We start from the raw sequence: 118,479 nt of genomic DNA, 5'->3' as shown, positions 1-118,479 counted from the left end.
CAACTGTACGACTTGTTTCTCATAGTTCAAATGAAGAAGAAAGACACTTTATTTTGTCATTTTACAGTTGTTCGGTTAAATTGAATTCCTTCTCTGCATTTAACCCATCCTGTTGTACAGGAGCAGTGGGCAGCTGCAGCACCCGGGGACCAACTCCAGTTCTTCTTTCCATTGCCTTGCTCAGGGGCACAGACAGGAGTAGTAACCTTAACATGCTTGTCTTTTTGATGGTGGGAGGAAACCGGAGTATCCGGAGGAAACCCACTCAGACACGGGGAGAACATGCAAACTCCACATAGAAAGGACCTGGGACGGCCTGGGGTTCGAACCCAGGATCTTCTTGCTGTGAGGCAATGGTGCTAACCACTGGGCCACCGTGCCACCCAAATTGTCTGGCTTTTTCTCATGAAGGGCCAGACACCAGAGAATTTTGAAATTAAAATATAAAACGTTGCTCATCTGTGACTCCTTCAGTGGGTGTAGGGCTGTAGTAGATCATATGGACGTTCTTAAAAATCATTTTTTACAATACAAGAGTTGACATTTTACTCATTACTGGAAACAGGCTACTACTACTAGTAGTAGTAGTAGTAGTAGATGTGGAAACAGGCTACTAAGCCAATCAAGATTTGATAGAGGACTCACTGTTATGCAATAGCTTACTTGTGACTACTACTGACAGTGATCGTTGTCGTTTAACAGTAATAATACTACTCTAGTCTGTGCTGGTCTCTTTATTTGCATTTCCTATTATTTTCTATTCTCTGTAACACCCAGATAATGATTTCATCTGAAGTGGGGGGTCAAAGGATAGAGAGTTAGCCACTATTACTGTATCTACCTCTGTGTGAATGCAAAAACCCCGAAAACATTTACATTTATACATACGAACCTGTCAAGGCGGAGAGAGCCGTCAGCTGAATAGACGCATGATAGCGGTGTAGTAATCATACGAGGCTGATAATGATGTGCGCGCTATTCCTTCGTTCATTCACATTGAAGCTCCGCAGTTTCCGCGCGTGTCTAGACGGTAACCCTGGATTGGCGGAACTCTCGCACATGCACGCTTGGTTCAACACACACGCTAGGTTAGGTGAGGACGTTAGGGTAAGGTTAGGTGAGGTTAGGGTGAGGTAAGGTTAGGTTAGGGTGAGGTAAGGTTAGGTGAGGTTAGGTTAGGGTGAGGTAAGGTTAGGGTGAGGTTAGGTTAGGGTGAGGTTAGGTTAGGGTGAGGTTAGGGTCAGGTAAGGTTAGGTGAGGTTAGGGTGAGGTAAGGTTAGGTTAGGGTGAGGTTAGGTTAGGTAGAGGTAAGGTTAGGTGAGGTTAGGGTGAGGTAAGGTTAGGTGAGGTTAGGGTAAGGTTAGGTTAGGGTGAGGTAAGGTTAGGTGAGGTTAGGTTAGGGTGAGGTAAGGTTAGGGTGAGGTTAGGTTAGGGTGAGGTTAGGGTGAGGTAAGGTTAGGTGAGGTTAGGGTGAGGTAAGGTTAGGTGAGGTTAGGGTGAGGTAAGGTTAGGTGGGGTTAGGGTGAGGTAAGGTTAGGGTAAGGTTAGGGTGAGGTTTAGGTTGAAACGGACAAGTCGATACAGAAGGCGGGGGGCGGAGGGTTGAGGTTAGGTCAAAGTTGGGTTAAAGTTGAATTAAAAAAAATCCCGCAAGAGGGTAGCATCCAGACTCGACCAGTTTCCCCACACTTCAATTTCATCCATCCATCGGTCCATTATCTTAACCGCTTATCCTGCTCTCAGGGTCGCGGGGACACTTAAAATGTCTAAAATTGAAAACAAATGGAGGCATTTATATTGAAGCAACCGTTCCCAGCCGGCATGTCTATTTTTGTTGCTCATGGCGTGTGATTCAATTGGTGATGGAGGGCGGGGGGAGTGATGGAGGGTGGGGGGGAGGGAGAGAAAGGGAGACGAAATGAAACTCAGATGATTCTAAGAAACCATACAGAAAGTATAGATAAGGAGGCGTAAACAGAAAAGCTATCCATAACAGACCTCCCGCGCTTTTACTTCGTAGGGAAGAGGACCGGGGAGGTCACGTGACTTGACCAACATATCTTTTAAAAAAATTCGCAAAGCGCGAGCGAACAAACGACCCTCTTAGTCCATTTTAGAGTCTCGCTAATATGCGCAACTCTGCGCACCGCGGCGTCAATCTCGCCGCAGTCACGTCCTTCTTGCAGCGTGCAGACATCATGACATGCACGATCTGCATTCTGGCGGAAACACAACTTTACATGCACGCAGCTGCCGTTTATAACAAGCCACCGGGAGAGGTGTGTGTGTGTGTGTGTGTGTGTGTGTGTGTGTGTGTCTGGGGGGGGGGTATCGAAAGTAAAACTATCCTAATGGTTTCGTTTTTAATGATACCTCGACTGTCCGTTCACACTGTCCCGGAGAGACGCGCCGGACAGGTGAGTTTGTGCATCGGCTCCATGGAGCTTCACTAGAGATCCCTAAACGGACCAACACGAGCAGAACGCGACCGAAAAGTAGCGACTACACGTTTTGAACGCCGCGCGGTCGGCACGTTACGCCAAGCGTTGCACGATCCGCGTCTGTTCATGGCACCGCGCGCGCGACCGCGGACCAAGTACGACAATCGGGCGACAGTCGGGAGTTGACGCGGGCAGGCGGCGCGACTCCGCAGCCGCTCGCGTCGGGCAGCGGAACGCGGCTCCGCATCGCTGAGGTGTAACTGCTGGTCGCTGGCGGGGAAAACGCGTCGCTCTAGCCGTGGCTGACGACGTCATCAGCAGACGGCTTGTTTTGGGTCCCAGCCCAAAAACACTTAACAATTTCTTAAAAAAAAACAAAAAACAACATTGAACAGTCGTATACCCACTATACGGTTTCTGCTTGACTGGCAGTCAGTTTGGATGGAGGTCAAGTCTATGTGCCATAATTTCAGACTACATAGAATTAATCATATGACACAAATATACTGTGACGTGCATGGATAAGTAGACACGCTGGCCGCTGGCTGGCGGGTCTGAGCCTTTAGTCGAGCGGTTAGCGAGTCAGTCCGACAATGCCCCTTTTGTTTTGTGGTGACGCGCCCGAGGGGGGACGTCTTCAGCGTTGCTTCGACCGGCGCCCACGAGGACGAACTCTCACCGTTGGTTGGCGAGAGGTCCTGTATGAAAAATCATAAAATCATATGTCAGTTTCATGTTGTACTGTTCATGTGTGATGGGTGAGCGCCGTGGAGACCTGGCACGGTAGGGTGGATGCTGTGTATGGTAGAAATGAAGCAGCAGCGTGGAAATCCCCATCTCGTTGTCTGTGGGTCCCGGGGCTCTTGCTGATTGAGTTTAGTTTCGTTTATTGTTAATTGTTTATTTGACAGGGACAACGCACGATTTTACAGTTGCACCGGAGTTAGCTGGCAGCTGATTTGCATCTGCAGTCCCTGGGCAGGATCTCTGCACCTACGTACACCAGCCCAGTGTTACAACATAAGGGGCATATTTAGCCCTAAATGCATGTGTAACCTGCAGTTACACTTGTGCCTACTATTGGCATACGTCAAAATACAATACGATTGAATAAGAAATTATGAAATAAATTGCTGTAGGCATGACCGATGGGAAATACTGGGAGCAGTCTTTAGCCATGTGCCATGTTGGTGTTTTTTGACCGAGGAGTGGGTTAATTTGTGACCACTGAAAATGTGCATGGGTGGCATGGGGACGCAGTGGTTAGTGTGGTCGTCTCACAGCAAGAAGGTCCTGGGTTCGAGCCCCGGGGTAGTCCAACCTTGCGGGTCGTCCCGGGTCATCCTCTGCGTGGAGTTTGCATGTGGTCCGGGTGCTCCAGTTTCCTCCCACAGTCCAAAGACACGGAGGTCAAGTGAATCGGCTGTACTAGATTGTCCCTAGGTGTGTGTGTGTGTGTGTGTGTGTGTGTGTGTGTGTGTGTGTGTGTGTGTGTGTGTGTGTGTGTGTGTGTGTGTGAGAGAGAGAGAGAGAGAGTGTATGCCGGCCCTGTGTGATGGCCTTGCGGCCTGTCCCGGGTGTCTCCCTGCCTGCTGCCCAATGACTGCTGGGATAGGCTCCAGCATCCCTGCGACCCTGAGAGCAGGATAAGCGGTTCAGATAATGGATGGATGGATGGGTGAAAATGTGCAACATGACAGAGTGAAGACTTCTTAGCAGAGAATGCCAGATCAGGCCCGGTTCTAAGGAGTGGACAGGGTGGGCTAAACTCATCCAGATGAATGGGCAGCCCACCCTACAAAGTTGCCTTGGGGGGGGGGTGCAAAAAGTTTCATTCATATTCATCAGGCTGTGGAAGCCTGATGTACACACAGAAAAGGGTAAGACATGTTTTGGACCAGCTCTGAACATAAATAAACATTACCCACTCTTACTGAGTCTTGCACCAAGAATTGTCCAGACATTGCCGCTGTTTCCTCTGGTGAGATGACTTTAGATGTTCATGTGTTAAACAGGTAGGAGAAGGGCTTGATCACCCAAGTTTATTTCCCTTTCTGTTATTGACTGTCTGGTCTTCCCCGTGGCAAGACATCTGGTAGCATGTAATAACAGGCCTACTCGCTGGGTGCTAACACCAATTTGATGGTAAAGAATGATCATGGCTGTCTTTTTTTGTGGTTGTTTGGCCTGCCCTTTCCCAACCAGGCTTTCAGTGCATCCTATCAGCCTACAGCTCAGTGCAGCTTCACATTAGGTGTGGATTTTATTATTAATTTATAATTACTAATATTTGGAGAGAAATTGAAATGTTGCAGTAAACCAATTTCCAGCTGCTTTATGGTGATAGCCTACACCACCTCAATTCTGGTTTCAACCAATAACATTTTAAATTCTTATCCATTTACTATGCCCAAAAATTGATGTAGAGAAACAAACAAACAATACTTGAAATTTTGATCTGGATTATCTGTTTCTATTGGAGAATTATTAATGTTCAATATGTATGTAATATTACGTAGATAATTCAAGACTAGCTAGAGCATTGACAATCAGTAAGGCTTTCATACCTAGTTTTGACAAAGTCAGACCTTATATATTAAAGGGTTTTTTTGTCCTTTAAGGTAAGGGCTCCCCAACATATCCCATACTGTATCCCCCTATCAGTGTGATCTACAACTGGGCCTGTCAGAGATCATTATTGGATAAAAATCTAAATAGATTGTTTAATGTTTAGATGGAAAGATGGGTGCTTTTGTTATTTTGTTTCAAAATGCAGGAAGTCGTCTCATTATATCAAGATGCAGGACAATGGATCAAATTGTTTTAAAGTAAAATGTTAAGTGGGATGGCCTGGTTATAATATAGGAATAAATGCTCACCTGCTCATTTCCGATTAATGTGTCTCTCTAAAACTGTCCCATGTGCTAACAATACAAAAAAAAAAAGACAACCAATTGTTGTTCACTGAGTGTTTTCCAACCAGCGGTACTGATGACAGAAAACAGTCTGAGAAAGAAAGGGCTAAGAAAATTGATTCTTTGCTTTGAATAATTATCAAAAACACTTAGCACCATAACATAATTGAGAACCATATTTTTTTCCGAGTAGATACAGATATGCTTCCAGTTTCTGCAAGTTTTCTGCTGCTGTAGACGAATAAAGTGGGGAGAAGAATGAATCTGTAGATTTTCATTTGAGGTGCCAAAGTGGGGCCGTTTCTGAACATTTTAGGGCCTTAAGCGACAGCTTACAGTGCCCTCCCCCAAACCCAAAGCACTTTCATTTTATCCCTTAACAGACACTTCACATCCCCTTTTCTCATTTGATTTGCTCACAAAGTGTTCATCGTAGTGAGGTGGAGTGCATATCAAACAGCATGTTTAGAGTGTTTCAACGATGCTAGTTGCTTGTTGTTGGTGAGAAAATTAATTTTGAATTACATCAGATTTAATCATAGTTACAATATGCATATAGCTCTGCATCCATCTCCACACTCATTACTCTTGTTTGGATTACTCATGAATTCGTCATTGCATAATCCAGTTTTTAAATTACAGCAAATTTCGACATTGTGTCCAAATAGGGCTGACATTACATCCCGCTTTGTATGATACTGTATTGTCTTTTCATTGCAATGATTAAAAAGTTGAGTTCAGAAGACATGTGCAGGTCACCTGTGCGCAAGTATGCTAATGCGCACATATACAAACACAGGTCATCCCAAATCCCTACACGTCGGTCATAGAGTATTCCACCATAGGTCATAGAGTATTCCACCATAGGTCATAGAGTATTCCACCAGAGGTCATAGAGTATTCCACCATAGGTCATAGAGTATTCCACCAGAGGTCATAGAGTATTCCACCATAGGTCATAGAGTATTCCACCATAGGCCATAGAGTATTCCACCATAGGTCATAGAGTATTCCACCATAGGTCATAGAGTATTCCACCAGAGGTCATAGAGTATTCCACCATAGGTCATAGAGTATTCCACCATAGGCCATAGAGTATTCCACCATAGGTCATAGAGTATTCCACCATAGGCCATAGAGTATTCCACCATAATGGTTCTGATATTGCCAGATTCCAGACAATCTCTCCTACACAATGACGAAAAGATATCTCTACTGCCAGCATTTTATGGTGAGATACATGTAAAAACATAGACGCAATATTTTTTCCCCTTGATAGAAAGGCTCATCTGATTTTTTTTGTTGCAAGTATTAACATATCAAATGATGGAAGATCTGGATAATTTAGACTGTTCTGAAAAACAAAACAAAACAAGACACTGCATGTATTGCTACCGGGACTTTTACATTTTACTCTTTAGCGTGCCGTGACTTCTCACAAGCTGCCGGTATTCTTTGCTGCCCTCTCCATGTCACGTTCCCCGGGCGATTCCTAATGGCCCTGAATAAACTGCATTACCCAGGGGGCACTACGTGACGCTTACCGGGTCCCGTTCTCGCCTTCCTGCTTTTCTCTGTCAGTGGCTGGTAACGTTACATTAACCTTATGTAGCACCCTTGAAAAGGTTTATTATTATTATTATTATTATTATTATCATTATTATTATTATTATTAGGGGTCCAAGCAGCGAAGCTGGTGGAACCCTATTGTATTTGTTAGGATTATTATTATTTTTCTCCACTAAAAGTGTGTGAGGCTCAGCAACCGTAAGTCCTAGACCAACCAACTTTGGTACGTGGATTCCTACGGCCCCCCACTACTCAGGCACCACAAATCACCTATGTCAGCCAGATGGTGGCGCTATAACAAAGGGTCATGCGTAATTCCCACACCATAAGTCAGATCAACACAAAACTGCACAGACCTATGCATCTGAATGTGCTCTACAACTTTGTTATTGGGACCATATATGTCAGCCATATAGTTTGCCCACCATTTTGACTTGTATAAGTTTGGGCGCGGTTTCTCAGCTAAAAGTGTCTGAGGCTCAGCAACCATAAGTCCTAGACCAACCAAATTTGGTAGGTGCATTCATACGGCCGCCCACTACTCTGGCACCCCAAATCACCCATATTAGCCAGATGGTGGCGCTATAACAAAGGGTCATGCTTAAAAGGCCATAACTCCCACAGCATAAGTCAGATCAACACAAAACTTTGTCGACCCATGCATCTCAATGTGCTCAACAACTTTACTATTGGGACCACCTATGTCAGTCATATAGTTTGCCCGCTATTTTGACTTATTTGGTGTGGAAGCGCTGCAGCTCTACATACCACACGCCAGGACACCTGGGTATAACGACATACTTTTTCTTTTTACGGCAGTCGGCTAGGACGCAAGAAATCAGACACCGTCTGGTCCAGTTTTGGAAACTTGCACGTTTCTGAAGCAATGGAAGTGTTACGACATTTTAAAAAATTACGGTAATCGTCTAGGACACAGGCGTCCCAAGTAATCCGACATTGTCATATCTAGTTGGAAACTCGGGTAGGCTACTGTTTCTGAAGCAAGATTCTTCAATCTTTATTACATTACCAACAGCGGTTTAGTCTCATGTTGAAACGGTAGTCTATTACAGGCTAGGTGTATAAAAGGCCCCTACGTATCATAGCGTTAATTATTGACGTTGGGTGAAGGTATATGATCATGAGGACAAAGCCATTCAAATTGCTCCATAGGGGGCGCAACAGTGCCAATGCTTGGTCCCTTCCCAACGCCGCTTGCGGCTTTAATTATTATTATTATTATTAAGTTATACATAATTCCGATGCATTACTGTTTTCAGCCTGAAATGAATGTATTTCCATTGTCAGACGCTGTTCTTGTAATCGCCATTCCATGTCTGTGCACCGTTAGCTGCAGTTCTTTTACTGGTCAGTTTCATGGTTCATACCAGCAGCCTACAGCTGTGTAAGTTACATTTTTTAATTGCCCAATCGCTTGTGTGGGGGGACTACGAAGCCGTAACAGGGACATGGTGAGGGGGAAAAAGAGGGGCAGTTTTGCGTTCCGTCGCAATACTTCCGCGTTCCCTCGCAATACCTTTTTCCACCAGCGAAGAAGAAGAAGAAGAAGCTAACTTCCGGCTGGTTTCTGGGTCGTATTGCTGGAGGAGCTCGTCGGGTTATCCGCCATCATAATTCAGTCTGTTTTCGTCATTCAGCGTTAGTATAGACGGTGTTCATTTTAACGATTTATTTAATCTATTTAACTATTTGTGTGAAGTCGCTCTGGATAAAAGTTGTTTGCTAAATGTTAATGTAAATGTACAGTACGTTTTGCAACACTGCTTCCGATAGCCGGCTGACTAGCCTGTTAGCAATGGAGCTATCAAGTTGGGCGGGAAAACTGCCGTCTCTGGCAGGCTCTGTCTTTTGTCACGCCAAGTTATCCAAGCGACGACGGGTCTGCTGTTCGATGTCCCGCGCCAGCCATTTGAAGTATTTAATTTAACTATTTGTGTGAAGTCGCTTTGGATAAAAGTGTCTGCTAAATGTTAATATAACTGTTCGTGTCTGCTAAATGTTAATGTAACTGTACAGTAAGTTTTGCAACATTGCTTTCGATAGCCGGTTCACTATTCTGTTAGCAACGACTGAAGCCTAAAAAAAACCGGAAGTTGGTGCTGGAGGAGAGCGGGGAAAAACAAAGTTTCCTAATTTATTTATTTATTTTTAGTTTCGTAAAATTTGTTGAGGCAAAGTCGTAAATGATTTCATCACAGTCCCCTCTCTGGGGAAAAAACAAACAACCCACGGGGGCCCCCTGGTGGTTAGTGGCCCATTGCAGTTACTTATAATGAAAATAGGCAAACTTGGCCCTGCCCCAAAACAAAGCCCTTAAAATTCGAAAAAAAATTTTTTTTTAATATCCACTGTATGTATGTGTTGATATGTGAGGTTATGTGCTTCTGCTTTTGTGAATGTTCGCTTGCATGTAGCTGATGGGGCTTGACCATGGAGGAAGAGGAGGAGGTTAACCCTGGAGGCGAAGATGTGCACACATTAATAACTCAGGAGTCCGCCAAACTTGTCTGCATCCTCAGCAGTCAAAAACCAGCGGTCATAAAGAAGTTGTGTGACATGATGCCTAATAAAACTCTGCGGCACGTCGACTGGCTGGCCCTCACTGAATCCTCAGCAATGATACAGCAACATGTCACAGTGATGTTGGAAGACTACAGGACAGCAAGTGCAGCACGTTGCCGACGCTTTCTGCAGAGTCTATGTATGTTGTGTGAAAACATCCCACTGCACCTGGAGTTGAGGCTCTTGTCATCGGCAGGATGCATGGATTGTGAGTATGAGGTTGAACTGTAAATGCTAGTTCACAGTTGACATATTGTATATACTGGGCTACAAAATTTGTGTTGTGTCTGTATCTCAAAGGGTACCGCCCCCCGCGCTTTTCATGCGGGCACTCCACAGACTCATATCTGTGACTCAATTTGGGACCCCTGAATCGGTTTTCGGCACTTATTTTCAATCATCCCACCCGCTTTTCAAATTTAGCAAAGTGATTCAGAGATTTGGTGTTTCCCTGACTGCAATACAGTGGCTCACTGCAGTTCATAGATACCCTGTGACGTCACTGTGTTTTAGCGCCGCCATTTTTGTGTCCAGGTCACAGCTGCACAACCACTACTGCCAGAGTAGACTAGTTGTGATTCTAGAGTCTCTAGACACAAAAAAAGTTCACACAATATGCCCGGGATATGTTGTGCTGTTGGGTGTAACAACAGTCGTCAGAGAAACCCCGGACTACAATTTTATTCAATCCCAAAGGAGCTAGATCGGCGGAATAAATAGCTGGCTTCAATCAGAAGGGACCACTGGCAGCCAACTTCTAACTCCAGACTGTGCGGTCAATACTTTGTCACTGGTAAGTTACGTTTGCCTTTAACTTAGCTAATTATTATTTATATCTTTTAGCTCCCTTTGCCAGGAAAACGCATACAGTAGTATCATAAGCTTGTTATTTGCATACATTATGCTAATGTTAGCTAGCTAACTATTCAGGTTGGGTAGTAAGCTAGCTAACGTTATCGTGCCCTGTGAGGGAAAAGAAGTAATGGTTAGATTTATTACACTAATCACTTGCCCAGATATTTTTTAAAAAGGAAAGTTTTATTAAACCCAATAGTTCTACCCTTACTTACCGCTGCACTTAGTTAAATATACATTAAGGTAGAGAGGAACACTGGAGCAACCTGGGCAGTTGAATCCTTTTTATTAAGGTGCAAGTGAAAGCGCCTTCTTTCACTTGCACCTTAATAAAAAGGCTTCAACTGCCCAGGTTGCTCCAGTGTTCCTCTCTAACTTGATGCTTGTCCTCCCTGAGAAGCACCGGATTGCCGATCAGCAGATGTGCGCTGAGATCACCCTTGTTAAATATACATTACAGTACTTATCTGCAGCACAAAGGTGAATAAGAGAGAAAAATGTCTGAGAGAAAAAGATGAAAGGGAAATTACCTTGCTCAGGTTGGTCAATATCTTGATGGTATGCACACATGTAATATTCTACCATTCTTGCCTCTCTGTCTGCTTAGGAAGAAAAAATGACAACCCCATGAGTCCTGATTATGTACCCAGCCTGTTTGCACACACTTCAGCTGGACAGCGGCAGAAAAACATCTATGCCAAGAGTAGATTTGAGCAAACCCAGCAGATGAAACGGAAAATGACTGAGACTTTGGCCCCTAGCAGTGACCCTGACCATGAGACTGTGGCCCCTTCCAGCACCAGCGATGACACCGATAACACCATGGGAGTACAGGCAGACTGTGAGCAGAATTACTTTCAAGCCACTCATAGCTCAGGCACCATGGAACCATGCTCAAATGCAGCCTGCAAAGCTACAGTCAAAGCATTAACAAATGAGTGTGCTCAACTTAAGAGCAGAAGTTCATAGTCTAAAGGACACAGTTGATCTGCTTTCTTTTAATGAAGAGGCATTTAAAGGAAATGATGAAATGGTACAGGAACTCACAGGCCTTCCAAGCTATGCTAAATTAATGGTTGTCTTTACCTTTCTGTCAGGATTTCTGAAAGCTAGTCCGAGACTGACTCCCTTTCATAGCTTTCTGTTAACACTGATGAGAACAAGGCTCAATTTACCTCTATATTTTTTTGTCTATTTATTTCACGTCTAAGACAAGTGTTGCCAGAATATTTAATAGTACATTAGTTGTCATGTATTTTAGACTGTCACCACTTATATTTTGGCTATCAAAAGAACAAATTCAGGTCAGTCTGCCCATCTGTTTCAGGGATAACTATAGCAACTGCACTTCTATCATTGACTGTTTTGAAATATTTATAGAGAAGCCAAAGACCTTGAGAGCTCGTGCACAGACATACTCTCAGTACATGCATCACAACACTGTAAAATACCTGATATCAATAACACCACAGGGTGTTATATCCTTTGTGACAAATGGCCGGGGGATGGACACACAAGCGACAAGCACATCACAGAAAACTGGATATCTTGAGAAATTGTCACCAGGAGATGTCATTCTTGCAGACAGAGGCTTCAATGTCAAAGATACAGTTGGCTTGTATTGTGCACAGTTGAAAATAGCAGCATTCACCAAAGGCAAGCAGCGACTGCATCCACTGGAACTAGAAGCAACAAGGGGACTGGCTGCCGTCAGGATCCATGTGGAAAGAGTCATCGGCCTGGTCAGGAACAAGTACACCATCCTTCAGACCACCATCCCGCTGTCTCTCTGCCAAGCAGCCACTCAAGGACAACCTACCTCCCTAGACAAGATGGTAACAGTTGGCTGTGCTCTTGTAATATTTGCCTATCTGTGGTCCCCACAGAATAGACAGGCAGTAGTTTCATGTAAAATGTAAAACTGATACATCAAGGTAATAAATGTGAGCTTTACTGTAACCTGTGTACTTATTGTATGTGGCTTTAAATAAACCAACAGTAATAGAGTTTACTTTTAATAAAAAATAAACCTTAACATATCCAGTGGTACATCATTCATTTCATAATGTCTCCTACTATTTAAAAGAGTAACTATGTAGGGGTTAGAAATCATAAGTTGTCTGCCATCTAGCATATATGCTGTGTTTGAAATATGTGTAATTACTTTCTGCACATATTTCTATAATTACTTTATGCACATTATGTATATAATTACTTTCTGCACAATTTACGGTATTTGCATGTGTTCAGTGATGTCAGATGAATGCGTACAGACCATAAAGACAAAAGAAAAAACAGCAACAGGAGCTCAGGGGGCTCATAACATTTATCCCAATTACAGCGTCCAATTTAAAAGGTGCAGGAGCCAGTCATTCGGACACAAATATGGCGGCGGGCATTTCGGAAGTGACGTATTTGGTACCCATGAATAGTGTCGGAGGTCTGCGTGTTTCCCTGACTACAATACAGCGTTTCACCACACACATTGGCTGACATTTACCACACGTTAACGTGTAGAGGGGCGCTGTTCCACTCATTGTAAAATACTCAATGAGAAATGGGAGCGATGGCAGCAACAGCACAGAAGAATTATTGAAACTGCTTGTTCCAGTATGGAGAAACAACCGAGCCAATCAGCTTCTTTGTGGGCAGGACTACAGTTGCAGGTAGCAGTCCCTCTACTCTGTCTGCATGTACGTCTTGTGTTTCCCTTCCCTGCTATGATCTGATTGCCATGTCTTTAAAATGACTACAGCTTTTCTTTTTTTTTTAACTCTGACAAATGTTCAGTAACATGGGTGTCCGGGTAGCGTAGTGGTCTATTCCGGTGCCTGCCAACATAGGGAGGGCGGATCGAATCCCTGTGTTACCTCCGTCTCGGTCGGTCGTCCCTACAGATACAATTGGCCGTGTCTGCGGGTAGGAAGCCGGATGTAGGTATGTGTCCTGGTCGCTACACTTGCGCCTCCTCTGGTTAGCTGGGGGAACTGGGGGGGAATCGCATAATCCTCCCATGCGCTACGTCCCTTTGGCGAAACTCCTCACTGTGAGGGGAAGAGAAGCGGCTGGCGACTCCACATGTATTGGAGGAGGCATGTGGTAGTCTGCAGCCCTCCCCGGATTGGCAGAGGGGGTGGAGCAGCGACCGGGATGGCTCGGAAGAGTGGGGTAGTTGGCCGGATACAATTGGGGAGAAAAAGGGGGGAACCCCCCCCCCAAAAAATGTTCAGTAACATTTGGTCCAAATCTGTCCGGAATAAACACCCAGTTTTTTTGAGAGAGTTATACCATTATCTCTGAGCCCTTTGTGCAGACGTTTTATTTTAGTATTTAGGTCCTTGAATTGGTTACCTTGATAACCAACAAACTGTGCATAAACTACATGTTTTATGAACACCAATTGATGGTAAACTTACTCAAGCTAATACATCTTATTTCAACTAAAAGTGATGTCAGAGCGGACAGATATCAGTCACAAGTGACTGGTTCAAGGACCCCCCCCCCCCCCCAAAAAAGGTCATAAACACCTATTAGGGTAATTTCAGGCTAAATAAATGAAGTGGTAATGAAATGGAGTGCTCATTCACTTTGAATATCAAGCAAGTCCTGACCCACATGTCATAAAGATTGTGCCGTTGAAAAATACTTTATTGAGCTGTATAATGTTAAATTATGAATGAGTAATGTTCCCACACTTAAGACATACCATGGAGAAACATTTTACAATTTAATGTCTATCTGTCTCTCTGCCTGTCTACTTACCCGGCTGTCACCCTTTCCATCTCTGTCCAGCCGACGACGCTCAATCTTCAGCAAGTGAACCAGCTTCTCCCACAGGAACAGGTAGTTAATTTGTGTGTGTGTGTGTGTGTGTGTGTGTGTGTGTTTGAGTGAAAGTGGCATGTGCTTCTCTGCATTTGTGCACTTTTGGTGAATTGTTAATGTATTTGCATTGGTATAACATTTAACGGGAAGATGATTGTTTTCACCCTTTTTTAAGGCATACAGATACCAGTAGAGTTTTCTATTGCAGACTGGTAGTTAAAGGGATAGTTCAGTTTCTGGAGTTTTTACGATTTGTCTTACTTACATACAGTCAGATAAAATTGTGGATACCTTTTTTATTTCTCTGCGTGCATTTTGAAGGTGTGTTGAACAGTGCATTTAGCCTAACTTAGCTGAATTGCTGGATGCCTACCAGGATGATTAGCAGCTCCTCTCAAAAGAAGGGAAAGACACGTTCTCTGAAGCCAATCATTAATACTTTTTACTCGTTAGCCTGGCATTAATAAATTTCTCTTCACCAATGTTTTCAGAAGTACATGGGGGAAAAAAAATATATGTGTGTGTGTGTAGCATTTTTGTTTTTTTGTTTTTTTCGGAAACCGTCAATGGTGTTGATAAAAGTGCTCGACAAATGAGGAGCGGAATATCGAAGATAGATGTAGGAAAAAAAACTTTTAATACATAGCAGTACAAGCTTGTTTCGTGCATTGTGCACTCATCAGCTGCTACGAAACAAGCTTGTACTGCTATGTATTAAAAGTTTTTTTCCTATATCTATATATACATATACACTACCGTTCAAAAGTTTGGGATCACCCAAACAATTTTGTGTTTTCCATGAAAAGTCACACTTATTCACCACCATATGTTGTGAAATGAATAGAAAATAGAGTCAAGACATTGACAAGGTTAGAAATAATGATTTGTATTTGAAATAAGATTTTTTTTACATCAAACTTTGCTTTCGTCAAAGAATCCTCCATTTGCAGCAATTACAGCATTGCAGACCTTTGGCATTCTAGCTGTTAATTTGTTGAGGTAATCTGGAGAAATTGCACCCCACGCTTCCAGAAGCAGCTCCCACAAGTTGGATTGGTTGGATGGGCACTTCTTTGAGCAGATTGAGTTTCTGGAGCATCACATTTGTGGGGTCAATTAAACGCTCAAAATGGCCAGAAAAAGAGAACTTTCATCTGAAACTCGACAGTCTATTCTTGTTCTTAGAAATGAAGGCTATTCCATGCGAGAAATTGCTAAGAAATTGAAGATTTCCTACACCGGTGTGTACTACTCCCTTCAGAGGACAGCACAAACAGGCTCTAACAGGTACTATTTAATGAAGATGCCAGTTGGGGACCTGTGAGGCATCTGTTTCTCAAACTAGAGACTCTAATGTACTTATCTTCTTGCTCAGTTGTGCAACGCGGCCTCCCACTTCTTTTTCTACTCTGGTTAGAGCCTGTTTGTGCTGTCCTCTGAAGGGAGTAGTACACACCGGTGTAGGAAATCTTCAATTTCTTAGCAATTTCTCACATGGAATAGCCTTCATTTCTAAGAACAAGAATAGACTGTCGAGTTTCAGATGAAAGTTCTCTTTTTCTGGCCATTTTGAGCGTTTAATTGACCCCACAAATGTGATGCTCCAGAAACTCAATCTGCTCAAAGAAGTGCCCATCCAACCAATCCAACTTGTGGGAGCTGCTTCTGGAGGCGTGGGGTGCAATTTCTCCAGATTACCTCAACAAATTAACAGCTAGAATGCCAAAGGTCTGCAATGCTGTAATTGCTGCAAATGGAGGATTCTTTGACGAAAGCAAAGTTTGATGTAAAAAAAATCTTATTTCAAATACAAATCATTATTTCTAACCTTGTCAATGTCTTGACTCTATTTTCTATTCATTTCACAACATATGGTGGTGAATAAGTGTGACTTTTCATGGAAAACACAAAATTGTTTGGGTGATCCCAAACTTTTGAACGGTAGTGTACATAATATGATTCAGTGATTCAAGTAAATTCTTTATGAGACAGTACAACCCTGTTTCATGCCATAAGCAATTGTCAGCTGTCAATAAAGCTACACGGGAAAGAACATATCATTAACTGCAACCAGTAATAAAATGTGCAATCTATGTCTAACAGGGGGAACATTCAAAAAGGTTTAATGCACACATATATAGCTTTAGAAACAACCGTTTAAAGAATGTAACATCTTTAAGCCGTTATATTTGGTCATTGGTGGACAGAAACAATTATTCAACCACCTGGAAAATCCTGTCAAAGAACAGGGCATATTCAACGAGCAGTAAAATGTGCAATCGCTGTCTAACTGAAAAATACTTTATCATTTGCAAACAGAAATGTCTGCACTGAATAACAGGAATGAATTAGCCAGCAGTTGCATACATAGATATAAGCACCTATTTTGTAATTATAAATAAATCATAACAATAGACAAATACCATTAACCTTGTATGCAATCTAACCCCCCCCTCCCCCCGCGATCACGTGTTTTTAAACTCTCCCTTCCCCATTGGACATTGTGCATGTGATGTGCACAGAGGTGGCAAAAGTACACACATTCTCTACTCAAGTAGAAGTACAGATACTTGTGTAAAAATAGACTCTGGTAAAAGTAGAAGTACTGACTCAACTTCTTTACTCAAGTAGAAAGTAAAAAGTACAGGCTCTGAAATGTACTCAAAGTATAAAAGTAAAAAGTACAGGCTCAGCCATTTCACCGTGTCACCTTTATTTTTTTGGTCAAAGTTACATTATCATTGTGTTTTACTTTAGTTGAAGGCACAGATTAATTTGAAAAGTCTAGCCTGAAAATAGTCCTTGGAGAAAAGATCATTCTATGAATTCAAATGTCCATGACTTCCATCAAGGCACCGTGAATATTAGCCAGAGAAGTAAATAATTTTATGATAGGTGTACTGCTACACCCAATGTGACTCTTGTCCTATATTAGGTTTTACAGCCAGCTAAACTCTCCCTTGCATCATATCCTCCAAGGAACAGACCAGTGTTGTATATGGATGGGATTTGATAACAAGGAAGTGTGAAACTGAAAATAAACAAACAGAAAAGCATTCATCAGTATACAATACAAAATAGCTTACTCAATCTAGAATTACAGTTAGGATAACTAATCCTTGATTTTTCAGGAAACAAATGTAAGTATAAAACTAACATTTTCTTTGCAGGAATAAAATGTAAGTTGTAACTAATCAGGTATAGCACTGAGCACTTTATTTACGCTAGCATCAAAGGTATAGCCTGAATGCCATCATTAAAATGTGCTGTCATACATGTTACCAAAATTGTACAAACTGTAGCAAATATGTAAAAAATACTTCAAAATAAAGATTCTAGCAATGATGGATAATAGCTTTACTTACAGATATTGCCACTCAAACGGGTAGAAACTAGGTGATGGCTAATGATAGAGCATGGATATTGCTGTGTTGTCACACAATTTTCTTGTTGTCACACAATTTTCTTGTTGTCACAGGAAAAGGAAGTAGCTGAAACTGCGGTACTTATCTATGCCACTAGAAGGCAAAAGACTCAAGATTATGGAACTATGCCCCTAGTGGCAGGGAGGCTCTAAAAATAAAGGAAACCTTTCCATTACAATAGGTCTATCCCCTGTGTAACGACCCTCACTTGTGCAGGTGTTCGTGATAGAGATTCAGACCAGGGGTTCCTAACAGTGGCTTTTATTGCCTGCATTCACAAATAAAACAACAATCCATGAGATTTCTGCTGCAACGCGACTGCATACAAGTCTCCAGTGGAGATGGTCTAGCTCTCAGGTACGAATAGCGCAAATGCCCAAAATGTGTCAAAGCGAAAGTAACTAGACAAACAGTCGCGCAGCCTCATATTTAACCTTAGTGAATGCGGTACAACATCTGGGGTTTACACAAACCATCAAAAAGCATTGGATTACAATAACATGTTAAAATACAAAATTTGGGAGAATTCACTTTATCTGAGTGAGGTCATTTTCAACTCTGTTACACCCACCCCCACTGAATTCTGGACAAAATTATACACATGTTCGCAAACTATAGCTATGATTCATCTGGTGTCATGGGACTACACACAAGAAGACCGACTCTAGAAGTATCCTTTAAGGATGCGGTGGACAGGTCCGCGGTGGCGTAGCGGTCTAAGCGTCGGCTTGGTGTCGATGCAGTTGCCCACTGGGGACTGGGGTTCGCGCCCCGGTCTCGTCAGATCCGACTATGGCCGGACTCGATGAAGCAGCAATCATTGGCAACGCTGTCTTCGGGAGGGGGGCGGAGTCGGCTTGTGTTCGTCATGTGAATGCGTCTCTGTGTGTGTCGGAAAAACAGTGGTTCGGCTTGGATTCGCCTTGTCACGAAAGTGGGGAGGCGCTTTCCTTCGAGACTGCCGGCCGGAGAGATGCAGTTGGCGAACGCATGCAATACGAGGGTGGGTGTTTGAATTAAAATAGGGATCAATTGGCCACTAAATTGGGAGAAAAAAGGGGAAAATCAGAAATAAAAAAAAAAAAAAAAAAAAAGGATGCGGTGGACAGAGAGCGACGTCAAAAACTCTCCAACCAACCACCGGTTATAGAATGCCTTACACATTCTACACTTGCCTAAAAACTGTCAATACACATAGAAGTAGGTATAAGTGTTCACCTAGTACCGCACTTCTAAGGACATTAGAAAGATCTGCAAAAAAAAACAGAGACTTATGCCCTAAGAGCTTGAACTACAGCGCTGCATACAGTCTGAACATTCTGCTGCAGTCGTCTAGTGACATCTTGTCCAGCTATCGTGTAAAGCAGCGGTCGGGAACCTATGGCTCGCGAGCCATATATGGCTCTTCCGGTGACGGCATATGGCTCCCAGACAATTTTGAGTTGAAAATTTTTTTTTTTTCAAAAAAATCAGTTTGGAACTGATTTTAAAATACTTGTGATATTTCTTAATAATACTGTGTCATTTTAAAGTAAACAGAAATTAGTTTTGAAGATAAATTTCACGGGTCACCCGTGGGTCGGGTCAGGAACCAATGGCTCGCGAGCATGTCCGGGTCATTGTAAAGGTGAAGAAATCAATTTTATCAGATAGCCAACTAGTTTATCCGCTTCAACCCTTGTAACGGAAAAGATGGCGAAAAGAAAAAAAGACGATGATTACCGTGCATTCCAGGCTGCGTGGACAGAGGAATTTGCATTTGTGGAGAGAGCAGGATCTGCGGTATGTCTAATATGCAATGATAAAATTGCATCGATGAAACGGTCAAATATAAAGCGGCACTTCGATACGCACCATGCTTCATTTGCATCGAAATATCCAGCGGGGGACAGCAGGAAAAGGGCATGCGAGGAGCTACAGCGGAGAGTGCAGATGAGTCAGCAGCAACTACGTGTGTGGACCAAGCAAGGTGACGGGAATTCCGCTAGCTTTGCGGGGGCTTTGGCAATAGTAAGGAATGGAAAGTCATTCACAGATGGCGAGTATGCCAAAACATTCATGCTTGATGTGGCCAATGAACTGTTTGATGACTTCCCAAATAAAGACAAGATAATCAAACGAATAAAAGACATGCCCCTGTCAGCAAGAACTGTGCACGATCGTAGCATCATGATGGCAAATCAAGTCGAGGAAACACAAATTAAGGACATAAACGCCGGGACATACTTTTCTCTCGCGTTAGATGAGTCAACAGACGTTAGCCATCTATCTCAGTGCAGTATCATTGCCAGGTATGCTGCAGGTGACACACTGCGTGAAGAAAGCTTGGCTGTTTTGCCAATGAAAGGGACAACAAGAGGAGAGGATTTATTCATGTCTTTCATGGAGTTTGCTAAAGAAAAAAAACTACCGATGGATAAACTTATTTCTGTCTGTACTGATGGTGCACCCTGTATGTTGGGGAAGAACAAAGGATTTGTAGCGCTTCTCCGTGAACATGAAAAGAGAGCCATCCTAAGTTTTCATTGCATCCTGCACCAGGAGGCGCTTTGCGCTCAGACGTGTGGCCAGGAGCTTGGTGAGGTGATGTCTCTGGTCATTCGAGTGGTCAACTTTATTGTTGCCCGAGCTTTAAATGATCGCCAGTTTAAAGCTCTGTTAGAAGAAGTTGGGAATCATTATCCCGGTCTGCTTTTACACAGCAACGTGCGTTGGTTGTCAAGGGGGAAGGTGCTCAGCCGTTTTGCAGCTTGCCTGAGTGAAATCCGGACTTTTCTTGAAATGAAAGGCGTCAAGCATCCTGAGCTAGACAACACTGACTGGCTCCTGCAGTTTCACTATCTCGTGGACGTAACTGGCCATCTGAACCAGCTCAATGTGAAAATGCAAGGTATTGGAAATACAATCTCATCCCTTCAACAAGCAGTGTTTGCATTTGAAAGCAAGCTGGAAGTCTTTCTCAGGGACATTGAAACAGGTCGTCTTCTGCACTTTGAAAGACTGCAACAATTTAGAGATGCATGCTTAGCAAGTGACTCCACTCAACATCTGGATCTCCAGCAGCTAGCTGGCTTTACGTTCAATCTCCTGCAGTCATTCAAAGCACGTTTTGGAGAATTTCGTGCGCGCACTGGTCTTTTCAAGTTCATCACTCATCCACATGAGTGTGCAGTGGACAAAATCGACCTGACATGCATCCCCGGGGTCTCTATCGGAGACTTTGAGCTGGAAGTTGCTGACCTGAAGGCATCAGACATGTGGATGAGTAAGTTCAAGTCACTTAATGGAGAGTTGGAAAGTCTTGCGCGACAGCGAGCAGAGCTGGCGAGGGAACACAAGTGGACAGAAATTAAAAATCTTCAACCTGAAGACCAGCTGATTCTTAAAACTTGGAACGAGCTTCCTGTGACATACCACACAATGCAGCGTGTGAGTATTGCCGTATTGACCATGTTTGGCTCTACATATGCATGTGAACAGTCTTTCTCGCATATGAGGAACATTAAGACCAACCTACGCTCACGTTTAACTGATGGAAGCCTCAACGCCTGCATGAAGCTCAACCTCACCACGTATGAACCAGACTACAAGGCCATCAGCAAAACCATGCAGCACCAGAAGTCGCATTAAAAGTAAGACATATTTAATTTATTATACGTTAAAAATACTATATGGCTCTCAATGAAATATATTTAGAAATATTTGGCTTTTATGGCTCTCCCAGTCAAAAAGGTTCCCGACCCCTGGTGTAAAGGATCCTGTTAACTGGTCGAACGACACGACCCAGACGTGTAGTGCGGTGTGGTGCAGACTCAGGCAGTTCAGTGGGTGCAACAGTATGTGCAGCGTCACTTACAGAGTCAGAAGTAACTGTAGACAAAACTGTGTGATGGCCACTAACAGTCGAGGTGTCATCCCTATCAGCAGTGTCATCAGTGAGTGAGGCATGAGAGAGTTCAGAGTGTGAGTCTGGGACCTTGTCAGTCAACACGTCGTTAGTAAAGTCAGTAGAAGGCTCCCTAGCACCTCCTTCAGGAGACTGTTGACTTGGGGTGTTGTTCAGGTGACTGACCCATTCTCTGGTTCTGTCCTCAGACGCAGGCAGGATATCTGAGTAATTTTCAGGTTCAGGGACGCTCACAAGACTGTGCACATCATCAACTCCACATTGAGTCTCATCCTGCTGAACGGACACTTGAGTCTGAGTGTGCTCTGACGTAGCTTGACCTGAGGCCATGGAATGGACAGAGACGGAGGACATTGAGGGACCAGACTGAGAAGACTGTGGCACATCTTGAATAGGAAGAAAATTCACCAGCATGAGTAGATTACGATGGACAGTCCGCTCACGCCCTGTGACAGTGTCCTGTATCTTATATGTGTGCGTTTGGGGATTCAGCTCAGTCACAGTGTAAACAATAGACTCCCATCGGTCAGCAACTTTTCTCTTTCCTCTCTCTTTCTTATTAGCCACAAGCACTCGGTCTCCAATTTCAATTGTCGGTCCTTTCGCTTTCCTGTTATACAGTCTTGCCTGTCTGTTCTGTTCCTTTGTCACATGCTCTTGAGCAATTAGCATGGCTTCCTTAAGGTCCTCAGACAGCTTCGTGACATATCTGCCAAAGTCGGTCACATCAGGGTCAGTCAAGATGTTTCCAAACAGGATATCTACTGGAAGACGGGGCACCCTTCCAAACATCAGGTAAAATGGTGCATATCCTGTTGTCTCATGGGCAGTGCAATTGTACATGAATGTGAGAGTTTGTAAACGTCTGGGCCAGTCTTGCTTTGATTCTGAGGGAAGAGCTCTGATCATATCGCCCAGCGTTCGATTAAAACGTTCGACGCTGCCATTTCCCATCGGGTGGTATGGAGTAGTATGGGACTTTCGCACACCAGATAACTGTAGAAGTTCAGCGATCAACTCGCTTTCAAAGCTTGGACCCTGGTCACTGTGGATCCTCTCAGGGAATCCATAGATGCAGAAATACTTCTCCCAGAGGACTTTCGCTACTTGTTTGGCTGATTGATCCCTGCAGGCAAAGGCCTGAGCCAGTCTGGTAAAATGGTCGGTCATTACTAAAACATCCACAGATTTGTTGTGCGAATCTTCAGCTGACCAGAAATCAATGCATACAAGTTGCAGTGGTCTGGAAGTGACAATACTTTCAAGAGGAGCTCTTCCTACAGGCTCGGCCATTTTGCTCACTATACATCGCTGACAATGACGAACGTATTCTCTCACATCTCTGTCCATGTGCAGCCAAAAAAATCTCTGTCTGGCAATGCTCAGGGTTCTTGACTGACCTTGATGACCTGCACTGTCATGCACTCCTTTCAAGACTTTAGTCTTCAGACAATCAGGAACAACAAACTGATGGCGTCTTGTCTTCAAAATTTGATCACGTGACACTCTGTACAAGACGTCATCACTCAGAACAAACTTTTCCCAGTGTTTCAGCAGCCTCAGGACTTGAATCGACTCCTGTGCTCTTTCCCGTCTGGATGGTCTCCGAGACCTCTCCACAAAAAAACGAATGCGAGACAACGTACTATCTCTAGATTGTGCATCACGGAGATCTCCAGCAGTAAAGGCAGGCAGGCTGGGCAAACCGTCAGGAATGAGCTGGGGTAGGTGACGCACAAGGGCTGTCGCACGCGTCTTTGCTCCAGAGGTCCATTCAGTGTGTGACTGGATAACAGCAGAGACTTCCTGTGTGAATAAAGACTGAGCTGACATAGGAAGGGACTGGGTATTTGTGGCTACAAGACGTGTTTGCTTCTCTGCCATTACAGACTGGTTGGTTGACTCTCTGAAGGTCTGTTGAATAGCTGTGTCCGACAAAACAGCAGCTTCTCTGGTGAGGTCATGAAGTGGTTCACTGACTAGTCTGCGACCGACACTTTTGCAAAAAGGGACACGGCTGAGAGCGTCAGCAACAATATTTCTTGGGCCTGGCACATATTTGATGTCAAAATTGTAACTGGCTAATTTTGACACCCATCGCTGCTCACAACAGTCAAGTTTAGGTTTAGTCATAATATGAGTCAATGGATTATTGTCAGTCCACACAGTAAAGTCGTGGCCTTTCAACCAGTGGCTAAACTTGTCACAAACTGACCACTTCAGTGCAAGAAATTCTAATCGATGGGCTGGCTAGTTCTTCTGTGACCGAGTTAAGGACTTGCTAGCAAATGCAATTGGTCTAGCCACTGAGTCACCTTCACGCACTTGAGATAAAACGGCCCCAAGGCCATCCAACGAGGCGTCTGTAGACAGCAAAAACGGTTGACTAAAGTCTGGGTGGGCCAAAACAACGGAATCTATGAGGGCCTGTTTGAGTTCAGCAAATGCCCTATCATGGTCAGTAGTCCAGTCGGTTGATTTTAGTTTGCGGCTCACTACAGCATACCTAGGTTTTTGGCCTTTCTTCTGTTTCTGACCAGCCAGCAGTGAGAACAGGGGCTTCGCAAGGGCTGAGTATCCTGGGATGAAGTGCTGATAAAAATTTAGCATGCCAAGAAAAGATCGCACACGTTTCTCAGATGGTGTCACTCCATCCGCTTCCATCAAGTCAGTCACAGTCATACTGCTTATGCTCTCAACTTTGCCTGGGTCAGTCGAAACTCCATGCTCGTCAACAATATGGCCAAGGAATTTGACAGACTTCCTCAAAAAGTAGCATTTCTTAAGTGCCAATTTCAAGTTGTGGGCACGGAGTCTTTTGAACACCATTTCAAGACGTGCAAGGGCAGAACTTTCATCAGGAGCAAAAATCAAAATATCATCTAAATAGCATAACAGACTTAGATAATTTTGATCACCAAAAATGGAAGTCATCATTCTCATGAAACTCCCTGGACTGTTACAGAGCCCCTGTGGCAGCCTGTTGTATTCGTAAAGCCCCATAGGTGTAGTGAACGCTGAATACTTCCTGTCATCCTCATGTAAGGGCATGTTATAAAATCCTGAAGTCAAGTCCATTGTGCTGATCAGTGAATTGCCACCAAGTGCTGCCAAGCAATCGGCCTGATGTGGCAGAGGGTAAGCGTCCTTCAAAGTCCTCTTGTTCAGCCACCTGAAGTCAGTACACACACGCAAATCACCATTCTTCTTTCAGATAAGGACTAATGGTGAGGCATACTCGCTTGTTGACTTTCGAATGATCTCTTTTTCTTCCATTTCACTTAAGACCTGACGTAGTTTTTGATACTGGCTCGGTGGCACACGTCTGAAAGGAAGTCTGAATGGCTTTTGGTCAATCAAGTGGATTCTGTGGACAAACTCTTCTGCTTTGCCGCAGTCAAGGTGGTTGCATGAGAAGACATCCTGGTAGCGAACAATAAGTCTGGACAACTTGTCTTTACAGTCTGATGACGCATCACACAGGCTGATGTCCAGCTCACTCAGGCCAATGGACTCTAGATTCTCCCCAGCACATCTTGCATCAGGACAGACAGGAGTAGCAGGCACGGTGGAAGCGCTCTGATGACCACTGACTAGGTCTAAATCTTCCAAAGCGACACAGGGCACCAGGTCAGCAAGCTTAGCGTTACGTCTCAAAAACAAAGGCTTTTCAGAGACATTCATCACTTTCAAGGGAACCCATCCATCTGCCCACAGGGGTGTGACAACTCTGGCGACCATCAGTCCTTTGGGTGCAGACCGTGCTGACGTAGGCTCTTTCATCACCGCACTACCAGGAGACACATGTGTGAGTTTTGGCAGCTTTCCCCACAGAAGGTATTCACAGCCGGGTTGAAGGCAAGTGGCCGAGTTGCAATGTACTGTGCCTATCTTGTCAGGCATTTCACCAGCGCCCCATCTATGCAAGCCAGCTAGCATGGAGAGAAAATGTTCGGTTTCAGTGTCGGTAGAGGACGGTGCAGAAACTGCTGTCCAGTACGTACTACACTTCTTTGACTCACACAGTATGTGTTTGATCACATTGGTTCCGATAATTAGGTCATCATGTTGTCCTTCAACTACAATCGTCGGCACAATCATTTTGCAGTCATTAACTTGCATGTTAATGTAAAAGGCTGACTTCGGGTGCACTCGTCGACCACCGACACCAATGAGAGTCACATCGGTGGAGAATCTCTCTGCTTCACACACTGCCCCAACAGAGAGCAGGTTACGCATAGCAGTATCACTGACTGGACATGCCATTGAGGCACTATCTAGCATACCCCCAAGAGTCACTTTGCCGCCCACCTTCACTGGTACGTAAAATAAGCTGTCACTGCCACCCACAGTCTGAGTGTTTTGATACACAATGTTTGTTGACTGAAATTGAGAAAAATTGAAAAATTAAAAGTTGAATCAAAAATATCGGTGTCTAGCGAGTGGGAGGATTCTTTATGACCTGTATTGCCTCCCTCTGAATACAGGTCAGCTAGTTTCCCGAAACCGGGCTGAGTTGGGGCGGGGCATTGTTTGGACAGTGCTGCCTTGAGTGACCAGGGGCCAGACACTTGAAACAGAGATGGTCAGATTTGCAGTGAAACAAGGTGGAGTGATTAACATCTCCACAAACTCTACATGGCGGTGCGCTGAAAGGGCTGGGGCGTTTCTGACTACGCTCAGGATTGCGCGGCTCCACCCTGGCCAAGACTCTCTCAAGCATGCTCATCATGCGGCCAAGGACTCCATCATCAGGCTGCTGAGCATTCTATGGCGGCGGGACGTGCTGTGGACGCTGGACATGCAGTGGCGGCTGGACATGCTGTGGTCGCTGGACGTTCTGCTGGACACATGCAGAGTCTGAGCATGAGCTGGGAGTCTGAAACAAAGACGTGGCATGAGAACATGGTGGACAAGTTCACTGGGGGTCCATCCGATGAGAATCAGAGTGAGTGCAGGTGTTTGAATCATTGTCGAACACAGCTGCAGGGTGACTTTTCAGCTGTGGGACACTGTAAGATGTTGCAGACGCACCCCATTCCCTTTGATATTCATCTATCCTGAGCTGGATGTCTTTAGAGGTCCACTCACTGACAGGCTTGCATTTCAAAATTGAGGAAAGTGGCGGATCAGGGCAGTGCTTCGCGAACATTTGTGCCACCTCTCCACTTATGTTCTCCATTCTCCTACCCTGACGGTGCAGTCCCTCATCAGCTGTGTCTGCTGCTTTGTTTAGTCTGATCCAGTAGTCGACTGGATTTTCTTTTGGATTGGGCAGTGTTGTGTAAAAATCTTGCAATGGAAGTGATGATGAAGACTGACTGAAATATCGCTCTAGAATGTCATACATGAGATCTGGGTTCTGCTTCACATCAAGTGTGTCATCACTCCTCAGAGCTACTTTGACCACGTCTCTTGCCTTTCCTTAAAGCCTTCCTTGTATCTCATCCGCCTGTTCAGCTGTTGTGTAAGACTGTTTCCTAAGGTGAGCTTTTGTCATGGCTATCCATTCCTGAACAGAGTACTTGTCAGAACTATTTCCCCTAAAAGTCACAGGTTCACGTTCAGTCTTGACATGAACTACTACTGGCATTGTGTTTTGTTGTGTAGGGCCTGAAGTCAGAACAGTCGCTGGTTTGTCAGTCAAAGGTGTATCATGTGTATTAGTACGATCAGTAAGTCCAGAAGAGAAAAGTCTAGTTGCAATGGAGTTACCTATTTGCTCTCCCAGTTGGCCTACCATATCAGTCAGGCGTTGCATGGCAATGCTATCAATCACCGGAGTAGAAGTCTGTGCATCCACCCTCAAAAACTGTTCACTAGGAGACCAGCCCGGGCTCACACTATGCCCCCTGTCCCAAACATCACTAACATGTTCTTGAAGACCACCTGCACTTTCACTTCCATACCCACTAGACAATGGGTTAGCATTCAGACCATTAAAATGAGCACCCCTGCCCCTATTCACGGAGAAGCCTTTAAACCCATTGACCTGACTGTTATTTCCCTCAGCCATGATACCTTTAGAAACATAAAATTAGAAAAATAAATAATTAAACTAGAAATGACAAATGCAGAAAATTGCTGTCACACCACCTGAAAAATACTGAACACTAAACTGTAGTGTGATGTGAGAAAAATATTTCTAAATATAGCAATATAGTACACTCAAATTAAAGAGAAATGGCTAGACAATGTACAGTGTAGTTACACTTCCTCATATTAAAACTACCATGCAGTGTTAGAGTGTCCCCTAGCGGTCATATACGGAATCACCAGAAAAATCACACTGCACATTCCAGGAAGACAGCGCAGCGCAGCCCCCTCGGCGATCTGCTTGCGGAGCTGATCCAATTGATCCAGAAGAAGTCACGGCACCAGTGTAACGACCCTCACTTGTGCAGGTGTTCGTGATAGAGATTCAGACCAGGGGTTCCTAACAGTGGCTTTTATTGCCTGCATTCACAAATAAAACAACAATCCATGAGATTTCTGCTGCAACGCGAATGCACAAGTCTCCAGCGGAGATGGTCTAGCTCTCAGGTACGGATAGCGCAAATGCCCAAAATGTGTCAAAGCGAGAGTAAATAGACAAACAGTCGCGCAGCCTCATATTTAACCTTAGTGAATGCGGTACAACATCTGGGGTTTACACAAACCATCAAAAAGCATTGGATTACAATAACATGTTAAAATACAAAATTTGGGAGAATTCACTTTATCTGAGTGAGATCATTTTCAACTCTGTTACACCTGAAAATATGAATAATGATAATAATAATAAAAAAAACATGCGACAACACCGGTAGAGCCCTCTTTTCCCCAAATCGTTCAACTCTACTATTATCTTAACCATTCCAACTTCAAATAAAATTACGTCTGTCTGGTATCGCGAGACTATCCGAGATCATCTCCACAAACCATTTAGGGACTGACTTATGAGTCTACAAGATTATAATGTTAATAATTGATAATTCCCCTCAAATGCATTAAACGTAAAGTAACAAACCTGTTTTGAAAATGTAAGGAGTAGAAAGTACAGAAATTTGTGTTAAAATGTAGGGAGTAAAAGTAAAAAGTTATCAGAAAAATAGATACTCAAGTAAAGTACAGATACCTGTAAAATCTACTTAAGTACAGTAACGAAGTATTTGTACTTCGTTACTTCCCACCTCTGGATGTGCATGACAAGGCAGTTAATGGTATGTTCTTTCCTGTGTAGTTTTATTGACAGCTGATGATTGCTTATGGCATGAAACAGGCTTGTACTGTCTCATAAAGAATTTACTTGACACACTGGATTATTTTGCTCATTTGTTGAGCACTTTCCCTACCGTTGAATGTTTCTTTTAACAAAGTTTTAATTCTGAACTATTTTTTCATTATATGCATATCCATCTTCGGTGGAAGACAGCACATATCCGCCTCTCTATGGCGAACTATGGCGAAAGACAAAGGATATATGTATTAAGGAAAAATAGTTCAAAACTATAATTATTTGAATTTTGCATGTACTTGTGAAAATGTTCAAGGGAAATTATTAAAGCTAGACAAACAAGTAAAAAAGTATTGACGTGGGGGTGGCATGGATCAGGAGGTAGAGCGGATCGTCTAGTAATTGGAAGGTCGCTGGTTTGATCCCCGGCCCCTCCAGAGAGCGTGCCGAAGTTTCCTTGAGCAAGACACTTAACCCCTAACTGCTCCTGATGAGCAGGTTGGCGCCTTCCATGGCAGCCTCCACCATCAGTGTGTGAATGTGTGTTTGAATGTGTGTGTGACTGTGAGGCATACACTGTAAAGCATCTGAGTGGTTGGTAGACTAGAAAAACGCTATATATAAATGCAGTCCATTACCTGAACAAGAAGAGAGAAGTTGCTAATGATCCTAGTAGACATCCAGCAATTGAGCTAAGCTAGGCTATGTGTTCAACGTACCTTCACATGCATGCACAGACAGAAAACAGGTATAACTTTGTTTGACTTCATGTACCCACTAAAAACTCTGCAAACTGAACCATCCCTGTAAATACTACATTTACCTGTTGTGTCAGGTATTCCGGCCTCCATGTTATTAACTACCTGACAGAATAAGTCACTGTGACTTTGGCATGTTTGGCTCAAAACCAAAATGTTAGTGACTCAATAATAAACGTATAAAAGTGAAAAAGCATAGGTGAAACAGTACAGCCTGTGCCACACAGCTTTTTTAGTAATGGTTGGCATGTTTATCGCCAATCATACAATATTACACTTTCGTTTCATTCTTAGATTCTTGTATTTCTGTTTATTTTGCTTTCTGCTCCATAGATGAGTTTAATGTTGACAAAAACGATCCAAATGAATTAGTAAAGTAAATTTTACATAATTTTGCATCGCATTAAATAGTACTTGATTCTAGTTTTTCACCCTCTGTCCGTAGATGCTTTTGAAAGCGCTTCTCCTCATGAGATGTCACCATCGCCACTTCCTGAGCAGCAGGACACCAAACGACCACGGTTTGGTTGGTGCAACAGACACACAACACAGCTAATTACACACTGCAAAATGCATGATCTCTAGGTTCTCTTGTGCAGTGGTTCCCAACCTGGGGTCCACGCACCTCCTTGGTGGGGCGCCTGAGAGCCCAGGGGGTGTGCGAGGCTTTGTCTGCCCGAGGGGGGGGGGGCCAAAGATCACAGGGGGTGTGCAAGGCTTTTCTGCTCTGAGGTTGTCAAAGTGCACATGTTAATAAAAGCATAATAACTCACTTACTGGATAATTTATTTTATACAAAAGTCGGTATACAAAAATATTTAAAAAGATACATTTTTGGTTGCCTCCCCCCCTTCTATAATGTAGTTGGGCTACACCTAGTAACCACACCTCTGTGACCCGTCAATCTGCGTTATCAAACTCTGAGCGGGCAGTGTTGTCAGGTAGCTACTCAGCTAGCAGCTAATGTCAGCTCATCTTCGTTTTTTCCTGCAGTCAGCAGCAGCACTTTATGTATGAAACAACATGGCTGAGAAACGCAAAAGTGCGGATGACTCGGTGTCAAGAAAGAAAGTAAGGCTTTATTTCGAGAGCTACCTTAACTTTGGTTTTATGGAAGGATGGGACAAGTCTCGGCCAGACTGTGTCATGTGTGGTGAGAAACTAGCTCATGACAGCATGAAGCCAAGCAAAATGAAACGACACCAAGAGACAAAACTTCAGGAGACTATTGGTGAAAGTCAGGAATTTTTTGAGAGGAAAAAGCAAGTGGCGCTATCAAGAAGATCCGCCAACATCAGAAAAGCATTTGAACGAGCAGGCAGTGATTTGCACAGAGCCACAGAGACGTCATTTGAGAGTTGGCTATTAATTGCCAAGTCTAAAAAGCCACACACTGTTGGAGAGCAGCTTATCAAACCTGCCTATCTGAACATTGTAGAGAGGCTGTGTGGCCCACATGCAGTTGATAAAGTGAAAACCGTCCCACTCTCTGACAACACCGTCAAAGACAGAATTGATAAAATGGCTGGGGATTGCCAGAACCAGTTGCACAAGCTTAGGAATGTTCCCTTTGCCATTCAGTTGGATGAAACGACAACAGTGTCAGACAAGTCCGTGCTCATCGTTTATGTTCAGTTTGTTGACTGTGATGACTTGAAACAAGACATTCTTATGTCTACTAATCTAACCACAACAACAACGGGCAAGGATATTTTTATGGCTGTGGACTCCTATCTCTCATCCAACAATCTGCCCTATGAGAACCTTGCTGCATGCTGCACGGGTGGGGCTGCAGCTATGATGAGCTTGCTGACGTTCAAGCTGACTCGGTGTCAAAGAAATATTTCCAGGAGAACAGATACAAAAGGTTTTGGATGGTCAAAGGACACGCCGTTGCACCCAGACTGGCCAAACATGCAGTTACAAGGGTTATTCTCCCATTAAGCACTACGTATGTGTCTGAGACAGCCTTCAGTGCCCTTGTAACAACAAAATCAAAAGCCTGCAACAGACTCGATTTACACCAGGACTTTAGTCTGGCTGTCACAAGCATCGCACCTGACATCCCATCGCTGGTCAAAGGTATACAAGCCCAAGGTGGCCATTAGTTTCTGAGTGAACAGGATGGCACACACTTAGTAAAAAAAATTTAAGCAAGAAGTTATTAGGGGTCCAAGCCCCAGGGGCTGGGAACCCTATTGCATCTGCTCAGATTTTTTTTTTTTTTTTAATTTCCGTTGGTAAAAGTGGTACTGCAGCCTACACCATAACAGATTCTACAAAACCCTTTGGAGGGCTGGTACAGAACTTCACACTTACCCCAGAAGCAAAAAATGACACATGTCAACCAGTTGGTGGCGCTATTTTGAAGGTCAACGCGTTTTGGCGTGTAACTCCCAAACCGTACATCTGACATTCAAAAACTTTACATGCACAGATTTACTGAGCATAGTTGAATCACGTGGTATAAGCCACGCCCATTTTTGCCTGTAATTTTATTTCACAAATTTGCGAAAATAGCCAAAACTAATTTTTCGAACTCCTCCTACGCCGTGCGTTCGATTTACATGAAAATTGGCACACATCATCTACAGTCACTCAAGGCAAAAATGTATCGACATAATTTTGATCCGTTGCTCGGTTTTGATTTGACTGAAAAACGGTGATTTTCCATGACGGTGCCATAACTCATCAATGCATTGACATATCAACTTGAAATTTTAGACGTATGTCACGTATTGTCAAAAGATCCTAAGTGCGTTTCATTTGTCCAGTAGGGGGCGCTATAAATAGGAGAAGTTTATATCTCATAATTGGCACCTTGGATTTGGATGAAATTTGGGGTGCACAATCTAGGATCACACTGGGGTTGATACATGCAATTTGGTCATGATTGAAAAAAGTGGGTGTGGCTTATGACAAAAATGTAAATTTCATCTGCGAAACTTCAAAAATGCCCCAAAATTTCCCAAAAATCACCTGTGCATCCTACAGAGTTGAGATTTTGTGAGCAGATCCAGTAAGTGATGCTAAAACGTTACTACACGGCAACATATGGTCAATTCAGAAGACTGTCACTATATTTTTCAAAATATGAAAAATCATAAAACATAAATATTTCCGCACAGATTCATTCAATTGCTACCAAAATCGCCACAGACATTCCCGAGAATGAACATATCAAGTGGTTCAAAGGGCGTTCTAATCGGTCAAAAAGTGCATCCACAGCAATGTACAATATATGCCTGTACAGTGTACAATATATGTAATATTTTTTATTTGCAAAAATTTTGATCAAACTATTCCAAAATATTTGACAGGACACTTGACACTACCAGAATGATGTGTGATTTTTATCATCAACGATTTTTGTGTTATAAGCGTTTAAAGTATAAGGGACAACATGCAGCTCTTTAGCAGCAATTATGCTATTGGTTCAAGGTGGCGTATCCTGTTCACAGTAACTCCAATTAACACGAAACTTGGTCCACTAATAAGTCATCACTCCCTGAGGTTCTGTGCATTATTTAGTGTTAATTGGCCACTAGGTGGCGTTATGCTGCAAGATCACGAAATGCGCTAAAATTATATTTCCAAACTAGCCTGTCAGTGTGATCAAAGTTAAGCTTTGCAGCTAACAGCTATGTACTCTTGTGAGCACCATTCAGTAAAGGAAATTTTATAATGCAAATCATCATCCGAAGTCCACTCTACTGCCCTTTGACACTGCTATACAACGCACTACAGGAGTATAACTACACATTTCTTTCAAAATCAGCAAACAACTCACAGAATTACACATGAAAAATTCTAAAATAACCCTCCGCTTTCACATCTTTGGCTCAGACACTGCCATTAGCTACGTCTATTAAGAATTAATCGCAGTTTATTGATGACGGCTTCACGCATTCACTGCATAGATGCAAAACTCAGATGCAACATACTCATGCTTCATTATAAACTCATACTCCCACTTCAGAAGTTTTGATTAAAATACAAATAAGTTCACTGAACCTCAGAACAAGGTTTACACCTGGCTACATTTCTCACACTTTATTGAATAACTCACTGCAAGACTGCCAAGAAACACTCTGAAGTTAGTGGAAGACAACCTCTTCGCTCCTGTCAGCCTGAGAATTGCGTCCATGTGAGTGAACACTAGAATTGTACTTCTCCTAAAAAATATACTACATGCTCTTTGACTTTTATTATTCAATACTTAACACTCAATATTGCTGAAAAGTATATATAGCCTAATACTACTAATTTTTCCCCACATTATCCGTAAATGTCATTATATTCTTTTAGACAAATATTTTGTTTTTCTTTGAGCCCCAACCCACACGATGTTAATAAACTGTTCCAGTTTCATCAATAATCCTTTGTTTACTTCATATATTATCAATAGTTGTATGCTATATTCACAACCATACTCATACACCATCTTGACGGACAGCTTTACGACCACCGTCGCTCTTTAAGACTGAGACTTGCATCCATCTAATAATCAAACAGTTCAACTAGCGTGGCTCCTACAGACAGCCAGATCCAACTTACATGGGGGGCTTGGACCCCGTTAATACCTGCTTGCAGGTCTAGTTGTTATTGTGTTTGCCAAAATAACACACGCTGCCTGCCAAAAAATCAAACAAACAGTGTTATTGGTTTATAAATGAACATGATGGTACAGACTCATATTTGGAATGAATCACTTTTCTCTTGGTGTGTGTGTGTGCAGGCCGGGGGGGGGGGCTCAGCTTTCTTAGAAACAAGTAGGGGGGGCTCCAAGGAAAAAAGGTTGGGAACCACTGCTCTAGTGTACCCCAACATTTGAGATTTTGGGTCATTCAGCATTTAGAAAAATATTTTTTGGTATATTTTCGTGGTTTATTGTTGGATAGACGTTGGAAAGATGTTTAGTCCTGTTGGTGACAATGCAAGGCTCTAAAGATGCCGATATTAGTCTGTCGGTCTGGTCACGATTTTAGTCACATGGTATTTTAGGAGCTGTACCCTAATGGTGGCTAGAGTCCTGTCTGGGACTTCACAACCACAGCTATGTGGGCTGCCTGCATAGGATCTGTGCCTTCTCTATACAACCAGGAAATGCCAAAGAGGAACTCATGAACAAAATGTGAAACTGTGTTGTATCTGGCAATCGATGCAAGTAATTTTTTTTTTAAGTGGATCTCTTAGTTACATTGTAGAAACACTTGTGAAGCAGTTTTGTATTTAAAGGTACTGTTGATTGTATGACCAATGAACATGAGACATGTTGTGGCTGATAGCCCAATCGGTACACATGATAAACTTTTTTTTTGAGCAAATCTTTTTGTCATTTGGACAATGCTAATGTAGGTGCTGAAGTACGGAGTAGGTACTATCTGGGTAGGGAGAAAATGGATGTGCTATCAGCACCTACTAGCGGGACTGTTAGATTCTTGTTTTAAATTTGACTTCGATAGTTAATACTTTTATGTGGACTAATTTCATGCACAAACATACTTGACAATTGCTGGATAGTAGAGATAGTGACCGTTGTGACCTTACCTCCTCCCCAGACCACTGGGAGCTGTACAGAGCAGCGGTGGGGACTTTACTGCTGCGGAGGTGGGAGAGAATGAGAGAGAACCTGGTAAGGGAGGTGCAGCTGGAGGACATCTGGGTCAGATTGAGACACACAAACAGAACAAAGGAGAAACCTGATCAGACGCCTGGACCAGGAGATCTGGGGAACAGAACACCAGGTTGGTTTGTGCTCCACATATCTCTGCTATAGGTAGAGTGAAGATACTGAGGAATGAAGACTGTGTAGGCTGCCATGACCAGCATAATTTTTTTTTTTTTACAACCCAAGTCTTATTTTTGTAGTTTTTGCCATTGTGTATAACAGTTATGATGTCATTTTACTCATCAGTTTCATCTTGGACACAGCTTTACAATGGCATCTTTTGGTGCCACAGAATACAGAATAGATTGTTCCAACATATTTCAACAAGTCCAACTCTACCCAATTATCTAAACCACATATTTGGAAGTTAAAGCTAAAGTGAAAGTTTATAGTTATTGTTCAAAATTTCCAGTATTAGTTATGGTTCATTGCATCGTTGAATTACCTTGTTCAGCTTGCATTAATGACCAGCCCATACTTACTGTAGGTAGTAGTAACATCAATAAACTACCTGGCCAGTGCAATTGAGAAGTCATACTACTACTACTACTTTTGGCTGCTCCCGTTAGGGGTCGCCACAGCGGATCATCCATTTCCATTTCATCCTGTCTTCTGCATCTTCCTCTATCACACCAGCCACCTGCATGTCTTCCCTCACCACATCCATAAACCTCCTCTTTAGCCTTCCTCTTTTTCTCTTCCCTGGCAGCTCCATAGTCAGTATCCTTCTCCCAATATACCCAGCATCTCTCCTCCACACATGTCCAAGCCATCTCAATCTTGCCTCTCTTGCTTTGTCTCCAAACCGTCCGACTTGAGCAGTCCCTTGAATATAATTGTTCCAATCCTGTCCTTCTTCGTCACTCCCAGTGAAAATCTTAGCATCTTCAACTCTGTCACCTCCAGCTCCACCTCCTGTCTTTTCATCAGTGCCGCTGTCTCCAAACCATATAACATAACTGGTCTCACAACCATCTTGTAATCCTTCCCTTTAACTCTTGCTGGTACCCTTCTGTTGCAAATCACTCCGGACACTCTTCTCCACCCTGCCTGCACTTTCTTCTTCACCTCTCTCCTGCACTCCCCATTACTTTGGACAGTTGATCCCAAGTATTTAAACTCATATGCCTTCGTCACCTCCACTCCTTGCATCCTCACCATTCCACTGTCCTCCCTCTCATTCACACATACGTGTAGGTATTCCATCTTGCTCCTACTGACTTTCATTCCTCATCTCTCCAGTGCATACCTCCACCTCACCAGGCTCTCCTTAACCTGCACCCTACTCTCACTACAGATCACAATGTCATCCGCGAACATCATCGTCCACGGAGACTCCTGCCTGATCTTGTCCATCAACCTGTCCATCACCATTGCAAACAAGAAAGGGCTCAGAGCCGATCCTTGATGTAATCCCACCTCCACCTTGAACCCATCTGTTATTCGAACTGCACACCTCACCATTATCACACTTCCCTCATACATATCCTGCACCACTCCTACATACTTCTCTGCAATTTCCGACTTCCTCATACAATACCACACCTCCTCTCTCGGCTGCCTGTCGTATGCTTTCTCTAAATCTACAAAGACACAATGTAACTCCTCGCCTGCTCTATACTTCTCGATCAACATTCTCAAAGCAAACCGCATCTGTGGTGCTCTTTCGTGGCATGAAACCATACTGCTGCTCGCTAATCGTCACCTCTCCTCATAACCTAGTTTCTATTACTTTTTCCCAGATCTTCATGCTGTGGCTGATCAACTTTATACCTCTGTAGTTGCTACAGTTCTGCACATTGCCCTTGTTCTTGAAAATCGGTACCAGTATGCTTCTTCTGCACTCATCAGGCATCCTCTCACTTTCCAAGATTGTGTTAAACAATCTAGTTAAAAACCCCACTGCCATTTCTCCTAAACATCTCCATGCCTCCACAGGTATGTCATCAGGACCAACTGCCTTTCCACTCTTCATCCTCTTCATAGCTGCCCTCACTTCCTCATTCACTATCCCTACATCATCCAACCTTTTGTCTCATTTTCTTTGAGAGAGTCGATTGAGCAACAGTTAGTCAGTTGAGCAATTGAGAAGTCATAGATAATGGGAAATCATGTTCACAGTCTAACCGAGACAGTAGGTTTTTTTTGGTTTTGATAGGACAAGTTTGAGAATCAAATTCCGTGGTACTAAAAGACATTGTTATAAAGCAGTGTCCAGCGGTGGTCCCATGTCCAAAATCTCCAAAATGAAACCGGTGAGTAAAATGATATTGTAACCAATATGCATGATGGCAAAAACCACGAAAATAAGACTCGGGTTGTAAAAGACTGTAATTATCTTTTCAAGCAGTCATATGGTGGTGGGAATAAAGGTTTTATTGGAGCTATGATGTCAGTTGAGAACAAAAAATATGAGTTGAAATATGACTTAGTTTTCTCATTGCAAGCACTTGAAAATGCGTCAAACAAACTAACTTCGTCCTCGTTGTTTGTGATACTCTTATGATGCATCTGCAGTTGTGCAACTTGTTTTCTTCATTTTCTCATCCACTGTGTCATGCTGTCACCTTTTTTTTGCCAAATATTTAGACCCTGATGGAGATTATGGGCCTATGGAGGCCAGAGTGACATTAGAGTCGTTCCTTCAAGGCTCTGTTGGACAGGTCACAGTTTTGCTGGGCCAGGCTGGATCAGGGAAAACACTGATGATGTCCTGTCTAGGGCAACAATGGGCAAAGGGACTAGTAAGTCACTATTTCTTATTATCATCACATCATTTATTTTGTTTGTTGTCAATGAAATTTGGTCAGATCTCTACTTTAATGGTTATTGCAATCATATTTTGTAACATATTCATGTTTTATCCCATTTCTACAAATTCCCTCCCTCCTTTTTTCCCTCCTCACCTTTCTTTCCTGCATCCAATCATTACCTCACGTCATTCCCTCCCTTAATTTATAACCTCCCCGCCCCCTTTCTCACTCGCTCTCCTTTCATCCAGGGCCCCATCCCTTCCTCATTCCTCTTTGTCCTGCTAGAATTTCGTCAGCTCAACCTACTGTCAAGCCCCCTCTCTCTTTCTGAGCTATTATTCCAATACTACCTCCCTGCACAAGGGGGTGATGATGAGAAGGTATGTATTTAGAAACAGGAGACATACACACCCTTCACGTTGACCTAAGATGCCTTTTTTTTTCTTTTTTTTTACTTATGATCAAGAAAGGGTCCATGGTTTTAAGGGACAGAAAATAGAACTGGCACCAACTGACATAGTTAACTGGTGAACTAAAGTGTTCTGGCCTTTCTGCTCATGATTGAGATGAGTCGTTTTGGTCACTTATGCCTTGTTTAGCAGGTGTTCATATACGTTCCTTCTGAAGCTGCATTGTATTCCTTACCTGTGACACTCATGACTTGTCCCGTTTTCTCCAGCGATGAATCCACTGTAAACAAAATACACAACCCGAGATTTACTGACATATGCAAATGAGCAAAAACACACAACCCACACACACACACAAATTAATAATAATATCATTGGACCTATTGCCAATTTTGCAAGAGATTTACTATCTGCTGACATTAAATTCCACCACAGTTAGTCGATCCTGGTGGCACTATATTTACAGTAAACCAAGGGATTGTGCTTGGGCTCTTACGAAAAATGACAGCACACATCTCAATACAATACTTAAAGCTAAGGCACTCCTCTTGGCTGCCTCCTGATTTTAAACACAGAATCATGTCCACTGAATGCCTTGTACCCATATTTTTATACCCTTAAATTGAATCATTTCCTCTTCCTTGTTGTTTGTTACTCTTACACTGAGCAGGAAGCTGTTTTGGACTACCTCCTTTCCAACCCAGAGCAATGTTGTTGGGTGCTTGATGGCTACGATGAGTTCCATACGAGGATTACCAGAGTGCAGACACAGAGAAATAGGACACCTTTGAACTCAAATACCCTGCTGCCTATTGCGGAATTTGTCTCAGGACTGCTGTGTCGGCAAATTTTTCCAGGATGCACCTTGGTGTTCACCTGTCGTCCACGCGATATCCCCGATGTTGAGCTCATGGTAGACAACGTGGCGGAGCTAGCGGGCTGGGAGAGCCATGACATCAAGGAGTATGTACAGAACTACTTCCAGCTAAAAGGTGACTACTCATTCATTTGAATTTAACTAGCTTTATAAGATATATAAAAAGAAAATGTTATGAGGGGAATGCCAGGCAGCGTCCAAGTGATGACCACCATCACCACGGAGACCTGGGAGGAGAACCGACTGCACGTGCACACAAGGGAGACTCACATGACACCATTCACACACAGAAAAAGAGAAAGGAGAAGACATCATTCAGAGAGAGAGAAAAGACATATGAGAGAAGAGAACACTTTGCAATAGTCATTAGTCATAATCAATTAAGTCATCAATTAGTCATAATCTATATGCTATAATCTCATCGGCAGAACAGTGGTTGGTAAATTAATTAACCATTTCCACAATTTTAAGACAACATGTTTGGTTTTGTCCTCACAGCCAAACTACATGTTTTCCTTTTCACTTATTTGGTAAACACTGAGATGCAATAGAGTTTTTATGGAAATATTTAAATCCCTCTCTGAATACTTAAGAAGTTGCTGGCTGTATTACACCCAAATAATTTACACGTTTCAAGTTAATGTAGTGTTAGTTGTAGGATAGCATGATGAAGACATCATAGTTAAGCAGATTAATATCCTACAGGCGGTGTAAATCATCTTCAGCTTCATCTGACGGTTGATTTGTTGGGAGCGGAAGGATAGCCTTCATTTTTCTTAGTTTTGCTGTTGTTTGTGACTCACTCATATATTCTTACATTGCATAGCCTTCAATGGCAAAGTGAGTGAATGCTTTGCTTTTGTCTTTTTGAAGAAAAATATCCTGACTTCTAGAAACGATCAGTCGTGACTTGCAAAATGTGATGTGCATCGGATGGTAAAATGACTGGGACAGCAACAGTAACAAATGGATCAGTTCAGAATATGTCCCCTGTACCACCTCGTCATACATCATTGTGGACAGCCCTTACCATCCAGTCTTATTGTTTTGTTTCTCAAAATTCTTGATTTTTTTCATCGGTTAAATTCACTCTACCTGCTTTTGACTACAAAACAAAAATCTAATAAATATAGAACATGGCTTTTGAAGAAATCATGTTGAAAGATGGTATTTATCATAATCACATTTGTTTAATTCATCTGTTGCTTAATTAATTAGATTAATTTGCATGTACGGTAGTCCATGTTGTTGGTTTTAGGTCTTCAGAAGAATGGTCATGATAATGTAGCTCAAAGGAAAGAGGTTGAAAAACCGCTTATCTTTTGCTAAACTCTTGCAGTTTTACTTAACCATGTAAACTATGACATGGCACTCTGATCTAAATTCCAACTCCAAAGGTGCTCCGACAAACGAAGATCTCATGGAGCAGGCGGTGAACCTCCTCTTCTCGAGCCGACACCTCCTCACCATGTCCTCCCTCCCCGGCCTCTGTAACATCTGCTGTGTCTGTGTGGACCATGCACTGATGGGAGAAAGAGGAGGTGGGAGAACACAAGCTAGCGAAGGAGAGGAACAAAAAAGGAGACGACGTGAAAGTGAACAAGGGGGGAGAAAAGAAGCAAAAGTGGAAGGTGAAGAACAAGCAGAACAGAGTGGAGAAGGAGCAGAGGGCATAGGAGAGGGGAGTCAAGACAGAGGGGCAGCTGGTGGAGGAGAGAGCGAAGACATTACAAGGGCGGGGGCAGTCGAACCCAGAGATGGAGTGGAGGTGCTTCATCGTGCTTCTTTCTCATTGCCCCAGTTACCCCCGACCCTTACCCAACTCTACCTCACCGCTCTTGTAGCATCTCTGAGCCATAGCAGGGACACTGGAACTGAAAGAGGAGAAGATGCCAAAAACGATAGGATGAAGACCAGAGCTCCTCAACAAAGGTAAAGGAGGTACTGGAGGGCTGAAAAACACTGGCACAAAAATACAGACACATCAGTTTTACACACTCTGCACTCATTGTTCAGAAGTTAGGGATCAACTCATGCTATATAGGGTAATGCTGTCACCCCACAAATCCCCCCCCCCCCATTTTCCCACAATTATGGCAATAAATCTCATAATTATCATACAATTATAAAGGAACTTGGTATCTGGGCAAGTTGAAATGGCGTGGACTTTGTCGGATGGTAGTAGAGACCATGCATGGTGCAGAATTGTTGCTTTCTGCTTGAATAACCTCAGAGATTTGAGGCAAAGTTGACTAACCAACGACACTCATCAGTGTTACAAAAGAACTAGTATCTCCCAATGCATCAAACTAAGTTAAAAAAAAAACTGAATTAAATCATGCCTTGCCATCTTGGCTTTCCATTCAGTCATGCCACTGCTAGCTGCCTTAAAGTCTGGGTCCTATGTTTATCATGTTTCTCATAATAACCCATATAATCTTTTCTTATAATCATGAGAAACTTGTTATCATGAGATTTGATCTAATGAGTTTTGAAAAAAAATCTTAATTATGAGATAATTTTAAGATTTTTTTCTCATCATGAGATAATGAGAATTTTGTTTTGTTTTGTTTTGTTTTGTGTTGGGTGACTGCCATACACGTCCATACTATATAGTGATAGATCCGCCAGTTCAACTCAAGCAAAAGCTACAGTAGATACTTAATCGATTCTAACTAGTTTAACTTACTCAACCACATGGGTGTATTCATACATGCATGGAAAGGTAGAAGGAAACTTTTTTTTTCTTCCAATTTTCCCCCCTTTTTCTCCCCAATTGTATCTGGCCAATTACCCTGCTCTTTTTGAGCCGTCCCAGTCGCTGCTCCACCCCCTCTGCCGATCCGGGGGAGCGCCTGACTGACCAGAGGAGGCGCTAGTGCAGCGAACAGGACAAATACCCACATCTGACTTCCCACCCGCAGACACGGTCAATTGTGTCTGTAGGGATGCCCGACCAAGCCGGAGGTAACGCGGGGATTTGACCCGGCGATCCCATGTTGGTAGGCAATGGAATAGACTGCTATGCTACCCGGACGCCCAAGGAAACTTAATAAGGGGGGAGCATTATGTTGTGACACAAATACTGTTAGATGGAGTGCAATTCAACAGCTGCATGGAATTTCAAAATTTTTTTGCGAACTCCAGGTATTGTAACATAATGTTATTGGCAACAACGAAACACAACAGAAAATGTTATCAGTTTAAGTACAATTTTCATTTACATGTGCATCTAGATGGCATCGGAAATAATCAATGCTATTTAATGTTGGTGTTCAAATGCGGAGAGGCTTCTATAACTTCTGTTTCTATGTTTAGCACATTGTGTTCACTTGATATGGGTCTGTACCAGTCTGAGGTGTGTGAGCTCAGTCGGCTGGCATGGAAGGGCTTGGAGACAAGCCAGATCCTCTTCCTGAAATGTGAAATTCCCCAGAATGTTCTCAAGTTCTCCATTAGGGCAGGTCTCCTCTCAAAGGTAAAATCTGGTTTTCCTTTGGTTTGTGTGTCATTGTGTTCTTTCATGGGTTAAGGAGGTCCTCGATGTCTTTAAGGATTTCCATTATAGATCGCTGTCACATGACAAGTCAGCCCTTTAACAGATAAAATAAGATAAGATGAGATGAAATATATACACTGCATATAATGAATACTCATGTTTCAGTTTCTCTATTTGTGTTAATCCGATTTAAACCTTTTTCTTGACCAGTTAAATGCACTTGTCCTGCTTTTAACCGAAGCAAAAAAAAAAAAAATCTCATGACCCTAGAATATGACTTTGGAGAATTCATGTTGAAAGATGGTGTTTTTCATAATCAAATTTGTTGAATTCTTCTGTCTCTTAAAATGTAAGGTGGAGCTTAGGCTCAAGGGTGGCGTGCTCAGCTATGCCTACTGCTTCGTTCATTTGACGCTACAGGAGTTTCTTGCCGCGCTCAGAATGATGACCAGTGATGAGGTCCCTATGACACAGCTCAAGCAGAGGTGAGGCTTTCAAATCAACAATGTACTGGGGAGAAGGAGGCTGAGCAACACATTTCTCATGTTTGGGTGAATTAATGCCAAGACTTTTGGCCTCACGGATCTTTGACTTTTGTATTCTTACTGAAAACAGGCATTTCAAGTCATCTATAATCCAGGAACCATGACCAATTTGTCACAATTCATTATGACCCAACGCTTATGATTGAAACAGAATTCCACGACAATGCATATATTTGATTTGCATAGACTATGTGCTTTCAGGTCAATCATCTAAAACTAATGACCTTTCATTCTCTTTCCTGTGTCCCTGTTACCCCCGTAGATTTAACCTGAAGAGTCGTTGGACCACCAAGTCTGATCCAAAGACTGTCTTCACAGACTCTTTTCACCTGTATGTATGTGGCCTGGCTTCGCCGTCCTGCACCCCAGCCTTGGTTCAGCTAGCCAAGTCTTGTGGTGTTTCAGTAGCACAGGCATGGGTCCAAAAGCGACAGTCCCTGGTTGTGAAACTATTAAAAAGCCTGTGCGGAAGCACTCTGACTGGACCAAAGGTAGAGTTGACTCGACTGTGAAATTCGATTATGTGATCATGTGTTTGGACAGTCCGACTTATGCCTGTCTTTGACAATTGACTTGTGTTAGTCAGTCTGTCTCGCCTATTCCATCCATCCATTCATATCATCAGGTACTGCAGCTCTGCCACTGTATCCAGGAGACCCAGGACTGCCAGCTGGCCAGGGATGTCTTGGGTACGAGACCCATTCTGGAGCTGCGAAATATCCGGCTGTTGCCCAGTGACATTGATGCACTGGCCTTTGTGGTTGGCTCTAGCCCTGATATGGATGTTGGTTTGGACTTTGGAGGATGCGCACTGGATGCGCAATGTTTAGATGTCCTACCCAGCTGTCAATGCATTCATTACCTAGTGTAAGTACACACAGGCGCGCGCACACACACACACACACACATAGACATGCAGACATGCAAACACTCATTCATCTCTACCTACTACATCACCCTACTGACTTTTGAAACTATTTCACAATTCATTTATTTGTATTTTTTCAAAACACTGTACAATTTTCTTCCATTTTAAATGTGGTATTTTAGGGGCATCCGGGTGGCATGGCATTCTATTCCGTTGCCTACCAACACGGGGATCAAATCCCTGTGTTACCTCCGGCTTGGTTGGGCGTCCCCACAGACACAATTGTCTGTGTCTGTGGGTGGGAAGCCGGATGTGGGTGTGTGTCCTGGTCACTGCACTAGCGCCTCCTCTGGTCGGTTGGGGCACCTTTTCGGGGGGGGGGACTGGGGGGAATGGCATGATCCTCCCATGCGTTACATCCCCCTGGTGAAGCTCCTCACTGTCAGGTGAAAAGAAGCGGCTGGTGACTCCACATGTTATTGGAGGAGACGTGGTAGTCTGCAGCCCTCCCCGGATTGGCAGAGGGGGTGGAGTAGTGACTGGGATGGCTCAGAAGAGTGGGTAATTGGTCGGATACAATTGGGGAGAAGCTCCCCAACTGTATCCAAAAAATTGGTATATTTATTTATTTATTTTGTGTGGACATCTGAAGCCAGAAATGGTTTTTTTTAAAGCTCAAATTTAAAAGCTAACGTTTTTAGATGCCAGGTGGGCCTTCCTTTAGACTCACACTAAGATTTATGTTGATGGTAACAGGTAGTAATGTGCAGGATGCTGCTGAAATAACCTGAGGACTATATCTTCTCCATACCAGATATGCCACCTGGGTATGGCTTAATCTTCTTTGTGAAGAAATAACCTCTGTAGGAGATATATAAAGCACAAAATGATGCTAAAATATAAAAATTGGTGCTGTATGGATTGCTCTAACCTTTTATCTCACCCTGAAAAATTGCAGCTACTGAAATGTGAATAAAGGTATTTACTCATCACTTGTGTTTCCTCAGTTTTCGCAGCCGCAAGTATGATGACAAGTTTGCACAGAAATTGTCCTCCATTTTGCCCAAACTGCAAACCCTGCGAAAATTGGAGTAAGTTCATAATTTCTGCTCTACTTGTCTACCGCACAGACTAGACTTATATTCCCCTGAATCATGTTGGACTTCAGCTCACTCTACCAACTCATCTTCATCTATGTGAGAGCGTAGTCCTGCGTGTTTGTTGATAAAGCAGTAGGAGAAGATGTTCGGTCTCAAAACCATCCGTTTTATTTAGCAGTAAATGGATAAAGCATACAGAGCTCTGGGTCTAGATCTTCCTATCCCTGACAAACAACAGATTGTGTCAGTTCACGAAGTCTGACTCCCTCTCCTTTCCCTGACCCAGTCTTTATACTATACAAAGTGTTGACTGAATATGGATGTGTGATCTTCTTTCTGATTGGTCCATTCATCTGACTCCGTTTCCGCCTCACTGATATCCGGACTCCAGGTAATCTTCTTCTCCATCTGTTTTGCAGCTGCCGTCGTAGCTGCCGTCGTAAAATCCTGTTCCTATCTCTGAAACCACAAATCACAGCACATTTCGTCTCCACTCCCCCCTGACCACAACACTTCCAGTGTCCCCCTTCCCCATTCAGAGTCGCCAACCCTATGCAAGGTCAGGGACCCTCACACCTTCCATGGAGACAGACATCTTGTCTCTACTCCCCCTTTACCACAACATCCTTATTGCCCCCTTTGTTATTCAGAGTCGCTAACCTTATTTAGGGTCAGTGACCCTCACACCTAATTTACTCTGCGACCCTCTTTCTGCTAACATACTCAGTACTTTTCCACTGCCACTATAGACCCTCCTGTCCTTGTAACAAGCCCTGTTCCTCATGCATATGTTTTCCCAATGATTGATATATCCTTATATCCCTTATTCCAATTAATACATTGTAATCATCATTATTAAACATCACACCATTACATTTATCTACAAGTCCCCCTTTTTGGTCTCATATAAATGAGACCAACCAACCAATCGGATTCAAACATCACATTCAGCCTCTGTGTCACTGCCCAGTTCTTCACACCCTCCGTGCTCCATCAGAGCCACCGTCTCCGTCTCGACTTGAGCCATCTGATAGATCGATGAGGGACTCTTCTTTTCGATGGCAGTGACGATCAACCTTTCAAACAGAGATCTGATGCAGGGGATACAACAGCATCCACACAACACAAGTGCAGTCATCATGCCTACCAGGGACAGAAACACAGACACCATCACACCTTTCCACTTCCCAAACCACTGTTCAAAAATTCTTCCCAGTGGGTCGTTTATACCTGAGTGGTCATGCATCTCTTCTGACAGGGTCCTAAGTCCTTTTAGGGCTCTGGTTACCGAGCTGTCTGGAGCAGTGTTGTTGGGGATGAACGTGCAGCATTCATCGTCAAACATAGAGCAAACACCCCCTTTTTCAGCTAATAACATGCCGAGGGCCATTCTGTTTTGAACTGTGTGTCTGTCTCTGATGGCTGATTCCCACATCAATACTGGAGTAACTATTACTATAGAAATGATCTCGCACACTCCCAACCACCACCATTTGGCTTGGTGGGGTTTTCCCGTTCCCTCAAACATCTTAATCAACATATATCAAAAAAAAAAAATTCTTAACAAGCAAAACCTTCTTGTGTTCTGGTTATCAGTTCCTTGTATCCTAGAAAAAACCTTTTCTGGGAGAGCTTTTGACCTTCTATAGCAACAGCAGAACATTCTTTTCGCAACTGGCAAAATTCTTCATTCCAATCTGGAGTATATTGTGGCTTGCCTGAGTATATGCAAAGCCGGTTACTATAAATCTTGTCCAAACGTGATAGCTATAATAACTGTCGCCACAGATAGTGGCTCGTGTCTTTACACCTATTCAGAGTCAACTGTGGTGTTTCTTATCTGTTCCCGTGTCCAAGCGGGTGAATCCGCTGCTGCACACTGGCTCCAGTGGTACCAGCTGTCTCCTTTGCCCTGTAGTCGAACCGCGTGTGATGTCCTCTCAACCACCTTGTATGGCCCTGTCCACCTTGGCTCCGACCACTTCCTCTTGATCACCTTCAGTAGAACCCAGTCCGTGATGGGCGGTGTCTGTCCCTCTAGGTTCCCCTCTCCTGCTGCAACCTGTTGTGAGAAAGCTGACACCAAAGCTGTTAGTTGGTCATAGTAAGGTTTGTACTTCAGCGGATCTCTTTCCTTTTCCGTGGTTGGGATTCCAGCTCCCGGTCCCGGGAACTGCTGCCCTGTTGTCAACTCATATGGAGTGAAACCTGTGATGGAGTTTACTGAGCTCCTAATTGACATTAGAGCTAGGGGTAGGGCATCCACCCAACTCATTTTTGTTTGAGCACACACTTTTCCTATTTTTCCTTTAATGGACTGATTCATTCTCTCCACCTTTCCCTGTGATTGGGGGTGATACACTGTTCCAAACGCATGTTTCAGTCCTAGGGCCGCTTCTACTGCCTGCAGGTCTTTGTTCTTAAAATGTGTGCCATTATCTGACCTGATTCTTTTTGGAAACCCATGCGTTGGTATGTATTGGTTGATTAGGAATTTGATTACCGTTTTGGCATCTTCCTTTTTAGCAGGTACTGCTTCTGGCCAGCCAGTGTATGCATCCACGGCGACCAAGAGGTACCTATACCCATTTACCCTTTCCAACATGTCAGTGTAATCAATTATGATTTCTTGACCTGGCATTTTTGGCAAAGGAAATTTTCCCTCGTGTGGCTTTACTGTAGCCCTGATATTGTATTCTGTACATATTTTACATTCCCTGATATGGTTCACAATCATTGCGGGCAAAAATGGATGCCACCAATGGGTCAGATGTCTCTGCATCTGTGCCTTTCCACAATGTGTCAGCCCGTGTGCCTCCTGTAACACGGAAGCCGTCCATCCTGGGGGTAACACAGGTCGGCCGTCCGGCGACCTCCACACTCCTTTGGATTCCGTTGCCCCTCTCTCTTTCCAAACTGTGAACTCTTGAGGAGAGGCTTTCTGTTGTTCCTTTATTAACATATTTACATCGCAGGCAGGTAGTAAATCATACACCGTTTTTCCCACCTGCATCATCATGTATTGGGCTGTGTAACCTGCTGCCCTTTTAGCTGCAGAGTCTGCCTCCTGATTTCCTTTTGCTATCATTGTTTCAGTTTTGTCGTGACCTCTGCACTTTATTACTGCTACCTCTGTTGGTTTCATTAGGGCTTCTACCAGTCTCTTGATGTCTTTCTCATGTTTGATTGGGGTTTTTGCTGCTGTCAAAAATCCTGCTCTGATCCACTGACTGAGCTCCACCTGTATTGCTCCTACCACGTATGCCGAGTCTGTGTAGATGTTTACTTTTTTCCCTTCTGCCCATTCTAATGCTGCTATCATTCCCTGTAATTCAGCTAGCTGCGCTGATTCTTTTCCTATTACTCTCCCTGTCACTACCTCCTCAAACCCTTCATCTGTTTGTCTTACCACTGCATATGCTGCCTTCAGTCCCTCAGTGGGATGTCTGTAGCAACAGCCATCTGTGAACAGCACTTCCTCTGGGTCAGCTAAGGGTTTTGCCCGTAAATCTGCTCTGACCTTAACATCTTTCTGTACTCTTTCTTCACACACATGTGGCTCACCTTCCCCTATGTTATCTGCCATGTTGAGTCCCTTGTGTGTGAACGTTATGTGTGGTGCATTGAGGATTTTTTCCAACCTTATCTGTCTTAATGATGTCATGGTGAATGCTGCTGAGTTCACATAGGCCACTATGCTGTGTGTTGTCAGGACTGTTAGAGCATGTCCCATGACTGTGTGCTACTTTTTGCAGAATTTTTGCTACCCCTGCTGCATGTCTTGTGCATGGTGGATGTCTATTTTCTGTTGGATCGAGTGTCACACTTGCATACATCATCACCTGCCTACCTCCCCCTTTTTTCTGAAAAAGAACACCATTCACTGTATGTGATTTTTCTGAAACATCCAGATAGAATGGCTCTTTGTAGTCAGGCAGTGCTAAATCAGCAGCGTTTGTGAGAGCCTGTTTGAGGGAAATGAAGTTATTCTCTGCTTCAGTGGTCCATTGTAAGCATGCTGACAAATTTCTCATCCCCTGCTCATTGACCATGGCCCTTAAGGGGTGCGTGAGTTCCCCATATGATGCTATGTACTGTCTGCTATAACCTGTCAACCCCAGGAATGAGAGCATGTCTTTCACTGTGACTGGTTTAGGATGGTGTAGAATTGAGGATCTATGGGCTGGGGACACACCTGTTCCTCTACTAGAGATAATTCTCCCCAGGAACGAGACCATCTGACTGCAGCACTGGAGCTTGGTTTTTGAAACTTTGAACCCAATGTGATACAGCTGAGTTAATAGGGATTTGGTGGCTGCTAGGCAGGAGACATGATCTGGAGCTGCCAGAAGGATGTCATCCACATACTGAATCAACACCACCCCCTTTGGGAGGGTGAGATCAGTGAGCTGCTGTTTCAGAACCTGATTGAACAGCCCAGGGGACAAGATGAAACCCTGGGGAACCCTCGTATATCTTAGCTGTTGGCCTTTATAGGTAAACGAGAAGATGTCTCTCACATGGTCAGCTAGTGGTAGGCAGAAAAAATGCATTGGCCAGATCAATACAGGAAAACCATTTGTGTTCTGGGGACAGTGCAGACATAGCCGTATATGGATTTGGTACTGGGACTGTAGGAGTTGACACAATACTATTGACCCATCTAAGGTCGTGAGCCATTCTATATATCCCTGTATTTTGCTTTTCTATTGGTAAAATAGGTGTGTTCCAGCCAGATGCTGAGGGCTCCAACACCCCCGCTGCCAACAGTCCCTCAATAGTATCTGTGATCCCTGCTTCTGCCTCAGGTTTGTGGGAGTACTGTTTCTGCCAGATCGGAGTGTGATCTGTCAATTCAAAAGAGATTGGATCAACATTCTTGCAGTGTCCTACATCAGTTGGGCCTGCTGACCATAACGCCTCAGGGAGAGTGTCTATCATACTTGCGGCGTCAGAGTGATCAGCCTTCTCTCTGCCATGAAATCTCTCTATTTGTCTATGTTCTAACAGCACTTTGTCAGCCGTCTTGTGCATGATCCTGTAAGCCTTTTCGGATGGGGAGTACTGTAATTCAGGGAGTTGGGTGCAAACCCAGTCTGTCAGTGCCATCAGACGCTTGCACATCGGCCCAAGATCTCTAGCCTGGTATTTAACATGCACTGCTAAGGTGATATGGGGCACCGCCTCTTCAGGCATCTCATACCACTTAAATTGTTCAGGTGTCAATTCAACAGCAGCTGCCACACCTTCATTCCCCACTAAAATACAATTAGACAATACTTCCCACTGTGTCCCTTCAATGTCATTGTAAAAAGTTTGCTGATAAATTTCATCCCCGTCCCTATCATAGTACAGAGTAACATGGAGGGGGTCGATTGGAGGGGAGTAGGGATGTAGCATTTGGACCCACGGCCGCCACTGATAATACAGAAATGGCATACTTCTGGGTCCTCCGCGACCCCTCCCTCCTCCTCTCATACCTCCTGTTACTCTGACAGGCCTGCCCCGATAAGGGGAACTAGACACCCATTCAGGCACTGGGTACAAATTTGGGGTGTAGTTTTGTGGTGGCGGCTGTTGAACCATCTGATTGGCTACTTTTTGGTTTGTCTTTTTAGCATCATTTACCTTTTTCCTTGCCTCATCCAATTGGAGCTTTAGGAGCTGCACCTGGGCTGACTCTGTGCTCTGTCTATCCTCCTCCTGTATAGCCTTGTGTCTTTTCATATGATGACTCAAATGTTTTTCCCATTGCTCAGTAGAGCAGCCTGGGATGTCTGGATTGCCCTCCATGGCATCTTGTACTGCTTTGGGCATTCCAGCCATAACAGCTTTTCCAAAACAGTGTGGTCTGTAACTGTCCTGAACTTGGATGGCTTCCTGCAGTGTCTGTCCATATGCCTTTGCATCTGCTTAAAAATGCTGACATGTCTTCTCCGTCTTTCATGGAAAAGGTCAGTGAATGCATTGCTCCGGGAGGAATGGGGAATTTATCCCTCATTGCCCCTCCCACAGCTGTGGCTTCACTGGTAAATGGTTCTGAATCTGGTATATAACTAGTGCCTGCCGCAGCCTCAATCTGCTGTATTTCCCACATAGGTAGTTGTTTTCCCAATAATTCTCTCCAATCTCCCATAGCTAATTTATATCCCAATGTGAGTTGGTAAAATTTCTCCATCCAGGGCCCTCCTCCCTCAGTGGGAGGGGGCATTTTATCCAGGATGCAATTCATGTCTGTGAATGAGAATGGTTGATACACATCCCCCGTTTGGGGTCCTTTATATATCAGTGGCAGTTGATGGTATCTAGCGGGTGGTTGTATCTTTTCTCTGTCCCTAAGCTGGTGTCTATGCCTGTGGTCAGCACAGGGCGCTATATGAGTCTGGTTGTGCCTGGTTAGTGCCCCTGTAATTGTGACCTGGTATGTGTCTTCGTCTCCCTCATTACTATTCACACCCCCTGCTTCTGTACCTGCCCCCAATCTCTCCTCGGGACCTTCTGCCCTAATTACTTCCTCTCTTATCTCTCTGAGCTGTCTCTCCTTGAACCCGTCTATTGTTTCAACCCCCTGACTCTGTATCCTCCCCTGTCCTGCTCCTCCCCCGTTTAGGGTGGAGGGTGTTTCTTTTTTTTTTTTTTCTTTTTTTTTTTTTTTTTTATAACTTTGTTTATTGAATTTTCCGCATAATCAACATTTACAAAATAATTGTCCTCGTAAGTTGTACAGCATGAACACAAAACACATCCAACAATACACTAACACACCAGAATACAATGAGGAATAAAAACACACCCTCAAAGGAGAAAAAAAAATCAAATCAAATCAAAACAAATTAACTAAAATAATTAAAAAAATAAAAAATAAATAAAAATAACTAAATAAATACAAGTACACATATTCCAATGCACTTGTCCGCAGGCCAGCCAACCCAGCACAGTCCCTCACAGACTTCATGTACACATACACCCTACCTCCTTCATCACCGGAGCTTGCCACGCCCCCACCTCCATCCAACAAGGACATCAATAAAAAGGAAAAAATATGCATATATATATATACACACACATCACTCTGGAATAACAGGGAAATGAAGTCGCTTAACATAAGAAAAGAAGGGGGTCCACATTGCCCAGAATTTGTTTAGGGACCCTTTGAGGGTGTGCCTAATTTTTTCCAGCTTTATACAATTTAAAACAGACTTAATCCAAAGAGCATGAGAAGGGGGTGCAGAGGATTTCCAACTAAGCAAAACCAATCGTCTCGCCAACAGGGTAACAAAGGCAATAAAATCCTTATTAATATTGGTCAGTTGCAATGTGGGCGAGGGCACCCCAAATAGCGCAATAAAAGGGTCTGGCTTGATCTGTGTGTCACATACTTCTGAAAGTGTGCTAAAAATATCTTTCCAAAAACCATCAAGAGATGAGCAACACCAAAACATGTGCACATGGTTAGCAGGAGACTGGTTACACCTCACACAGTTAGGATTTATGTCTTTGTAAATTTTCGCTAGTCTCGCTTTGGTCCAATGAGCCCTATGAATGATTTTGCATTGAATGAGACCATGTCGGGCGCAGACCGAAGAGGTATGTACCCTTCCGAGTGCCCTCTCCCACAGCCCATCAGATATTCCCTCCCCCAGTTCCTCCTCCCATGAGGATTTAATGTCATTAAGCGAGGCAATTCTTAAAGAACAAATTTGTCTATAAATTATTGACAAGGTACCTTTCAGAATGGGAAGCGGGGTAAGAAAGGTGTCAAACTGTGTTTCACCAGGAAGGGTGGGGAAATGAGGATCCAAATTGCGGACGTAACTCCGGATCTGTAAAAATCTAAAAAAATGATGCCTGGGAAGACCAAATTTAACTGCTAGTTGCTCAAACGTACTAAATGTATTGTCAATGTAGAGATCTTTAAACCTTTTTATACCAAGACTAGACCATATTGAGAAAGCACTATCAACCATAGATGGGGCAAAAGCAGGGTTCGAGGCCATCGGAGCAGAAAGAGAGGTTGTCTGAAACCCAAAATGGCGTCTAAATTGATTCCAGATCCTCAATGTTGTTTTGACACACACATTCTTGGTGAAAGAGGAATAAGGGCCTGTAATGGAGGAGTGAGCGAGGGAAGACAATGATGCCGGTACAGACGAAGCAGCTTCCATCTTTAACCAAATTGGGGACGGGGACATCTCTCCACCTCGCAACCAGAACTGAATGACCCTAAGATTAGCCGCCCAATAATAAAATCTAAAATCTGGTAGCGCCATACCTCCGTCTGACTTGGGTCTCTGCAAGAGCTGTTTTCGTATCCTAGGAGTCTTCTTATCCCATATGAAAGGTAGAATTAGGCCGTCTATTTTTTTGAAAAATGTGTTGGGAAGAAAAATCGGTAGGCACTGAAAGAGATATAAAAATTTAGGGAGTGTGTTCATTTTAACAGAATTAATTACTAATTAATTACTAAAGAGAGGTGCATCACTGACCAGCGTTCAAAATCATCCTTAGTGCGGGTTAAAAGCGAGGAAAAGTTGGCCCGAAAAAGGTTTTCAAATCGACTCGTGACCTGTACACCAAGATAAGTGAAACAACTATGAGCAACTTTGAATGGCAAGGTATGTAATGGGAATTTTTCCGCAGTCACATTAAGCGGCATCAATTCGCTTTTACTGAGATTCAGTTTATACCCTGATAAATGACCAAAGGATGTAATAGTAGCAAGGGCAGCAGGAACAGAAACAGAAAGATTAGATGTGTATAGCAATAAGTCATCTGCATATAAAGACACCTTGTGCTCATGTCCGTATCTAACTATACCTTTGATAAGAGGGTTGGAACGAAGTGCTATTGCAAGGGGTTCTATGGTGAGAGCAAACAATAAAGGGCTTAGAGGGCAACCCTGGCGTGTTGACCGTTGCAGAGGGAAACAGCCTGACTGAGTGTTATTAGTCCTGACAGAGGCTTGGGGGGACGCATACAGAAGTCTTACCCAAGTAGTGAATTTTGAACCAAAGCCGAATTTATTTAGTGTATAGAAAAGGTACTTCCACTCCACCCTGTCAAACGCCTTCTCCGCGTCCAGGGATATAATGGCCTCCGAGGTGTTGGTGTCAGAGGAATTGTACATGATATTAAATAGTCGCCTAAGATTGAAGAATGAATGTCTATTTCTAATAAATCCTGTTTGATCAGGAGAGATAATCGATGGGAGAACTGTTTCCAGGCGTGTTGCCAGAAGTTTGGCTAAAATCTTATAGTCAACATTTAACAGGCTAATTGGACGATATGATGCACATTCAAGAGGGTCTTTATTATTTTTAAGAATTAAACAGATAGTCGCTTGAGTGAGAGTCTGTGGAAGAATACCATTAACAAATGCTTCATTATACATTTCAATTAGAATAGGGGCTATTTTGGGGAGAAGCTTTTTATAAAACTCTGTCGAGTAACCGTCAGGCCCTGGGCTTCTCCCGGATTGAAGGGATTTGACAGCTCTAGACAGTTCTTCAACAGTGATTGGTTGTTCTAATTCTTTAACCAAATCCTGGTTGACTAAAGGTACATCAAGGGAGTGGAAGAAGTCATCAAATTCTGATAAATCAGCATCACCTTCAGAAGTATATAGAGACTGGTAGAAACTTCTGAACTCATCATTTATCTCCCTAGGGTCTAATGATATTCCGGATGATGTATGAATTTTGGGAATTTGATGTGATGATGAAACTTGACGCAACTTGTGTGCTAATAACTTACTGGCTTTGTCTCCCTGTTCATAGTAGGTGCTCCTAGACTTGACAAGCAGCTCAGTAACTTGATCTGTTAGCAAAGTGTCAAATTCTGCTTGCAAAGTTAAGCGCTCCTTATAAATATCTGGAGATGGTGAAACGGAATATGCGTTATCTAATTGGGCAATGCGGCGTGTTAGCATGGACAATTTATCTTTTTTAAGTTTGTTCTCATATGTGGTGTAGGAAATAATTTCACCTCTAAGATAAGCTTTCAAAGTTTCCCATAGGGTAGACGCAGAGATACCTGGGGTTCTATTTGTATCCATAAAAAAGTCAATTTGGGCCGAAGCAAAGTTAATAAAATTTTCGCTACTGAGTAATTGAGTGTTAAGCCGCCAAGGCGGTCTCTGATTATTAGCTGTTTGAAAGACTACTCCCATAGTGACAGGGGCATGGTCCGAAACCACAATTGGATTATATAAGCACGAAGATATGGAATGGAGAAGTCTATCATCTACAAGGAAGTAGTCTATGCGCGTAAAAGTGTGGTTTACCGAAGAGAAAAAAGAGTATGCCCTCCCAGATGGATTAAATGTTCTCCAAGGGTCTGAAACAGCGAAATCAGACATAAAGGTACGGACAACCCCAGCTGAGGTTGATAAAGTAGTAGATTTAGTGGAGGATCGATCCAAATGTGGGTCCAACCAGCAGTTAAAGTCACCGCCTATGATCAGCATATGGGAGGACATATCAGGGAGTGTGGAGAAAACCGATTTGAAAAAATCCCCATTGTCCCAATTAGGACCATAAACATTAACAAGAACCACCTTCGTATCGAATAACCTACCACTGACAATTACATATCTACCATTGGGATCAGCTATCACATTAGAACATGTAAAAGGTACTGATTTGTGAAGTAAGATAGCCACCCCTCTTGACCTACTCTGAAATGAGGAATGGAACACCTGACCCACCCATCTGCACCTAAGTATTGAGTGTTGTGGTACCTTGAGATGAGTTTCTTGGAGGAAGATAATGTGAGCTTTCAACTGATGGAGGTGGTGGAGAACCTTACTGCGTTTAACTGGGTTGTTAATGCCCCTACAATTCCAAGTGAGAAAATTAAAACCATTCCCTCCAGCAGGATGAGCTACGTCAGGCTGAGTCATGTCTTAAGAGAGAGAGTACATGTTAAGGACAAGGCATAATGCAAATTAAATATTTTGGCTGACCTCAATAGTGCAAATTCAAAAAACAAAAACAAGTGACAAAACACAAGAAAACAAAACACAAATACAGAAGGAAAAAAACCCTCCCACAAAATCCCTCTTGCCGAAGCATCTCCCCAACTGAGATGCAAGCAAACCCCTAAATACAAAAAACCTTTAGAGCAACGCATACCAACTTAGCTAGCTTACTCTTAGCTACCTGAGCTTTGTGACCATTGAACTAGAATAAAGCAAATGTGCATAAGTCGGTCTCCAATAACATTAGGACCCGAGGAAAACTAACTCAGTTAAGAGAGGTACAAAATCTATAAAGTGGCAAAATTGAACTTCAACCATGTAAACAACCAAATACTGGCAGTGCAGGCAGCTCAGATCAAAACAAAATGAAATGAGAATGACACAAATAGTAGGCAGTAATGTAAGTGGAATAAAATATATCTCCACATTATATCACCTTAATGTGAGTAGTCCGCTGTATACTCATCAACATGTATTGAAAATAAAAATAAAAAACCCACTACATTCAAGTGTCAACAATGAGCACTGCAAGGCTAGCTTCACTCTCCAACATGTACTGAAAATAAAAAAAACAGCTGCGTTCAAATGTCAACAATGAGCACTGCAAGACCAACTTCACTAGCTAATTTGCCTACCAGCCAGGCCGCTAACTAGCCTGCTAACCAGACCAGCCAACTGATATTTTGAGCTACAGACCCGGCGGTGGCATGACAGCTTTTTTCACCCTGTTTTTGATGAAATCGGCCGCAACAGCCGGGTCCTCAAACCTGTGTGTGGAGCTGTCCGGCAGGGTCAGTCTCAGAACCGCAGGGTAGATGAGACCATATTTCACGCCGGGACAGGCGCGCAGCTGGCGCTTAACATCTCCGAAGCTAGCCCGCTTCTTGGCCACAGCCGTGGTGTAGTCCGGAAATATCGAGACTCTTCTGCCCTTGTAGAGGAGAGGAGACGCATCTCCAGATCTCTTCAGCATGTCGTTCCGGACGTGAAAGAAATGCACCCTGATGACAAATGGTCGCGGAGGTTCACCCTCCCAGGGTCGGCTCCGCAGGGTGCGATGGGCCCGGTCTAGCAGCGGCTTCTCATCCAGGCCGAGCAGCTCCTGAAGCAGCCCGGCTACGAATTCTGTCGGTCGCGGGCCCTCCACTCCCTCCGGTATTCCCAGAAGACGGATGTTGTTCCTCCGCATTCTACCTTCCAGGTCCTCGCATCTGTTGTCCAGGTATGTCACCCTAGTTGTTAGTGAGCCGACGTTCGCCTCTAGCTCGGTAATCCGAGTGCTGTGATCTGTAGCACTGCGCTCCAGCTCTGATAAAACGACTCCATGTGCGTCGAGTTTATTCTGGATCCTCTCGATAGATCTTTTAAGCTCGTCTTTGACCAGTATCATCTCTGATCTGAGAGTGGTAGCTGAAGTGTCAATCTTACCGAAAATATCGGTTTTGAGGGAGCCCATCATGGATTGTAGCATTTCCGCGGTCAGTACTGTCATGCTGTCAGCACTAGCTGTAGCACCCGATGTTGGGAGCGGATCAGATTCAGGAGAGGGCGCAGGCTTATTGCGGCCTGCTCTTGCAGACTCCGTTTTCGGTCGATTAGATGTCATTTCACCTTCAAAGTCCTCAAATATAGTGTGAATCGTTTAAAGGACTCTTTAGACGCTTGACCACCAAAGACATGCACGATTTAGCGAGATTAAATATATAAATTTGGTCACTAACTCAGGAGCAATAGAGAAACGTGTCCTACATCCTCGACGTCCCGGCCACGCCCCCGGGTGGAGGGTGTTTCTGACACTGTCGTGGGTGAGCTTCTTGCCTGATCTATCTCTTCCTGTCTGCTCGTCTGCTCATGTTCTTTCCTATTCCCTTCTCTGGCTTCCTGCATCCTACGCTCTGCCTCCCTCACCAGGTCCTCCACCTCTGATATTTTCCTTGTTACTACTTCCTCTAACGTCTCCCTAATCTGTCTGTATTCCTCCTTTCCTATTGCTGTCATTTTCATTACTCCTTCTTCCACACGCATGAGTGGCATCTGCGGTGTGGGATAAGGAGGGGGTTGTATTCCGGGCATTTTGGGATATATTGGCGCTGATGCTTCTGTTTTTTCATTTCCTTTATCTTTTTCTTTGGTTATTTCTGAGTGTTTTTGATTCATTTCTACTGCCATGCAAGCTAAGGTCATGTTGTGTAAGTGGGCTCTTCTCTGCTCATTTTCCTCTCCATCTTTATTCCATTTTCTTTTGACTAACATGGAAACTTTTTCCGCCTTCCAGTGTTCATCTGCTTTCTTTTTAGCTTGTTTTTCTGCCTTCCCTAGGTATAATATCAATCTCTTCCTTTCCTCCTCTTTGGGGACCTTACCCTGTGTTTGTAAGTCTTTCCATATACTGTCATACGCCCCAATCATGGTGTCTCGCTTGTTCCTCGGGAGCCCTGCAAAAATTTGACTCCTGGTTTTTTCCCATTGTTGCTTAACGGTCCATATAACATTGGGAGGGCAATCTCCGTATTCTTCACACTCCCTGTCAGATTCCCCTTCCATTATGTTTTATCTATCCCCACTCAGTAGCCAGCTGGTTTGTATGACACTTGCGTTCCGAGCAACCAGCCCAATCAGAGAAGAGTTCAGTAGCCAGTCAGTTTGTATGGCACATACGTCCCGAGCAACTGACCCAATCAGTGAGTTTTATCAGGCAGTTTACGTTGACACCAGTTAGGTTTCCACTGCTGATTCTTTCTCACTGAGACACTCCCTCCTTCCTCTCTGAGACACTACTGAGTTTCTACCACCCTTATACACAGTTTTATCAAACAACACACTTTTCAATCATGCAAAATATCAAACATTCACACTTGCCGTTAAAACACGGCACATATCATAAACCAGTGAGCGCTGCTTTTATGGGAACCTCCGTTTTTTTTTGTTTTTTTGTTCCCAAGGGTCTCTAAACCTACTCACTCAGGGACTCTAACCCCTTATACAGACATGCGCTGCTTTTATGGATTTTCTTTTTAACCCATGGGTCTTTAAACCCGTCCGTATTCCCCACGTGCATGCGCTGCTTTTATGGGATTTCTTTAACCCATGGGTCTCTAAACCCGCACATCTTCTTTTCAGTACTGTTGTTGCTTTCAGGGCTTCTAATCCCTGGGACTTTAAACCCGTGCACAATTCATGTCAATGCTTTATTCATCCACTTTAACTAGGACACTTGCCGTATAATGACAACACACAATTTGGTATAGCCAATAACAGAACTTCGATAAAACAGGCGTCTGTTTACCTTAGTTTTTTTAGCGGCCGCTTGTTGTTGCCATCACACTTCAGTTATCCGTTGTCTTTTACTTCTGTGGTCAATCCGTCACTTCTCCGTCTTTATCACGTCGGGGTCACCAAATTGTTGGACTTCAGCTCACTCTACCAACTCATCTTCATCTATGTGAGAGCGTAGTCCTGCGTGTTTGTTGATAAAGCAGTAGGAGAAGATGTTCGGTCTCAAAACCATCCGTTTTATTTAGCAGTAAATGGATAAAGCATACAGAGCTCTGGGTCTAGATCTTCCTATCCCTGACAAACAACAGATTGTGTCAGTTCACGAAGTCTGACTCCCTCTCCTTTCCCTGACCCAGTCTTTATACTATATAAAGTGTTGACTGAATATGGATGTGTGATCTTCTTTCTGATTGGTCCGTTCATCTGACTCCGTTTCCGCCTCACTGATATCCGGACTCCAGGTAATCTTCTTCTCCATCTGTGTTGCAGCTGCCGTCGTAGCTGCCGTCGTAAAATCCTGTTCCTATCTCTGAAACCACAAATCACAGCACATTTCGTCTCCACTCCCCCCTGACCACAACACTTCCAGTGTCCCCCGTCCCTATTCAGAGTCGCCAACCCTATGCAAGGTCAGGGACCCTCACACCTTCCATGGAGACAGACATCTTGTCTCTACTCCCCCTTTACCACAACATCCTTATTGCCCCCTTTGTCATTCAGAGTCGCTAACCTTATTTAGGGTCAGTGACCCTCACACCTAATTTACTCTGCGACCCTCTTTCTGCTAACATACTCAGTACTTTTCCACTGCCACTATAGACCCTCCTGTCCTTGTAACAAGCCCTGTTCCTCATGCATATGTTTTCCCAATGATTGATATATCCTTATATCCCTTATTCCAATTAATACATTGTAATCATCATTATTAAACATCACACCATTACATTTATCTACAATCACTAAGCATTACTCGTCATATCTTGTTTACGGTAATCCAGATATCATATCCACACTGACTGGCATTCCCAAATATGATACTTCGGATTGGTTTACTTCAAATTTACCAAACACCTGACCATTTACTGAAACATGAAGGTTTAATCAAATAGAGTTACTCCAGCTTTGTTTTATTTGGGAGTGTTGACTCTGTTTTAAAGTTGTTTTTTTTCCTGTTGGTCTTGAAAGTTATTTTCTGATATCCTTTTGCTTAATATCTGAAACGTACCCTTTTCTGTGTATTTAGAAAATACCAAATACTCACCAATCAGTCTAATTACCATTGAAATCAGGAGTGTAGTGAAAAGAACACTTTTCTAAAACATTTACTACCACAGTGTGCATTGAAATACACAGCAAAGCGGGGCACTATCTGATATCACTGTAAACTGAAAACTTGGTGCATACCGTCGGCAGGAACATTGCTTTGTAAAAGCTGCATCAGTGAACAACAAAGCACTAATGGCATCATACAAAGTCGCATACAGAATTGCCCAGTGCAAGAAACCACACACAACAGCAGAGGAGCTCATACTTCCCGCAGCTTTAGATATGGTGTCAACTAGTATGTTTGATGAGACAAGCGCTGCAAAATTGAAGGCTGTCCCTTTGTCCAATGATACAGTTGCAAGATGTATATGCGACATTTCAAATGACCTTGAGGAACAACTCACTGAAAAACTGAAAGACAAACGTTTCGCCTTACAAGTGGACGAGGCTACTGACAGCAATAAAGACTGCTCCTTTATTGCTTACGTTCTCTTTGTCACGTCAGAGTCACTGTTTTGCAAGTACGTCCCAAGTAGAGCAACAGCTGATGAGCTCTTTAGGCTTCTTGACTGTTACTTGACAGAACATGGGCTGAAATGGGAGAACTGTGCGGGTGTTTGCACAGATGGTGCACAGACCATGGCAGGGAAAACGAAGAGATTGCAGGCACTAATCAAGAGGGTCTTGCCAAATGCACAATGGGCGCACTGTGTCATACACAGAGAAGCGCTAGCATCAAGACAGATTAGCTAGCGTGGTCAATTTAATCAAAACAAGACCCCTGAGAGCACAGCTATTCTCTGCACTTTGTGAGGAGATGGGAGCTGAACATTCAGCTGTGTTGTTTCGCAGTGAGGCTAGGTGGCTCTCGTGTGGTAAAGTGTTATTGTGAGTCTTTGAGCTCAGAGAGGAAATTCGGGTGTTTCTGGAGGAGGAGCATATGCATGAAGTTGCAAGCAAGTTTGGTGATGAACAATTTCTGATGAAACTGGCCTATCTCAGTGATATATTTGGAAAGCTGAATGAATTAAATCTTTAGCTTCATTTCGAGACAAGCACCTTCTTGATCTTGTCTGCCAGGATCAGTGCATTCACTCGAAAGCCTGAGATGTGGGGCAGATGACTTGATCAAGGAAATACTGATTTCTTTGAGAATCTGAGTGAATTTGTTGAAACCAGTGATTCTGGAGCCACCACAGTGATTTAATGTCTTGAGGAGTACATCTCTTCCCTGAGAGGATTCTTTTAAAAATACTTCCCAACCAACAGTGCTCAGTATGATTGAGTGACAGATCCATTCAATGCAGCGGCACCTGCTGATTTCAGCTCTGCTGAAGAGGACCAGTTCAGGGAGATGACATCTGACTCCACCGTGAGGCTGAACTTTACAGCTCAGACACTGAGTGAATTCGGGCTTGGCGTGGAGAGGGAGTATCCACTCATAGGACAGAGGGCTGTGAGCATTCTGCTTCTCTTCGCCACATCCTGTCTCTTGGAGATGGGCTTTTCTGCTGTTGCCTCACTTAAAACAAAGTACAGAGCTAAGCTCAACACTGAGCATGACTTGAGAGTGGCAGTAGCAAGCCTGCAATGCCGTTTTGTAAAGATGTGCAGTGCAAAACAAGCTCATTGTAGCAACTAATGCAGTGATAAGACTTGAGCTCTCACAAATTGACTTGCTTATCGTTTTTCCCAAAAATCTGCATTTCTTCCTTTTGTGCACAGATTGAACTTTATTGTTATTGTTCTAGCAAAGTGATTTTTACATTTTATTTCGTTTTTCTCTGTTTATGAAAAAGCACAGAGACTGATGGAGCAATCTAGTGACAAATGTCACAAAAAGAGGGGGTCCGCGGTGGTGTAGCGGTCTAAGCGTCGGCTTTGTGTTGATGCAGTTGCCCACTGGGGACCAGGGTTTGCACCCCGGTTTCGTCAGATCCACCTTTCTCCCACTTACAATGCCGTCCTTTCATCTCTACCCAGGAGACTCAAAAGCTTAGCCTCCAAGAACAACAGTCGGTCACTAACGGCTTTAACAAACATCGGAACACAAAAGAGCCATTGACATCAATAGCTCTGATAACGACTCCAAAGAGGATAAATATCTGAGTTTCATCACCAGCCAGTAAGACTAGCTTGGTCTAGTCAGAAAGGCACGAACTGATGAAGCCTCTTGGATGAGAGGCGAAACGTCTTCACGGATATATAGCCAAGTCCAGTTGCACTTGATTCAATTCCTTTGGATAACTATGACCTGGATGAATGAGAACATTCACAGAGATGTAGGAACAACACCAACACGGTGATATCGGATACACGGCGAAGTGGGTAATAGTCTTCCCAGCAGTTGCGCTAATCACTCAACCTGCACTTAAGTGCTGGAGATGGTGAGTTCTTCCTTGTAATCTGTATTACAAGAAAGAAAGTCACCATCTATATTTTGGTCAAGGAATACATACTGCCACAGAATTGGCTTTGCGATGAGGGGCTAACTGTATGTTAATTCTTTTCAGGTTCTCTGGTGGCCATCTGACTGATGTGGGAGTAGCTAGCCTGGCTTCAACTCTACAGGACTGCCCATGTATCACTGAGATCAAGTAAATGATCCTTCTGTTGTATTCCCATTATGTCAGTACAGCAAAATAAATCCTGAGATGATCTTCTTCACAGGCACAACTGGTGTGAAAGTAGTGCTACTTGATATGTGAATATACACGTGTATGCAATACCTTAGCCTGTGTATCAAATGTTACCTTAATTGACTGAGTAAACATTTGGGGCATTAGTTGGTATAAGTGCCATGGGTATAGCCACCTAACAAGCTAACATGCTTACAATATTTTGGATACCAATTCAAATCCTAAATAGATTTTCATTACATTAGAGGTTATGATCAGGGTTGAGTTGCAGATTAACTGAATTACCAAAAGCCTTCAATTTATGTCACTGTGTACTTCTCTGACAGTCTACATAGCAATAACCTGACAAACCAAGGAATCAAGCATGTGGCTGACATTTTTTCCAAACTTCCAAATCTGGCCTCTATAACGTAAGTACATACAGTAGTCTTGACTGATATGTCACATTTCATCTCTTATAGGAAAGACATCAGATGTTTTTTCATCAGTGGTAGTTCCAGACTTTACAATTTAAAAAGAAGTGTGTGTGTGTGTGTGTGTGTGTGTGTGTGTGTGTGTGTGTGTGTGTGTGTGTGTGTGTGTGTGTGTGTGTGTGAGTGTGTGAGTGTGTGTGTGCGTGCGCATCCGGGTTTGCATGTGTTTCCTGCAGGCTGGGTAGACACAACAAGCCTCTGGAAGGCATAACAGTTCTCATAAAGAAGATGACCACTTGTGTCAACATCGTGCATGTCCATGCTGAGTACGGATACACACAAGCACACGCTGGGATAATAGCTGACATTGCTTGGTATCATTGTTTAACACGGGGGTCAGGAACAACACATTAGACTTCTCTCAAGTCGATTTCCTATTGTTCGGTAATCTGTATTTCACAATAAAAGATTCAGCGAAACGCTGTAGAGGACTTTAAAGTATAATCTCCTCACAGCCAAGGTTTTACAGTTCAGCTATTCTTAGTGATTTTAAATGTCATGTTTTTCAGTTGTGGCTTCACCACTTAAAAATGAAATAGTAATCTGTTATTATTAATTTCCACGGACTACCTCAAGTCTCCAAAAAGATGTGAAAGTAGTATTGATTTTGCAGACTGAACATCATGCAAAATCTCAGTTAATGTTGAATATACAAAAAAGGCCAAATGAGTATGTTTTCATGTGTCAACACTGATCCATTTTTTAGTTATTTTTACTTTTTCCTAGGGGAATGAAAGAACTCAAAGTTACATTCTTGCAAAACTCAGATAACAAAGGGTGAGTTTTATCATGAAATAACTTTGCAATTTATCATTCCTGAATAATAAACAATTGTTCTGTTCATGCAGTATTGCAAATTTTACTCTTGCTTATCTCAACCTCTTCCCCCTCTCCAAACCCTGCAGCCATAAAAATATCAGTGGACCAACAGTCAGGTGAGACCCTCACACTGATCCTCGTTCTACTTGAATGCTGTCCAGATCTTTTAACTATTTAACCAATTTCCTTGATGAGCTTTGCTCTTACTCCAGAGCAAACATACAAACAATGTTTTGTGTTTCATGTTGTTGCTTAGTCAAGATGGAAAGAAAACTGTGGGACCATTTCTTTTCTCTTCATGACAAATATACTGAAGATACTGTATAGTACCAAGCCTTGGGTCAGGTGCCTGGATGACATTGGTTTTAATCACGAGTTGTGTCACATGTTGATGCTTCATTTGAATTTGACACTTTCCAACGCTTGAGATTTGTATTATGTTTGCCTCTCTGTTCTGCTGGTTGCAAACAAGAATCTGTTTTAACAGTTTCTGACGTTCTTTTTCTCCAAGACTCTGTGGCCCCCTTTACATGTAGCCCCGGGGCAAATTGGCCCCTACCAAGCAGATGATGGCCCACACTACGTACCTTGTGGATGTACAGATTGGATGTGGGCCTGTTTTAAGGCCCCTGTCAATTCAGTTGATATTGTATTTAAATGGTCATATTACCAAACCAATTTGTGTTTACATTTTCACAATTATCAAATAATCACAAACCAACTGACACGTGGGGAACCTGGAGCCTCTGGGGCCCTTGGAGGTCCAGGGCCCTGGGACAGGTGCCCACTTTGCCCGGTCAGTAATCCAGCCAAGGTCTCTACACGTAGCCTATAGTTTAGCCAGATTATATCTAGATAGGGCATCAAGAATAGCGAACTCAACCAGTACCCAAAAACAATTTACATAAAATTTAAAAAGTACATAGAGATGGGTTTAAAAATCCCTAATTATTAAAGTAACACATCTAAATGGTATTAAATATACTGAGATAAAAGAATACATAAATAGAAAGCATGGGATGAAATCAAAAGTGCAGACTTTCACACAACAAAACTGGAACAGAGCAAAGAAGAAGAGAAAATTTGAAGGTTAAAAGGTTAAAGGCAATCATGTCAGTGAACATGGAGTTAAATCAACATCAATGAGACGGGATGAAAACGAGTTTTCCAGTCACACAGTAGTGGTACGGTGTTGTGCTGTATGCTCATTTTTATCCAATCAATATGCCCACCCCCCAGTTGGTTTGCAAAAATAGTCCATAAAAAAATCCCTCTTCCTGCAGGGTAAAGAAAGTTTTCATGTTGCTACATATATTGACATGTTTGGAGGTGGTCGCCTTTGTCCTCTTTTAGGCTAGCTTACAATCAAAGTTGCAATAAATAAAGGTTCATTCTGGGTTTTTAAGTTCCTTTGCAATGCAGAATGCCACCCGGTAAGTTTTCTGCATCCTGTATTTTCAGTGTATTTAATGATTTGAGCCTGTTTCAAGAACATATGTGTAGAATGACTCGCATGGAGGCAGTGTTAGCGTCTATGCTTAACATTTAATAATCATTGCAGGGGAACTCAGGTACAGTGTACAGGCATGTAGCTGTGTGTATAATGCCGCCACTAGGCTGCACGATCACGTGACTACTCTGTAAGTACGGAATTTAGGTCAGTACAAACATAATGCTACAAGCTTATCTACAATTTGGATGACCACTTTTGCAATGCTTTCCTGTGCAAAGAACATTGTTTTCCCCGAACGGGAATAAACCCCTTCTTACGTCTCTCTTCATCTTTTGGAAGACCATGCAAAGTGCGTTCTTACTGTTGGCCAGAAACGAAAAAAATAATGATTTCACAAGGACCCAAGAGCAACGTTATACTTGGGGGACCCATTGTGACTTGTTTAGTCTGTTTTTTTGCCTGATACAAGACCAGGGATATGGGAAGTAGCCCCAACTTTATGATATCCCAACACATAAATATAATTTCATACTGCTCAACTTGACCATCTCCATTTTCCTAAAATGTAAGATCTTTAAAATAACTAATCTATCAAAATTAACTGAGGGTGGACCAAACTTTGGAAATGTGCTCATAAATCATCCCTGACCACCTCTGGTGGTGGTCTGGGCGACTGGATCACACAGCGTCCTCATTGCTTCTTGGGTTACAATACGATCACCCGAGACACATGTTAATGGCAGATGTATGGTGCGCCTGTGTTCAGTTCTCAGCATCTCAATCTTCGTTGCCCCATATTATTATAAGTGCTACCATTGTTCATAACTAAATTGCTTTTGCTAGCATCCATCCATCCATTATCCAAGCCGCTTATCCTAATCAGGGGATGCCGGAGCCTGTCCCAGCAGTCATTGGGCGGCAGGTGGGGAGACACCCTGGACAGGCCGCCAGGCCATCACATTACTAACATTTTGTCTCATCCCCCCCCCCCAGCTTAGTAAACCAAACATGGGGCAAAACTGAGATGCAAAGACTTTGCCAACTGCTGGCCCGCTGCCCTGCTCTTTCTGTCCTTGAGTGAGTAATCAAGTTCAACACACTTCAGAATCAGGAAAACCAATATCAGCGAGAAAAAATAACAGAAAAAGTACAGCCCAATACAGATGAAGAGATTGAATCAGGTGTTCTGCTGAAGGCTGTCTTTTCCCTGATCTGGAATAACTAAAACCTTGAATGTATTTCCAACAGTCAAGCTATGTTCATAATGCAAGCAGCCCATTCAAGTTCAGCCATTTTAAATTACACACAAATCACACACTTGATTCAACAATGATTTGTATTGGCTGTCTATTAATTGAAGTCGACTAAATAAGTTAAGTGTTAGCTAACATTGCTGTATACCCTGCTACCTGCTGCGCAATAAAACTAGTGTCCTGGTAGTTATGCAGCGTATGGATGCTCTTGGAGCAATCTACTGTACAGTCTGTATCTCTAGTCAGACTGTCACTGTAATACTGTAGCATACTCTCACAGGGGATGATGCAAATCAACTTGGCCAGTGACAGTTATTTGTCAGTGATGTGTGTGTGTGTGTGTGTGTGTGTGTGTGTGTGTGTGTGTGTGTGTGTGTGTGTGTGTGTGTGTGTGAAACTTCAGTTAACATTTCACTGTAAACTACTCAACAGAAAGTAGTACTGTTAGCTCACTGCATGTTCCCAATGGCTATTTTCGACATTATCATCCTGTTTCAAGTGCTTTATCTTTTTTTGGGGGACTTTTGTAACTGGCTGAAGTTTGTATATCTCAAGATCTTGACTGATATCATGCAAAAAAAAAAATATTGATTTTTCAAAAATTTGTATTAATTTTTCTGTAGTTTGAGGAAAAGCAACAGCAGAAAACAAACAATCTGACATGGTGTTTTTCTGTGCATGTGTGTGTGTGTTTGCATGTGGTTGACAGTCTTTCTGGAGGCCACTTAGACACAGAGACTCTAAGGATGCTGGTTGACTTTTTGCCCAGAATCAACATTAAGCAAAGAATCATGTAAGACTCAGTCTAAACATTCATGGGATTATATGCTGTTGTATGCTGTATTTGCCGTCTTTGCTGAGAAAATACACATCACACAACCTCCTTAATAGATGTCACTTGTTGTTTTTTTTTCATGAAAACATAACACACGGCTTCTCAGTTTTGAAGAGCAAACATCTACAACCTGACTTTTGTTATAAGATAATACTGTCCAAAGGAGTTGAATCAAGTGCAACTGGACTTGGTATATATCCGTGAAGACGTTTCGCCTCTCATCCAAGAGGCTTCCCCAGTTCGTGCCTTTCTGACTAGACGAAGCTAGTCTGACTGGCTGGTGATGAGACTCTATATACCAAGTCCAGTTGCACTTGATTCAACTCCTTTGGATAACCATGACCTGGATGAATGAGAACATTCACAGACAAGATAATACTGTGTTATGTGTCCTGAGGGACGGGACAGTGCAGAACATCATTCACTTTTTTCACAGCAAACTGTTGTGGTTTACTGGTGTATTAATCTGCGCAGTATGAAGGAGAGCTGTATATCAAGTAATGGTTTGGAGGTTTTGACTGCTCTGCTGTCTACATGTCCTACGGCGGTGGAGCTCAATGTCAGGTACACACACACACACACAAATGTAGAGACATGCACCCATGCATTTGCATACAGAAAGATGAATGTACATTCACACATGCAAAAAAAGCACACACATAGCATGCATTATCTTGGCTTCATTTGACAAGTCGTCATTGAGCTTTTTTGTGTAAATGTGGAATGTCACTTTGAAGAAACATGACTTCAGGATAAGTCTCGTTTAAGGACTGTGAATAAATACTGCAATCCTGACTGCAAATAGTCAGTCACATTGTTAAATGTCATAATGCTGCTTTCTCATTTCTTCCTTGATGAAACAGCATACGCGTTGTTTTCCAGCTTAGAGGGAAAATGCTTTTCTACTAATAGCATGAGCGTCACAAATAACACTATTAATTGTCAAATCGGGTTAATGTAACTCTTAATGTGCTTGTTAGACTGAAGAGTCCTGAGTGTGTGTCTGTAATGTTCTCTGGAGGGACGGACGGACCAAGACCAGAAATATCAAGAAAGCTCTGGTATGTTTGAAGGTCTCCTTTAACATGAGTTTACTAATGTAATGCATAAGATCAAATTTTTAATGTCATATCCATCAGAAAAAACCCTCTTTTTTCTATGTGGCCTTTGTGACAAATAACATTTGAAAATAGAGATGCAGCTATGAGGACTAGTTACAGTATGATGTTGATGATGATTGGAAGTGAAATAATAACAATGACCACAGTAATGACTGTGATGGAAATCATGGTAGTGATGATATACACCGATCAGCCAAAACATTAAAACCACCTCAGTTGCCATGAAGGGGTGTACCTGGTCTGCAACAATGTTTAGGTAGGTGGTACATGTCAAAGTAAAATCCACATGAATGCCAGGACCCAAAGTTTACCAGCAGAACACTGCCTACAGCACCACACTGCCTCCGCCAGCTTGCCTTCTTCTCATAGTGCATCCTGGTACCACCTCTTCCCCAGGTAAATGATGCACACGATGTAAAAGAAAATGTGATTCATCAGACCAGGCCACCTTCTTCCATTGCTCCATGGCCCAGTTCTGATGCTCATGTGCACATTGTTGGTGCTTTCGGCAGTGGACAGGGGTCATCATGTACACTCTGACCGGTCTGCATCTACACAGCCCCATACACAGCAGGCTGTGATGCACTGTGTGTTCTGACACCTGTCTATCATAGCCAGCATGAACTTTTTCAGCAATATGAGCTACAGTAGATCTTCTCTGGGATCCGACCAGACAGGCTAGCCTTCGCTCGGATCCTTATGCTTGCCCATTTTTCCTGCTTCCAACACATCAACTTCAAGAACTGACTGTTCACTTGCTGCCTCATATATCCCACCCCTTGACAGGTGCCACTGTAATGAGACAATCAGTGTTATTCACTTACCTGTGAGTGATTTTAATGTTTAGGCTGATGGGGTGTAGAAGATTCTGTTCATGGTGATTTTATTGGGAACAGGTGCAGTATTAAGGGTGTCATTGATGACAACAGTGATGATAGAGAAAATGTGATGAGGATAATATTGGTGATGATGAAAGCTTTGTTTTTTGCTGTTTTTGTTTTTCCAGTCTCAGTTGTTGCAACTTGCTGCCTGCTGTGATGGGGAATGTGTTGGGAAGTTTGGGACCCTCTTCTGACATCACGCTATTGGAGTAAGATTCGCACATATGCACATACACTATACAGACATACATGCATGCACCCATATTGTGAATTGGAAATACAAAGACACACACATGCACACACACACACACACATTTACTCACAATAGGTATATGTTGCTGCCAAAATTTTGCACCATACAAGTATGACCGCGCTTGTTAAAAAAGGGTAATTGATCCCTTATCTGACAATTTGACATTGCTCCTCTGCTCAGTAGATTGATGCCTGTGAACTTCACACCATTTTCACTTGCAAAGGTGCAGTTTTAGATGCAATAACAGGTTTTATGCCCCGCAGCCATATTTACAGGAATGACCCTTAGTAAAGTTCTTAAAGCCGCTACGATGAGTATTTCATTGATTATCCACTGGCTCCAATTTAATTATGATGCCTCAGTATGACCGACATAAACAAATGAGACCATCAGCAAAAGAATTAGATATTGCTATATAATGACTAAACGCTTCCCCATATCTGATTAAATAATTTATGGCGGAAGACGGGAAATATAGCCACAATTAGATGTTCATTACCTCATCTCTGTGTATCTTACAAACGGGTGTTTTTCTAAAACACAGCTACATGTACATCACTCTTCTTTTCAAAACAATGCACCAGCTTACAGAAGGTGAACGTAAATCTTTGTGACAAAGAAGTCGTTCTCCCATGAAACACTACCGCCCTTGTCCAGAGTGTCGTGCAAAGTCAGCGAAAATCCAAAACCCCTCGTACCAGCTGTAATTAAATTGCCTGGTTGTGTTTGTGAATAGCATTTCAACTGATTTACAGTTTCTTGTCTGCTCACCCAAGGAACTCTGATGCTCGAATGTACATAACAGTAAAAGTGGGAAATTGTCCAATTTTCCCTGGTTTGCCTCAGACATCATTGCCAATGCCATCCAAGGTTTTGCCAAACACACCCCAGCAAACATCTCCCTCTCAAAGTTAAGATCTGTTCTAGAGGCCATAGTAGCCAAACTACAGGAAGTTGAGTCTGAATACTTACCTTAGGGATCACACCTATATGTGGTCATTAAGACGGCTTTAGAAAAGTAGTCCTGCAAATGGGAATAATCTATGGAGCCCCTAAGGGGACATGGGGGAATTTTTTTTTTTTTGTTAACTATCTCGTGCTCACGAGATACTAACTGGTGCGCACGAGTTAGTATCTCGTGAGCACAAGATAGTACTTCCTGTGGCGCATCACATATTGATACAGACACCAAATGGTTTGAGTTTGTCATAAGAGTCCAAGTGCCAAATATAATTAGGCCCTTTTGCAAAATAGCTTCGGCAATGGAGCCGTCTCCTTCTTCTGAGTTCAACACTGCGTGGGTCTAGTTCTTGTAGAATTAACCGTATGTCTTCTTTCTTAACGTGTAATCCATTCTCCTTGCATTTTGTGTACATCCACCTACACTACCGTTCAAAAGTTTGGGATCACCCAAACAATTTTGTGTTTTCCATGAAAAGTCACACTTATTCACCACCATATGTTGTGAAATGAATAGAAAATAGAGTCAAGACATTGACAAGGTTAGAAATAATGATTTGTATTTGAAATAAGATTTTTTTTACATCAAACTTTGCTTTCGTCAAAGAATCCTCCTTTTGCAGCAATTACAGCATTGCAGACCTTTGGCATTCTAGCTGTTAATTTGTTGAGGTAATCTGGAGAAATTGCACCCCACGCTTCCAGAAGCAGCTCCCACAAGTTGGATTGGTTGGATGGGCACTTCTTTGAGCAGATTGAGTTTCTGGAGCATCACATTTGTGGGGTCAATTAAACGCTCAAAATGGCCAGAAAAAGAGAACTTTCATCTGAAACTCGACAGTCTATTCTTGTTCTTAGAAATGAAGGCTATTCCATGCGAGAAATTGCTAAGAAATTGAAGATTTCCTACACCGGTGTGTACTACTCCCTTCAGAGGACAGCACAAACAGGCTCTAACAGGTACTATTTAATGAAGATGCCAGTTGGGGACCTGTGAGGCGTCTGTTTCTCAAACTAGAGACTCTAATGTACTTATCTTCTTGCTCAGTTGTGCAACGCGGCCTCCCACTTCTTTTTCTACTCTGGTTAGAGCCTGTTTGTGCTGTCCTCTGAAGGGAGTAGTACACACCGGTGTAGGAAATCTTCAATTTCTTAGCAATTTCTCGCATGGAATAGCCTTCATTTCTAAGAACAAGAATAGACTGTCGAGTTTCAGATGAAAGTTCTCTTTTTCTGGCCATTTTGAGCGTTTAATTGACCCCACAAATGTGATGCTCCAGAAACTCAATCTGCTCAAAGAAGTGCCCATCCAACCAATCCAACTTGTGGGAGCTGCTTCTGGAAGCGTGGGGTGCAATTTCTCCAAATTACCTCAACAAATTAACAGCTAGAATGCCAAAGGTCTGCAATGCTGTAATTGCTGCAAATGGAGGATTCTTTGACGAAAGCAAAGTTTGATGTAAAAAAAATCTTATTTCAAATACAAATCATTATTTCTAACCTTGTCAATGTCTTGACTCTATTTTCTATTCATTTCACAACATATGGTGGTGAATAAGTGTGACTTTTCATGGAAAACACAAAATTGTTTGGGTGATCCCAAACTTTTGAACGGTAGTGTATATCCATGGAGTTGGCCGGATGTTTGTAATTGTTCTTGGATGAAATCAATTACCCAATCCAAACCGGTGTATCCCTCCTGCCGAAACAGGTTACAAGACTTCAAAATTCGTTTTAAATGTCTCACAGAGACAATAGAACGGTGACGTCTTGCAAGTACAGCAGCAATGTCCTTATAATGAAGTCACCGGTTGAAATATAGCCAAACTAACTCCTCTACTGTCATTTTCGTACAGAAACACGAACCGAAATCTGAATGGCCTCCCGCTGAAATTCCACTGTTTTATGATTAATGGATTTATGATTGAAGATGCCTGTGTGTTTTGTGCCAGGTTGCAGTCACTCTAAGCTGCAGGAAGCAAGCGAAAGCTATGACGTCACATACGCGACCACCTCCTGTGTAGTCTTTCTAATTACGTATTTTCAAAAGCTTATATCTCAACAGTTTTACGACAAAGTATGACTTTCTTGACCTTAAAATTTATGTTTTAAATTAATCAACAACATATTTGGATTTCATGTTGCAACTCAAACAGGACCAAAAGATAATATTCCTCTCCTCATTCACTGCCATTCATATTTTTTACCATCTAAGGTCCCATGAGGGTCCACCGGAAGGGGCGTGACTTCGGCACTCTTATTTATAACCATTATGGTACATATCATAGATTGAATAATGAATAGGAAAAATACTTTAAATAATAATGGCAATAATGTTTACAGCACTATTATTAACTGAGTTCTACACTTTACCTGCATACTGTTCAAGTCCTGTGGATTCCAGGGAAGGGTGGAGTCTAGATCCTCATCTTCACCATAAACGGGTCCAAACTGTACTTCAAAGTCTTCAAGAGATGCTTGGATGGCAAGGGCAAGAGGGGGATCCAACTCGCCACTTGACAATTGGTCTGCGTCTTGATTTGACACAGACATAAAAGACTGAGATTCATGCCTGCTTGTTGACTGGCAAGTATGATTGACACCATCATCAGAAGATGGTGGATGCAGGACCTCTGTGTTACTCATCTCAGGAGGGGCTAGTCTTGGTTGCCTGCTTGGTTCTCTCTGTTCATAATCAAATGATAAAAAACAAACAAGAAAAACAATTACCTTTGCATCATCTCATCATGTGTACTATCACATACAGTACATGGGAATAAAACACCTTACATCTGAGCAGATATTTTTTGTATATGCATACTGAGTTAATGTGTCATTGAGCTTGAACTTTTAACCCTCTTCCATCATTTTAGCTGCAGTTTAAATTTAATATGGATTTACCATTTTTGGAACAAAATCACGTTTTATTAAAAAGTTAAATCTGTGATACACAACGTCATGGTCCACATTCCTTTGCAGACTGTGTGCTGCATTGCTGTACAGTATATTGGATTGCAAGCCATGTGGTTTCTACTGCAAGTTGCGGTGATTAGTTCAAATGCGGTGTATATTGTATGTCACAGACAGGGTCTGTAAAAACGCAGTAATTTCTATTGGCGCTTACTTTTTCATGGTTTTCCTGCACTGAGCAACCTGATGCTGGATCTGAATCAGAGGATCTCTCTGGATGATCCACTTGATGATCAGTTCCAGTCTTCTAGTGATAACGTCTCCTGGTTCTGTTCCTCAAGGATCGTCGCTGCATAGTCCTAATTTATAAAGAAATCAGCAGATCGGCAAATTATGCAAAACAATTCTTTCTGAACTTATTGCAATTGAACATATACATAAGTGGGGAGAGAAGTGGAGCAAATATTTATAAATGTGCTACTCTTTAAAAACAATACAAATGAATTAAATGCATTCCTTTTTACAACATAGGATGTACTCATTGCAGATGAGACAGGTTTGATAGACATTATTCACACCAAAAATAAAGGAAGTGATTAATTCTAGTTATTGAATTTTATGTGGCGAAAGACAGATAAACAACATATGCTGTCATATGGCTGCAATACTGAGAATGTAAAAACTTGCTTTCTGATGGCTGGGTTATACTCAGAGCATCTGCATTGTCACATTGATCAAAACATGGGGGAAAATCTTTCAACAGTTAATTTGTTCTCACAGGGTTCCATTCAAACAGTTGACTGTAGTTCGTTTATGGTAACTCAGATGATTTAAATGCTAAAAGGTCATGGAAAAATGCTAATCAATAAACTAGGACACTCAGAAGCAACTAAAAGGCAGCTAAATCAGGGAAACAATCCTAACTGTAAAGAATGTCCACACTTACTCAAATAATGCACCTGAGGGTTAAACATAAGGAACCGCAACTCAGCAGGCCACAGCTCACCCAAAGAAGAGACTGAAGCAGACACTACAGCTGTGTTCCAAACCGTCCAATATCACGGATATAGTAGTGCACTACTATATGACATACACTATGTAGGGAATAGTGAATGAGTGAATGATTTCAAACACAGCTATTATCGGGCCTTTCAATCAGTCCAACTGTGGCTGCTGATTAGGTCAGGTGTGCCTTATTGATATCAGGCTTGGTCCCATCCACCCAGGTCTGAGCAGGAGGGATGATTTTCTACAGAGTTTTTGGGCCGGACCCACAAAAAATAGATTACACATGAACTGTGCAGCATTTACACTCACAATCTGCCCTGCTTAATGTCATATTGTCCACACCATTCCCAAAGAGTTTGCATAATAATATGCTGGTGCAAACACGACCTCGTTAGTCTGCTGCTATGATGTCTGTGCTGTTTAAAAACACACACACTCATACAGCTGATTGGATCATCTATTGATTTAGCTTTTTCACTCAGTAAAACACTTAGGCTAAATGAGACTTTCTCCTTGTACACACATTCAACACTTTATAATTTCAGCTTCTACACATTTTCTTGCCAAAAGGGAGAGCAATAGCTGCCCTGTTATTTTGTGAATTGGCTCTTTGGGTTTATTTCATGGTCTACTTATGTGTTAAGCCTATGACATACCTGTAAGTATAAATGCGTAAACTATAGTGTCAATTTTCATCATCTCTGCATATCCTACATTAACGTGGGGATGCTACCAACAGTGTTGATTCTGTTCATGAATAGCAGTAAGCTAGGCTATAGGCTACTGACAGTTGTTCTATGCAGCTATGAAGGCAACACTAGATTGATTCAGTGATACAATAACACACCTACACATAAACAGAGACGACATAAACCATAGAGTACAAGTTTCACGTTACAAGTGAACATTTGTCATCTGTTCTGTTTAGTTATGTGTCCCCTGATTTCAACGACAATGTTTTGATAACACAAATGTGACAGAAGATAAATTACCTTCTTCATTGGCCCCTTGTCTGTTTGCTCGAAGTCCGATGACGTGTCAGAAAGAATCAGTGGGACGTCTTGAGCCTGGGAGCTCGTGTAGACACGCAGCATTCGTAGTTTACTCTGCTCGTGCAGCTCGCTCACCGTGACGTCACGGGATACTGTGTTCTGCCTAAAATCACCAATATCTCACTGGAAGTCTTCCACCGGTCCTTTGGATGAATGTCCATTTGGAAAAAAGTCTTTGCCAGTCTCCAGTAGTTCACCCACAGTTACTGTTTTCTGGATAGAAGGGTGTCGTGTGCCACCTCCATTTCTTGTTCTGACCTGATGATAAGTGCTGTTATCAAAGTGGAGCCATCCCATTTCAACTCGTCGTGTGTCTTTCGTTGCGTTGTTATTCCCAGCAGCACCAGGGCCTGCTGCTGCTGCTGCTGCTGCTGCTGCTGCTGCTGTGTCGACAGGGGTTTCCTGTTGGGCCCCCAGCAGTCTGTCTCTTACTGTCTGCATGAGAGCGGACTTCACTGACCTGGCAGCTCCTGACGTTTCGTTTGTCACAGTTGTTTGCCGACAAAATGCTCGGGGTGCAAGTCGGTCCCCATATCTTATGATAGACCGTCCTAATTCCTCATCGGTCATAACGTTTATGACACTGATGTCGATCTGTAAGAAGCAGGGAAAATGTCAAGACATGTTTTTAAAAAGGAAATTAAAAATCCCAGGCACAGAAACTAGCCAAACTAGACTAGGATTAAAACACTAAATGTTAGCCCATCTACAAAGCATGCAATGAGGTAACGGCGGCACCATTTAGCCTACCTTATCATCTTTTAGTTGGTTGATGACGCTATCAGCTATATTTCGGGTTTTCAGAAAAGACAATAATCCACTTCTGCTGCCATTCTTTCAGCTGAGCCAAGGCTAGGTGGTAATGCGCCAAAGGAAGTACTATCTCGTGCTCACCAGTTACTATCTCGTGCTCACCAGTTACTATCTCGTGAGCACGAGATAGTTAACAAAAAAAATTCCCCCACGTCCCCTTGGGGGCGCCATAGGAAGTACTATCTCGTGCTCACGAGATATTATCTCGTGCGCACCAGTTAGTATCTCGTGAGCACGAGATAGTTAACAACAACAAAAAATTCCCCCATGTCCCCTTAGGGGCTCCGTAATAATCAAATAAATGACTTTCTCTATTTTTTTCTTCCTGTTGTTGTGTGTCTGTAATGTCTCACTTTCTATCTAGTCTATCCAGTAACAAACTTGGTGATAGCGGTTTGAAGAAGTTGTTGGATTTCCTGCCTTGTCTCAACAACATCAAGGAAATCAAGTAAGTCAGAAGGGAAAAGAGAACCCCCCCCCAAAAAAATCACATGATTTGCATTGAAACGTAATTAAAAGCCTTGCTGCAGAAATGTGCACCATGTGGAGTTATGCTGTGACATATCGATTTAAAAATATGATGACAGCGTATTAATGTGGTTGCAGGTGTATCATGTAAGATTTCCTATCAATCTAGCCAGTATTTGACTTGATGCATGCTGTGACAGGTTTGTTGTGTGAAATATCCAGTCCGTTTATTAAATTGATCCCCATGGGGAAATTCATCCTCTGCATGTAACCCCTCCTGTGTACACATACACTGGGACCAGTGGGCAGCCGCCATGCGGTGCCCGGGGACCAACTCCTGTTCTTGTTGCTTTTGCCTTGGTCAGGGGCACAGACAATATTAACCCTAACATACATGTCTTTGATTATCTTTATTATGGCCTGTTTTCAGCTCTCTGTTTTGGAAGATCGGAAGATCATAGATTAGTTCCTCCTCTGAAACTAGCTTAATATAGAGTGCCAGTGTCTCTTTTATAAGTGTTCAAGTTCACCCAATTCCAGAATAACCATTGACAAAGAAAGGGAAACCTTGACTCAAAAGCACAAGGAAACACGCTGATCGGCTGTCTTTAGAGAGCATTAGCATCGCTGATGTCCACATTTCATTAATTGAACCACTAACTTGATAGCTACTTAGCACCCATTACACTACCAAAGCTCTACAGCTAGCTGGTATGGACATGAGCTATCTAACCGTATTGCAGATTGGTAGCCAATGTGATGCCAAGGCAGTTAATAGAAGCAAGACTCACCTCCTCCAAAGTCGACATACTTCTAGTTTAGGATGTCTTTCTTCTTCTCTCTCTGCGTCGACCATTTGATTCAGTAGTTCATTCAATAATGTTCTACGTACACCCGCTCCCAGAGAGGTATATATACAGTGCTGTTTGGAGAGAGGTCAGGCTCTGTTATTTATTTGTTGTTTTTCTTAGATGAGATCCTTTGCACATTCATGAGTGTCTGTCTGACATAGTGCACCTTTAAGCAGGGTTACTCACTCACTTCAAAGGCTGTAGAAAGATTTTTGATTTTTGAATATTGCATGCATTAATAAAGGGATGTGATGTGATGTGATGCACATGTGTGCACTAAATGCTCCGCAGCTTGGATAACCCGAGCACTAAACTGACCCATAGTTCATGGCTATTAGTACTATGTAGAACATGCTGCATCAGATGCTCGCTCCTCTCTTTCTCCATCTCACTCCTCCCATTTCCTTTCCTTTATGTTAATCTTAGCACCCTTTCTTCCTCTGCCACTCGTTTCCCTTTCTTTCCTCAGTTCTCTTTTTCTGGATTTATGTCCTTTTCTCTCCTCTATCTCAATCTCTTTTCTTCTCTTCGTTTGGCCTCTTCCCACGTTCTAACTTCTCTTTGTTTCTTCCAGCCCTTCTCTTCAGTAGTGCGTCAGTATAGCTAACTATGGTCACAGACTGTCTAGAATTTAAAGTAGATGAATACATACGCTAACAGTTATCTTGGGTAGTTAAAGGGGGAAGTACTTATTGACCCACTTCAGTTACTTGAGTGACTTTCTGTGTTGCTTTCTATTCTATTTATAGTAACCCGCCTTTAAAACTGTGGTTTGACTGTGGTTTGAAAGTGTCAACCCGAAAGTGTAACCGACATAGGACATAGTCTTCCAATACTAAAAATACTCAGCCGCTGTATAATTCTTGTCATATTTCTTTTTTTTTCACTTTTTCACCTATATATTTATTCCATTTTTAGCTTTAACTTTGAATTTTAATGTTGTACTTTTTAGCATTTTTGAGGGCAGCTTCATGCCTAACCATTTCATTGCCAGCAATGTGTGCCACCGCTGTATTGTTGTACATTTAATGAATAAAAAATGGAACTTGAAAAAAGGGCAACAAAGTCACCCGATCTGGCCTCACCATTGATTGGTTGATTGATTTTGAGCATGTAAGAAACAATAATCATGAAAAAAACAAAAACAAATTAACATTATAAATAATAAAAAAAAAACAAAAACAAAAAAAAGCCGCAGAGGTAAAAAAAAAAGTTTTGCTGTATTTTTTTTAACCGGCTACACTGGTGTGAGATTTGTCTGGGTCTGAAGCACGAGTCTCACACCAAAGATGTGGAATGTTACCAGATCAATTTGCATTGATATATGCTAAAAACATGCATGCATACTGTTATTTTGCTCCTGCCCTCAACAAACCAGTTTCAGACAAGCGATATTTGCATATTGCGGACCATGCATTATAAAATAACTCACTAAGAGCTTTTTGTTCTCTCCTCACCCTGTTTTTCTGTCTTGTGTGTGTCACAGTGCCAGTAAAAATAACATGAGCATGAAAGGCGCTGTAATGCTAGCTAGTGCTCTCGGCTCCCGTCCCGACCTGACAGACATTGAAATCAGGTATTTGTAATGATTTGCATTTCAGGCACTTCAATTTTTTGTTGTCACAAATAGTTCATATCGAGTACAGCTTTACCAGTTGAATCACCAAAGGCAAACTGCATTTTAGCAGCTAATTTATCTGTTTGTAAAAGTAAATCCCACTAGAATACTACATGGAGATTTATTGATTAGGAATACATAAAAAAATACTGTTTTAAATTGATTTTGTCTATTAATCGAATGCCAAAATTATGTAGTTTGATATAACAAGAAGCGGCCATGTTGGTTTTCTCAGTTACAAAGGTAGAGGGCTGGTAATCCTGAGGTTCTGCTCCAACAAAAGGTAGATATGGCTCCCCACCGAGAAATGTCCACTTATCTGAATACAAATATTTACATGTTCATCACTCATCCTCTTTCTGTACAATTCTGTACTTCTTGTACATTTGTTTCAGTAGTGACGAAGAGAAACTCAAGAGGTTCAGGTTAGTTGGAGAAATAACATTTTAAACCCACTCTTTATCTTTATGTTTTTCTTATCTTTGACTATTTTGGATTCTCTTGGTAATATTTTCCCGTACATTTCTGTCACATTTTACCTTATCAAAATTGAGAGTAAAAGTAGTAAAACTAAAGCTGCTGTGTTGCAGTAGCATCAAAGCTCTTAATTTGATACTGCAGGTTAGCACACACCAGCATCCAGCCTTTAGACATGACCAGGCTGTGTCGCAGACTGGCCCAGTGTCACTCTCCTATGGAACTGGAGTAAGTTGTGAAAATACCAACTTAACCCTAGACCATGTTAGTTGAGTTTGCTGGCATCTAAAGGTTACAAACTCTCTAAAGGTTAAATAACATGGCAGGCTGGTCTTGGTACTCTGTGATGTTAGCATAGCAGGATAAACACAACTGCAGCTAATAAAATTAATAATGGGTCTGTTAGATGAACGTGCATTGACAGTACTATTCACAGTTGTTAGTGCTGGCTCTGTCTGTCAATGCTGATAGGTGTGCTGGTACACCTGCATCAAACTGATCCATTGTTAATGTTATTATCTGCAGCTCTGTTCATCCTGCAGGGCGGCACGGTGGCGCAGTGGTTAGCGCGGTTACCTCACAGCAAGAAGGTCCTGGGTTCGAGCCCCGGGGTAGTCTAACCTTGGGGGTCGTCCCGGGTCATCCTCTGTGTGGAGTTTACATGTTCTCCCTGTGTCTGCATGGGTTTCCTCCGGGGGCTCCGGTTTCCTCCCACAGTCCCAAGACATGTAGGTCAGGTGAATTGGCCATACTAAATTGTCCCTGGGTATGAATGTGTGTGTGTGTGTGTGTGTGTGTGTGTGTGTGTGTGTGTGTGTGTGTGTGTGTGTGTGTGTGTGTGTGTGTGTGTGTGTGTGTGTGTGTGTCGGCCCTATGTGATGGTCTGGCGGCTTGTCCAGGGTGTCTCCCCGCCTGCTGCCCAATGACTGCTGGGATAGGCTCCAGCATCCCTGCGACCTTGAGAGCAGGATAAGTGGTTCGGATAATGGATGGATGGATGGATGGATGTTTATCCTGCTATGCTAACATCACAGAGTACCAAGACCAGCCTGCCGTGTTTTTAACCTTTACATGGTTTTTAACATGGAGATGTCAGCAAACTCACTAAAATGGTCTAGGGTTGAGTTACTCTTTAATCCCATTGTGTATCATATTTCAAAATTATTCAGTAATATGAGGGGGACAGTGATGTACATGTGCTGTTGTACCTTGTCAGTTTGTCTCACAGCTCCATGATAGACGGGGTTATCCAGAAGCTGCTGACGGTCCTGCCCACAATGACGTCACTGCAATTGCTAAAGTAAGAAAATTTCCAGTTCAATGAGTGGTTGTGTGTGGGCTGCATTAACTCTTTAATGGACACATCAGCAATTACAGTATGGTTATGCCACGAAAGAGCACTACATACATTTACATGCATATACTTTTTAAAAAAAAGCTTTTTTTAAAAAAAAGTATATGTACATAATTATATGTCCTATATATGTCAAATATATGTCAACTAACAACAATTTTGTTTTGTTTTGTTTTGTTTTGTTTTTGAGCCAATTGTGAGCCAAAGTCAAACGTCCACCACTCGATCATGTTGCCTCATCAGGGCAACAGAAGCCATAATCATCAATTATAAAGCATTAGTGCAAAAATTGCATTCGCTGTGCAGAAGTTCAAGTATTTCTATGTTGAAACCTTTGTGAATGGCGGCACGGTGGCGCAGTTGTTAGCACGGTCGCCTCACAGCGAGAAGGTCCTGGGTTCGAGCCCCGGGGTAGTCCAACCTTGGGGGTCGTCCCGGGTCGTCCTCTGTGTGGAGTTTGCATGTTCTCCCCGTGTCTGCGTGGGTTTCCTCTGGGGGCTCCGGTTTCCTCCTACAGTCCAAAGACATGTAGGTCAGGTGAATTGGCCATACTAAATTGTCCCTAGGTGTGAATGTGTGTGTGTGTGAGTGGGTGGGGGGTGGGGGCCCTGTGATGGCCTGGGGGTGGGGGCCCTGTGATGGCCTGGTGGCCTGTCCAGGGTGTCTCCCCGCCTGCCACCCAATGACTGCTGGGATAGGGTCCAGCATCCCCGCGACCCTGAGAGCAGGATAAGTGGTTCAGACAATAGATGGATGGATGGAACCTGTGAATACTTTGCAATGCTAACACAACTCCGGTTTATGACACTAGGCTTGTTTGTCAATACAACATAGTGAAATGCATAGTAAAGTGACTTGAAATAACTTTTTTTTAGAGATCTGCCAATTAAAACAAGAAACATTTTTGATACAATCTAAATACAGTCAATACATTAATTGACTGAGCACACAACCACTGCCCTAACCAACCATTTGCGTTAACGTGTGTCCATGTTGGGCGGTGATGTGGGAATGAATTGATCAGTATGTGATTTACTGGTGCACGTGAGTGCAGATTAATGTTTGTTCATGTTATCTGTTTTATTGTATTATTAGTTAATCTCCTTGTCCTTCGTTTTTAACCGGTCTCACTTTCCTCTGTTGCAGTGTCAGCCACTGCAACTTGTCTATACGTGGGATGTTGACATTGGTCAGTTGTTTGATTGATGGCCATCGAGTCAAATCAGTGGAGCTGAGGTACCTGTGTTGCACCTGTCATTAAAAAAATATATTTATACTATATTTACCTCAAGTGTTTTATGCTCGTGACCAATCCAGTTTGAGGAATGCCATCAGTCATAGGCAATAGAAATATTCTCACAAGGACATGACTGAGCCTCAATCTCTTCAATTTTTTGTATATTTTAACATTTTTTTTATTTCTCTACTTTCTAAATTAATCAGAGTTCCACCACTACTTTGTCTCAGCACTGCACCAGCTAACCGCAGTGCAAACCAAATGCTGTTGCAGTTTTTTTTTTTTAATAAACGTCTCTAAACTGCCAAGTTACTTTTGTATACACTAGCACATCCACATTTCACCCGAAACGTTGCCTTCTTTGGCCCACTGTAATATGCAAAAGCCTTTCCCCAACTGTACAAGCGTATCCCTTCAACACACATCCTTACAGCACAATCACTCCCAGTTGCACAAACATCTCTGATTAATAAAAATATATTTTGCAGCTTAATGCACCAGCCCATCTCTCTCTCTCTCACTCTCTCTCTCTCTCTCTCTCTCTCTCTCTCTCTCTCTCTCTCTCTCTCTCTCTCTCTCTCTCTCTCTCTCTCTCTCTCTCTCTCTCTCTCTCACTCTCTCTCTATATATATATAGATAGATAGATAGATAGATAGATATTTATATGTATGGCATAGATTGCATTTGCATCATCTACTGATGGTATTAAGACGTTGAAATTGTTAATAGAAATATATACTATTCCTTAAACACATTGATAAAAAAGATATCAAGGGGTGCAGATGGACAGTGATGGAGGTGTCCACGTATAAAGGATATAAAGGGGTGTAGATGTGGAGGACAGTGATGGAGGTGTCCATGAATAAAGGATATAAAGGGGTGTAGATGTGGAGGACAGTGATGGAGGTGTCCATGAATAAAGGATATAAAGGGGTGTAGGTGTGGAGGACTGTGATGGGATGTCCATGTATAAAGGATATAAAGGGGTGTAGATGTGGAGGACGGTGATGGAGGTGTCCATGTATAAAGGATATAAAGGGGTGCAGGTGGACAGTGATGGAGGTATCCATGTATAAAGGATATAAAGGGCTGTAGATGTGGAGGACAGTGATGGGGTGTCCACATATAAAAACGGTAAATAACATCCCAGTTTCTCACAAGTCTACCCAGAAAGCTTAGTTGGCTAACACCGGCGTGTTGCCTTTCTACTCACCTCATATTTTATGTAATCATGTGACATTTTCAAATTCATGTGACATAGGGAAATCACAACTAATCACCATATGATTTCATGACTGGTGATATTATTTAATATGATATAGGTTAATCGGGGGCAGTGGGTTTGATCAGGATGTTTTTTAAAAAGAAAGCATGGAATTTTTTTTTTTAATTTAGAAGAAGGGAATCAGTTTTGCTTCCGTAGGACAAAACCAACATATCTTCATCTGCAAGGATAATAATAAATCCAACTTATATAGCACTTTTCTAACACTCAAAGTCACTTTACAATAAACAGTAGTGAAACAAGACAACAGATAAACATAACAAAGACATACAGGGGTGGATGGGTAGGGGCGGCTACGGGAGGGAGAAGTCGCAGCCACACAACGCCAGCAGTACTCTCCCACTTAGACACATAGAAAAGGGCAAGAAAAACAAAAAACAACATCACTGGACGTTGATTTTCTGTACGGGTTTACTTCCGTAGCCTAGTCCTCCCCCAAGGTATCCACTAGGCAGTGGCACTATTTAACCCATAGCTGGGGGGGGCTGGTTCATGGGCATCGGGATTAGCTACACATCGATGGGCCTGCGTACCGCACGTCTAGGGGCCAGACCTCCTCCGAGTCCCTTGTAGTTCAGCCAGGGTCCAAGGTGTACCCAGTTACCGTGTGTCACCATGAGGAGGCGCTACATAGGACTCATTGTTGGAGACTTTTGTGCTCGTCTCTCCTGTTCGCATTTCTGTTAGCCAGCGGTGAAGGTTGAGAGTGAGTTGTGACAGGGACAGAACACTACACCAACACACTAGACGCTTCACAACAACCCCACAAGAATGTCACACACATAGGTTGTGAAAATAGATGTTTAAAGCCTCTTTCATTATGTCTCTAGTAGTAACATTTTGCTCTGGACTCTTCTATAGGCCGCAGGGAGAATCCATGATTTGCTTCGACAGAGTGAAAGCAGAGTTCACCAGGTGCAGGTTGGTATCTGATTTGACACAGACTGGTTTTTCAGCCTATTTTATGATGGGAATGTGGAAAAAGGGGCCCTAGTCAATAGATTAGTAGAAGAAAAGGTTTTTGTCTCTGTTACTGGATGTTTCTCCCGTTGACATTCAGTCTCCCTCAAACAGACCAGCCTGCTTACTCTGTCCTACTGACTTGCTGTCTAACTGACTTGTCTGTCTATTTTGCTGTCTGTCTGTCCAACACATGCTGGTTTCCATACAGGCTTTCTCATTTCAGCCTGAACAGTGGCCATTTGGAGAAACTGGCTGGGATCCTAGAGCAGTGTGCTCAGCTATCTGAACTAGAGTATGTGACGCACAAGCATGCACGCATTTACCACGAACACTGTAAACACTCATTTACTCACTTACTCTTTTATTCACAAAGCCTTGGCGTGGTTGACGCTAAACTTTTCTTTTATTTTCGTTTGACTGTAGTCTGTCCGGCAACTCCTTGAAAGATGAAGGCGTAAGACAAGTGGTCAACGCTCTGCCGAGGCTTAAAATCACCAGCTGTCTCAAGTAAGATACTGTACATGTGTCAATGCTGCCAGAATATTGCAAACTATTTTTTTAACCTCCATTACCCCTGTATTAGTTGACAACTGCTGTTGTGTCATAGAACATTTTGATAAAGATTGCATTTGAAATCAATTTAAGTAAAAAGCTGGTCAAGAGCTGCAACAGACAGAAAATAAAAATATGCAAACTGAAGTTAACTTCATATGATTCTCCTTATCGCTTCCCAAAACAAAGCTCTCATCCTGTATTTGTGTTTTTGTTTAATGGAAGTAGTATTAATTGGAGGATTTGATATTAAAGAATAGCCAACCTTTCCCTTGTGTATGTAGTAGATATGCGATGATGTGTGCTTTCAAAAGGGAAGGTTACATTGAATTGTCATTTTCAGCACGCGTTTGAAAAAGGCGCTGTGGGGTCCGCGGTGGTGTAGCGGCCTAAGCATTGGCTTTGTGTCGATACAGTTGTCCACTGGGGACTGGGGTTCATGCCCCGGTCTCGTCAGAGCCGACTATGGCCAGACTCAATGAAGCAGGAATAATTGGCAACGCTTTCTTTGGGAGGGGGTGGAGTCGGCTTGTGTTCGTCACATGAATGCGTGTCTGCATGTCGGATAAAGCAGTGGTTCGGCCTGGATTCGCCTTGTCACCAAAGTGGGGAGGCGTCTCCTTCGAGACTGCCGACCGGAGAGATGCAGTTGGCGAACGCATGTAGTACGAGGGTGGGTGTTTGAACTAAAATAGGGATCGATTGGCCACTAAATTGGGAGAAAAAAAAAGGGGGGGGGAAGTCACTGAAAACAATGACATACAGTTTTACTTATTAAGACCTGTTCCTTTTTAACTTTGACAGAAAATGTGGCAAACTAGTCTGTTTTTTGTTGTTACATGTAAAGTGGCCCAGTGGTTAGCACTGTTGCCCCACAACAAGAAGGTCCTGGGTTTGAATCCCCAGGCTGTCCCAGGTCGTCTCTGTGTGGAGTTTGCATGTTCTCCCCGTGTCTGCGTGGGTTTCCTCTGGGTGCTCCGGTTTCCTCCCACCATCAAAAAGACACGCAAGTTAAGGATAATACTCCTGTCTGTGCCCCTGAGCAAGGCAATGGAAAGAAGAGCTGGAGTTGGTCCCCGGGCGCTGCAGCTGCCCACTGCTGCTATACAATAGGATGGGTTAAGTGCAGAAGACAAATTTCGCTGTAACCTGTACAGTGACAAAATAAAGTGGCTTTCTTCTTTCTTCTACTTTCGATGTCTTTTGGTCCACAGCCTGAGCAGTAACAGTCTCACCCAGCAAGGGGCGCTAGATGTCGCTAGTACGCTCTGTGCCTGCGACAAGGTCTCAGGTGTAGAAGTAAGGTGAGTCTGTTGTTAGTACATGCACTGTACTTATCATATGTGTCTAGGATTAGATAATGAAGGCAAGCACACATTTAACAATTGAGTTAGTGAGAATAAACGTACAACTATTCGCCCGCGTTGTCTTTCGGCCTGTTTGTCTGTGTGTTTCAATGTCTTTCTGTTAACACCAGTTTGGGAGCAGAGGACAGGTCTCTCATCCATTTTAACCAAGGAGAAAGTTGCGGCAAAAGCCTAAGGTAGGACAAAAAAAACAAAAACATAGATAATGACATTATGTACAGCAGGCAGAACAATATAAACTGTTAACTAACTGTAACTGTGTTCAAAAGAGGCTAAACGTAAAACTTAAATATAGGTTTTGTTGTCCCAATACCAATACTTCTCAAACATGAGTACCAAGCCCAGTAAGTCCCGGGGCGGTTGACAAATGGGTCTTGTCACCAGGTCAGTTAATAATGAGACAGGTTTTACCTCTTGTTTAAAACAGTTTCCAGGTTGTGTGTATAAATATCTGAGTAAGACGTATTCTGAAGCTGTATTTTTGTTAACTTCTCTCTTGGCGAGTTTAGTTTCTCATCTGTGCCAAGGCGCTAGTCCTCGTATAGATAGTCCTCGTATAGATAATCCTCATATAGATAGTCCTCGTATATAGATAGTCCTCGTATAGATAGTCCTTGTATAGATTATCCTCGTATAGATAGTTCTCGTATAGATAGTCCTCGTATATAGATAGTCCTCGTATAGATAGTCCTTGTATAGATTATCCTCGTATAGATAGTTCTCGTATAGATAGTTCTTGTATAGATTATCCTCGTATAGATAGTTCTCGTATAGATAGTCCTCGTATATAGATAGTCCTTGTATAGATAGACAAGTTTCTCATTCAGTTATAAACAAATGAGACAAGGATTAGCTGACCCCTTGAACTTCAGTTTGATTGTTCCTCATTTTTTAGAAGCAAACATAACCTATAGCAACATACAAAAGAATTACGTCTGGGCATTTTGTAATTTTCCTGGGTAGACTACGTCATTGTAATCAGGATATGGGAAGCCCTGAAGAGGTGAATTATTGGTAAAAAAAAGGAATCTTTGCTATCTGAGGTCTTGTCTCAGTAACTGTCTCTGTCAAGTTATATTTACACATTTTGTAAGTGAGAAATCCTGAATGCCCCCTTTCAATACCCCCCCCCCCAAAAAAAGACCTGGAAATTGCAACAACAACAAAAAAAAACCCCAAAAGATTTTCCAATTTTTACTTTCACTTGAGGTGGAAAAGTTGACAGTTGATAATGAAATGTGCAATCAAAAGTGATGCAAATATATTTTAAATTTCTTTAACATAAATTAAACTCTTATAAATCCCCTTTCCATTCTATTATTAATGTTTTTGCTTTACGCACAAGAGAGATTGTTCATTCACTTACAACCATTTAATGGAGATGCACAACACTTGGTTTTGAATTTTCACCAACTTTTCAAAAGTTTGCTCAAAACTTGTGTAAACAAGGCTTGTGAGCAAAACGAAGACTTGCTAAATCCTGCTACCACTTTTTGATTATGAGATTATATTGTGTTCAGTGTCTTTCTGTTTGCTTCGCATAGCTAGCCACATATCACCATGACCATTTGTTGTGTTAAGTGGGGATAGAGTGACTGTGTAGTGTTCTGTGGATTTGAGAGGAAACTCAAATACATCGCACATGTCAAGCCGGGAAGTTTGAGCAAGTTAGAAACAGCTTAGTATGTTTGGCATTCGTCATTTTGAGAGTAATGGCTACCGGTGGGATTCTGTTCAATCGTGGTGTGAAGCCCACTTTTTCACTCTTCTCTATATCTTCTGGTTTCACACATAAAGATGCCAACAAGACAGACAGAGCCTGTAGAATATCCTTTATTTGTATACTGTACTTGGTATTCATGACGTCCACACCTCTGACACGTAAACATCTTTCTCTCTCTCACACACTTTCTGTTTCCCCTTCTCTCTTCCTCTAACACTTCGTTTGACCTTATTCCCCCTCTTCATCCCGTTCTTTTCTCTCAAGTGTCCGGCACTGCAAGTTTGAATCTGATGAACTGATCAGACTGTCAGAGATTCTGTGCGGCTGTCCGAGCCTGACTAAACTTGAGTGAGTACACCTGAGGCCATTCACATCCACAGCGATGCCGAGCTGTTGTTTACTCAGCAAAACCTATTGTAATGTACTTAGCAATGTATTAGCAAGTTACAAGTACTGACCACAATATCGTACTGTCATGATACAGTATCTGACTGATTGATTGATTTTATTCGACAATAACAGGATGGTGGGCTCCATGTACAATTTTCAGAAATTGTCAAGGATAACACAAAAAAAGCTAGTATGCTTATTTCCATTGTGGTCCTTGATGGAAGGGGTTACAAGGATAGTCATCAGCAAATGACAACCTTGAAAGCTCATACATTCAAAAACACTACATTCTGTACAACAGAGACACTATATACAACACAAGGGAAAATGTATTAGGCAATAAATACTCGATATAGGTGGTTCTTGCCACGCACATCTTAACAGTATATGAAATAATACTTTAACCTATTCCTACACCACATTGTTATAGCAGTTTTGATCTTGCTCACTCCGTCAAATTGCTTTATGACTTTGGGTAGTTTATTCCATAAAACAGCTGCTGAGTATAAAAAGGTTGCTTTGCCAAGCAAGTGTTTTAAATCTGTAGGGTACAAAGTCAGTCGCACTCCCCCTAGTGCATTGGTATGTTATGACAAGTTATTATAATGCAGAAATGACATGCTTGGCAAAAATCTTACTACTACTGGGCGTCCGGGTAGCGTAGCAGTCTATTACGTTGCCTACCAACACGGGGATCTCAGTTCGAATCCCCGTGTTACCTCCGGCTTGGTCGGGCATCCCTACAGACACAATTGGCTGTGTCTGTGGGAGGGAAGCCGGATGTGGGTATGTGTCCTGGTCGCTGCACTAGTGCCTCCTCTGGCTGCTCGGGGCGCCTGTTCAGGGGGCGGGGGAACTGGGGGGAATAGCATGATCCTCCCACGCGTTACGTCCCCCTGGCGAAACTCCTCACTGTCAGGTGAAAAGAAGCGGCTGGCGACTCCACATGTATTGGAGGAGACGTGGTCGTCTGCATCCCTCCCCGGGTTGGAAGAGGGTGTGGAGCAGTGACTGGGACGGCTCGGAAGAGTGGGGTGATTGGCCGGATACAATTAGGGGGAAATAGGGAGGGGGGAAATCTTATAACCACACCTATTGATAAGTGAATGGGACTGATTTCTTTTTAGGTTCACCAGTATTTGCCCATGTTATGAAGGACTGCAGACCCTATGGAATAGTCTGTGCTTACTACCATCACTGCACATGCTTGAGTAAGCGCGCACACACACACACACACACACACACACATCAAAATATGGCACATTCAGCTCAGTTCTATTTACCTTTCAGCTGCTGAAGTTAAGGTAAAGGGAGCTGTTTCTTCCTTTATCCCTCCCTGCTTCTTTATCTGTGCACCTTTGCTTCATGTAAAGAGCGTTACATTTTAAATGTATGAGATGTGTGATACAAGTAAAATTTGACTGAAGCAAGCACATGAAAACATCTCGTCTCAAAGGGGGACATTCTTAATGGTGTTCCCTACACAACAAAACAACTGTCAGTGTGAAATGTAGGGCCTTTTTGTTTTGCTCTGAAAACAAAACGATACTTTACTATGTCTTACAAAGTCAGGGTCTATGATTTGACTCGATGATAAAACTGACTGTGATCGACTAACGCCCAGCTGGGATTATTTTTTAGATTCAGGGACAACTTGTTTTGTTCCCAGTGGGTCGAGGATTTGGTAAAAGGCCTAAAGGGCAGTGACGGAGGACGCCATGTCAGGTGAGAAGACACGGATGCAGGATCTGTAGTCTGTTTTTAATCACCCTAACAGACATGTTCTGACCGGCGTCGATGATGTTTTGAATATGCAAATTGCCATCTAGCCTGTCAGTGCTGCCAATCATAGGCTTCATGCAAAATGGCATATGCATTTTAGTTTTTATATTATTTGAAATAGGATCAGAAAAAGGGGGAAAAATCTGTAGACTGTCGCTGAATTTGACAAATTAAAAAACAACCAGTGCCCTCAAACGGTTGCGTCTGTGTTGTCACTGTAATTTTTTAGGTGAGTAGTGAGTAGATATTTATGATCTAAATTCATTCTAGAAATGTTCTTGGTGGGGGTGTAGTGTAGCAGTCTATTTCATTACCTACCAAAATAGGGATCGCCAGTTCAAATCCCCATGTTACCTCCAGCTTGGTTGGGCCTCCCTACAGACACAATTGGCTGTGACTGCGGGTGGGAAGCCGGATGTGGGTATGTGTCCTGGTCGCTGCACTAGCGCCTCCTCTGGTCGGTAGAGATGCCTGTTCGGGGCAGAGGGGGACTGGGGTAATAGCGTGATCCTCCCACGCGCTACGTCCCCCTGGTGAAACTCCTCACTGTCAGGTGAAAGGGGGTGGAGCAACAACCAGGACAGCTCAGAAGAGTGGGGTAATGTGCTGGGTACAATTGGGGAGTAAAGGGAAGAAAAAAAAAGAAAGAAACATTGATGATAAATTTTAGTTAACACCACTTTTGTTTGGGTTCAGATTTTTTTATTGCACTGTTGAAATGCTGAAACCATTTACTACTGGAACATTTCTAGTGATGGCAGCCCACCAATGCTGTATGAATATATGAGGAAAATACTTTGTGTTATTGTCAATTCATACTGTATATTAAACACAGCCTATCTCTTCCTTATCAGTATTGAGGAGTTTTGGATAACATCAGAGGCAGCTGTTAGTTTGGTGTGCCGCTGTCTGAACCTCAACCCCCATATACACACTATCAGGTGAGACACACACACACACGCACACACACACACACACATTTATATGTGCGTGTGTTTGAAATAACCAAAAGCATATTCATTATTCATCTTGCAGGGTACAACAAACCACTCTACACTTGTATTTCATGAAGACCACTCCACTCACTTCAGTCAGGTAAAGTCTGTCATGGTGTGTGGTTTATTAGACAGGAACGCTGTGTGTCAAAGGTCATACTTTGTATTATATACTGCCACATTTAGCATGCGATAGGAATGTATTTCAAGTAAAAACATGTTAACCTCAGTTTGTAACGTATGTATCGTAAAAAGGTTAATATTCTTGCTTGAGGTGATTTTTGCTCTTTTCGATAGAGTTGATGTGCTAAACCGGTCCATCATTCTCTTGTATGTTGAAGCATGGATATGTGGCATAGGACACAAAACTACGTTCAGGGTTTTATTCTACTAAACAGATCTGATGGAAATTAAACTAGTTCAAATCTTATATTTTGGGGCGTCTGGGTAGCGTAGCAGTCTATTCCGTTGCCAACCAACACAGGGATCCCGGTTCGAATCCCCGTGTTGCCTTCGGCTTGGTCGGGCATCCTTACAGACCCAATTGGCAGTGTCTGTGGGTGGGAAGCCAGATGTGGGTATGTGTCTTGGTCGCTGCACTAGCGCCTCCTCTGGTTGGTTGGGGCGCCTGTTTGGGGGGGACTGGGGGCAATAGCGTGATCCTCGCACGCGTTATGTCCTCCCTGGAGAAACTTCACTGTCAGGTGAAAAGAAGCGGTTGGCGACTCCACATGTATTGGAGGAAGCATGTGGTAGTCTGCAGTCCTCCCCGGATCAGCAGAGGGGATGGAGGAGCAGAGACCGGGATGGCTCGGAGGAGTGGGGTAATTGGCCGGATACAATTGGGGAGAAAAGGGGGGGGGGACAAACAAAACCAAAAAATCTTATATTTTGGGACTTTAGGAAAGTTTAGTTTAAATTTTCTTGACAACCGAATGGAAACGTAGTTAGTTGGCGTGGTGTTCCTGGGAGAGAAAGATTAATTGTCTGGATCGTGGCTGCTTTGATAGGTACTGGATGTCATTATGGGAATCTGGCTGGGCTCCACCTCGCTCTGCAGCCATCTGCTGTTAACTGAGTTTTAGTCTGTTGGAAAAATTTTCTATATATATTAAATCGTGTCGTGATTTAGGTTATACTCAGAAAAATACTCACCTTGTTTCATCTGTTTGTCTTTTCAGTGGCGACTCAACAGATCCTGCTTTTTTGATACGTACGGAGAAAATAGGGTAAATGTTTTTATTTCACTAAAACAAAAATATTGTCAAACAGTGAATTACATTTAGTGGTGATGGTGACATGTGGAGTTTAATGTTCGGCTGCCATTTTCACACAGTTTAAGAAATTAAAGTTTTCTTTGATTAGAGTCGATTGGTTGATTTTCTACCTAAATGACAAACAGAAAAGTAGAAAGAGAGGTAAATAATCTCCTGGCGCTCTTTATTGGGCTTTACTTTCCAGCATGCCTGTAATTCTTATACTCTACTTTCCTTTCTCGCTTCCTTTCATCCTCTGTTTTCACATCTTTCGCTCTCTACTCCTCCAGCCTTGTGGACTGTCTAATAGAAGGGAATCAGCTGAAGACTCTGAGCAGTATCATCCAGAGATGTCCTCTGCTGACAGACCTCGAGTAACGTACCTTCTGTTTTTACCTGGCAAAACAAAATTGATCTAGCCAGGAATCCCTGACAGTCAGTTGGTTCCCCAGCCATAGCTGCAATCTTGTTTTAAAAAAAAGGGAAAGACAGAAAATACATACATAAATACATACATACAAGGGGATGCATCACTTTCACTTTTGTTACTGATTCCGAATATGAATATTTAAGTAATGGCCAATATTGGGTACAGATCCATTACTTTTGCTGAAAAATGCAGACTGAGACCATAAGTTTGGGGTCAGTGGGCAATATAATTGATAGAATCAGTTTTGTTTTGTTTATTTTGCAACTGTTAATGAAAGACAGGCTTCCGTGTACCAAAAATTACCTTTGCATGAATTTAATGCAGATATGCAGTAAATTAAGCCATTTTGCTTTTATTTATGACATGCTACTCATGGCTTTTGGTACCAGATTGTGGTCTCTGGTAAAATCTCACATACCGATAGTCCATTTAAGTCTGGCATTGGCCCAATATTCGATACCAGTATCAATATCAGTGCAATCCTAATACATACATACATATTGAATTTGAATTTGATATCAGTACTATTTCATTAGTCCTAGTGTGCATTTTCCTCTACTTGTAATATCTGTCAGTTTGCTGTCCTGTATTATGATATCTGTTATTTTCTAGTTAGTATGTGTAACATATGTTCCTTCAGTGTGGCTCTGATTACTCTGTTGTCTGTGTAGTTTGTCGCACAACAAGTGGGGTACAGAGGGAGCCCAGGTCCTCTGCTCCGTCCTGCCCTCACTGCCAAATCTGACCAGTCTCAGGTAACGTTTGATTTATTTGTCACTTTTTCTATTATGAAATAATTGTTTTAGGTTCTCAACATGAAGTTCATCTAATCCTCTCATCTGTGGACTTTGGCTGTGACGTGTAGTGGGGCGATAGTGCCGCTGCACAAGGCTTGCAAACACAGGGAATCTCAATAAAATCTGTTTGGGTGTTCACGCTCAGCATGGCATCGTCCCTATTCAGAGAGGGAGCCAGCAGCACCCTGAATTCATAGCATGATCGGCTAAGCAACAACTCAACAGAAGTCCATGTCTGCAAAGTCACCATATTTATCAATTATTAGAATCAGAATAAAAACAACTTGGTAATAACATTGACAGCTGATAAAACAAGTGCTCTCAAAATTTTTTACATTCTTCATTGCAACTTTGAGGATGGCACATTTCTGCCAGTTTTGGTTTTGTCTCAACTCTCTTTTTGCCATTTCTTAACTGCAGCAGACTATTAAGCAGTTTTATGGACCTATCGTAGTTTGTGTATTATTGTCTATTTTAACCTGCCGTCCTCTGATGTGTTTTGTTGTGTTGTTTTGCTGGTCTGAACCTTTTATGTTTGTCATCAGTGTTGCCATACTCCTTAGTCAGAGTTCCCTTGAAAAAGATGTTTAATCTAAAGGTGACTCAGTGGTTAAATAAAGGTTAGGTAGATGCATGGAAAAGGAGCACGGAAAAGTCATGACTGAAGAGCAAAATGACAGTGTGAACAACATCCATCTCCATCTTGTTTGCTCCTTGTCATGTTGGATCATATTGGTGTAAATGGCATAGCTGATCAGATCTCACCCCATCTGTCAGTCTGTCAGGTAATTTCATCAGTGACAGAGGAGCTGAGATTCTGGCCACAGTGTTCTGCAAGCTGCCTCGTCTCAGATCAGTCAAGTAAGCAAAATACGAGATCTGTAAGAATAATGTATGTCCATGTAATATACACACAGTGTATGTACAGTATAAACTATACTACACCCATAAACACAGCCAATCAATCAACTAATCAATCAGCCAGTCAGGCAAAACCTTATTTAAATAGTATGTTCTGTACATTAGAAAAATGCAGTACGCCTAACAGTATGCGAAAGTGTGCAGATAAATAGAAGATAATGGTAAAAGAGGAAAACATCATAATCATAGAACAGAGAGAAAATAAAAATGAAGTTGAAAGAAATGATTAATTAAGTACAGTGAAGAAAATTTTAAAAGAATAAGGAAAGACAATGACATGCCAGAATCCGTAAATTACTACTGCTTTCGGCTGCTCCCGTTAGGGGTCGCCACAGCGGATCATCTGTTTCCATTTCTTCTTGTCTTCTGCGTCTTCCTCTGTCACACCAGCCACCTGCATGTCTTCCCTCACCACATCCATAAACCTCCTCTTTGGCCTTCCTCTTCTCCTCTTCCCTGGCAGCTCCATATTCAGCATCCTTCTCCCAATATACTCAGCATCTCTCCTCCACACATGTCCAAGCCATCTCAATCTTGCCTCTCTTGCTTTGTCTCCAAACCGTCCAACCTGAGCGGTCCCTCAAATATACTCGTTCCTAATCCTGTCCTTCTTCGTTACTCCCAGTGAGAATCTTAGCATCTTCAACTCTGCCACCTCCAGCTCCGCCTGCTGTCTTTTCGTCAGTGCCACTGTCTCCAAACCATATAACATAGCTGGTCTCACAACCATCTTGTAAACTTTCCCTTTAACTTTTGCTGATACCCTTCTGTCGCAAATCACTCCTGACACACTTCTCCACCCACTCCACCCTGCCTGCACTCTCTTTTTCACCTCTCTACTGCACTCCCCATTACTTTGGACAGTTGACCCCAAGTATTTAAACTCAAATGCCTTTGTCACCTCCGCTCCTTGCATCCTCACCATTCCACTGTCCTCTCTCTCATTCACGCATAGGTATTCCGTCTTGCTCCTACTGACTTTCATTCCTCTTCTCTCCAGTGCATACCTCCACCTCTCCAGGCTCTCCTCAACCTGCACCCTACTCTCGCTACAGATCACAATGTCATCTGCGAACATCATCGTCCATGGAGACTCCTGCCTGATCTTGTCGTTCAACCTGTCCATCACCATTGCAAACAAGAAAGGGCTAAGAGCCGATCCTTGATGTAATCCCACCTCCACCTTGAACCCATCTGTCATTCCAACCGCACACCTCACCATTGTCACACTTCCCTCATACGTATGCTGCACCACTCCTTCCTACTTCTCTGCAACTCCTGACTTCCTCATACAATACCACACCTCCTCTCTCGGCACTCTGTCATAAGCTTTCTCTAAATCTACAAAGACACAATGCAACTCTTTCTGGCCTTCTCTATACTTCTCAATCAACATTCTCAAAGCAAACATCGCATCTGTGGTGCTCTTTCGTGGCATGAAACCATACTGCTGCTCGCTGATCGTCACCTCTCCTCTTAACCTAGCTTCTATTACTCTTTCCCCAATCTTCATGCTGTGGCTGATCAACTTTATACCTCTGTAGTTGTTACAGTTCTGCACATCGCCCTTGTTCTTGAAAATCGGTACCAGTATGCTTCTTCTCCACTCCTCAGGCATCCTCTCACTTTCCAGGATTGTGTTAAACAATCTAGTTAAAAACTCCACTGCCATCTCTCCTAGACATCTCCATGCCTCCACAGGTATGTCATCAGGACCAACTGCCTTTCCATTCTTCATCCTCTTCATAGCTGCCCTCACTTCCTCCTTGCTAATCCGCTGAACTTCCTGATTCACTATCCCCACATCATCCAACCTTCTCTCTCTCTCATTTTCTTCATTCATCAGCCCCTCAAAGTACTCCTTCCACCTTCTCAGCACACTCTCCTCGCTTGTCAGCACATTTCCATCTCTATCCTTGATCGCCCGTAAATAACAAACGTTAAATTTAGCAGCTATTAAAAGAGTAGGGGGTTGGTCACCCGAAGTAAACGTACAATAAGAAAAGAGGGTTGTTTTTTTTAAGTAAGCATTTAAAAGTTGCTGTTGAAGTGTCTGTTCTCAGTCCAAATGGGAGACTATTTTACGGGTCAGGGACATATATAAAGAGTGCTGCTTCACTATTATTGTAAGTGTTATTGGAATGGTTTGGAGATGATTGCCTGTAGATCTGAGTATGTTACAAGGAGCATGTCATTCATATAGTATTCTGGAGAGAGTCCATCAAAAGATGTGTAAATAGGTAACATAATCTTAAAATCTATTCTTACACTAATTGGCAGCCAGTGAAGAGATACTGTACATATACTTATGTTCGTGAGTGTGTAACTCTGGACACCATTTAAACCGATTAAAAATGTTACTGCTGGGGTTATCCAGGTGGCGTGGCAGTCTAGTCCGTTGCCTACCAACATGGGGATCGCTGGTTCGAATCCCCATGTTACCTCCGACTTGGTCAGGCATCCCTACAGACACAACTGGCCGTGTCTGCAGATGGGAAGCCGGATGTGGGTATGTGTCCTGGTCACCACACTAGTGCTTCCTCTGGTCGGTCGGGGCGCCTGTTCAGGGAGGGGGAACTGGGGGGAATAGCGTGATCCTCCCACGTGCTACGTGCCCTGGCAAAACTCCTCACTGTCAGGTGAAAAGAAGCAGCTGGCAACTCCACATGTATCGGAGGAGGCATGTGGTAGTCTGCAGCCCTCCACAGATCAGCAGAGGGGGTGGAGCAGCGATCGGGACGGCTCGGAAGAGTGGGATAATTGACTGGATACAGTTGGGGGGGAAAAGGGGGGAAAAATGTTACTGCTGTATTTTTCTTCTCCAGTTTGTCTCATTGCGGTGGATGGACAGTGACCGGAGGCCTGGAGCTGATCAGATCACTAGAACACTGTGTCAGCCTGGAAGAACTGAGGTGACATGCAAATATACTCTCTTTCTCTCTCACTCCGATAACATGTTGAAGATCTGGTGTATATATATAAATATGTATGTGTACCTTCAGTCTAGACTCAGTGCCGCTGGATGAGGACACTAAGGTGTGTCTGGCCCGGGGACTAAGCAAGACCAACTCTCTGCGCAAACTGAAGTGAGTACAACCATTCGCCCAGTTATATCCCAACAAAACACCTCATAATCAATCTTAACACAGTAGTTATCAGCCATACGTTTCTACAAAATGACTCTTCTGGGGACAACATTTAAATAAAATGAAAATTAAAACATCTTTTGCAGCCTGTTTTTGAGACTAATTAATCGACACATGACAGAATAATATGTTTTTTTCCCCCAATTTAGTGGCCAGTTGATCCCTATTTTAGTTCAAACACCCACCCTCGTACTGCATGCGTTTGCCAACTGCATCTCTCCGGTCGGCAGTCTCGAAGGAGACGCTTCCCCACTTTGGTGACAAGGCGAATCCAGGGCCAGGCCGAACCACTGCTTTTTCTGACACACCCAGAGGTGCATTCATGTGATGAACACAAGCCGACTCTGCCCCCCTCCCAAAGACGGCATTGCCAATTATTGCTGCTTCATCGAGTCCGGCCATAGTCGGATCTGATGAGACTGAGGTGCAAACCCTAGTCCTCAGTGGGCAACTGCACCAACACAAAGCCGATGCTTAGACCGCTACACCACCGCGGACACCAATTTGCTGAAGCTTAAAAAAGACATGCATTCAAGTGTGCCTGATTCCTGATTCCTTAATGTTTATTAACATTACCTTCCTCATCAGACCCCTTTGTACTGCAGGGTCTATGGAGAGAAGTGAGGGGTCACTAAGGGGTCCCCTCACTTAATGTTGGCTCTCTAAGAAATTCACTACATAACCAAACACATGTGGACACCCCTTCTAATTAATTGGTATTTCCATCACACCCATCGCTAACAAGTGCATAAAATCAGGCGTACAGCCATGCAATCTCCATAGACAAACATTGGCATGGGATGGAATAGGATGGGCTGTACTGAGGAGCTCAGTGACTTTCAATGTGTCTCTGTCATAGGATGCCACCTTTCCAACAAGTCAGTTGGTCAAATTTCTGCCCTGGTGTCACCTGCCTTGTTTATTTGTTCATTGCAAATCCCCCAACATCACATTGCATCTGGACTCCTAAAGATTGGACACTCCTCTTCTGGTGTCTCCCTCAACCCCATCCAACACCTTTGGGATGACTTGGAATGCCGACTGTGAGTCAGGCCTTCTCCCCCAACATCACTAATGCTCTTGTGACCGAATGGGAGTGAATCCCCACAGCCATGTTCCAAAATCTAGTGAAAAGCCTTCCCAGAAGTCTGGATGCTGTTACAGCAGCAAAGGTGGGACCAACTCCATATTAATACCCGTGGATTTGGAATGAGATGTTCAACGAGCACATATGGGTGTGAAGTTCAGGTGTCCACATACTTTTGACCATGTAGCGTATCATTGTATAACTTTTATGATTAATTCATTAGGAAAAATGACAAGATGGAATACATATGTGTGAATGACAGGGAGGACAGCGGAATGGTGAGGATGCAAGGAGTAGAGGTGACGAAGGTGGATGAGTTTAAATACTTGAGGTCAACTGTTCAAAGTAACGGGGAGTGTGGAAGAGAGGTGAAGAAGAGAGTGCAGACAGGGTGGAGTGTCAGGAGTGATTTGCGACGGAAGGCTACCAGCAAGAGTTAAAGGGAAGGTTTACAAGATGGTTGTGAGACCAGCTATGTTGTATGGTTTGGAGACAGTGACACTGACGAAAAGACAGGAGGCAGAACTGGAGGTGGCACAGTTGAAGATGCTAAGATTTTCATTGGGAGTGACGAAGAAGGACAGGATTAGGAACGAGTATATTAGATGGGCCTGGCGTCCTGTCCAGGGTGTGTCCCCGCATGCCGCCCAATGACTGCTGGGATAGGCTCCAGCATCCCCGCGACCCTGAGAACAGGATAAGCGGTTCGGATAATAGGAAAAAAAAATATTAGAGGGCCAGCTCAGGTTGGACAGTTTGGAGAGAAAACAAGAGAGGCAAGATTGAGATGGCTTGGACATGTGTGGAGGAGAGATGCTGGGTATATAAGGGGAAGGATGCTGAATATGGAGCTGCCAGGGAAGAGGAAAAAAGGAAGGCCAAAGAGGAGGTTTACGGATGTGGTGAGAGAGGACATGCAGGTGGCTGGTGTGACAGGAGGATGCAGAGGACAGGAAGAGATGGAAATGGATGATCTGCTGTGGCGACCCCTAACAGGAGCAGCCGAAAATAGTAGTAGTAGTACCAGTAAGAAAAATTGAAGCCCATTTGTAATATTATCACACGAAAATTTTATTATAAACTGTGATATGGAATTAGCTAGTTAGTAGTGAAGTTAGTTATCTGCAAACAAAAAACAATATCAGTGAAGACAATTAAATGATGCTACAGTATTTGACCCCTGCCCCAGTACATGTGTTTATGCATATTAAAAGTATACAGCTTTCAAATTCTTGTAATGCAACATTTGGCTGTCATATACTCCCCTACCAGTAGGTGCCAGTAGGTCCCAATACAAAGGGATCAAAAGGGCGCGGTGTCTGGGGAAATCCTGTTGGGTTATTGGACCTCAGTTTAAGTGGTAATGGTGAAGTCTTGCTTGGCAAAGTACCTGAGCATTGCAGGTTACAGTTACTCTCAAATTGCTTTGATTAATCGAAAATGAGATCTATTGGACAGTATTGTTTTATTTTTGGTGTAAAGTGGATAGAACAAAAAGGTTTTTCTGTGTTTCTTTTTCTCATCTAACGGATGAATGTGTCGTCCTTTGTCATTAACTGTTTCTACTGGTTTCCTCTGTGTGAACGTACGGTAAAGCCCTCTGGTACAGTCAGTTTGATTTAGGGACAGACAAACTTGACCTGATTACACATGTCTCTGGTGACATGTGTTCATACAGATCTTAAAAGAGTGCAAATAAAATTGGAGTTGCTGTGATTCTCACCAATTTTCCCTTATTTTGGATTTGTTTGTTAGTGAGATGGAGCACAATGCAGATCTGTCCCGTGTGAATAAGAACAACAGTCCTGTGGCTCACTCACACTTAGAAGAGGGAAAGTCCAAAAAATCAATTGCCTAACACACAGGAATACTAGATTTAATATTGGAAAACCCAAAACAATTTATTTAAGCCTAAATGAATATTAACATAATAGGCCTAAACATACATATTTCTAGATTGTTTTAGGAAATTCAGTTAGTTGCTCAGATAAACTGAAACCAGTTACACATCACTCTGGCAAATAATTCCTGCAAAAAAAATAAAAAATTAAAAAAAATAAACCGCCTTCTAAATTGTACCCTCAAGCCCACAGTGTGTGTGTGTGTGTGTGTGTGTGTGTGTGTGTGTGTGTGTGTGTGTGTGTGTGTGTGTGTGTGTGTGTGTGTGTGTTTATATATATATAAATGGTACTAGGGCTACAACTAACGATTATTTACATTATCAATTATTTTTTCGATTAATCATTTAGTCTGTTAAAAGTAAAAAATACTGTCGAATGCCCATCTTAACTTTCCAGATACCAAGTGGTGTCTTTAAACTGTTTACTTTGTCTGACCAACGGCCCATCCCCCCCAAAAAAACAACCCTCAACTATTAATCTCACAATGATATAAATCAGAGGAAGGTAAGCAAATCTCAGCTTTCCTTTGCATTCATGAAACTGCATCCAACAAATGTTTGGTATTTTTACTTGATGAATGACTCAGGGCGGCACGGTGGCACAGTGGTTATCACTGTCACCTCACAGCAAGAAGGTCCTGGGTTCGAACGCCGGGGTTGTCCAACCTTGGGGGGGGGGTCATCCCAGGTCCTTTCTGTGTGGAGTTTGCATGTTCTGCCTGTGTCTGTGGTGGGTTTTCTCCGGGTGCTCTGGTTTCCCCCACCATCAAAAAGACATGCATGTTAGGGTTAATACTCCTGTCTGTGCCCCTGACTGAGGCACGGCAAGACGAACTGGAGTTGGTCCCCGGGCGCTTCACGGCAGCTGCCCACTGCTCCTAGCTACACAGCTAGGATGGGTTAAACGCAGAGTGTAATTTCCCTACAGGGATCAATAAAGTATCTCAAAATGTAAAAAAAAAAAGAATTAAGACGATTGTTTGACAACCAAATTGATCGATTTTTTGGTCAGCTGACTAATCAATTCACTGACTAATCATTTCAGCACTATCCAGTACTGATACTTTTGGCTGTTATGAATTGATATTACCACAATGTCCTCACATAATTATATATAACATACGCTGAATGAACTTCAAGCCAAAAAAAGATCACATGATACATGTCAAACTGGAGTGATCTGAAATACATGTCTGATGTTCCTTGATTCACGTACGTACATCACATAGTGCCATGAACTGAAAGAGGATGGAAGGGTGAGGCAGAGGTGTTTCAAAGGTTTTGTATTTGTCAACTTGTTTAATGGGGGGACAGCATCTCCTTGCACCCCCCCCCCATATCGACCCCTCTGTAGGACAAACAGGAGGCATCCTTTGTACCAGTTCCACTTAGTAACAACAGTCTCACTGCTGCCTCCAACAGACAAGGCTGGACTTATTTTATTTCTCTCATGCTCTTTTCACAAGAACACATGCAAAACAAATTCAAGAAAAATATAACCTTCTAGAATGAGGCCCCATGTCTCCTGGCTCAGTGAGTTAACAATGTCTTCCTCTTGAAATTAAACTGAATACTAAATAATTTCAATGAAATTGTGTGTGTGTGTGTTCCCCAGTCTGAATAGGGGTGCTACAGTTGCTATGGTTGGATCACAAGAGACAAAAGATACACTGGAGCTTCTATCTGTGATGGAACAACGCAGACAAATAGAAGAGATAGAGTAAGTTACACACATGCACACACACAAACACAAAGCAAATACTGGGCTTATATGCAACTAACCTCTGAACCTGTGTCACCTCTCTCTCTCTCTCTCTCTCTCTCTCTCTCTCTCTCTCTCTCTCTCTCTCTCTCTCTCTCTCTCTCTCTCTCTCTCTCTCTCTCTCTCTCTCTCTCTCTCTCTCTCTCTCTCTCTCATACAAATACTATACAGCAGACAATGAATATGTGACATCCAGTGATATGCAAAACTTTCCGAATGTAAACAAAGCATGACGGGCTGTTTGAATGCATGTTAATTTAAGCGAATGAGTGAAACTGAATTAATTATTTAAACTTTGGGATTATTGTTCAGGGCATCACTTTCATTGGAATGAATAAGTATGTCATTAAGTTCAAATATGACAGTGATCGCTTCAGTTGTACATCCAGCTACACACAAGTGATTTATTTGCTAAGATACTGAATATGTAACACTGCTTGAAATGATGGCTACATGAGTCAATGAAAAGAAATTATAGAATTCAAAATAACAAATGAGGAATATAATATAATGTGAATTGAATAAACAAAGTAAATGATTGAGTGGATAGATGACTTGGGAGCTAATTGATGTCTAACCACATGAATATTATGCAGATGAAATTTTCATTATATGATCCACAAGAATACAATTCAGTCACTTCAGTGATAGATGATAGTAGGAGTAGTTGATATCAGCAGCATTCAGCTAATTTTCCTAAATAATTGAGATAAATAGGGTTTCGGCATGAGCTCTTGATATTGAATCTGCTGGTTCAGAGTTGGATGAGCTCTAAACAGGCATCACAGTGATGAAGTTATCAAACCTCTCAAACCAATGGCCTGCCTTCCAGAGACCAAGACCATTCTGCAGCTTGGCAGTGCTTTTAAAGGGTAATTCTGTGTTTTATAACCTGGGTCTTATTTTCTGAGTTTTTGCCATGGTGCATCCATCCATCCATTATCCAAGCTGCTTATCTCAACCGGGGTTGTGGGATGCTGGAGCCTATTCCAGCAGTCATTGGGCAGCAGGTGGGAAGACACCCTGGACAGGCTGTCCAGGGACAATTTAGTACAGCCGATTCACCTGACCTACATGTCTTTGGATTGTGCGAGGAAACCGGAAGAGAGAACATGCAAACTCCACGCAGAGGATGACCCAGGATGACCCTCAAGGTTGGGCTACCCCAGGGCTCGAACCCAGGACCTTCTTGCTGTGAGGCGACCGTGTTAACCATTGCGCCACTGTGCCACCCGCCATCATGCATATCAATTATAATTTTGGAGATCTTGGACACAGGCCCACCGTTAGACTCTGCTTTACAGCTCTGTCTTACGGGACAACAGAATATGGTCCTTAAACCCGTCCCTTCAACAACAAATAAAAAAAAACCCTAGTGTCTCAGTTTGACTGTACACATGATAACCCATTTTCTATGACTTCTCAATTATGCTGGCCGGGTAGTTTATCAACAGTTACTACGATATACAGTAAGTATAGGCTGACCATATCTGCTAGTTGAACCAGGAAATTGCTCAGAAATGCGATCAATCATTGATAATATCAAACATTTAGAGAAATAACTTAAAATTTTTACTTCCAAAAATGGAATTTAGATAACTTGGCTAAATTGGACTCGTTGAGACATCTCTTACACTGGTATTCCATGATCCCATATGACGCCATTGTAAAGCTGAGTCCAACAGTGGTCCCGCGTCCAAGATCTCCAAAATAAAGCATGTGAGTAAGAAATATATAATTACTTATATGCACAATGGCAAAACTTATTAAATTAAAATCTTTGTTAAAAAAAAAGCAATTATCCTTTAAGAATGGTGCCAACTTGGAGACTTCGTGGCTGCATCTGGGTAATATTTCTTACAGTACCTGGGACACGTTTCACAGAAAATGGCGACGAGTAAAGAACTGTAGGCAACAAGAGAATGGGAGGTGTTACAAAGCGGACACCATTGTAAAGACAGATGGCGTGCATACCGTGCTGCCAACCCTCCTGCAAAGAGTCACTACTGGCCGCCCAACAGTTGCTGGAACTCCCCAGATGACATCATCACCCAATGAAGCTCTTAACCCAAGTTCAGTCAGGAAGACCTTCAAGCTCTTAGACTGCGTGGCAATACGCTCGGTATTTGTGTCACTACATAGCGATAAAATGTATAGAACAGATGCTCCTACTGGCGATACATGTAGGTAGGTGGCTGTGAACAAAGCAGTAGAACCTCTACTATCCAATATCTATAGTATGTTCTGATGGCATTTAACCAGTTCTCTTTTAGCAAATGTTTTGAACTTCCCATGGCCGTAATAGACAATTAACACTCCGTCCATCCAACCACATCCATGTCAATCAGCCTTTGATGTTATTTATTTAAAGCTGCTTACCTAATGCCCCCTTGCTGATGTCATTTCAGTGCTGTGCACCTTTTTTCATAAAGCCACCACCCAATCTACACTGGGTGGCACGTGTCACAGCCCTGTCTTTCTCCAACTACCACTGCCTGGGTCAGCATTACATTTGTAGTATTAGTAGCCCTATGAAATGTAAAGTTAAAAGTGTTTTCTTTTCTGGGACGCCCCAGTGGTTGCCTGGTAGAGTACGTACTACATAGGGCTGAGTCCTTACCGCAGCGACCTGGGTTCGAGTCCAGCCCGGGCCCTTTGCTGCATGTCATCCCCTCTCTCTCACTCTGTCTCTCTCTACTGTCACTGTTAAAACAAAAACAAAATAATTACTTTGCTTACTATAAGCAACCAAAGTAAAAAAAAAAAAACGTTTTCATGATGAAGTCAATGGCAAAACACATTTCAAGAAATTCCAGCTCAGTCTTCAACAGTGTTCGAATAAATTACATTGTGAATATTAAATTGTGTCTCACCTGATTGAAATTTGCATATAGTCTCACGAGGACAAACCTACAGTCACAATCTGGAGGTCTGGTCCACACAGTCCATTTAGCTGTTAAGCGTCTCCAGATTCTGAAGGCTCCACTCTCATTGGCTTGTCTGCAGTGTCAATCACAAGAGTGTTGTCTGTGCGCTTGGGGATGAGTGCATTGGTTTTTCTGGGTCCGCCAGTAAACAAACACATTGTGAAAAACAGAGCAGAAACCAAAAGGAAGACGTTCTTCCAACAGTAAGAAACAATGAGCATTTGTGACCAGGAGTTGATCGCTGGGTTTGGCAAAAGTTTGTGAAGTTCACACCACTACATTACTTGTAAGACCGCTGGGCCGGGTGTCTGGGTAACGTAGCGGTCTATTACGTTGCCTACCAACACGGGGATCGCCAGTTCGAATCCCCGTGTTACCTCCGGCTTGGTCGGGTGTCCCTACAGACACAATTGGCCGTGTCTGCGGGTGGGAAGCCGGATGTGGGTATGTGTCCTGGTCACTGCATTAGCGCCTCCTCTGGTTGGTCGGGGCGCCAGTTTGGGGGGGAGTGGAACTGGGGGGAATAGCGTTTTCCTCCCATGCGCTACGTTCTTCTGGCGAAACTCCTCACTGTCAGGTGAAAAGAAGCGGCTGGTGACTCCAAATGTATCGGAGGAGACGTTGTGGTAGTCTGCAGCCCTCCCCAGGTCAGCAGAGGGGTGGAGCAGTGACCGGGACGGCTCGGAAGAGTGGGGTAATTGACCTTTTGCAAAGTACCGCCCCAGAACAGTGCTTGTCCAATCCTGCCTTAACAACGGTTTCTATGTGAGGGAGGTCCGTCAAGCTTTCAAACAGACAGCAAAATGCTGAAACAGTGTACCTCTAGGATCTGCAAATCGGATACTAGATATGTGAAAAGTTTGGAGGGGGTGTAATTTGCTTTCCCTTCCTGAAACCCAGAACACAAGAAGTGCAATGTCGGCAATGGATTTGGCAGTATAGCAGACCCCATGGCCAGCTTAATCCATCCAAAATCAACAAAAATACCTCTGTTTGCTCCAAGCTAAGCTTGCTACTAGCTATTATTGATAACTAATATAGCTAATGTATTATTAGTTACTTTTATCCACACAATGATTATTACCATTATCAACGTGTTACTAACTAAAAAAATAACATTATTAATGTACCTGATGAACGTAACCGGCTTAGTCTGTAGCCAGAGAGACCTAATTTAATGATAGCTAATGATAGCTAGCCCACTAACATAACTTTGTTATGCTAGTCACAGGTTAGCCAGGTTCCACCTTTCATTTCAGAGCATAAAGACCCGCGGGGAGGGTCGGCTGGGGTGGTCTCTGGCCAGTCTGACCTCCTCATATCCGGCCTATTTTAAGTGTTTCTCCCCCTCTGTGAGCTCCAGGTGGGGACCAGCTGTTCAGCAAAGTCATCCCGCCCACTGAGGCATCTCGTTTGCCTTATTTTGTTGAAAATACCAGTTCTGGTCTGAAGGTAAAAAAAAAAGAAAAAGTAATGGGGCAGTTCCCCCGGCCCCGGGGCATGTCCCTGTGACCCCCAGGAGCCCATACAGACCCCCCTAAAAAGCCTGGATAAAAGAACGCCATGTGGAACCTTGGCCAAAATCAACACTATAATATGGTGATGTTGACAATGGATTATTAAAAATATACGAATAATAGCTGAAATATTTGACTTACCCTACAGTGCAAGAGCACAGTTGGGCCACAATGTGTTTCAGAATTAGTTGATGGGGTTTCTCATTCTTTGATTGCGACCGGTAAGCTTTACCCTCAGTTACAGTCACACCCGGCAGCCCGGAGTCCACGCAAGTCCCTGCCTGGACAACATGAATGTACTATTTTTACTTCATATGCATTTACTGGTAGGCAGTAACTAGCAGGGTTGGGATCGAGCAGCGGTCAGTTAAAGACCGAGAGACCTGAGAACTGACCACTCCTAAATGTCACACCAACATAACAGTCTGACTGGCTGTTTTGAATGTCAGTCTGAAAAATATTTTCCAGCCAAAGTAGGCGGCTCTTGAACTTGTAATAAAGATCAATGTGGACCAGAATGCCGAGCGAGACTAGTTTGCATACTACCTGTATGTAAACTACATCACATGAGAAAGAAAGACGTACAGTGGCAGAGAGAGACGGGAAGTGAAAGATTAATTGGCCGATATACTACACACCAAAATAAACTATTAACATATTTTACAAACTATATATAGAAATATAGTTTGGAAACTATACTCAAGATAAAAAGTAACAATAAAAATATTAACAAAAGAAATGAAGAAATAGTTTGTATTTTTTGAAGAGGATCACAAAGGAAATAAGCTCTAGGGCTTTTATGTTTTTATCCTTGCTGATTTTAATGTGGGAAATGTCTGTTGTGCAGTGTTATATGTATTTTAATCATCAAATAGATGCATTCAGTCATTCAAACTAGCGTACGTATTTAAAGAAATGGCAGACCCTATACAAGTAATCTATTTACCTGACATAACATACGATCAGGGTATTTTGAATCAGGCATTTAATTCCTTTTTTTTTCAACGCCCTGCTTAAAGTGAAAATATCCTCTCACCCCATGTCACATGCTAGTGATGATATAATGTGGATTTGCACTTGTGCTTTCAGGTTGGAGGGCTGGGCGATGGCTGATAGAGGGGTTGGACAACTTATCAAACTCCTTCCTGTTTGGAAACACCTCAGGAAGATCAGGTAAGGAGGGGAACAGAAAGCCCCTTTCAGTCTCATACATCTTCTTATTGTATGTCCATACCTACCCATCGACTGTCTTTGCTGCATTATCAATGGTCTTGTACCATCCACTTTGCCTTTTACTATGTGTGTATAAATTAAACCGTGATCTGTCTGGCCTGGTGGTTATCAACTCCAGTCCAGTCTAATCAGGGTGTTCCAAGAACTGACATAACCTGTGTAGGGCTGTCACGAATAACTGAGTAACTCGATTATATTAAAAAAAAAACCTCTACAATTTTACTACCCCGAGGCTTCGTTTCATCTCTATATGCGTCTCTAAACATGTCTGGGGATTTGGAACAACTGTGTATAACGGTGAAGCTGTCAGATAGTCGTTACTGTTGCATATAGATGATGCAGTGGATCATCTGAGTTGAGAATATGGAGGAAAGCAAATGACAGAATTGCCCCCCGGGCTCAACATCACCAGAAGGACACACCCCCTGACTGCAGTTGCCAGAACACATCCCAGTGTACAGGCCAACTCTACATCTCCCTTCATTCCCATCCTCTCCTTCAGTGCTCGCCAGCGGGTAAAAGCCAACCTCAGATTCACTCTCATTTTGGAATGAGCTTTGTCCACTTGGCGCTTCGCCTCGCTACATTTGCATCTTTTTGGCGCCGTGTCCGCCATCAGCGTAGCTTCCTCTTGGATGCATGCTTATGACCTCGATCTGGCACCTGGTCGCTACGTTTTTAGAGTCCTGCTACCCAAAGGTTAACACCCAGAAATAAGTAAAATACAGGCAGACAGGGTCTCTGCAGATACAGACACCACCACACGTCTAGTGGATCATACGTGATGATTTGAGAGGGGTTATTTTTGTATGAGTCTATAAATTGATTTTTAGGAAAATACTACTTGTTCTACCTTTAAATCATCATTTAAATTTTGTAATTTGTGAATTGCTGCCATGGCTGTCAAAGAATGACAAGGGCACGGAACCATGTTTTCACATATGGCTTGTGGTTTGTGTCGATGTATGCTGTGTGTTTGTATCCTCCAGGCTGTCAAAGAACTTTATCGGTGATCGCTCAGGGGAGGCGTTGATGGAGGCGTTCAGGTCCTGTAATCATCTGGAGGAGCTATAGTAAGAGCATAGATTGTACATAGGTCATTCATATCTAAGTGAGGAAAAAAAATAAATTCTGGTGATCCATTTTCTAAGTCTGATCTAAATTGTTTTCCCTCCTGTGTTTATGACTTAAGAACAGGTGAAAAAAGGATTTTCCATGATAATCTTTCTAAGTACCTTCTTCTTTTTTTTTTCACCTGTGGAAACAGGTGAAAAAAAATTTTGGCAGGCCATTAAACATTTTTTTTTTGTTGCCAGGATCATTTTCTTTTTTAGTGTTTGTTGTTGTAATACTAATTTAGGCAACAAGAGGCGGAAATGCGTCACTACCCCATGTTCTAGATAGCCCGGTTGATATTCGGTCTGAACGTCCAAGACCCCTTTTCGCCCTCTTTTCAACCAGCTAAAATGCATTTACAACATTAGCGTGTCACAAAACACAATTTTTAAAAAATTATTTCGATAATTTGTTAAGTTGTAGGTTGAAAGAGAAACGATAGTGATTAGTGGAGTAGGGCTCAGCAATATGGACAAAATCAAATTTTACGAAACTTTTGACCGAATACCTCAATACTGATAGTTTGAGGATATTGTAGAGATGACTACTGGCGCTCTCACAAAATATTCACACAATGACATTTTTGATAAACAAACACTTGTTAGTAAGGTGGCTATGATGTCCAAACAGGTAGAGACAAATAATATAACAGCTAGAAAAGTCAAATAAGTTCAGAAAATTGCATCTCTTTACTGTAATGCAGCCTTTAAAACCGGGAAATGTTTCATATAAAACGTCATAAATATGGAAGTATATATATAGGCTGTGTGCTGCCATCAAGAAGCTTCCAGAACATCGTAATGGGAGCAGTTCTATACATTAATGTAAAATAACTAATAAAGCATTCGAGAAATTAAAACTCACCTGGAAAAAAAACATGAATGGTTTTAAGTCCTCCCAGTGAGCATTTTTCCATTGAAAATACTTTGCAATAATGACATTTTTGCAACAGTGAAATTTTTTATTTTTATACAATATTCATATCTCACATTACTCAGAAAACAAAAAAAGTGTGTTCATATGAGAATGGAACCCAGGTCGCCCACAGGAAAAGGCTTGGACTTATGGACTGAGCTATTGCATTCTCCATGTAGGGGTTATAACCGAGTCAATGCATTTCCTATGAAGGTGCACCCTCAGAACAAATGATCATATCTTTATTGGTTATTATCCTTTTTTCATTATATATGGGTCTAGAAGATGAGGCTTAACAGCGTTGAACACTGTGTATTTTCTTTACTGTGTCCCAGTCTGTCCAGTAACGGTCTCGGTCGTCTCACTGCTGCCAGGATGGCCCTTGTTCTACCCTCACTCATACACATGACTGTACTAGAGTAAGTCTACACACACACACACACACACACACACACACACATGTTCTCACACCTGTCATTCTCCTTATTATCCTATTTTGATACTATTGTCCTGTAGTTGATGGTTCCTGTGTGTGTGTGTGTGTGTGTGTGTGTGTGTGTGTGTGTGTGTGTGTGTGTGTGTGTGTGTGTGCCTTGTCTAGTATATCAGATAACAGTCTTGGTTATGAGGGATCCGTCAGTCTGTCCAGGGCACTAGTTTACATGAAGAACCTCATCAAGTTAAAGTAAGTGTCTTTGGCACCGGTAGCATTGAAAATCCTTGATGGATCACTAGATCAGTGAATGGAGTGGAATCTGGGCTAAGTAACACTTCCTCCACTGATTCACCTGTTTTGTAAAGTGTACACAAATGTTCTGTTTTGCTGTCTTTCAGCTTGACTTCTATCGGGACTTCAGATCTGTGTGCTGTAGCTGCCAGTCTGGCCCACTGTATGCAAATACAGGATGTGAGGTAAAATGAAAATAAATGAAGGAATAAAAAATTCATTCATGAAACGAACCATCTGCTGCCTGCAAACTGGATGAAGTCACTTGCGAGGTTCGATGCCGTCTCATCTCTGTCATACTTAGCTGCAGAAACAGTTAGAATACAAGCTACAGTTACCACATCCAGTGCACGAAACAGACTCAGCTTGCCAACTCTCACACTGAAAACAGACTTTCTGTCCACTGCCATCTAGCAAGCAAGCAAAGAAACAAGGCAGCGCCAAAGCATTTAAAAAAGGAATATTGCTGGCGACAGCATGTAATGTCATTAGATATGGGAGGGTTAGATTATTCTTGACCTAGTATGGAAAAAAAAGAATGTGTCTTATTTGCCATAAGGCAAGTATCTGCAGACATTTAAAGGGGTGGGAAACTTCCTGGGCAGATGTCAGCAAGAGGTAGCTTAATTTGAAAAAAATTGTGCAAAAGAATCTGCCATCTCACTTCTGCCTAAGAGGTTCGTGAATGTGAAAACTGATTTACAGCAAGTAGCGACCAATAGGCTGGCTTGCAAAGACCTCTCCTGACTAGCTGATGAGGAGCAGGTACAGAGAAAATTTTGTCCTTGTTTACAGTGTCTAGGACGGCCAGAGAGACTGGATATTTTTCTCAATGCAACTACTTACTTGATAGCTGTCAGGATGCAGTAATAAAAGTAAAGTTTTAAAATCACAGACAGCCACTTCAATGGGGACTTTGTTCTTTTTGTATCTTTAATTGATTGATCGATTAAGTGATTGACTTTCCACTTTCATGACCAGCAAGAGAAAAGTGGGTTACACTTTATTTTAGGGGGTCGAAAATTACTTAGTAATTTCTTAGTAATAAGGTGGTAATTATCATGTAATTTCTTAGAAATAAGGTTTCGTTTCCAGGCCAGATTGAACATGTAGTCCCTCCAGCGAGTTCTGGGTATACCCTGGGGTCTCCTCCCAGTTGGCCGTGGCCAGTAAACCTCCAAAGGAAGGCACCCAGGAGGCATCCTAATCAGATGCCCGAACCATTTCAACTGGCTCCTTTCGACGCGAAGGAGCAGCGGCTCTACTCTGAGCTCCCTCCGGATGTCTGAGCTCCTCACCCCATCTCTAAGGCTGAGCCCAGACACCCTACGGAGGAAACTCATTTCAGCCGCTTTTATCCGCAATCTCACCCTTTCAGTCACTACCCAAAGCTCATGACCATAGGTGAGGGCTAGAACGAAGATTGACTGGTAAATTGAGAGCTTTGCCTTCCGGCTCAGCTCCCTCTTCACCACAATGGTCCAGTACAACGTCCGCATTACTGCTGATGCTGCACCAATCCGCCTGTCAATCTCCCGCTCCATCCTACCCTCATTCATGAACAAGAACCCGAGATACTTGAACTCCTTCACTTGAGGCAACAACTCATCCCCAACCCGGAGAGAGCATCCACCATCTCACATCTAGTGGTTAAACATGCAGCTTTAAGGAAATAGTTTGACGTTATTAATCAGAAAATGTGTGAATTTTGTCTGATTCCCAGCTTGGTTCTGTTCCCGAGTTGATTTCTCATTGTGTGACACCCGAGATCAAAATACTTTCGTTTCATAGATAACTTATGGTTTTTTTTCTAACTTTAATATTCCTTCTCTTTGTCTTCAGCTTGGGATGGAATCATTGTGATGACAATTTGGCAGTTGAGTTGGCCAAAGTTTTACCTCTCTGTCAAAAGTTAATTAGATTGGAGTGAGTATGTTAGCTTGCACACACACACACACACACACACACACACACACACACACACACACACATTTAGTGGAGATACACAGACTATTTGCATAACAAGATTTGTTTGTCTATAATCTCTCCCAGTTTAGAGTCCAATAGTATAAGTGTTTATGGAGCTGAGGTGTTGGTTCGAGCCTTACAGTCCTGTCCCGCGCTACAGTTCATCAGGTAAACCTTACTGGCTTCTATGATTGTTAAGACAGGTTTGGATTTGCATGGTCCTACACAATACTGGTACTCTCACCAATATACTGACACTTTACTGAGCAGGTGTGAATAAGCTTTATTATGAAGATTTCTTGTCAGCTGATCGAGCTCCTACCCCAACTAACTCAGAACCAGATCCTATATATTTACTTCCATTGTACATGTTATAAGATGCATTTGGTACGGTACCTCTACACGCAATGTCTTCAATTTCTAGATTGTGGAGGAACAAGATCTCAAGAAGTGAAGTGCAGAACCTCACACTGAAGGACAAGCGGCTGAACTTCTTATCCACCTAGTCGGATCTGGTCGCACTTGAAATGGCTGACAGGTGTAACCCAACATAAAGCCAAATCTACTATGAGAAGGGCAAATTAGTACAATAACCCGAGCAGGATAATTTACAGAGCCACAGCCTTGTTAATCCAAATGTGACCGGCAATATATAAACATGGTTTGTACATGTGCCTCTTCAGTTGCTCCTATTACACTTGGGGACTCTTCTACATCCTAATGCTAATCCCTGTTTGACTGCACTGAGAGCGTCCTGATTTTTGGGAACTGTATATGATTCTGCATCCTTCGAATTAATGTACTAAGTACTTGCAACAGCATGGCTGATAATGCTGACAGTGACAAACAGCTAAAGATACCGTTTGCTGAAATGAACCAGAGGCAAATGCAGGGCTGACTTAAGAGTTTTCGTATTGCTGTGCCACACAGTATGTGTTGTATTTTTTTAACATTATTACTACTGTGGAGGCAGCTATATGATCTGCAGCACTTGAGTCCAAGACACATTTCCCTACAGGGATAATATAATGCATTGCAACTTTTGCACGATGTTTTTTTTTTCTTAATTTAAATTTTTATTGAGTTTCTTTAAGGAACATTAATACAAACAAATAAAAGGTACAAAAGACCAAAAAACAAAACAAGTAAAACAGCAAAGACTTAACAAAGCACAGCATCATCTCTGCAACATTCATGACATTAATGATTCAAAAGTCCGTCAGCACATCATCAGTGCTTGAAAGAGTCACCAGGTGACCCATTCTACAGCTCAAACCTGAGACCAAAACAAAGTCCCGGTCGCACAACCAAAGTAAAAGTAAGAGCTAGGTTAAACCTAGAGCTAATGCTCATTTGAATATCTTGGGTAAACATGACCTATCAAAGATGCATTTTTTTTTTCAACTTTATCACCAGCATACATAAATGAATAATCTTGGTACAAGCAGCTAAACATCCAGAGTGACTTTCCTGTTTTGCTTTGGGACAACAATGCATCCACACACAATCCACGACACACCTTTATCAAGCTGGTCTGATAGAGTAGATTAATGTGAATATTCTTTACCAGGTTCATTTAGGAAAGCATTTTTGGGAACGTTTTGACTCTGTGAGTGAGTGAGTGAGTGTGTGTGTGGGGGGGGGGTGCGTGATCTTTGCTTTACACCATAATCATTGGTGTGAAAATAAAATCAGGCCTATGGGGTTTTGCGCGATGTTTTTTCTGACATTGTAAATACATTTACACATGCAGAAAAAAAACTTTCCTTTCTGACACGCTCTGCATTCTCCGAGTCACAATGATCGCAGCCATGCGGAAGTGAAAAGAGTTAAGGCATGCTTTTCAGAGGCGGTAAATAGTGCCAAGGTCATGATTGCTAACATCCTAGATGGATCACATGCAGGTTCTCCTCCAAATATTTTGCGCTTCAAAAAAGGGTACGTAACTCCTATAAATGTATATGCAATGAAGCTTAGGTGCAAAAAAACTTTGACCTACGTATTCCATCAGCGCAAAATACTGATTAGTAAATGTCAGTAGCAGAGGATTTGCACTGGCGCAAAATGTTAGTAGATCTGGCCCATAGGCTCTTCACTGCAGCCAAGATGAATTAATGTACTTCTCCGCCAACGAGGACATGCTAGTATTTCTTCGGTGATCAGAAAGGAAAAGTAATATCCTGGCAGCAAATCTGTTGCCAGATTAGGGTTTGTTGCATGAAGTTCTCATCTGCTTCATCGAAAAAACCGTCTGATGAAGATGAGTTTACATGAAGTGATATTTGACTGGTCTTAAGCCAGCGTTTTAGTGTTACTACAATTTGTGTTCTTTTCATAAACTTTCACAGAAATCTGAATGGAAGGTTCGGGATTGTTTTGTTGTGTGCGGTTTGCCGTGTTTGATCATGCTTCATTGTATATTACATTATAATGTCTGTAAATAGTTTTCAACTCTTGCACTGAGATTGCACTGTGATGGCCTGGGAGCCTGTCCAGGATGTCTTCCCGCTTGCCGCCCAGTGGCTGCTGGGACAGGCCCCAGCGTACCCGTGACCCTGAGAGCAGGATAAAGTGGTTTGGATAATGGATGGATGGATGGATATTGCACTGAGATGTGATGAATTAACTAAGAAATAAAATGTCATCATTCATCCATAAACTTTCATTTGTTCTTTTTTACTCTATCAGAAACAATCTGCTTGGTAAAAAGCTGGACTTTTTTTCCAGATATCTAACAGTTTTCAACACTTTTTACTCTTGTGATATTGGGCTATACAAGTAAAACTGACTTGACTTCTGTAGTAAAACAGTGACACTGAATGATTATAAAAGGTCATTCTTGTAATTGTTTTACTTTTCTATTGCAACTTCAAACTCCACTATAATCTCTCACCAGGTAAGGAAATGTGGAATTGTCGGATAACGGAATGCCATAGATCAGGGTGGTCTTTTTACTTCCGTACGCAATGTTCCTTTGGGTTGAAATGTGGAAGAATCTGGAATTCCTTATATGGGCATCAGAATGTTGCATCATTTAAAAGATCTATGAGACAAATGATAATTGTCTGCATGTAGACACATTGATTTTTTTAAACTGCAACAAAGCCACCTATAATTCATCTCCACAAATAAGGAAATGCAAATTTGCAGCATAGTCGAAAACAAAATAGTCTAAAAATACCACTGGCTGTAGTTTTTCACACCTATTGAATGAGGAATGCTTGAAGCTGCACCTGTTGCACTCTTACGTCAGACGCACAAATGCCGGTGTTCTGATCTTACAAATGCACAGCAGGGTATGTTAAAATATTTCTCAAATTATCTTAACTTGTTGCAGAAAGCACCGGGTAGAGCACGTACCACATCAGGCTGAATCCTTACCGCAGCAGCCTGGGTTCAAATCCGGCTCGGGCCCTTTAGGGGTGGCACATTGGTTAGCGCGGTCACCTCACAGCAGGAAGGTCCTGGGCTCGAACCCCAGGGTTGTCCAACTTTGGGGGTCATCCCGGGTCGTCCTCTGTGTGGCGTTTGCATGTTCTCCCCGTATCTGCGTGGATTTACTCTGGGTGCTCCAGTTTCCTCCCACAGTCCAAAGACATGTAGGTCAGGTGAATCGGCCGTACTAAATTGTCCCTAGGTGTGAATGTGTGGGGGCCCTGTGATGGACTGGCAGCCTGTCCAGGGTGTCTCCCCACCTGCCGTCCAATGACTGCTGGGATAGGCTCCAGCAACCCGCGACCCCAATTGGGATAAGCGGCTTGAATAACGGATGGATGGATGGATATTGAAGAAAGTATTTAATATGTAAAGTTGCTACTTTATTAAGTTGAACACGTGGTCTCCCATAATGTTTGATAAGATGGTTCGTTTGAGGGTCGTATTTGGGTTTTGCGAGGGGCAATTTTTTTTACTATATTTCCCTCCATTCACGCAGGATAATGTGAATCTGTACAGTTTGCCCAGCAGCAGCTTTCCACCAATTCACTTTCCTATGGTTAAATCTTACAACTAGTCAAGCTTTATCTATTATGTTGCATCGAAGCTAGTAATCTCTTGCTCTCGGTGGGGTTTTGGAGCCGAAAGTCGGAGACGGTCATTCAGCATTGATTAGTGGATTGTTCTTTGTAATTTTGTAAACAGTTATCGCAGTTTTTAATGATTAATTCCCTTTGAGCTACCCATAGTGATCCCACCATATAGCACATACCAAGCGCTGACCCAACGCACAAGACTCAACCTGGAAGTAAAAATGGCTCAATGAGCTTTACTCAAGTCAGTTTCTCAATGATTAAATTGTTTTACACTTTTTCTATAACATGTTATAATTAAATGATATATACTACACTGATATATACAATTATTTCCTGTTTATTGACTGACAGATACTGCATCCAATCATAGAAAATGGTTAGGGGCAACATGAAGCCTTTTACTGTTTGATTCAAATTAATACAATTTTCTTCCCTGTATTTTCTTCCGTCAATTTTTCAGTTTTTTTTTTCAGATTA

The 118,479-nt window shown here is 42.7% G+C and overlaps 1 protein-coding gene across 1 annotated transcript; it reads left to right on the top strand.

The window, feature by feature from the left end:
* Nucleotides 1-2,332: 2,332 nt before the first annotated feature.
* On the top strand, nucleotides 2,333-116,619 carry nlrc5 (NLR family, CARD domain containing 5). The gene is made up of 55 exons (XM_056282449.1): nucleotides 2,333-2,417; nucleotides 9,361-9,716; nucleotides 13,822-13,848; nucleotides 27,053-27,076; nucleotides 35,056-35,241; nucleotides 37,755-37,909; nucleotides 38,167-38,298; nucleotides 38,999-39,320; nucleotides 40,603-41,137; nucleotides 42,524-42,683; nucleotides 43,059-43,189; nucleotides 43,512-43,740; nucleotides 43,875-44,116; nucleotides 45,125-45,208; nucleotides 63,251-63,334; nucleotides 63,703-63,786; nucleotides 64,026-64,115; nucleotides 64,576-64,626; nucleotides 64,755-64,784; nucleotides 67,115-67,198; nucleotides 68,084-68,167; nucleotides 68,684-68,773; nucleotides 69,190-69,270; nucleotides 70,337-70,420; nucleotides 77,572-77,655; nucleotides 80,013-80,102; nucleotides 80,380-80,427; nucleotides 80,540-80,569; nucleotides 80,766-80,849; nucleotides 81,838-81,921; nucleotides 83,122-83,211; nucleotides 85,359-85,418; nucleotides 85,669-85,752; nucleotides 85,884-85,967; nucleotides 87,227-87,316; nucleotides 87,490-87,555; nucleotides 89,367-89,450; nucleotides 90,620-90,703; nucleotides 91,134-91,217; nucleotides 92,129-92,215; nucleotides 92,310-92,369; nucleotides 93,816-93,899; nucleotides 94,627-94,710; nucleotides 95,530-95,613; nucleotides 98,499-98,585; nucleotides 98,676-98,759; nucleotides 103,422-103,526; nucleotides 109,102-109,185; nucleotides 110,235-110,318; nucleotides 111,612-111,695; nucleotides 111,878-111,961; nucleotides 112,111-112,188; nucleotides 113,846-113,929; nucleotides 114,056-114,139; nucleotides 114,396-116,619. Exons 2-55 carry the CDS (start codon nucleotides 9,377-9,379, stop codon nucleotides 114,475-114,477), a joined length of 5,814 nt encoding a protein of 1,937 aa, XP_056138424.1. The 5' UTR covers nucleotides 2,333-2,417; nucleotides 9,361-9,376; the 3' UTR covers nucleotides 114,478-116,619.
* The last annotated feature ends 1,860 nt before the right edge of the window (nucleotides 116,620-118,479 follow it).

Source organism: Lampris incognitus, chromosome 6 (assembly GCF_029633865.1).
Source record: "Lampris incognitus isolate fLamInc1 chromosome 6, fLamInc1.hap2, whole genome shotgun sequence".
NCBI classification, from domain to species: domain Eukaryota; kingdom Metazoa; phylum Chordata; class Actinopteri; order Lampriformes; family Lampridae; genus Lampris; species Lampris incognitus.
Note: the sequence above shows the minus strand (reverse complement) of the source record. Positions and strands in the feature narration are given on the sequence as shown.

Coding starts and splice junctions, on each gene's coding strand:
- nlrc5 (XM_056282449.1), top strand. CDS start 9,377: ATGGAGGAAGAGGAGGAGGTTAACCCTGGAGGCGAAGATGTGCACACA. Junction 64,627..64,754: donor CAAAACTCAGATAACAAAGG/GTGAGTTTTATC, acceptor CAAACCCTGCAG/CCATAAAAATATCAGTGGAC. Junction 81,922..83,121: donor ACGTCACTGCAATTGCTAAA/GTAAGAAAATTT, acceptor CCTCTGTTGCAG/TGTCAGCCACTGCAACTTGT.